Below are 144,179 nucleotides of genomic sequence, written 5' to 3' on the forward strand. Positions count from 1 at the left end.
CAGTGCCAAGAACTGCCCACCAGAGAGAAGGGGGTGAGGAGAGAGGGGGGAGGAGGATGCAAGGAGATATGGGTGTGGAGCACACACAGTCACATTCACGCAAGGTATGTGTGCATGCATATGTGCATATATGAATGCTTGTGTGTGTGTGTGTGTGTGTGTGTGTGTGTGTGTGTGTGTGTGTGTGTGTGCGTGCGTGTGTGTGCGTGTGTGTGTGTGTGTGTGTGTGTGTGTGTGTGTGTGTGTGTGTGTGTGTAGCACCTGAGTCCAATATGTGGGTGTAAATTCAACAAAACAGTATCTCAAATCAATTCATCAAGCTTTCTCTGTGACATATTAAGGGATACTAAGAGAAAAGTGTGTGCACATACAATGTACCCCTTGCATCACACACACACACACACACACACACACACACACACACACACACACACACACACACACACACACACACGCACACACACACACACACACACACACACACACACACACACACACACACACACACACACACACACACACACACTGCCTTTTCTCGGTAATCCACACAAATGGCAGTGGATGGCAGAATGTAAATGAGCTGGTTATTACACAGCAACGTTCATCAAGCTGAGCTGGAAAGACTTCAATGGCCCTGATGAATATGCATGCAAATTTGTTAATTAAGTTAATTATTCTGCTGAAAATTCATTTGTCTTCCCAAGGACATTTCTGCGATGATTTTAACATGTTTCCACCATTAGTCATGCACGGTGCTATTGAAAATCACTTCTGTTCACCTTTTGGAAAGTTGCGGCCAAAAAGCGGGATAGAACACCTACAAATGAGGAGGAGGAGGGACGACGCAGGTAGAGGACAACATATCAGGGGCGTGGAGTGTGGTCGGAGGTAGACGGCAGCTGGTGCAGCCTGAGGATAAGGAACAGGAAGCCAAAATGCAAGGTCTGTAGGATATTAGCTCAGTGGGTAGAGCATAACGAGTCAGTGCCAGGTCTCGAGGTCCAGTTCTCAAAATGTTTCCATTCAAAGCACTGCAAACCTCTTTAGACCAAAACATGTTCAGTTATGTGATGTTTAATGATTTGAGGTTATAAGTGGTGAGAAAATATGAGGACGGCAATGCTGTCTGACATAATGTTTATGAGCTAAATATATAAATATCTTGGTTATAAAGCTGTTTAACTGTATTATAGCTTTAACTGTAAGTTTTAGTTTCATCATTTTAAAATACATTACAATACACGTTATGTTATGTTATGTTATGTCATGTCATGTTATTAAATGTTATTAAATGCTATGCTATGTTATGCTATGGTATGCTATGTTTTGTTATGCTACGCTATCCTATCCTATGTTATGTTATGTTAAAGGTGGGGTAGGTCATTTTGGAGAAACCAGCTCGAGTGCGCAAGAATTAGAAAATACACAGCTGGAAAAAATCCATTCCTTACAGAGCCCCCTCCTCCAACACACATGAACGCGCACATGACCATGAGGGCACGAGATAAGTTTGTGCACAGAATGGAAGGCTGACAGGCAGGTAGGCCATCCAGTTATTTAGCCGGGCCGGCTAAAATGATTGGTCGTGCTTTTTACAAGTATTACGGCTTCCACAGATGAAATGTTTAATGTATTTATTGTCAAAGCATTTAATATATTCATTGCTATCGGGATGTTAAGAGCATTCCATGGAATATAACAAAAAGTGTTTTCTGAAATAAATGACATACCCTACCTTAAGTGATGCAATGTTAAGTTATGTTGTGCTATGTTTTTTATATTACATTATGTTATGTTATGATCTCTTACATTATGTTATGTTGTATTATGTTATTTTATGTCCTCTTATGTTATGATATCTTAAATAATATTATGTCATGTCATGTCATGTCATGTTGTGTTATCTTTTACATGATTAAACTTAATCAAGATAAAAGGTTTTCAGGCTTCATCCTGTTCATTTTCATCCACCTACTATAACCGCTTCTTCTAACAAATTAAGAAGATTGAATTGCAATCTTTAATCGCAACACTAATTTGAAATAATGGCAATAAGATTCAAACCAGAGAGATCATATGATAGCATTATATAATGTGGACATGAAACCTACCTGCAAGCATGTACCAGTGCAACACATTCATGGACATTGTTTTTATTTTATATCATCAATGTTTCAGGACTCTGTCAATGAGGTTATGTCTTGAGTTTGTGTGTCTGTTTGTCAGCAGGATTAAGGATAAAAACACAGTGCATATCTTTGACATTTTGTAGAATTATGTCACATTGGCCAAAGAAAAACCCATTACAGTTTGGAGCAGAATCACAGGGCGGATACACAAATTATTTCCCACTCATGGAAACAACCTTGGCAGAGGTCTACGCTCAGAAGTGCCCTTGCAGTTTCTGGTGTAATTGTGTTTTATATTACACAATATTTCCACTCTAAGAAACTATAGTCTCAAGATGTATTGTTCCAATTCTTAAACTCTGAGGGATATTGCGTTTATGGTCAAATTGTAATATATATCCAGTATCAATCGTTTTTCTGTTCATTGTTGATCTGATTGTTGTCTCTACTTGTCATTTAACAATCAGTACGCTTTTTGATGTTAAGTTATTGTCTTTTCAGGGTTGGTTGTTATTTAATTTTCCCTTCTTTATTTTGGTTGCATATTTTGATTGTGTGCTATCTGCACATTACCTCTTTATTGTCAATATGTCATTGGTAAGCAATACATGCCTTTACACGTCTTATTGTTTCTCAATGTCGCAGTTTGTATATAAAATCATAATTGTACAAACATTTAGTATAATAAATTCACCAAGAAACTATTACTTAGAAAATTGCTTACACATCAGTGATTTTAAGGTTTTGTTGGTATGTTATGCCTTGGTATGGTATGTTACTCTTTGACTAATGTGTACAGAAACATAACATCTGGTGTGTGAGGGTAAAAGATAATAAAATAAAATATAATGTCCTGGGAATACAGCTATTCCCTCTAATTGGAGGCCCATATGCAACTTAACCACATAAATGTCAGGTATATACCCATGCCATGAACGTTATGTTATATTGTCTTTAGGGCCTTGTCCTCGTCCTCAATCCTTCACCAGTCATTGTCAACAATTGCACAAAGGGACACAAACAGATACATTAAATATTTCCAAATAAGAAACATTAAAAGTGAAACTTTCAAAGTGAGAGATGCTGTTAAAAAAAAGAAAATAAGTTAAGATACAAAACAAGCCAGATGGGAAATATTTTGCAAGAAACATCAGGACGCACTGTTTGATACATCAAATGGCCAGCCTTACAAGAGGCAGCTAAGCCTTTGCAGTAGGCCTAGTCTGAATATCCAGATGTTTGATTAGTTAATTAAGTCTCCATGGTAGTTAATCATTGTGTTTTTCTATTGTACAACAGCAGGTAAGTAGAGGACAATGACCCTGAAATACGGAGATAGGATGGTGTGGGATATGCAGAGACAGGCTGCATTTGTTCTTTGTGGTGAACATTTTCGAAAACACACAGAGCTAAAAATGTTAAAAAACAACACTTTTGTGTGGATTCTTAGTATTTGTGTCTTTCCAAAAGAGAGTACATCTCTTTTCTTAATTCTTTGTAAGCTGTAGATTGATATCATTAATGTGGCCCAGTAATGATGAAACAAACAACACAATGCCAATACCCATGTCCCCTCTAGTGGAGACAAGTTGCAATGCAAGGGGCAAAATAAAAGCCAAGAGGCAGCATTAGAGGTGTGTTATTTTATTTTATGTCAATCTTTCAAATGCACATTTTTAAAGTATGTACTCCAAAACATGTCATCCTCCTGGATTCATGATTGAGCAAAGATATGTTGGTCCAGGTGTGTTAAACAGTGGATCTAATCCTTTTGTGAAACATTTCATCCCTGTGACAAATTCAATAAGGATGAGGTGCATTAGCAGAATGTCATACATGCCAGTGTTTGTCATACGAGGATTAAGTCATCTATATTTGTTCACTAAAACAGTTGTTTGTAATGATAAGGCTGACACACTTAATCGATGTGCTCGCATTTCCCTGACAGTCCAGATTAACAGGCAATAAGACTTTATTAGCAATATGCAACAAACACACACACGTACACATTTGCAAGGCATCAATTAAATTCACATATGGTTGGAGTAATTATCGTTATAGATAGCTGGATTTAAAGGGGAGATATCAATGTGAAAAGGAGGGTGAGTTGCCCTGGAGAAAAGAAGAGCAGGGAGTGAACGTTATAGGGCTAAGGAGGGCTAGTAGCAGAGACGACATAAGGAAACAACAACAGCTGTTTAGCTTGTGGCTAAAAACAGGATGGAACAACAACATCATTTGCTAAGAAAATGATCCGGGAAAAGAGATTGTACTGACTCGAAGATATGAAATGGGATGCCTTCGAATTACTTTTTTATTTTAATTCCGTGGGGTGTGTTTTATTAGGTTTTGTTCTCATTAGTTTTTTCTCTGTTGTTTTTAAATGGTATTCATTCTGACAATATATTGTTTCATTAGCATATAAAGAAAGAAAATAAAAAAGCTGAATGTGACTTATTTTCCCACTAGCTGAAACTTAATATGATCTTCTGATTATTCTAAAATCTGTTTGCAAACAATGATAAATTGGTGTTACATGCAGAACCATATTAAAGATTATGGGATGGCTGCTCACTGAAAATGCATCACTTAAGTGCAACACAGGTTTCTATTCTATTCAGAGGTCACTGTGTTTTGACTGGATGACGACACATACAAATAAACATTATTGTTGTTAACTTTATTTTAACTACAGTATCCAATTTATTGCTGCAATAATATACACAGATAATATTCGTGAAAAAAACCCTCTCCCAGTGCCTGCTAGAGAATGTGTGAGCACGCCTGTGACTGCTCTGCCCTTGACTTGTATCCATTCATCCAAGCGTGCTGGATGGTTTAGTTAATTAAGCTTAATCTACCCCCAGAGAGGGATATGAGTGCTGTTACAGTGGCCCACTGAGCCGTCCCTGTACACTCTTCTCAGGACCCCCCTCGGAGCCATCAGGGCCGCGCTACTCAACCATGTTCAAGTACACTGACAGGGCTCTGGTGAAACACTGTAAATATAATAGAGTTAAAAGATTTGGGCCACAGAAGAAGAAGAAAAAAAAAGGTAGAATATATTAATTACTGAAATAATATAGCTAAATTACTTGTGATTTCTGTCACAACTTTTATGGAAAAGCAACCACAAGCATAGGGACAGATGAGTTAGATATACTTGACTGGCTATGATTTGAATCCCAAAATGCAGTATGTATGGTTTATTGATACTTTGGAATGAGATGTTTGTTGTCACATTGACAAGGTCACTCCAGAGGGAAATACTTAATGTAACAATGAGCCAGGTTGATGTGCAAAAAACACAGAAAGAAGAGGGAATACTTTGACAATATTTAAAATAGCTTTATTTGCAGTTAAAGTGTGCACAAGGAACACTGCATGCCATGCACTGGGCAAACGTGTATGTAACTTTTAAATATCTCATCTGGTAAGATGAGAAGTATCCATTTTGCGGTTTTCTGTGTTGCATTTCAAAGTTCCCCAAATGTTTATCTCGAATACACACAAGTTCAGTGCACGCATGATTCATCATTGTTCTTGTTCCAGCCTGTTCTCGGTATTCTGATGTGATCAACTTTTGGCAAAGTGACTCACCTTAAAAGTGGCATGTCTGTCAAGCTTTGGATTTATTTAATGTCATTTTTCGTTTTTTACACAAAAGTAGAAGAGAAAAACTATAAGGATGGGTTACACACTACCAACAGCCCCTGCTTACTTCTTACATTACAATGTAGCGTATCAGAATATCACTAACAGCTTTAAAAAGAAAAAGAAGAAAAAAGCTGGCCTTAGATGCTATCAGAGTTTGGAATAACGTTAGTTGCAGTGACCTACTGTTCTTAATTGTATTATATAAAGTTTGCAGTCCAACAAATGCAGCTAACTTTATGTTAAAAGTAAAAACATAGACACTTAAGAATTGACTTCTTCTGTAAACAACAACAATTCATTTTTACATGGATCCTCAATTGGAACAGGATCTGTTTGCAAATCTTTAGCCTCAGTCTTCATGCCATTGACTGTTTACTAAAGACCCTTTAATGAGACTCTCATTTGAAAAGTATTAATTTAAAACTTTGAAACAGCCAGAAACAGTGTTTTCCACTAACTCATGTAACTACTTCTGGTTAAATTGACTAGCTACCTAAAACTGATCAAATAAAGCCGAAATATGAAAATCGGAATACAATAATTAACAGCTTGCATTTGAAGTCCGATATCCAGAGCCTGTTTTAAAGAAATACTGAGAAAGAGTAAACTACTGTTTAAAATGTAAATGGTTATCCTACGTTTAGAGAGAATCATAAAAATCGACCCCCTAATATACTAAAAGATAGGTGTAACAAATTCAATACAAATATGAAATGACTATAAGCTTTTACTGATGTTTTCATTGCAGCAATGAATGTCTGCAATGGTTCTAACCCAACAGCAAAGCTTTGTTATATAACAGCTACTTTCTGCGTAACACAAGAGCCAGTGGTTCTCTTTCTGTCTCTCACCCTCCTGACTTTCTTGCAGCTAAAAAGATCCAAAAGATGCTTTCGCCACTTTTCTGAGAGCATATACAGAATAGGGTTCATGCAGCAGTGAGAATGAGCAAGTACATAACAAATACTAAAGGCAATATTCAGGCGTTGCCTTGCAAAACAGTTTTTAGGTTCATTGAGGGACCTGATTATATCCAAAATCATGTAAGGTACCAAGCAGATGATGAAGGCAGCAACTATACATAACACCACCACTACTGTCCTGTGCTTTCTTCTGTTTGAAGCCTGCAACACTGTCTTGAGGATGGCAGAATAGCAGAAACAAATGATGGATAACAGGAAGAAGAAGAGCAGAGACACTGCAAGTTTATATCCGATTTCGTCATTTAAGATCTTCGTACACATGGAACGACCACCCCTCTCTTCCACCGTGACTTTGGTAGCAGCATATACAGAAAAAGAAATGCTGATGATCCATGCAGCTGCACAGCTCAATGCTGCAAACCTCTGCCTCCTTACTTTGTTTCTTGGCATGTTGTGCAGCACCACAGTTATGAAACGGTCCACAGTCATGGCAGTCAGTAGAATGATGCTGCTGTACAAACCAACAATGTGGGAAGCAGTCACTATTTTGCAAGCAAAATCACCAAAGAACCAGTCCTGCAGCCGATAGATGGCCCAGAATGGAAGTGTGACTGTGAGCATCAAATCGGAGCAGGCAAGGTTCAGGACAAATAGATTTGTGACATTTGTTAAGTTCTCATAGAGAAAGAGGACATATAAGAGGAGGCAGTTTCCTATGATACTGAGGATGAAGATCAAAATGTATGAGGACCCTCCAAAAGTTTCCATGACCACCACCCTCTCACAGACTTCAGAGCTGTAGTTTTCACCTCCGATGTTCACTGTGGAGTTGTTGAATGCCATTTTACGTTGTTTTCTGGGAAACATAAGCAGAAAAATGTAATTGGCAAATTGAGCAGATATTTTTAACCTTCAGTCAAATTTAGTTTTAAAAAGTAGTTCCTAGAAAAATATAACAATACAGAAAACAATTATGTAGTAAGAACATTGCCCTTAAATATGGAAAGCAATTACAGTAAATATTAAGCAACTTACCCTGAACAACGACTGTCACTTCATGTGGTGAATATGATTGTGATGGAGAAGTTGAGCAATAAAAGACCAAACTCATGAAGTAACTCCGCCTTTGGTTTTAATGTATTCAGAGGTGTTGCTTCATCATTCCAGTGAAGGCATGAATATGTTAAGATTAGCAACAATTGGTGATGTGTATATTGGTGATGTTCTGCTTTAGAACATAATCTAACAGCAGGAAGGAAGGTTACACCCCATAAATATGTTTTGATCAATTTGAAGTGGCAGATTTTCTCCGGTTGTGTATTTTCAAATTCTAGCGATCTCGAGCCGGTTTCTCAAATTTACCTGCCCTACCTTTAAAGTAGTCACCTTAATATCGTTAAGGAAACATGAACACCATATTAAACTAGTTCAAAACAAATATTATACTAAATATTAATGGATGTTTTCATATTAGCGATGAATGTCTAGCTGCTGGTTGGTTCCAACACAACAGCGGAGCTTTGTGCTTTAAAAGCTACGTTCTGCTTAACAGAAGAGCCAGTGGTTCTCTTCCTGTCTCTCACCCTCCTGACTTTCTTGCAACTAAAAAGATGCTTTCGCCACTTTTCTGAGAGCATATACAGAATAGGGTTCATACAGCAGTGAGAATGAGCAAGTACAAGAAACGTCATTAGGAGAGCAGTTTCTCCAGAGAAGGACGCATTTCGGAGGACATGTGCGGTTCAACAAAGAAGTCCTGCATCATCTGCATTGATCGGGTTGTGCATCTACAAATTCGACGGTGATTAAAAACCATCTTATTTTCCTCGTCAGTAGGCTATATTATTCATTCTAGCATTACTACAAAAAATGTTTAAAATCAAGCTGATGCTCAGCCAGCCAGCTGTCTAAAGTTAGCTAGGGCAGTGGTTCTCAAACTCTTTTCAATAATGTAGCCTACCACCTTTTCTTACTGATGTATATTTTCAAAATGGTCTTAATGCACATTTAAAAAATGTTCTTAATAGTACTGTTTGTTTTCTAAATGTTGCTTATAATGCATTTGTTCAAAAGTTTTCTTACCGATGTTTTTTTTTTTACAGTAGCGGTATTATGTTGACACTAGTTGCCAATTTAAATAAAAGTGTGTTTGCATTAAATCCTTTCCAAATTGTTTATTGCTTATTTTGCATAATTTTCATAATAATGCACATTTTAAGCAAATGTATGTAGCCGACAGAACAATACATATTTTATGTTAATTTAATTAATAATTACTTTTTAGATATTCTAAACTGCTAAATTGAGTTGTTGTATCATCAATCAAATAATCTACTGGCAACCCCCTAACCAGAATGTTACTGTGAATTATTTAATTTTTTACAGTAATAAACTGAAATTGTTCAACAGTATGAATACTGTAGAATTTCAGTTTATTGCTGGCGTCTCTGCTGCCAGTATTTTACTGTTAATTGAAAAGATACAGCAGTATACTGTATTTTATTTTTACAGTAAGAGGCTGTAAAGTCTTTTCACAGTATGAGTACTGTAGTATTACAGTAAAGTGCTGGCGTTTGTGCTGCCAGCACTTTACTGTTATTTGACAGGAACATTTGTTACAGTGTAGGTGTAACTAATTCAATACAAATATGAAATGACTATAAGCTTTCACTGATGTTTTCATTGCAGCAGTGAATGTCTGCAATGGTTCTGACAAAACAGCAGAGCTTTGTTATATAAAAGCTACTTTCTGCTTAAAGGTAGGGTAGGTAAATTTGAGAAACCGGCTCGAGATCGCTAGAATTTGAAAATACACAACCGGAGAAAATCTGCCACTTCCTTATAGAGCCCCTCCTCCAACACACACAAACGTGCACATGACCAATGAGGGCACGAGATAAGTTTGTGCCCCGATGGAAGGCTGACAGGCAGGTAGGCCATCCAGTTATTTTAGCCGGGCCGGCTAAAATGATTGGTCGTACTTTTTACAGTACTACGGCTTCCACAGATGACATTTTTTTATGGATTTTTTGTCAAAGCACTTAAGATATTCATTGCTATCGGGATGTTAAGAGCATTCCATGGAATATAACAAAAAGTGTATCTCGAGCCGGTTTCTCAAACGTACCTACCTTAAACACAAGAGCCAGTGTTTCTCTTCCTGTCTCTCACCCTCCTGACTTTCTTGCAGCTAAAATATCCATAAGATGCTTTCGCCACTTTTCTGAGAGCATATACAGAATAGGATTCATACAGCAGTGAGAATGAGCAAGTGCATTACAAATACTTAAGGCAATAATCACACGGTTCAATGCATAACAGTTTTTAGGTTCATTGAGGGACATGATTATGATTATATATATATATATAGATATACATATATATCACCTTAATCAGTGGTGTTGCATCATAAATTCAGTAAAGGAAGGAATATATTAAGATTAACAAAAAAATTGTGACATATTTATTGTTGCTGTTCTGCTTTTATAACATTGTATAGAAACAGCAACACGGAGACAGTCCAGAAATATTTGTTGTTGTATTTTATTGTAAAACATGAAAATTATAAGGATAGTTATATTATCAATAAAAAATAAACACATTTTATATTGTTTCAAGTTCCAAATTGGTCACAAGAAAAAAAAATCTTTGGAGAGGAAAATATTTGTAATTTGCTTGCAAGACTCTTTAAGGTGACAATATAAACAATTTAGATATATATTTGATATTAAACAAAAACAAAAAATGAAACACAAAGTGAACATATCATCTTTAAAAAATGTAAATTAAAATTAATAAAAACAATTAAAAAATGACATACATATATTAACTCATAGAAATCTGTGTGCAAATAGTATTGTTGACCATAAACACCCGGGTGCAAATAGCATCTGCCTTAACCTTTTGTGACATTTCTCCCCCAAAAGGTGGCATGTCTTTCAAGCTTGTATTTATCAGTTGTATGATGTAATGTATTTTGTTGTTTTTAATACTAAAGCAAAAACACAAGCGAAAGACTGTGAGGATGGACTTATCTAGCGTATCAGCATATCTGTTTGTGGGTCTGCAGCTTGAGTACAAAATAAATGAAAAAAAGCTGGCCTTAGATGCTATCAGAGTTTAGAGTAATGTTGGCGGGGTTGTACTGTTCTTTATCATATTTGAGCGTAATGTTTTCCAAATAGTGTCACATTGTTGAAAGACTTATGTATGGCTTATTGCAAAATGTAAAACATATATACCTAAGCATTAAATGTTATACAACACCATTGAATCTTTACATGGTTTTCTTAGGGATACAAACTTTTTGCGAACTTTAGCCTTAATGAGTAAGATAAAACTTTAAGACAGCCAATGACAGTATTTACAACCAACTCACCAAGCTAATAAGAGCTAAATTAACTAGCAAGTTACCTAAAACTCATTAAAAAAACTATGCAGATTTGAATACAAATATAAATAACTTGCATTTGTCACCCTGTCTGAAATCCAGGGTCTGTTTTAAAAGAATACTGCATGGGAAAGCGTAAACTTCTGTTTAAAATGTAAATAGTGGATCAAAAATGTATAGAGAATGACATTAAAGTAGTCCCCCTAATATCTCTATGGAAATGTGAACACTATAGGTTAAACTAGTTCAAACAAATATCATATCAAGTATTAATTGATGTTTTCATATTAGCGATGAATGTCTAGCTGCAGGTTGATCCAACACAACAGCAGAGCTTTGTGCTTTAAAAACTACGTTCTGCTTAACACAAGAGCCAGTGGTTCTCTTTCTGTCTCTCACCCTCCTGACTTTCTTGCAGCTAAAAAGATCCAAAAGATGCTTTCGCCACTTTTCTGAGAGCATATACAGAATAGGGTTCATACAGCAGTGAGAATGAGCAAGTATCTGACAAATACTAAAGGCAATATTCAGGCGTTGCCTTGCAAAACAGTTTTTAGGTTCATTGAGGGACCTGATTATATCCAAAATCATGTAAGGTACCAAGCAGATGATGAAGGCAGCAACTATACATAACACCACCACTACTGTCCTGTGCTTTCTTCTGTTTGAAGCCTGCAACACTGTCTTGAGGATGGCAGAATAGCAGAAACAAATGATGGATAACAGGAAGACGAAGAGCAGAGACACTGCAAGTTTATATCCGATTTCGTCATTTAAGATCTTCGTACACATGGAACGACCACCCCTCTCTTCCACCGTGACTTTGGTAGCAGCATATACAGAAAAAGAAATGCTGATGATCCATGCAGCTGCACAGCTCAATGCTGCAAACCTCTGCCTCCTTACTTTGTTTCTTGGCATGTTGTGCAGCACCACAGTTATGAAACGGTGTATGAGGAGCCTCTAAAAGTTTTCAAGTCAAACACCATCTCACAGACTTCAGAGCAGTAGTTTTTACCTCTGTTCACTGTGGAGTTGTTGAATGCCATTGTACGTTGTATTCTGGGAAACATAAGCAGAAAACAAAAATGTGCAAAGTGTAATTATAAGTGAGAAGATGACCCTAAGTGAAATTAAGTTTTAAAAAGTAATTCCTAGAAAAACATAACAATATGGAAAACAATTATATAGTTAGAACATCACCATTAAATATGGAAAGCAATTACAGTAAATATTAAAGGGCCCATGTCATGGCCATTTCCACTGATCATAATTCCATTGTTGAGGTCTACTAGAATAGATTTATATTGTGCAATTTTCCAAAATCACACTGGTTTCTCATACAGCATCTCTGTAAACTACTTGTATTCACTGAATTTCACTCTCTGCCTTTAACGGCTCGTTGTAGCTCCAATAGCTCCAGCCCCCACCCTCCCTGTGAGCACAGTGTGCTCTGATTGGTCGGGACGTTGTGAATCGCGCTGAGCTCCGTGGAGGTGTTGTTTCCTTGTTTAGGATACACAGCGAAACACAGCCAAACTCATCCTGAGCACACACAAACTCACAGCCGGATTAAAAACAATAAGTGTGGCTTGATATTGAGTAAGAAAAAGGTTGATAAATGCTGTGAGAATGGGTCTGCAGAGAGAATTTCGCCGCGATCCCAACTGTCTGTTATCAGCCTGCAGCCAGGGAGGAGAAATCAGCAGAGCTGCCTGTGCTCCCTGCACACAGATGTGTGTGTGAGGAAGTCCGTGGATTGGTCAATTTGAACCAATCAGCGGGGGCTTAACGTAACGGCTCCGCGGACGTAACGTAACGGCTCCACGGATTGGTCCATTTCGTTCCGGGTACGGCATGATGTCATGCCGTACCCGGAACGAAATGGAAGAATCAAATGGACAATGACAATTGGGGAGGTATTTTCTGTGTTAGAGTTTTACTCGCTACAGGGTCTACTTTGAGGGTTTTGACTCTGCACACCGTTTACATGCATAAAAACCTTCATAACACACAAGGGGACGGGTAATAACCGGAAAAGCATGACATGGGCCCTTTAAGCAACTTACCCTGATCAACGACTGTCACTTCATGTGGTGAGTTTCCCTGTGACGGAGAAGTTGTGTGATATAAGATCAAACTAATGACAAAGCTCCTCCTTTGGTTTGACATTAATCAGAGGTAATGCATCATCATTCCAGTTTAAGAATGGATATATAAGTTTACAAAAAATGGTGACATGTGTTCCACTTTTATAACATTATCAAAGAGCAGGAAGGAGACACTCCAGAAATATGTGTTGCTCTATTTTATTGTAAAGCATGAAAGTGATAATGATATTATTATCAAAGAAAAACAAACACATTTGTTACAAATTCAACATTGTTCAAAATAAAACATTTTACTTTTGTGATTGCAAGAATCTTAAAGGTGACGATATATACAACTGACATAAATTGTTTAATAGGATAACATAAAGTAAAATGCAGTGAAAACACAGTGTATCACATATTATATGCAGTATAATGTAATCTATGATCAATGTTTCAATAAGAACTTGATTTCACATAAATATGATCAAAATGATACGGAGCTGATTGTCCTTTTGTAAAAGCACAGTTTGATTGGATATTAAAAGATCAAATAAGCGGATTTGGTTAAAAAGTATGGTTAGATATTGTAGATTACATATAATGCTTGGAACAATTCATTTTCTTACAGAGTCAATGGGTTTATTACAACAAATTCGAGACAACGTCTACTCTGGGATATGACTGCTTATACTGCTGGTATTCAAACAGTGTTCAGTTGGTGTGTAAGGGCCCAACATGTGCCAACAAAATATCCCAGAGAGCATTGCACCACCAGCCTGAACCGTTGACTCAATGCAGGATGGATCCATGGCTTCATGTTGTTCACGCCAAATTCTGACCAGCAGCAGACATGGAGATTTGTCAGAACAGGCGCTGTTTTTGAAATCTTCTCTCCAGTTTCTGTGAGCCAGGAGTAAAACCTGTGTGTTCTCCGTCTGCTGTATGCCCTCAAACTTTAGCATTTAAGTTACTGCCACCTTTCTGTCAGCTTGCACCACTTTATTCTCCTCTGACCTCTCTCAGTAATAAGAGAGTAAACTAATGAAGAAGCTCCTCCTTTGGTTTCATATTATTCAGAGGTGTTGCATCATCATTCCAGTAAAGGCATGAATATGTTTTAGATTAACCACAATTGGTGAGGTGTATATTGTTGATGTTCTGCTTTAGAACATAATCTCGAAACAGCAGGAAGGAAGGATACACCCCAGAAATATGTTTTGATCAATTTTATTGTAGCATGGAAATAATAGTGATGATGATGATGAAATGTTCAAGCAAATATAAACACACATTTTTGACAAATGATATAACATTTTGAAAATAAATGATGTTCTGTTTTGTTTGCAAGACTCCTAAAGGTGACAATATAACAACTAGAGTAACAACTGAGATAGATGATTTAATATGAAACCATTAAGTAAAATGCAGTGAAGAAGTGTTTCACATATTATCTACAGTGCAATGCATAATCAATGTATCAACATGAATTTGAAATCACATGAATATTTACCAACTGATACAGAGCTGATTTTGTTTTTGTTTTTTTAAGCAAAACTTGATTGGAAATTAAAAGGGTAAATAAATGAAATTGGTTTACATGTTTGAATAAATAATGTACATCACATATCATTTTTAGAACCATTTTTAGATCCAACTCATTAGAACCATCTTACAAAGCTATTGAAGCTAAATGAACTCACATGTGTCACCCTGTCCCAAATCTAGGATAGCAAATTGAAAAAGAATACTGAGAAAGCGTAAACTGACATGTTAGGTCTGCATTTATAGAGACTTACATTAAAGTAGTCGCCTTAATATCGTTAAGGAAATGTGAACACCATAGGTTAACCTAGTTCAAAACATCTATTATACCAAGTATTAATTGATGTTTTCATTTTAGCGATGAATGTCTAGCTGCAGGTTGGTTCCAACACAACAGCAGAGCTTTGTGCTTTAAAAGCTACGTTCTGCTTAACGCAAGAGCCAGTGGTTCTCTTCCTGTCTCTCACCCTCCTCACTTTCTTGCAGCTAAAAAGATCCAAAAGATGCTTTCGCCACTTTTCTGAGAGCATATACAGAATAGGGTTCATACAGCAGTGAGAATGAGCAAGTACACAACACATAATAAAGGCTATAATCACACGGTTCAATGCATAACAGTTTTTAGGTTCATTGATTATATCCAAAATCATGTACGGTACCCAGCAGATGATGAAGGCAGCAACTATACATAACACCACCACTACTGTCCTGCGCTTTCTTCTGTTTGAAGCCTGCAACACTGTCTTGAGGATGGCAGAGTAGCAGAAAACAATGATGGATAACAGGAAGAAGAAGAGCACAGACATTGCAAGGTTAAAATCATAGTCCACATGATATGAACACCCCGAATGACCACGCCAGTCTTCCACCGTGACTCTAGTAGCAACATGTATAGAAACAGAAATGCTGATGATCCATGCAGCTGCACAGCTCAATGCTGCAAACCTCTGCCTCCTTACTTTGTTTCTTGGCATGTTGTGCAGCACCACAGTTATGAAACGGTCCACAGTCATGGCAGTCAGTAGAATGACGCTACTGTACAAACCAACAATCTCTGTCACAGTCACAAATGTGCAGGCAAAATAACCAAAGACCCACTCCTGCAGCAGAGAGATGGCCCAGAATGGAAGTGTGACTGTGATCATCAAATCGGAGCAGGCAAGGTTCAGGACAAATAGATTTGTGACATTTTTTAAGTTCTCATAGAGAAAGAGGACATATACATTACGGGGAGGAAGTTTCCTATGATACTGAGGATGAAGATCAAAATGCATGAGGCACCTCTAAAAGTTTCCATGACAAACACCCTCTTACAGTCTTCATAGCTGTAGTCTTCATATTTGAAGTTCACTGTGGAGTTGCTGAATGCCATTGTACGCTGTTTTCTGGGAAACATAAGCAGAAAAATGTAATTGGCAAATTGAGCAGATGTCTTTAACCTTCAGTAAAATGTAGTTTTAAAAAGTAATTCTTGGAAAAACAGAACAATATGGAAAACAATTATATAGTTAGAACATCACCATTAAATATGGAAAGCAATTAAAGTAAATAATAAGCAACTTACCCTGAACAACTACTGTCACTTCATGTGGTGAGTTTCACAGTGACGGAGAAGTTGTTCAATAAAAGAGGAAACTAAGAAGCTCCTCCTTTGGCTTCACATTAATCAGAGGTGATGCATCATCATTCCAGTTTAAGAATGGACATATAGATTTCCTAAAAATGGTGACATGTGTTCTACTTTTATAACATTATCTAAGAGCAGGAAATAGACACTCCAGAAATATGTGTTGCTCTATTTTATTGTAAAGCATGAAAGTGATAATGATATTATTATCAAAGAAAAATACACATTTCTGTTACAAATTCAACATTGTTCAAAATAAAACATTTTACTTTTGTGATTGCAAGAATCTTAAAGGTAGGGTAGGTAAGTTTGAGAAACCGGCTCGAGATACACTTTTTGTTATATTCCATGGAATGCTCTTAACATCCCGATAGCAATGAATATCTTAAGTGCTTTGACAAAAAATCCATAAAAAAATGTCATCTGTGGAAGCCGTAATACTGTAAAAAGTACGACCAATCATTTTAGCCGGCCCGGCTAAAATAACTGGATGGCCTACCTGCCTGTCAGCCTTCCATCTGTGCACAAACTTATCTTATGATATAACATTTAGAAAATAAATGATGTTCTGTTTTGTTTGCAAGACTCCTAAAGGTGACAATATAACAACTACAGTAACAACTGAGATAGATGATTTAATATGAAACCATTAAGTAAAATGCAGTGAAGAAGTGTTTCACATATTATCTACAGTACAATGCATAATCAATGTATCAACATGAATTTGAAATCACATGAATAGATACCAACTGATACAGAGCTGATTTTGTTTTTTAAGCACAAAACTTGGAAATTAAAAGGGGACATAAATGGAATTGGTTTACATGTTTGATTAAATAATGTACATCACATATCATTTTTAGAACCAGTTTTAGAACCAACGCATTTTTAGAACCATCTTACAAAGCTAATGAAGCTAAATAAACTCTCATGTGTCACCCTGTCCCAAATCTAGGATAGCAAATTAAAAAAAGAATACTGAGAAAGCGTAAACTGACAAGTTAGGTCTACATTTATAGAGACTTACTTTAAAGTAGTCCCCTTAATATCTTTAAGGAAATGTGAACACTATAGGTTAAACTAGTTCAAAACAAATATTATACTAAGTATTAATGGATGTTTTCATTTTAGCGATGAATGTCTAGCTGCAGGTTGGTTCCAACACAACAGCAGAGCTTTGTGCTTTAAAAGCTACGTTCTGCTTAACAGAAGAGCCAGTGGTTCTCTTTCTGTCTCTCACCCTCCTGACTTTCTTGCAGCTAAAAAGATCCAAAAGATGCTTTCGCCACTTTTCTGATGCGGCTTTCACACCAGCGCTTTTCCCTTTCTAGCTCCTAGCTAGAGCTTTTCTGGTTCAGCTCCGGTTTCCCTTTTCAGCTCCCGCTCTGTTCACACCGCCCAGAGCTGCCGCTGCTGTGTCATAACGTCACCGTTTACATCGCTGATTTTCTCTCCAACGGAGCTCACAACAACAACAACAACGGGTCGATGATCGTGTTGCTTTTAATCATACGAAGCCAGATTAAATTAAATAACGACTTATCCAACCTTATACTTTTCTCCAGAGTGCCGTGGTTCATTGTTTATTAATGTGTTTCAGCGGCATTTACCGACCGCTGCAGTGCTGGCTGCTCTTCCACGGGAGTTTATTCTCCCGTTAGCTCCGGGTTAGCTCACACGGCTCTAAAGGTATTCACTGTCTGACTGTCACACAAGCAGCTGATACATATCCCCAGTTCCCCTTAAGTGAATGTGTGTCAGTTTGAATTGACGCTGTTTGGCATCACAACACTGTTATGAAAGTTTCTCTGGTATAACATGGGTGATGTTAGCAGAGCAACCAAAGCTAAACTGACTACTTGCTAAGCCGTGTTCTACAGGCACATTTTACCGGCGTATTTTTCATTATGATTCTACTTGTGATAGTCGGACATGACAACCTGTGCAGCCCATGTATTGATTCCATCCGATAGCTGCTATAATAACAAACAAAACGTCTGCCTGCTCTCCACAATGATCAATAACAGCGAACGGATGGTCAAAGTAAGGTACAAATAAACAGAATCACACGAAGCCTGGTTAGTGTTGCCTGACTTTATAAAGTGTGTTTTTTTTTATAAGTGTGTGGTTGCCTTCTAGTCACTTTGCTCAGCGCTACTGCTTGTAGGCAGGCATGACGAGACTCTTCAGTCGACCCATGTTCAGGGGAGGTGGGTTTAGTTTCCTGCACGCCTCGACGTAAGAGAGACGTAAGCGACGCCGCCTCTAGCTCCGAAGCTCTTGCCTCTAGTCTAGACCGACAATTTTTTGGAGCTGGAAGTGAACCGCATTCCGGAGCTATGAGGCGGTGCCACTGCGGTGTGAACAGGAAAAACCGGTACTTTTCAGGCTCCAGCTCCGAGCCGGAGCTGAAAAAGCGCCGGTGTGAAAGGGCAACACAGTCTCACGGCATTTCGTGTTATAGTCACGAAATTAATCTATTGATTCGTGTTCACCAACACGATTTCGCCATTTTTTTCGTGTCACACAGAACGATTTTAGAAGCAATGTATTTATATTGGTAGTATGTTTCGTGCCTGCACCAAATAATAACAAATTAGAAGGAAAAAAAGATGACATAAAATACAGATTTCAGTATTCTGAGGCTCTGAGCCCCATTTATTTTCCTCACTGACGGCAAAAAAACTCAGACATTATACAATTTAAAATAAAAGGGATAGGGTTAGGCTTAGGGTAAGATATTGAGTAAGAAAATGTTTTTATGAACCACACAGCTTCTGGTCTTCCAAGACCCGACCGGACAAAAAGACGTGTTGCAGGCACAAAACATACTACCAATAGAAATACATTGCTTTTAAAATCGTTCTGTGTGACACGAAAAAAATCGTGTTGGTGAACACGAATCAATAGATTAAATTAATTTTGTGACTAATAACACGAAATGCCGTGAGACTGGGTTGGAAAGGGGCATCAGTCTCTCACCCTCCTCACTTTCTTGCAACAAAAAAGATCCAAAAGATGCTTTCGCCACTTTTCTGAGAGCATATACAGAATAGAGTTCATACAGCAGTGAGAAGAAGCCAGTACCAGACAAATACTAAAGGCAATATTCACACGTTTCAATGCATAACAGTTATTAGGTTCATAGAAGGACACGATTATATAGATAATATTGTAAGGTACCCAGCAGATGATGAAGGCAGCAACTATACATAACACCACCACTACTGTCCTGCGCTTTCTTCTGTTTGAAGCCTGCAACACTGTCTTGAGGATGGCAGAATAGCAGAAAACAATGATGGATAACAGGAAGAAGAAGAGCACAGACACTGTAAGATCAAATGCAAAGTCCACATGATATGAACACACCGAACGACCACCCCTCTCTTTCACCGTGACTCTAGTAGCAACATGTATAGAAAAAGAAATGCTGATGATCCATGCAGCTGCACAGCTCAATGCTGCAAACCTCTGCCTCCTTACTTTGTTTCTTGGCATGTTGTGCAGCACCACAGTTATGAAACGGTCCACAGTCATGGCAGTCAGTAGAATGACGCTACTGTACAAACCAACAATCTCTGTCACAGCCACAAATGTGCAGGCAAAATGACCAAAGACCCACTCCTGCAGCTGATAGATGGCCCAGAATGGAAGTGTGACTGTGATCATCAAATCGGAGCAGGCAAGGTTCAGGACAAATAGATTTGTGACATTTTTTAAGTTCTCATAGAGAAAGAGGACATATAAGAGGAGGCAGTTTCCTATGATACTGAGGATGAAGATCAAAATGTATGAGTAGATTTCAAAAGTTTTCAAGTCAAACATTATCTCACAGTCCTCGAACATGTAGTCTTCAGAGCTGTTCCAGTAGTCATCATATTCAAACATGTAGTCTTCATATTCGAAGTTCACTGTGGAGTTGTTGAATGCCATTGTAAGTTGTTTTCTGGGAAACATAAGCAGAAAAATGTAATTGGCAAATTGAGCAGATGTCTTTAACCTTCAGTAAAATGTAGTTTTAAAAAGTAATTCCTAGAAAAACAGATCAATATGGAAAGAACATCACCATTAAATATGGAAAGCAATTACAGTAAATATTAAACAACTTACCCTGTACAACGACTGTCACTTCATGTGGTGAGTTTCACTGTGACGGAGAAGTTGTTCAATAAAAGAGGAAACGGGGGGTTACGTATTGTAACCCTAGTTATATAAGCACAGGCGGAGCCCTCTACTGGACTCTATGGGTACTACCTTATCCCGCGTGCATTCTCCCACTGAGACTTCTATAGACGTAGCCGGCCCAGGGCGGGCCTACCTGAATGCGCGCGCATCACACCGTATAAAAGGAGGCCTCGCCTCCTGACTATCATCCTATACCTCTCTTCAGCGAGCGGAATAGAACAGACAGTGCCCTGAGTAGAGGGCTCCGCCTGTGCTTATATAACTAGGGTTACAATAAGTAACCCCCCGTTATATCTCTCACAGGCTCCGCCCTCTACTGGACTCTATGGGTACAGTGGGTGGAGCCCTGATGTATACGCGCACTGTCGTCCAACACCATTCCACCCTACTGCCCCTGACCGGCTTTTCTGGTCAGCAGCTGCTGCCCCACACTCTCCCTTAACCCGGTTGAGACCGAGGAGAAATCTGGGCTGCGGCTGACAGAGCACACCCTGCTGCGCTTACCTCGCAGAAAGTGTGCTCAAAAAACAGTGCCGGGGGACCCCCCCCCCCCTCGCCCATAGACGGATGGGGAGAGCCCCCTCGGCCCTGTATGGGCTTACTACGCACCTGCCTTCCTGAATCCCTAAGGATAACAGGGAGAGCGCCAGCGCCCATGCCTCACACTTAAGCACTGACCCCGTGCAGAGTGTGAGAGGACAGCCCCTCCGCCCCGTAACGGGCCAGCGCGCCCCTTGCCTATCCCGGGACCCTCAGAGGGCCCAGGAAAGGCGCATCACGTCCGGGGAGGGGGTCAGATGCCAACTGACCCACAACCCCCCCCCCTACAAATCCTGTGTTGCCCCAGCAAGCACAGACGAGGAGAAAGAGCCAGACATGTCCAAGAGATAAAACCTTATAAAGGGGCCTGGCGTCGACCAAGACGTCGCTGTGCATATATCCTCCACACTGTTGTATAAGGCTGTTGACACAGCTACAGCCTGTGCGGAGTGCGCACGAATCCCCGTGGGGCAGGCTCTCTCTGCCTGTCCGTAGGCATGTGCAATGCACTCGCAGAGCCAGCCTGCCAGGCGTTTCTTGGACAGATCTTTCCCGATCACCCCGCCCCCGAAGCACGCGAACAGCTGTTCGGTGCGTCTAAGGGCAGCCGTGAGCTCCACATAACATGCTAGCGCACGCACCGGGCAGAGGAGGTGCAGTTTAGCCTCCCTGGCCCCCCATGGGGGGGAGACTAAAACCCCCTAACTGAATAGCCCTCGACCTGAACGCACTCCTTAGGTCCTTAGGCACAAAGGAGGGGTTCGGTCTAAGTGTCGCGCCGCTCCGGCCACCCCGAACTAGTAAGCAACTCGGGTGCACCGACAGAGCAGTTAACTCGGACACTCTTTTGGCTGAAGTTAAGGCAAGAAGCAAAGCTGTTTTTCACGACAATGCTTTCAGAGGGGAGAGCTCCAGAGGCTCAATGGTCCCGAGGCCAGAGCCTCGAGCACTAGGGGCAGGTCCCACTGCGGGGTGGAGATGTGCACTACAGGGCGCAGTCTCCTAACCCCCTGTAAAAACCGCGACATCAGTGGTTGATTAAAGGCTGACCTGCCACCAAAATCCTTCATGATAGGACGAGATGGCTGCTGCATACACTTTCACTGTGAAATGCGCCAGCCCTCTGTCCACCAGTAAGTGTAAGAAGGATAAAATAGAGCCCAACTCACAAGATAGGGGCTCTATTCCCCGCTCCTCACACCAATGCTGGAATCTCAGCCACTTTGGCCTGTAACAGGCTGTGGTGGATTCTGCTCTAGCTGCCTGGATAGACTGAATAACGCTGTCAGACAATCCACCCTGTCTCAGCCTGTCCCTCTCAGGAGCCAAGCCTGAAGAGGATGGCCCAGAGTGGGTAACGCCCCGATTGCACCTGCCCCTTGAGACATCGCCCCCCAGAACTGGGGGATCGCCCAGGGCTGGCCCACCTTCATCTGTGTCATTTCTGAGTACCACGGAGCCCTGACGCGATTCGGTGCTACCGGAATGACTGCCAGACGTTCTCGCCTCACTCTCCCCAGGAGAGGGAGAATGAGACGCAGCGGTGGAAAGGCGTATAGCAGCTTCCTTGGCCATGGCTCGTGTGCAAACGCGTCCACCCCCAAGGGCGGGTCGTCGCTCAGGGCCATGGAGAACCACAGGGCACAGTGGCTGTTGCGCCGGCTGGCGAACAGGTCCACTTCTGCTCTCCCGAACTGGGCCCAGATCTGCTTCACCACCTCCGGGTGAAGCACTCGCCTGGCAGGGGGCCGCCCCTCGACCTGAGGTCGGCCCCTCTGTTCTCCAGTCCCGGGACATGGAGGGCTCTCAGAGATAACACCACCTCTGAGGCCCATCACCACAGCTCCTCCGCTGTGGTCAACAAGGAGGCGGAGCGGACTCCGCCCTGCCTGTTGATATAAGCCACTGTGGTGCTGTTGTCGCACCTGACCATTACATGTCTCCCCTGAATTAGGGGCATGAAATGCCGGAGGACTAACACTACTGCCCGTAGCTCTAGGAGGTTGCTGTGTCGAAACTCTGTCAGAGCCCAGCGCCCACCTATAGCTCTCTTCAGGCAGGTCCCTCCCCATCCTGTTCCGGACGCCTCCATGAACACTGTGATGTAGGAGGTCACCCGTCCCAGTGGAGACCCCCTCCGGAGGTGGTCCGGAGACCCACAAAACCGGAGGTTGCCCCCACTGAGGGGGGAGGGATGGTCACCAGCCGTCGTTTGTGCCTCCAAACGCAGGCTGGGGAACCACCTCTGCAGGCGGCGCATATGTAGTAACCGGCGGGACCACCATGTGAGCAGCCGCCATGAGACCCAGAGTCTGCATGACAGTTAAAGCTGTCAATGTTGCCCCCTGTCGCAGCCTGTGCACCGCCCTGAGACGGGGCGCACGTCTGCTCTCTGACAGGGTGGCACGCAGCGCGTCTGCATCGAGCACCACATCCAAATACAACGCCTGTTGGCGAGGTATGGGGGTGCTCTTTCTTTCCCATCGATCGCAAAACCTAATTTGGTTAGGTGTGTGATCAATTGTGCTGTGCAAAACATTGCCTGTTCCCGGGACCCAGCCATGACTATGAGGTCGTCTATGTAAAAGAAAACTCTCATGCCGTGTGCTCGCAGCGGTTGAGGCGCTGTGGCCACACATTTGCTGAATGTGCGTGGGGATAGGGAATAACCGAACGGCAGCCTGTTGTATTCGTAGGCTATTCCCTGGAAGGCAAAACGCAGATACTTTCTGTGCTCTGGAACAATTTCCACATGAAAGTACGCGTCTTTCAGGTCGATGGTGGTGAACCAATCACCTGGCTGCACAAGCCCTAGTAACTGTTTCACAGTTAACATGCGGAATTTCCTGCTGGAAATATGACGATTCAGGCCCCGGAGATCTAGAATAGGTCTGAATCCCCCTGTTTTCTTGAGAACCAGGAAATACATGGAATAAAGACCTTTCTCTCTGTGCTGAGGATGCACAACAGACACAGCCTGTTTCTGCACCAGAGCCTGAATCTCTGCTGAGACGAAACCCATCTCCTCCTGGGAAGACAGATTTACCTCTCGCATGCCCATAAAAGGAGGTGGGATGCTGCAAAACTGGAGTGAATAGCCCCGTTTCAGCGTCCTGTCCATCCACCTTGTCAGTACACAGCTGAGTTTCCACGACACGGACACGGGGGCTCCGAGGAGATCCTCTCGGTCCTTTTTAGATAGGGCAGTGAGTCCTAGCCACACGTGAGGAGACGCCACTGTGGCTAGGGAAATCACCCGCCCTGCTGCGGCGGCCACGCCACAAATCAGATTATTCATCTGACCCACAGCGCGGTCCGAATAACCGCTCTCGTCCTGAGGCGAGAGGGCGGGGGCGTCTGCCTGAGGGGTGATCAGGGAGACGCCCAAAACGCCAAGATTATTGGCCGCAGCCGCCATCTGCGTACCGAGCTTGAACATCTTATCCAGATATTACAAGGTATCTCGGTCCCGGGCAGCAGGGGCAGAGGACGTATGCCCTCCGCCCAACCAGCCGCCCGCGGAAGCAGATGGGCCGCCAGGCTCACATCGAGGGGGGGCACACCTGGACATGTCGTGTCCAAGCGATCCACCACCTTAATGATATCCGCCATGGCGGCTGCCGGGGCCTTCGTTTTTAATGGCTGCTGCCATGTCGCCTCCACACACCGCCATACCTCTGGCAGCTGGGGCGAAACGAAGGTCGGCTGCACCGGATACACCGGGCCATAAACCCCCGCTCTCAGGCGGTTTACAGGCCTCGGTGGCAGCGGTGAGGGGAGCGGTAAGCCTACATGCTCCACCACCAGAGTCATCACCGCCGGGAAATCCCTCCGCGCAGACCTGAGAGCTGGACCTCCGGTCAGCGAGGCGTCCTCCTCGTCCTCCATCGGAACCGAGCCCGCCTGGTCCCATGGAAGAGAGGACCGGAACGACGTCCCCTCCCTCCCGAATCGCCCACGTTCACGACGTCGAGCTCCCGATCCTCCGACTCCTGCGGGGTAGCCCTCGCCAGGGAGTGCTGCCCACGATGCTCCCGTATGAACCGCGGGATCATCTGGCAACCTGGGCATGCCGGCGTCGGGCCCATATTATCCACCGCGTGGTCAGGCCCCAAACACGCAGAAGGGGTGCGGATCAGCCCCTGCGATGAGATTCGGGCATTTCGGGCAGGTCCTGAGGTCAAGTCTTACTGACTCCATGCTCTCACACTTTCCCCTTTTTCTAACGTCTCAAGCTCGTGGAATCACTTCCGCTGCTGAAGAAAAAAAGGATGATAGTCAGGAGGCGAGGCCTCCTTTTATACGGTGTGATGCGCGCACATTCAGGTCCCGGGGCCGGCTACGTCTATAGAAGTCTCAGTGGGAGAATGCACGCGGGATAAGGTAGTACCCATAGAGTCCAGTAGAGGGCGGAGCCTGTGAGAGATATAACTAATGACGAAGCTCCTCCTTTGGTTTCCTCAAACTTTAGCATTTAAGTTACTGCCACCTTTCTGTCAGCTTGCACCACTTTATTCTCCTCTGACCTCTCTCAGTAATAAGAGAGCAAACTAATGAAGAAGCTCCTCCTTTGGTTTCATATTATTCAGAGGTCTTGCTTCATCATTCCAGTGAAGGCATGAATATGTTTAGATTAACCACAATTGGTGAGGTGTATATTGTTGATGTTCTGCTTTAGAACATAATCTTGAAGCAGCAGGAAGGAAGGCTACACCCCAGAAATATATTTTGATCAATTTTATTGTAGCATGGAAATAATAGTGATGATGATGATGAAATGTTCAAGCAAATATAAACACACATTTTTGACAAATTATATAACATTTTGAAAATAAATGATGTTCTGTTTTGTTTGCAAGACTCCTAAAGGTGACAATATAACAACTACAGTAACAACTGAGATAGATGATTTAATATGAAACCATTAAGTAAAATGCAGTGAAGAAGTGTTTCACATATTATCTACAGTACAATGCATAATCAATGTATCAACATGAATTTGAAAACACATGAATATTTACCAACTGATACAGAGCTGATTGTTTTTTTGTTTTTTCAAGCACAAAACTTGATTGGAAATTAAAAGGGGAAATAAATGGAATTGGTTTACATGTTTGAATAAGTAGTCATCACATATCATTTTTAGAACAATTTTTAGAACCATCTTACAAAGCTAATGAAGCTAAATAAACTCGCATGTGTCACCCTGTCCCAAATCTAGGATAGCAAATTAAAAATACTGAGAAAGCGTAAACTGACATGTTAGGTCTACATTTATAGAGACTTACATTAAAGTAGTCCCCTTAATATCTTTAAGGAAATGTGAACACTGTAGGTTAAACTAGTTCAAAACAAATATTATACCAAGTATTAATTGATGTTTTCATATTAGCGATGAATGTCTAGCTGCAGGTTGGTTCCAACACAACAGCAGAGCTTTGTGCTTTAAAAGCTACGTTCTGCTTAACACAAGAGCCAGTGGTTCTCTTCCTGTCTCTCACTCTCCTGACTTTCTTGCAGCTAAAAAGATCCAAAAGATGCTTTCGCCACTTTTCTGAGAGCATATACAGAATAGGGTTCATACAGCAGTGAGAAGAAGCAAGTACACGACAAATACTAAAGGCAATAATCACACAGTGCCTTGCATAACAGCTATTAGGTTTATAGAAGGACACGATTATATAGATAATATTGTAAGGTACCCAGCAGATGATGAAGGCAGCAACTATACATAACACCACCACTACTGTCCTGCGCTTTCTTCTGTTTGAAGCCTGCAACACTGTCTTGAGGATGGCAGAGTAGCAGAAAACAATGATGGATAACAGAAAGAAGAAGATCACAGACACTGTAAGAGTAAATGCAAAGTCCACATTAGATAAACACATGGAACGACCACCCCAGTCTTCCACCGTGACTCTAGTAGCAACATGTATAGAAACAGAAATGCTGATGGTCCATGCAGCTGCACAGCTCAATGCTGCAAACCTCTGCCTCCTTACTTTGTTTCTTGGCATGTTGTGCAGCACCACAGTTATGAAACGGTCCACAGTCATGGCAGTCAGTAGAATGGCACTACTGTAAAAACCAACAATCTCTGTCACTATCACAAATGTGCAGGCAAAATGACCTAAGACCCAGTCCTGCAGCCGATCGACGGCCCAGAATGGAAGTGTGACTGTGATCATCAAATCGGAGCAGGCAAGGTTCAGGACAAATATATTTGTGACATTTTTTAACTTCTCATAGAGAAAGAGGACATATAAGAGGAGGCAGTTTCCTATGATACTGAGGATGAAGATCAAAATGAATGAGGAGCCTTCAAAAGTTTTCAAGACAAGCAGCAACTCAAAGACTTCAGAGCAGTACATCATGTCGTCTTCATATCCGAACAAGTTGTTTTCTGGGAAACATAAGCAGAAAAATGTAATTGGCAAATTGAGCAGATGTCTTTAACCTTCAGTAAAATGTAGTTTTAAAAAGTAATTCGTAGAAAAACAGAACAATATGGAAAACAATGATATAGTTAGAACATCACCATTAAATATGGAAAGCAATTACAGTAAATATTAAGCAACTTACCCTGATCAACGACTGTCACTTCATGTGGTGAGTTTCACAGTGACGGAGAAGTTGTTCAATAAAAGAGGAAACTAATGAAGAAGCTCCTCCTTTGGTTTCACATTAATCAGAGGTGATGCATCATCATTCCAGTTTAAGAATGAATATATAGGTTTACAAAAAATTGTGACATGTGTTCTACTTTTATAACATTATCTAAGAGCAGGAAGGAGACACTCCAGAACTATTTGTTGCTCTATTTTATTGTAAAGCATGAAAGTGATAATGATATTATCAAAGAAAAAACACATTTCTGTTACAAATTCAACATTGTTCGAAATAAAACATTTTACTTTTGTAATTGCAATAATGTTAAAGGTGATGATATATACAACTGACATAAATTGTTTAATAGGGAAACATAAAGTAAAATGCAGTAAAACACAGTGTATCACATATTATCTGCAGTATAATGTAATCTATGATCAATGTTTCAATAAGAACTTGATTTCACATAAATATGATCAAAATGATACGGAGCTGATTGTCCTTTTGTAAAAGCACAGTTTGATTGGATATTAAATGTCACAACTGAAGTGGGCCAGTTGAAGTTAGAATTTAAATGTCACAACTGAAGTGGGCCAGTTGAATTTAGAATTTAAATGTCACAACTGAAGTGGGCCAGTTGAAGTTAGAATTTAAATGTCACAACTGAAGTAGGCCAGTTGAGGTTAGAATGTAAATGTCACAACTGAGGTGGGCCAGTTGAAGTTAGAATGTAATGTCATAACTGAAGTGGGCCAGTTGAATTCAGAATGTAAATGTCACAACTGAAGTGGGCCAGTTGAAGTTAGAATTTAAATGTCACAACTGAAGTAGGCCAGTTGAGGTTAGAATGTAAATGTCACAACTGAAGTGGGCCAGTTGAAGTTAGAATGTAATAGCCGCGTTCACACCGGAGTACTTTCACCGTACTTTTCGCGTTTTAGTTCCGTGAGTACCCCCTATGTCGCGTTCACACCAAAAATCGTACTTAATCTCGGGTACTTTTACCCCCATTTTTAGAGCCGGCTGAGAGAGCGTACTTTCCTGAGGGTGCAAAGTGCCCCAAAAGTGCCCCAGTGCTGATTGGCTGGGCGAATTGCAAACCACGCCCGTACAACTGTGAAAAATGTTGTGTGGAGACGCCATTGTTTTCCCTCGCTACAAAATCCCGACGGAGCGTTGGGTTTGTTTTTGAAAGCAGTTATGGCAAGCATCAAGAAATGATGAGGAGGTGTCGGCGCTTCTGGAGATCTACGCCGAGGACGCGACCCAGGGAATGCACTGAAGCCAGTTCAGTAGCTTTCACTCGACCTGGGAATGTGCACAGCCCCACGGCACACACCGGCTAAAAATAAAGAAACTCGGGCAGGACTACAAACGGCGGATTCAGTGGCCAACGATGACGACCACGACGAAGGTAAAATCAACTACATGCACTGGGGTTTTAATCTGCACAATAATGGTCTCAGATGTACTTTTATTTGCTCAGTAGATCAAGCTAGCCATGCTAGGCGGAATAGGCTAACACCGGCCCCGAGCTAGCTACATCTAGCTAGCTAGATATTCTCGGCTGTATGAAAACGTTTTGACTTGTGAATAACTGTGTAGTGTTTCTGTAATTTGCTTCACTAACTCATGGCACTAATCGTCTGTTTCAGGCGAGGATGGACAACTCTCGATTGGAAACAAGCGAGCTTTGCATTCTAGATCACAGCGCTAGCTCGCCCCCCTTACCAGCAACCAAACGCAAAGGTACACACACTGTAACTTTGTCTTGAAAGAACGTTACGCATCGAACTGATGTTCACAATCATGTTTATTTCCTTCTTGGTACAATTATGAAACAGCGTGAAAACGTATTCGCCAAGACCGGCATTTACAAATGTCTCACACAAACATTGTAAACATCAGGGCTAGAGGTCACATGACTTCCGGTACGAAAACTTGCCTCAACAAATTAAACAAAATTCAAGCATACATGAAGCACAATCCTCCGTGTTTGAACCTCTTAAATCGCTGCATAGCCGATTTATTTGGACTGGATTATCCCAGAGAGGCTAAACATTCTTTATAACACAGTTTGAGATTTGTGAAACCTTAATTCTATTTGTGAAAATACAAAAAAAGGGAGATTTCAGTGCTTTTTCGCATCCTGGCCACATTAGACCAGGTCTAAAACCACTATACCTAGACTCATCAAATCTGGACTGGATTATCCCAGAGAGGCTAAACATTCTTTATAACACAGTTTCAGATTTGTGAAACCTTAATTCTATTTGTGAAAATACCAAAAAAACATTCCTAGTATGTTGTAAAACTACATGGCGACTAAACAGATCTTGTATCTTGCTTATTTTCCCCTCATAGGAAAGCGGACACTGGGATGCGAATTTCTTTGACACCGCCCAGGCGTTGGAGGACCGGCGTGCCGTGGTGAAAGAGTCTATGCACGGGGATCAGATGGTGCTGTTCACCAAGGCCCAGGAAACGGAGGACAAGATGCTCACCAGTTCATTTTATATTATTGTTATTACTGTTATTATATAGTCTTGATACAACTGACACTTTATTTTATATTGATAATGTTAATTTACATGTACAACTTCTATTTTGTTTACATTAAAAATGTGAACTTCTATTTACTGTTAAACAGATCCGGTAGCTTGCTTATTTCTCCTGACACTTTATCTTTAGTGACCGTAGCATCCTATACATCACATGTAAGTGATTATTCTGATACCATCATGTTTCATCGGTTATAAACTGGCAAAGCTTTATTTGTCATTTATCATCAATGTTGCAACCTTGTGGAGGAATGGCAGGGGCACATACACAAATATGATAATTTATATAATTTTAAATATTATTTGACCTAAAACTAAATGTTTTTATGATTGTCCTCTGAGGAGGACATGGGGATTTGCAAACTTTTAATTCCCCCCCCCCATTTTACACAACACAAAATGGAGTCCACTATGGGCCGAAACTAACATGTATGTTTATGGCAGACGGATGCAGTGGGTCTCAGGAAGATAAATAATAACGGTGGGTTTGCTGCTGAGCTTATTTACTGTGCATACAACACACCTGGCACAGTTTATTGTTATTATATTGCCACACTGTACCCTATTGTAATGTTTCCTGTCTTGACTGGAAAATAAAAGGGAAACAAAATCACTGTACAAAAGATCATCTTTATTGTCAAAATGTTTACAATTGACACGCTGTTCAGATGCCTCATAAAGCTGGGTCGCCGGTAAGGCAGTCCATTCGTCCCTGTACTCATTACTTTCACAAAGGTTATGTAATATGCAACATGCTGCCACCTGGAATGTGATCTTGTCCATCTTGCAGTAGTTTCTTTTCATCAAGCACCGCCACCTGCCCTTCAGTCTGCCAAAAGCGTTCTCCACCACCACTCGTGCTCGGCTTGTTTTGTGATTGTACGCAAGTTGCTCAGGCTGCATTAACTCAGTTACAAAGCTGTGTAACATGAGCACAAACAGCACAACTTCAGTCGACTCCATCTCCATCATGTCTGAGGTCGGAAGGTAAACAACAGACGCCTAATGTACAGCGAGTGGGTGGGCGTCGCAGTATACGCGGGAAGTTTTTCTTCTTCTTCTCTTGTTTTGCAGCGGATTGCAAACAACTTTAAGGTGCATACCGCCACCTACTGTACTCGCCGTGAAGTGGTTTGTGGCCTGCCAGTAAAGCCAAAACAGAAGAAGAAGAAGAAGTGACGTCAGCGGCTCATTTGCGTAATCTTCCCTCAGGGAAAAGTACTCCGGTGTGAACGCGATCTGTACTAAGTGCCCTGGGGTTAAAAGCGCCGGGGCTCTTAGTGCCGGAACTAAGTACAGGAAAGTACTTGGTGTGAACGCGGCTATTGTCACAACTGAAGTGGGCCAGTTGAAGTTAGAATTTAATGTAAGAAACGTAAAACTGTGAATTGAGGTTTTATATTAGAAAAGGACCACAGCATTTAGTGCGTCGTCTGAATTGAAACAGCAATTAATTGAACCTGGTTCTTCAGGAGTTAGTAGAGGTGAGACCTTGCTGATCTAGGTGGATCCGAGCCTGGCAATAAACTTACATAGACTCAATAGCTTCTGTTAGGTCAATTAGTAGGTCTGAGTAATTGCCGGAATAAATTAACAGGCCTCCCGACTCCAACAAACCCATTGATCGATTTTGGTGATTGACACCTCTTTTGAACCGTTAGAGCCAATAGAATCGAGGGGGAGTTCCTAAATCCATCTACACATTACCAATGAGGATTGAGAGTGATGCGCACGCAGTTTGCCCAAACCGAAAGCTATGTTACACTCTATAAAAAACTACATTTATTTCCATAAATATGATGATTGATTAACCTATGGATTAACCTTCAGCAGCGTTTTTCTCGTTTTAATGTCATTGAACACAACTTTTGATCAGAACAACAGCTAAGGTAAGACGTTTTTAGCCGTTTTGGCTCCGTAAAGCACATTTCTTTGTTGTTGTTTCTTGTAGTTTGGCCGCGAGTTCTGATGATACTTATATGTCTGGAATCTGTGGAATCTCAGCTTGCTAATCGATATCTTTTTTGTGCAGATCCGATAAGTAATAAGGGTATTTTACCTTGAGTTCTGTGCTAAGTGCGTTAGCATTTTTTCGCTCAGGGCTAATTCAGAGCCTTTGTTATTACCCTTTTGTTTCATTTAGCTAAAAATGGTTAATATTGTCTGATAGCTGAGTTTCTTCCCGTTAAGTGGGTATGACACATTCATAGTTTGTTAAATATTAAGAAGCCCTCAGACGCTGTTTCTTGCAAGATGTTGCGTTTTGCCCCGCCCATGGGGCCGTGGGGTTTAAATGGTTAAACCAAAACCAAAGGCCGCATTACACAGAGGAACTCAGATTGTTTTTGTATAAATGTGTACAATGTGTACATTTTTCGGATGAAAGCACAGAAGTCAGCCTCTCAAAATATGTTTGTTAACAAAACAAATAAAATGTGATTATCATTACCATTTAAATGTCTTGTTTGTTACAACAGCTTAACATTTTGAGTTCAGCTTACTTGAAAATGTTGAGGCAATCAGTTTCCTGATATTACCCTAGTAAAGTGAACTGCTTTGACATGTAAGGTTCACTTTTTGCTATGAGTTGTGCTAATTTAACATAACTCAGATCTTGTCGTCTAAACCAACTTTTTATAGTCATCGTAATGAATGATCTTGAGTTTGGTCGACTCAAGTTTACTGTAATGATATAAGTTGCCTGAACTCAGTACTTTTAATTTGAAACAACTTACAATGAATGATTAACTTTACTTGGAAATGTTGAGGCAATCGGTTTCCTAACCTTTTTTAACCTGTTACGCACCATCCGCCCGGTACCGGGCGGATAAACGCGTCATTTGCAGGAAACAATGTCTAAGGGATCTTAATATTTAATAAACTATGAATGTTTTATATCCATGTAACGGGAAGAAACTCAGCTAACTGATCTTTTCAATTTTTTTTTCCAAAAAAAACCCACACTGCTAACACTCAGCCTCTGAATTAGCCACGAGCGAAAAAATGTAACCTAAAACGGCACTTAAACTCACAATAACTCCCTTATTACTTATCCTAGATGCACAGCCAACCACTCGTTTTTGGTGTCCTGGAGACACTGAATCTAGTGGTGCCCACCTCAACACTCAGTGATAAACATTTGCGACGCTATAAACGAAAGCGTACATCATAACATGTGGAGCTAGGTAGCTAGAAACGCTAACATGGCTTACCTTGGTCAAAACTGGTCTTCAATGGCATTAAAACGATAAAAAAACGATGCTGCAGTTAATCCATAGGTTCATCCAATGTATCTGTGCCCTCTTTGAAATTATTTCTGATAATCCATAAGCAATAAAACTGCTTTTTCGTTTCCAAATGCCAAAGCTAGAATGTAGCTCCACTCTGCTTTACATTTACATGCGCGCAGCCCCCACCTTTTCTCTTCACAATGTGTGTGTGTGTGAGCCTCCCGCTTCGATTCTATTGGCTCTAACGGTCAGAAAGAGGTGTCAACCATCAAAATCGAGCAAGGGGGGCCAGAGATATGGAAAAAAAAACATTTTCACCCAAATCACCTCAGAGGTGGGGTGGTTTTGGCTAAACCTCTCTAAAAAGGTCAAATGTCACTTGTTTTGCATCAATCTTGATACAGGGTACTTATTATATGTTGTACTTTGGATTCCTAAAGCTTTTAGTCTACTAACCCATCATCCAAGGGTAGTTTTCACTATCTGTAAAAAATAATATTTGGACGGACACTATAATTTACAGTTTTTTACTATGTAAAATCTGAATTTTCTTTGAAATAAAAAACATTTATATTGATTCTGACACTTCTACATCCAACTCACAGATGTAACCTTGCTTTGATAAAAGAAATTATTCATATAACCCTTTTAGAAGTTAAGTTGTAGTCATTTGTTTTGGGCATGTCATTTTCGAGCCTGAAACATGAAAAACAGGCTTGGTGCTTAACAGGCTAAGTAAAGTCAACTTATTACGATTTATAGTGCACATTACAATGCATAATCAATGTATCAACATGAATTTGAAATCACATGAACATTTACCAAATGATACAGAGCTGATGTTGTTTTTGTTTTTTTAAGCACAAAACTTGATTGGAAATTAAAAGGGGAAATAAATGGAATTGGTTTACATGTTTGAATAAATAGTGTACATCACATATCATTTTTAGAACCATCTTACAAAGCTAATGAAGCTAAATAAACTTGCATGTGTCACCCTGTCCCAAATCTAGGATAGAAAATTTAAAAAGAATATTGAGAAAGCCTAAACTGACATGTTAGGTCTACATTTATAGAGACTTACATTAAAGTAGTCCCCTTAATATATTTAAGGAAATGTGAACACCATAGGTTAAACTAGTTCAAAACAACTATTATACCAAGTATTAATTAAAGCTGCAGGTCAACACACTCTCACTCCCTAAACGTCCAGGAGCGACGCTTGGTCAGGGTCCCGTGGCGTGCAGTTGGGACGCGCCGAGGCTCCTTCAGCTTCATAAACGGACGCAAAGAGCTTTCAACTGATTGCAATGTATTCCCATCGGCGCCGGTATTTGACGCTCAGGGAAGCACCGCATCGGTCCATGTCGGCGGCATTTAAAGGCAATGTGAGCGCCCATTCCCATTGGATAACGGAGGATTTTACACCTGGAAGTAACTATTCTCCTTACTGTCGATTGATTTTACAGTGATATCTGCACTACTCATCAACTCAAAACACCAGATTATCCTTGTTAATTACACAACATTGATTGGTTTAACACTAGAACCGCCAGAGGTTTTTGTATACCTAAAACCGCCACCTGGGTCAAATTGACCCGCTATTAGAAGGCATTGATTTTCAAGGTAAAATGTTCTTTTATTGAACAGTGAGTTTTGATCGCACAGGGATGAAACGTATACCAATAGAATCTGTGGACTCTCAGCTTTTCATATGACAGGGCTCGACATTATAAATGGCCCGCTGGCCCGGAAGCATTATTTAGACACCCCGGCCAGCATAACGTACTTTCAACTCGCCCCACAGCTGTTTGCTGCGGAGCGCAGCGCGAGCAGTCTCCCGTGAGCGGACTCCTTCACTACAGACTGTCTCTATCTCTCTCTCTCTCTCTCTATCTGTAACTATCTATCAATATATCTATCCATCTATCTCTCTCTCTCTCAATCTATCTCTCAATCTATAAGGAACCGCAGTAGACAAAAGGCGTTGCTATAGCAACACGTCATGTTTATATGAAAAGGGGTGGGGTCAATATGACCTGCTGGGCGGAAATAGGTATAAATGGCAATTATTTTGGCGATTTCTTCAATCTGACTTCATATTGACCATTTTTAACAACATAGGGTGCTACATAACACACTTTCAGGAAAAGTCACGGACTGGGAGACTTTAATATTTTATTGAAAAAAAGTTACATACAATAAAAAACAGCTCTGGGTCAAATTGACCCGATTGGCGGTTCTAGTGTTAAATTGTGTGCAATGCTTTTGTGTTTTTCCCCTTCGATTCGGAGAAACAAATATTTTTTCGGAGTTTAGGATGGCAGAAGACATTACACTACCCAGAATCCTCAGCTATCGTTTGGGACAACACCATGTGCTTTGTTGACAAACCCCGTGATTAGTTCTCAAGCTCTGTGATTGGATGTTGGAGTGGCAGTGCGCAAAGTTTACACCGCGTCAAACAGCACTTTGAAATGGAATGAAACCCATCGACGGCACACTATCCAAATCAAGACTCGAACGTGTCCTACTACTAGAAGACAAAAAAATGTATCTGCAGATCCCTATAAAGCATATTCATTACTCGTTATTCTCTAATTGTTCATCAAATTTCATTTCATTTCATTTCAAACCTTTATTTATCCAGGTGTATCCCATTGAGATCATTGATCTCTTTTTCAAGGGAGACCTGCTCAAATAGGTTCCACATGAAACATAAAAACATAAACAGGACAACAAAAAGGACATCATACAGCATCATTACAGGGATTACAATTTACATAAATATCCACATGAACAGGTACCAACAGCTTCCGATTGAGTAGCATCCAACCGAGCTTTAAAAACATTTAGTGGCACCAGATTGCTCAGTTTCCATTTCAATTGCAGACTATTCCAAGACAGAGGAGCTGCGCATCTAAATGCTATCTTCCCTAAGACAGTCCTAGCAGTTGGCACATTTAATAAAACCACAGCATGCGATCTCAGGCAGTAGCCACTTACAATTCGCCGTGAGATCAGGGAGCAGATGTAGGATGGAAGTTTCCCTAACATGGCTTTGTATATAAAAATGTACCAGTGACTGAGCCTCCGTACAGTTAGCGAAGGCAAACCAGCCCTTGCATACAGGGTACAGTGATGAGTTAATGCTTTACAGTTTGTCACAAATCTCAGTGCACTGTGATACGCAGCATCTAACTTGACCAGGCAATTGGCAGGTGCATTCATATAAATCAAATCACCATAGTCCAGCACAGGTAAAAAGGTCACAGTGACTAGCCTTTTCCTGGCCTCAAGCGAGAAACAGGACTTGTTTCTGTAAAAGAAACCTAGCCTAACCCTCAGTTTTTTAAGCAGGTTATTGACATGACGTTTAAAAGTGAGACAGTCATCAAGCCAGATACTAAGGTATTTGTAACAGGTAACCACTTCAAGTTTTATTCCTTGCGTAGTTACAATATCTAAAACAGGCTCTGGTGTCTTTTTAGTCGTCGCCCATGCCTTCTTCGGCCCGTGGGTGGCGCGCTTCTGGACCCCGTCTCGCCTCGACTCTACGGTTTCGGACGTCGCCCATGCCTTCATTCAGTCACATTAAAACAGTTACTAAATCAACCTACTATCACCTAAAGAATATATCCAGGATTAAAAGACTAATGTCACAGCAGGATTTGGAAAAACTTGTCCATGCTTTTATCTTCAGTAGACTGGACTACTGTAATGGTGTCTTTACAGGTCTCACTAAAAAATCTATTAGAAAGCTGCAGCTAATTCAGAACGCCGCTGCTCGAGTCCTCACTAACACTAAGAAAGTGGATCACATCACTCCTGTTCTGAAGTCCTTACACTGGCTTCCTGTGTGTCAAAGAATAGATTTCAAAATATTGTTGCTGGTTTATAAAGCTTTGAATGGTTTAGGCCCAAAATACATGTCTGACCTACTGCTAAATTATGAACCATCCAGAACTCTCAGGTCTTCAGGGACTGGTCAGCTTTCTGTCCCCAGAGTCAGAACTAAACATGGTAAAGCAGCGTTCAGTTATTATGCTCCAAATATCTGGAACAAACTCCCAGAAACCTGCAGGTCCGCTAAAACTCTTACTACTTTTAAATCCAGGCTGAAGACTTTTCTTTTTGCCGCTGCTTTTAATTGAACTATTCATATCTTAAACTGCACTGTAACTTTTATCCATGTATTTTTTCTTTTAATGTTTATTTTATTATCTTTTATTTTTAATGACTGATTTTAAATGCCATTTTCTTAATGTCTTCCATTTTTGTAAAGCACTTTGAATTGCCTTGTGTTGAAAGGTGCTATATAAATAAACTTGCCTTGCCTTGCCTTGCCTTGCCTTCATTGGCCCGTGGGTGGTGCGCTTTGGGACCCTGTCTGGCCTCTTCCCTCGCCTCGGCGGTTTCGGACGTCGCCCATGCCTTCATCGGCCCGTGGGTGGCGCGCTTCGGGACCCTGCCTGGCCTCACCTCTAACCGCGGCTCACGGTTCGCCTCGACGGCGGCTTCGGACGGCGCCCCGTCTGGCCTCTCCCCTGTCCACGGCTCCCTCCTCCCGGGGACACGGCTCCATCCTCCCGAGGACTTCGTACCCGCCGCCGCTGTGCCTTCGCCTGCGGCCGGGCAGCGCTCCTCCGTGCTGGGGACCACCGGGATGTTCACGCCAGTCCCCACGTCGCAACACATCGACCCTGCTTTCTGCGGCCCCCTGACGACGGCCCGTTCCAGCCCGCCCCCCACCCCCCGGTGGGGATGCCCTCGCCCTCGTTAGGGCCCCTACCCTCTCCTGCGCCCCCCTTCCGACGGCCCGTTCCATGGCCCGGCCCTCGCCGGCGGCCCCGCCCTCCTCGGCCCCTGTGGTGCTTCCTCCCAGACGCGAGGATTGTGTCCATGGTTGAATTCTGGGGGGGCTTGTGTAGTGATCACTAATTAACTAGGTTACATAATTCACTCATGGAACTACAGGTTGGGGGTATTGTTTCCGCACGGACACATATGTTGACGGTACCTACTGTGTACCTACTGTGTGTCCTCCCTTTCGCTTTCTCTTCTCTTCTCGGGCTGCGACCCGACAGCATGTCCATTTCTGCTGCTCAATAAAGCGAGATTTACACCTTCGATCCACCGCCTCCGACTCCCTTCTCTCGGCACTACAATTTTCTACATATCTTCTAGAAACATATTTTCTCCCACATTACGTTTGTTATGAACTTATCTCAAATACGTTTATTTTCTACATATCTTCTAGAAACATATTTTCTCCCACGTTACGTTTGTTATGAACTTATCTCAAATACGTTTATTTTCTACATATCTTCTAGAAACATATTTTCTCCCACGTTACGTTTGTTATGAACTTATCTCAAATACGTTTATTTTCTACATATCTTTGCCATTTATTGTCTTGCTTATAATAATGATAATAGTCATTTATAAATATCATTTTAGAGCACACATTTGAAATCGACGATCCGGCTCGATATCCTATGGTTAAATTAAAATCAGTAGGCGAGGCTGTAATTTCGCCAGCTGTGAGGCAGAAAATAATAGTTTTAACATGCCAAAAAGCTGCTGTGTCGTTTATTGCACCTCAAACATTAAAACAAATCCAGAGTTACGTGTTTCTGTACTTCCTCTAAGAAGAAAGGACAGTATACAACAGAAGAGCTCTGTGGCTTCAGGCTTGATCGCCGTTCAAATGACAGCTGGTTTCCCCAAAAGTGGGCGGGGCTGTAAAGTGACGTAGGAAAGATCCTCAGCTCGCTGATTGGATGTTTCAGCCGCAATGCACGTCGGGATATGGTGTTAATGCGATATGAAATCCTAAAAAAAAATCAGAGTTTAGGATGGCCGAAGACACTACACTACCCATAATCCCCAGCTATCGTTTGGGACTACAGTCCCGTTGACAAACCCCGTGATTCATCTTCAAGCTCTGGGATTGGATGTTGGAGTGGCAGTGCGCCAAGGTTACGCCGAGCGCCAAACAGCTCTTTGAAATGGAACGAAACCACGGCAGACTTTCCAAAACTGGACTCGAACGCCCCCCCAGAACTACACATGCTGGCTATTGTGTTTCGCAACATGTTCTATGGCACGTCTCTACTGAGAATTGTAGTTTTAAAAGACGTTTTCGTTTTTCCCAAAATTAGAAGTTGACAGTATTAAACTGTGTACAGCCCTGGAGGTTTAGGGGATAGGAAACAAATTGGTGTGTACAAATGTAAAACATGTAATTAATAAATGGGTGAAAATCGCTTGTGTCCATAATGGGAAGCATTAATATATACCCACATGCCAGCTCATTGTTACTTTGTAATTCTACTCCACTACAATTCAGAGGTTAACCTGGTATTTTTACTCCACTACATGTATTTTAGTTACTTTGCAGATTCTGATTAATGATGTGAAATATAAACAATCCTTAAAGCAGACTTTAGTAAACCTGAGTAAAATTCAGGGAAAGGTGATTGTCAAGTGCCAACAATCAGGAGAGATATTAGTTGGTGCTTGAGAAGACTAAACATTAATCTGCAGATCTCTATAAAGTATATTCATTACTCGTTATTCTCTACTAATAGTTAATTAAAAACTGTATATAATAGCTATTTTGCACATCCCTTTCAAGATTTTCTAAGGTTTATTGACATATCATATACACAACTATGTTGAAGTTATGCAATTCATTAAAAACTTGGGTCACAGGTTCCTCAACAGTGCATTACAAGACATCTATCAATATGTGTGTATACCTCCACCATTAAACTCAAATTCTGCACATGTCTTATACTATCTACATACATAAGAGTATAATTAATATATATATAATATCAGTTAAAATAAGTGCTTCAACACAGTTAACATTGCAGGAAAGCAATATATTAGACGTTAAGTACTTTGTCAGGCTTAATATTTATCTGTAGATAGATACCCCCAAAGCTTTTTTCTTATTTGAAAGAAGACCTTAACCTAAAGTATTCTTTAATGTGTTAATAAAGGTTAATTAGTTTGTCTGTTTTGCACATCCTCATATTAATATCTTTGTACATCAGGCACTAAACTGTTTTATTGTAGAGATCACTTACAGTATCTTCTTGATTTTTTATATTCTATATTTCTATCATTGACCTTCTACTTTCCCCCTATGAAAGTATGTACTCTTAATATTTTATTCATCAAATAACATTATTCAACAAAAATAACATTATTCAACAAAAATAATTAAATAACGTGCTTTAACCACTAGGCGGTGCACACAAGGTACACACAGTATACTAATAATAACTTTGTATTATTAGTGTAGGACACTTATGTATGTATAACATCTGAAGATGTGTAGTTTTATTCATGTTTTTACATAATTGTACAGGATATTGCTATATTATTTCTCATGTTTTACTTCTACACATTAATATCTGATTTGTAAAACATCACAGACAGAAAGGTATATCCGTCATTTAATGGTAAGCTATTGAAATTGTGATTCCATAGATGTGTCTCCCATCACCCAAATCCCCTGACTATTCTCTCAACTCAGTATTTACATTCTTATATTCAAAGAAAATCAGTAATATCTTTAAAAACTACAAGTCCTTTTCTATCAGCTGTGCACCGTTATGGTGTAAATATAACCTATCTACCAATTGGATCAAATATAAAAGTCAGCCGAATTAGTATTGATACTGCAAGGAGACGTATTTTGTGAAAAGAAATGTAAGATGTTGTTTAATTGTTGATATATTTATGATCCACGTCACGTATTCAGTTTCGGCGGCAGTTCTTCCTGTTTGTCCAGAAGTCTTCTCATCAGGGCTCTATAAATAAAGAACTACGGCAGATGTGTAATATTTAATGCAGCCGAACCGTGTATTACAATGCCGTTATGTGATGACTTTCAAAGAGAAAAGCAAGAACACTCGGAATAAAGTATTATTATTTTTTTTTTTTATGTTTTCAGATTTCACATCGCATAAACACCATATCCCAACGTGCATTGCGGCTAAACCATCCAATCAGCGAGCTGAGGATCTTTCCTACGTCTGTTTCCGGTATTGTTCCTGTAATGAGAGTTCACATTTATGCTACATTGAAGGGTGGAATTGACTACACATCTTCAGAAACATAATTTGCTTCAGATATACTGTAACTCATAGCAATATTGTAACCATTAAGAAAAGCCAACTGCATTAAAAACCCAGTTAACAAACACTAGGTAAAGTATTTTTCCTTCAGTAATGAAGATGTAATTCCAATGTAGACACACCTGGGGTCGCTGTTCAGTCTGTTACGCTGAGCCATGCATTGTCTGGAATGTAAAAGGGACGAAGAAGACAAAGTGAAGTGACTACTTCCGGTTCCACATGAAAACATTCCCAGTGCAAAAACAAATTGCTAAATAAAAAGATAAAACACTGGCATGTAATTTACGTTAGAATAAATAGAATGGTTTTGAATAATAGATGAGAGTAAAATCTACGTCACTTTACAGCCCCACCCACTTTTGGGGAAACCAACGCTGTCATTTGAACGGCGATCAAGCCTGAAGCCACAGAGCTCTTCTGTTACGGGCCGTCTCCACGGCAGCGTTAAAAAAATCTTGGAGGTGGGCGTATCTGAGGCTTGGGAATTTTTTTGCGATCAACCAATCACATGAATCTCCCGCCCGCGACATATGAAGCCAAAAAGCCCGAAGTAAACTGGATATAAACTCCCCAAAACAGGCGAAAACATACCACTGTCTCTGCCACCTCCCTCCATGCCTGGCTCCTCCGGTTTATATCCCGGTAGGTCTGGTCATAAAGCACCGGGTGATTGATTCGCTACCGCTAATTTCTCCTCCATGTTTTGGAATATGAGGAAATGACCTGCGGTCTGTCTCTCCCAGCATACACGCCGTTTGATTGGCTAGAGCTTGAACTGTCAGATTTGCGTACACGGCATTTGATTGGCTGACGCTTCCTCCTCAGCTTCAAAAGTTGAACATTGTTCAACTTTGGATCTTGAAAATCCTGAGAATCTCCGCTCGCCTGCCCACAATGCATTTCGGCGAAAGCGAAAAAAAGTGACGTCACCCCATTCAAAGTGAATGGGCAGAAGCGTTTCAAGATTTTTTAACGCTGCCGTGGAGACGGCCCGTTACTGTCCTTTCTTACAGAAACACGTAACTCTGGATTTGTTTTAATGTTTGAGGTGCAATAAATGACACAGCAGCTTTTTGGCATGATAAAACTATTATTTTCTGCCTCGCTCATGATTAGAGCCTCGCCTATACTGATTTTAATTTAACCATATATCGAGCCCGATTCTCGATTTCAAATGTGTGCTCTAAAATGATATTTATAAATGACTATTATCATTATTATAAGCAAGACAATAAATGGCAAAGATATGTAGAAAATAAACGTATTTAAGATACCTTCATAACAAACGTAACGTGGGAGAAAATATGTTTCTAGAAGATATGTAGAAAATAAACGTATTTGAGATACGTTCATAACAAACGTAACGTGGGAGAAAATACGTTTCTAGCTAAACGTAATTGAGAATGCAGTTTAGTTCTGTGGGAACATAAATTTTAGGAGACAGGGTTGGCTGAGGACGTGGGCAGAAGCAACATTTATTTGATCCACCCAAAAAAGCTGTATCAGTTTAAGTGTACGTTATTTAATGCTAAATATAGCGATTTTTTCAGATGGGCCTTCATTTTTGGGTGGACAAAATAGGTTTTGCTGCTGTGCTGGTACTCCTGTCTCTCCTACTAACTGGGGTCGTGCCAGCCGCTGTCTTCTGGAGGTTATACACTGACTGGATAAGAACCTCATACAGCCCCACTTCAAAAGACCAGAACTATCCCCTTAAGGGCAGCTGTTGATGTTCACAACAACAAAAAACGCATGCAGATGGTTGTAGTCTGTAGCCAGCCAGTGGTAGATCTGGCTGTGGTGGAGCATGGTGGTGGGCAGCGGTGTGACTTCTAGCTGCATGGTGACGTTCATATGACAAGGGGACTGCCAGCTTGAACTTTACAGAGAGCAGAGTCCACTAGTGGCACCTCACAGGGATACGTACGGTGCAGAAGCAGCAGTGAAGTCCTTGTAGATCCCTGGCACTTTGAGGGCAGACAGATCCAGCACCTCTCAGCTCTCAGAGACATCAACACATAAACTATTCAGTGTGCATAGCTTACTTTCACATAACTACTAATCTCTCACTTTACTTTCTCTGACATTGTTCTCTGCTTTGGATTGCGGACATCCCAGCCATGTGCTCTACCGGGCCTGGTTTTACACACTGGGTTTAAGCAAGATATAGAAATGATGAGATGATGTGTGTATGAGACATGATGAGCGTGTAGTTTTAGTATTTAATGACATTATTCTCAGACTTGCCATAGTTCTTGGTTTGTACCACTGCTGCTCTGTACAGCTGAGTACTGGGGACCCACTGGGAGTCATGTGACTGGAGCAGGAGAGTAACACATGTCACACCTGCAGCCATGATGCTCCAGCTCAACGGGGGTAGAGTCTTTCAGCCCCACCTGTAAGAAGAGAAACAAAATAAATACGTATTCAGTTTGCTTTGTATTATTTCTTTTAGGGTAACATTTTGGTTTAATAACATTGTGCTATTTTAAGGAGTAAATAAGAAGTCATCTTTTTTCCTAAATGTTTTCTACTTACAACTTCTTATACATACTGATATGAATTGATTTACTTGTATACTATGAACGAAGAAAAATAACTCTTTAACAACAGAACAGGAACAAAACACAACTGTGACCTCTGTGCAGCACACAGAGACCAGTCAGTCAATTTCTGGGGAGTAGCTACCTTGGGCTAGTTATATTAAAGTTTATGTTTTACTATTGGCTGTGTCTAACCTGTCTAAAATGAGCCAAATCCCCAGGAACATGTTTACCTGTCTTCATGGACCTGTAGCATAACACCCTGACACATACAAAATACAAAGTATGTTCATTAAGAATGCACATACTGTCCCTCCTCTGTCTTTCAATGTAGTCAAACTTGTTGAAGAAAAACAATAAGTTTAACGTTACAGAAATAAAAGCTTAATTACTCACCCTCCTAATTGTAGACGTAACTTCATAAGTACAACTTGAAACATTTCTCCCGCTTGCTGCTGGGTGCAGGTGAAAGTAGGTCGACATTTCTGTTTACATCGCTGACATTTGTCACAGGTAAATCTTGTAGGTATCGCAACAAATATGACATTGTCACACAGCGACAAGCTGGACACTGGATTGACCAAATAACTACACACTCTTATTTACATTTGACACGTTATTCAAAACCAACAGCCTGTGTGTTGTTTGCTAAACACTGCCACTGAAATACCACACTCAATTATCAAACCCGTGCCCCCAGAAACATGTTAAAAGCCACGTAACCAATTAGATCACTTAGAAACCTGAGCTTGAACACTTTGTTGTGCACAACAATGGAGGCCAATTTTGGAGAGAGAGGAAGAGGTAAATGCAATATACTGTATTTTGTCTTCAGTACCATACAGTAACTATGTTCATGTCATCTTCACTCTCAGTAAAGTCATTAGGCGCGTTCACACCAAGTACTTTGCAGTACTTACTTCCGGCACTCAGTGCCCCGGCACTTTTTACCCCAGGGCACTAAGTACCAATCGCGTTCACACCGGAGTACTTTTCCCTGAGGGAAGATTACGCAAATGAGTCGCTGACGTCACTTCTTCTTCTTCTGCTTTGGGTTTACTGGCAGCCCACAAACCACTTCACGGAGAGTACAGTAGGTGGCGGTATGCACCTTAAAGTTGTTTGCAATCCGCTACAAAAACAAGAGAAGAAGAAGAAGAAAAACTTCCCGCGTATACTGCGACGCCCACCCACTCGCTGTACATTAGGCGTCTGTTGTTTACCTTCCGACCTCAGACATGATGGAGATGGAGTCGACTGAAGTTGTGCTGTTCGTGCTCATGTTATACAGCTTTGTAACTGAGTTAATGCAGCCTGAGCAACTTGCGTGCAATAACAAAACAAGCCGAGCACGAGTGGTGGTGGAGAACGCTTTTGGCAGACTGAAGGGCAGGTGGCGGTGCTTGATGAAAAGAAACGACTGCAAGATGGACAAGATCAAAATCCAGGTGGCAGCATGTTGCATATTACATAACCTTTGTGAAAGTAATGATGAGTACAGGGACGAATGGACTGCCTTACCGGCGACCCAGCTTGATGGGCCAGCGCCAGCCATTGCCGAGGCTGGGGGGCAAGACACGCGCACAGCCCTTATGAGGCATCTGAACAGCGTGTAAATTGTACATTGTAAACATTTTGACAATAAAGCTGATCTTTTGTACAGTGCTTTTGTTTCTCTCTTTTATTTTCCAGTCAAGACAGGCAACATTACAATAGTGTACAGTGTGGCAATATAATAACAATAAACTGTGCCAGGTGTGTTGTATGCACAGTAAATAGGCTCAGCAGCAAACCCACCTTTATTATTTATTATATATATATCTTCCTGAGACCCACTGCATCCGTCTGCCATAAACACTATGGAAACCTACATGTTAGTTTTGGCCCATAGTGGACTCCATTTTGTGTTGTGTAAAATGCGGGGGGGAATTAAAAGTTTGCAAATCCCCATGTCCTCCTCAGAGGATAATCATAAAAACATTTAGTTTTAGGTCAAATAATATTTAAAATGATATAAATTATCATATTTGTGTATGTGCCCGTGCCATTCCCCCACAAGGTTGCAACATTGATGATAAATAAATGACAAATAAAGCTTTGCCAGTTTATAACCGATGAAACATGATGGTATCAGAATAATCACTTACATGTGATGTATAGGATGCTACACAGGTCACTAAAGATAAAGTGTCAGGAGAAATAAGCAAGATACAGGATCTGTTTAATCGCCATGTAGGTTCTCTTTATTGCACTCTCAAGACATAACAGTAAATAGAAGTTCACATTTTTAATGTAAATAAAATAGAAGTTGTACATGTAAGTTAACATTATCAATATAAAATAAAGTGTCAGTTCTATCAAGACTATATAATAACAGTAATAACAATAATATAAAATAAACTGTCCCAGGTGTAGGGATAGGCTCAGCAGCATAAATCAAATCAAATCAGGTTTTATTTATAAAGCACATTTTAAAAGCGATTTTTGGTCGAGCCAAAGTGCTGTACATGTAATAAAAAACACATTACTACAAAACACAATAAACAACAATAAATTACAACAGATATAACTATAACAGATATAAAACACACGGAAAAGTCAGGAGTCATGCTCCGCTCTAATTAGAAGGCCAGAGAGAAGAAGTGTGTTTTTAATGTGGATTTAAAAACCCCTAGGGTCTGGGCCGACCTCACATGGAGGGGCAAAGTGTTCCAGAGCCTGGGGCCAGCTGCTGCGAAGGCTCGGTGCCCTCGGGTTTTTAGCCTGGTCTTGGGCACTACCAGCAGCAGCTGGTCAGCAGACCTTAAAGCTCTGGCTGGGGTGTAGCGCTGGAGCAGTTCAGTTATATAGGCCGGAGCCAGCCCATTTAGGGCTTTAAAAACAAATAAAAGGACTTTAAAATCAATTCTGAACCGAACTGGAAGCCAGTGTAATGAGGCCAGAATAGGGGTGATGTGGTCGCGCTTTTTGTGACCAGTCAGTAAACGTGCAGCCGCATTTTGGACTAGCTGTAAGCGTTTAATTGAGGCCTGGTCCATACCCACATACAGAGCGTTGCAGTAATCCAGTCTCGAGGTTATAAAGGCGTTGATAACCCTTTCCAAGTCTTTAAAAGATAAATACGACTTGGTTTTGGCCAATAGTCTTATTTTAAAAAAGCAGGATTTTACTACGGTGCTAACCTGCTTGTCAAATTTAAAAGTGCTGGTGAATGTCACTCCAAGGTTCATGACCGAGGGGAGGATGTTTTTTTTGAGAGAGCCCAGAATATCAACCGGAGAGGCTGGAGGTTGCGGTCCAAAAAAGATGACCTCAGTCTTGCTCTCGTTGAGGTTGAGGAAGTTTTTGCTCAGCCAGGATTTAATCTCTGCTAAGCAGTCCATCAGCTGCTGTAGTGAGTGTGTGACATTTGCTTTTAGAGGCAGATATATCTGTACATCGTCAGCGTAGCAGTGGAAGGGAATGTTATGTTTTGTGAGTATTGAACCTAGGGGCAGTATGTACAGTAGGAAAAGGATGGGGCCCAGAATCGAGCCTTGGGGAACCCCACAGGTAAGAGGGGCTTTGGCAGAGGAGAAGGCACCTAGCTGTACCGAGAAGCTACGGTCTGTCAGGTAGGACCTGAACCATGCAAGGGCGGAGCCTGTGATGCCAGCGGACTGTTCAAGCCGTGACAACAGGATGCTATGGTCCACAGTGTCAAAGGCAGCTGTCAGGTCTAACAGCACCAAGACAGCTGGGCTGCCTGAGTCGGCGGCTAGGAGCAGATCATTAAAAACTCTTAAAAGAGCTGTTTCAGTGCTGTGCATGGGTTTTGAAGCCAGACTGGAACTTTTCATGGATTCCATGCGTGGTTAAAAAAGACTGCAGCTGGGCGTAGACTACTCGCTCCAGGGCTTTTGATAAAAAGGCAGCTGGGAGATGGGCCTAAAATTTGCGAGAATGGAGGGGTCGAGATATTTCTTTTTAAGGAGTGGCTTAACCACGGCGTGTTTGAAGGCAGCTGGGACACATCCTGAGGTAAGAGAGGTGTTTAAAAGTAATAAAATACTTGCTCCAACTGATTCTAAAACATCTCTGAGAAGGCGAGAGGGAATGCTGTCTGAGGTGCAGTTTGTCGGCCGCAGGTGCTTGACTACATCCGAGAGAGAAGAGAGGGATACAGGGTCAAAGTGGTCGAGGACAGCAGGGCACAGAAAAGGAGCAGGATCTGGGGTAGCACTAGTGTGGGCTAGCCTAAGAGCAGATACCTTTTCAATAAAAAATTTAAGAAACTTATCACAGAGAGTAGTCGATGGGACAATAGAAGAAACATCACAGGGATTAATGATAGAGTTGAGGACATTAAAAAGAACCTGAGGTTTATGGCTGTTTTTGGAGATTAACAGAGAAATGTGCTCTGTTTTGGCTGCTTTGACTGCCGTCTGGTAGTCGGAAAGGCAAGCACGAAGGATTTCTAGGGAGACATGGAGTTTATCCTTTTTCCATTTTCTCTCTGCACGCCTGCAAGCGCGTCTAAGATCATGAGTACAGTCATTGAGCCACGGCTCTGATAGAACTTTGGCGCGTCTAAGCGTAAAAGGAGCAACAGAATCCAGTATTAGTGTACATGTCGAATCAAACATGGAGATAAGCTCATCAGCATTAAAAGCACAGTTCACATCTAATTTACAGATCGGAGAAGCATTAAAAGCATCAGAGAACTGTGAGGCAGTCAAGGGGTTAATCGAACGCAGACGACGCGCCGGGGCACGTGATTCGACTCCTGCGGAAGGGATGGTGGTTGTAAACAGAACCGGTAAATGGTCTGAGATACGCGTTGCTGCACATATTTCATCCACAGATACAGACAGTCCAAATGATAATACTAAGTCCAAAGTGTGTCCTTTTTCATGTGTTGGGCCAGCCACGGACTGAACGAGACCAAAGGAATCAAGGAGATTTAAAAAGTCCCTAACCAGAGGTTTGGACTCGCAACACACATGGACATTGAAGTCTCCGGAAATCAAAACACGATCATATTTCACCATGATCCCGGACAGAAAGTCAGAAAAGTCATTTATGAAATCCTTATTACACTTTGGCGGACGATACACGACTGCGCAGAGTATAGGCGAGGCCGGGTTCAGTTCAAAGAGCTGCAACTCAAAGCTGGCATAGCTAGATACAGGGTGAAGCATTCGGCATTGGAGGTTAGCTCTAAACACTGATGCTATGCCCCCACCATGGCCAGTGGCACGGGGGGAGCTGAAGAATGTACAGTCAGGAGGAAGAAGTTCAGAGAACGGTGTATACTCGCCAGCGTGGACCCAGGTCTCCGTCAGGAACATAAAATCCAGTTTACGAGAGGTGAAGAAGTCGTTTAGCAGGAACGTTTTGTTTGCTATCGACCTAGCATTTAGCAAAGCCATGCAAAGTTTTCGCTCCGGGCTAGCCGAAGGTGTAGTGCGTCTCAGCTGACGAAGATGTGCATGTTGAACGCCGCGCGGGCCGGGAGCAGTCAGTCGGGCAGGAGGAGCTGCCAGCGGGCCCCTCAGAGTCCGGAGCTCCGGAAAAACGGGGCGAATCCACCGATCCCTCACTTGGCGTGCAGCAGGAGGGCCGTGACATCCGAGGCGTGGATAATTCACGGAAGAAGCCGTCAGGTATGCCTTCAGATGGACCAGTGCACCACCACGCTTTCCCCGTCGTCGAAAGCGCTTTCGGCGAGGCAGGATGCAGGGCAACCTGCGCAGGTAGGTGGGGATATCCGACAGTAGAGGGAGGGGAGACGATTTATGGTTGCCAGATGTCGGTTTGGGCAGCAATATCAACTCCAGTGAGGGTCTGAGGTGGAGGAGAGCTTGGCGATCATAAACTAGCAGAGCAGAGACATTCTGACAAACATAAAACAAAAACAGGACAGCTAAAGTTAGAGAGCTTAGCGAGCGGCGAGCCGACACAGGCGCCATCTTGAATCACGTCACGTGATTCAAGATGGAGCATACACACCTTATTGCAAAGTTGTGTGTCAGTATTAATAAAAACAATACAAAATGTAGGCTCAGCAGCAGACATTGTTAACAGTGGCAACTATAGGGAGGAAGACCTGTTGGCTTTCACTAGCTGGGAAAGCACTTCCAGAAACCCATTCTGAAAAGTGGTTTGTCGCTCATCCTGCACCGACACTTCATCCTGGTGCTCCTGGCGCTCCATCTGCCGCTTCAACACTTCAGCCTGGCGCTCCATCATCGTGAGCATCTTGTCCTCCCGTTTCCTGGGCCTTGGTTAACAGCACCATCTGATCCCCGTGCATCGACTCTTTCACCACGGCACGCCGGTCCTCCAATGCCTCGACGGTGTCAAAGAAATTCACATCCCGTGCCCGCTTTCCTAAGAGGGAAAATAAGCAAGATACAAGATCTGTTTAGTCGCCATGTAGTTTTACAACATACTAGGAATGTGTTTACTAGTCAACATTGGACAGGGTGCAGGCCGGGACAAGACAGTGTACACAATGCAGGTGTATAGTAGAAGATAATATAGGATCAAATAGCATAAAATATATATATATATATATATTAGGGCTGTGCATCTTCACTGGTCTCACGATTCGATTCGATTACGATTATCCTGTCAACGATTCGATTCAATTCGATATCCCGATGCATCACGATGCATCACGATTCATACCAATGCGTTGCATCCTCAATTTTCTATATTACTGCACATGGCTTATTTTTCATCAATGCATACATGCAGTAAATACATATGAACTCTCTTTTTATTATTTAGAAAGTGCTTCAGAAATCAATAACATAAATGTCTTGACATTAATTTATAAACCAAAATAAATAAATTGTATAGGTCTAGCCTCCCTATATCTGTGTGTGAAGTTGTTCCATCCTCAAAAACAAAAAACTAATGCTTCTGCAGTCTAGCTGCAGCTTCTAGCAACGGTCTTCTGTTAAAAAAAGGACACTGAATGTCCTGAATGTGGCATCACACACAGGACTTGAGTCTGAACACAGCAGACAACAGGAGTATTTACAACAGCATATACAAACAAAAATACTGCATGTGGGTGCACACTTACATTCTCTGTCTTACTGTTACATAAATCCCATGAATGTATGAGATTAAGTTAGCTTCATTATATCTCAATCAGTGATTAAGTGAATAATAAAGTTTCTATCGGGTCACTATCAGCCTGTCACTCATTATTTTCAGGGAGGGGCCGGGGTTTGGAGGAACGGAGAGGAGACGTGATCGCGGAAGCTTTTTTCCTCCTGCCTTCACAAACTTTACACATGTATATATCGTCTGAAAATTGCTAGAGGACATTCATACTCTGCAATCCAAGACTTAATTAAATCCACCAAAAACCTGACATGATTGTAACGCGATTATTTTTGAAAAACATAAATCCTTGTGTCTCTGAGCCGCAGCGACACGGAGTGATTCAGAGCGGGTCCTTCTGCTGTTGGTTCTGGACTGGTGTTCTTGTGTTGTTGGATAAAGCAGACTGCTCCGTGTTTGGTGTTGCTGTGCCGCTGTGCCGCTGTCACGTCTGTTCCCTGATCTCTGCATCACCGACCGATTTGATATTAAAGTGACAGAAAAAAAAACGTTATAGTAAAGCCGCGGCCGGAAAATCAGGAAGCAACGTTACTACGCTATAATCGATTATCTTCCGTCACTGCATCGATACCGAATCGTCCACGTCCGCATCGCAATGCATCGTAGAAACGATTATTTTCAACACCCCTAATATATATACACACCAGTGACGTGCGGTGAGGTTCATGGCTGGTGAGGCACTGACTCACTGAGTCAGATTTACAAATATTATATTTTGACCTTAATCGAAATATTCGGTTATTTTCAAAAGCTTTTTTAGTCTGATGCTTCGATTCATTTTAAACAGACCGTTCAACAAAAGGATACCCAACATCTAAATATTGGATTGTTCTTTCTTAGTAAGATCCCATTTTCATTACAAATGTGCATGGTCTTACCTTGACTTGAAGATGAAGTCCATGCTATCCTTCTGGACAACAATCTCTATTACTTTTTTGTAAAAGTCCTCCTTATCTTCCTGTAGTTTCAAAAGTCTAGTTTGTTGTTTGCGTCTACCGTCTCTGCGTAGAATTACAGTAGCAACAAGAACCTGTGGGCTCACGTGCACCCCCTTCAGTGCGGCAGAGGTTATGGCTGCCTCCCCTGGTGCTTTTTTCATTGCCGTTGTATGATGAGACCAGCGAGCCTAAATATCATATATACGTGAAATAAGTTATTTAGAGACTATGGATGGCGAGGATAAATGTAATAAAGGGATCTACAAACATTACATTGGTGACCTACAGTGAGATGGGAACAGGCATGCGCTTAGGGCCCGCTTTCCAGCCAGTTTCTGTGGGGTGACGCATTCTGAGGTGAGGCAGATCTCATCTGTGCCTCACCTTACCCCACAGTAACTGGCTTGAGCGCGCTCACAAAATAAGTGCCCGCGCTAAATTAGTGCCCGTGCTCCAGCAAGTTACTGTGGGCTTACGAGAGGCAGAGCACGTCCCTGCCTCACTTCTCATCGCTCCCGTAGCGGAGCTCGGCAAATTTGCTGATTTTGACTATAAAAAGCGATTGGAATCATACATAAATCACACTTACAACACAGATCAGTGGAGACATTTTATTATTATTACTATTTAGTTTTTCTTTTGTTGTTTTTCCGTTACATTGGAGTATGACAGGTGAGGCTCTGCCTCCCCTGCCTCCCCTGACTGCACGTCGCTGATACACACACACACACTGAGTGTGTGTGTGTGCCGCTCAAAGTGCCGTTATTTATTGTTTTGTATTTTTGAAGAGTGCTTCATGTATGCTTGAACTTTGTTTAATGTTGTTGAGGCAAGTTTTCTTACCGGAAGTCATGTGACCTCTAGCCCGGATGTTTACAATGTTTGTGAGAGAGTAAAAACGGCGCGAAAATGTGTAAACGCCGTCCTAGGCGAATACGTTTTCACGCTGTTTCATAATTGTACCAAGAAGGAAATAAACGTGATTGTGAACATCAGTTCGATGCGTAACGTTCTTTCAAGACCAAGTTACAGTGTGTGTACCTTTGCGTTTGGTTGCTGGTAAGGTGGACGAGCAAGCGCTGTGATCTGGAAGGGAAAGCTCGCTTGTTTCCAATCCTGAGAGTTGTCCAGCCTCGCCTGAAACACACGATTAGTGCCATGAGTTAGTGAAGCAAATTACAGAAACACTGCACAGTTATTCACAAGTCAAAACGTTTTCATAGCGGCCGAGAATATCTAGCTAGCTAGATGTTATTAGCTAGCTCGGGGCCGGTGTTAGCCAGTTCAGCCTAGCATGGCTAGCTTGATCTACTGAGCAAATAAAAGTACATCTGAGACCATTATTGTGCAGATTAAAACCCCAGTGCATGTAGTTGATTTTACCTTCGTCGTGGTCGTCATCGTTGGCCACTGAATCCGCCGTTTGAGCGGCCTCCCACACCATCGTGCCCGAATCGAAGGTCGATGCTGTCCCGGAGAAAAGGTCTGTGGCCTAGCAGAGCATCCAAGCGCTCGTGCCATTTACTGGTCTTCCGGTCGTTACCACTCTTGTTATAATAGTCTTTAATTTGTTTGTAGTCCTGCCTGAGTTTCTTTATTTTTAGCCGGTATGCCGTGGCGCTGTGCACGATTCCCAGGTCGAGTGACTTTTTCGAACAACGCTCGAACATTTTGGAGTTGGGTACTGGCTTCAGTAGCATTCCCTGGGTCACGTCCTCGGCGTAGATTTCCAGAAGCGCCGACACCTCCTCATCACTCCACCGCTTCGATTATTTATTGATGCTTGCCATAACTGCTTTCAAAACAAACTACTCTCCGTTGGTGCGCTGGGTTTTTGTTGCGAGCAAATAAAATGGCGGCTCTACAAATCATTTCAGAGTTTTACATGGCCTGCATGTCTTTCTGTTGTAACTCAGCTGTCAGCTTTTTAGCTGTTTAAACAAACATCAAATTCATAATATAGACTAGTTGGACAAAATCATGGTTAATAACTGTTCCATTACTGTGTGAACTGTTTTAGGGGTCGACTGTATGAGATATCGTTCTCCCGCTTGCTGCTGGGTGCAGGTGAAAGTAGGGCGACAGTTCTGTTCACATCGCTGACATTTGTCACAGGTCAATCTTGCAGGTATGCAACAAACATGACGTTGTCACACACCGACAAGCTGGACACTGGATTTGCCAGACTTCTGGGTTCCAGGATTGAACTTTTACAGCATTGCCATTATATCCTTGTGTCTTTTATTTTGAAATATGTTCTTTAACTTCCGGTCCACCGGACTGCTTTTCTTCATTCTTCAATACAAAACGGAAAATTGAATGAAGTTGTTATCAAACACCAAAACGGGACCGTTTTTTTTAATTAGGTCTTCTTGTTATCCGTTTTTTTATTCAAACAACAAAAACGGGAAAACGGCTTTGGTTTCCCGTTTTTTCGTTTTTGATTTAAAAGGAAAAAAGGCTGGTATTTTTGTTTTTTTGGTTCAAACGAAAAATCAAACTAACAAAGCGTACAGACTTTTTTTAATGAGGTTTTCTCGTTATCCTTCTTTTGAGTCAGACAACAAAAACGGAAAAAACGGCTTTGGTTTCCCGTTTTTTCGTTTTAAATAAAAAACGAAAAAAGGCTGTTTTTTTTCGTTTTTTGCCTTTTGGTTTAAACGAAAAATCCAACTAACAAAACGTACACGGACCCTTGAGGCTAAACAAATAATGATAAACTCATTTGAAAGACCACTCGCCATGAAGCACGATGTCGCTGTAAGTCCAATGGAAACGGTCCGATCGTCCCCCAAACTTCGCTTGTATATCACCGGTCCAGCCCTCAACAGCTCTACGTCAATTATGGGGTTTCTTCAAATGCCGTTGTCATGGCAACACAATGCTCGCCATGAAACACGGTTTTCTCAGTACTTCAGTGAAAATGTTCCAAACGGCCCAAAATGTCACAGGTTTGGTAACGATGCAGCCATCAACGCATCTAAGCATATTATGGGGTGTCATCAAATGCCGTTGCCATGGCGAAAGATCATTCGAAAGAGCACATGTTCAATGCAAAAAGTGACCGTAGATAGATTACTTCAGTTGCAATTTGGCATATATAAAAAATAAATTAAAAAAAGACACGTTCTCTCCTCAGCTCTGTTTCTGAAGGGCGGGGCTCCCCTCCCGACACACACACGAGAGCACACACTCACAGTCAACCCAAGACAATGGTAGGGGAAACACTGCGTTATAATTAGGAAAGATACCGTGATATAATTGTTTCATACCGCACAGCACAAAAAACAAGCACAAAAAAACTGATATTTTACATGCAATATTTTAACACAATGCCTTATAAATGAATTAATTTAATTACAATTCAAAAACGTCACATTTAACTACATACTGATGATATTTATGGGCGGATTGTATATTTTCAAACATTGTAAAATAACACAAGACGATATTAAAAAACATTTCCAATAAATGCTGAGTAAATTTGCAATACCCTCAACAACTTAAGAACACTTTTGAATTTATTCAAAGGGTGATGCTCTCACTTGGCCATAAGTCCCTTTAACCAAAACCAAAGGCCGCATTACACAGAGGGACTCAGATTGTTTTTGTATAAATGTGTACAATGTGTACATTTTTCTGATGAAAGCACAGAAGTCAGCCTCTCAAAATATGTTTGTTAACAAAACAAATAAAATGTGATTATCATTACCATTTAAATGTCTTGTTTGTTACAACAGCTTAACATTTTGAGTTCAGCTTACTTGAAAATGTTGAGGCAATCGGTTTCCTGATATTACCCTAGTAAAGTGAACTGCTTTGACATGTACTGTAAGGTTCACTTTTTATTATGAGTTGTGCTAATTTAACATAACTCAGATCTTTAAGTTGTCTAAACCAACTTTTTATAGTCATCGTAATGAATGATCTTGAGTTTGGTCTACTCAAGTTTACTGTAATGATATAAGTTGCCTGAACTCAGTACTTTTAATTTGAACAACTTACAATGAATGATTAACTTTACTTGGAAATGTTGAGGCAATCGGTTTCCTAACCTTTTTTAAAGTGGACCTATCATGCTATATTTGAATAATATAGTGTAGGACCATACCTATATAAGGCATATTTATACTTTTTTTTTTTCAAAATACCAAACAGATCATGCATTTTAGCCATGCCTCATTTTGCTCAATTTGAAAAAAATTTGCTCTGGATTTGCAAGGGCAGATTCAGTGAGAACAGCACCATCTACTGGCCTGGCATATGTACTACAGCGTCTCCAGCGCTTTCGAACGGCAATGACCGTGGCTGTCTCCTCCTGATTGGTGGAGTTGGCCCAATAGCCGTAGCGCCACTGTCCTGACGTCAGGACAGTGTTCAAATCTGGATCAGTTTTTATCAGATCCGTTGCAGCCCCTTTTTTAGAGATTTGGGTATGGAGGAAAATAGAGAGGGTTGTGTTTTCTGACACTTGGTGAGTTCCCTGGAACACCATATTCATGTATAAAAGACGTACAAAAGTGCATTTTGCATGATAGGTCCCCTTTAAGTAAAGTCAACTTATTACGATTTATAGTGTACAGTACAATGCATAATCAATGTATCAACATGAATTTGAAATCACATGAACATTTACCAAATGATACAGAGCTGATTCTTTGTTTTTTTAAGCACAAAACTTGATTGGAAATTAAAAGGGGAAATAAATGGAATTGGTTTACATGTTTGAATAAATAGTGTACATCACATATCATTTTTAGAACCATCTGGAGCATTGCACCACCAGCCTGAACCGTTGACACAATGCAGGATGGATCCATGGCTTCATTTTGTTCACGCCAAATTCTGACCAGCAGCAGACATGGAGATTTGTCAGAACAGGCGCTGTTTTTGAAATCTTCTCTCCAGTTTCTGTGAGCCAGGAGTAAAACCTGTGTGTTCTCCGTCTTTTTTTGGTTAATCTTAACATCATTCCAGTGAAGGCATGATGTTAAGATTAACCAAAATTGGTGAGGTGTATATTGTTGATGTTCTGCTTTTAAAACATAACATAGAAACAGCAGGAAGGAAGGATACACTCCAGAAATATCTTTTCATCTTTTTTATTGTAGCATGGAAATAATGAGGATGATGATGATGATGATGATGATGATGATGATGATGATGATGATGATGATGATGATGATGATGATGGTGATGATGATGGTGATGATGATGATGCTATGTTCAGGCAAATAAAAACAATTTTTTTTACAAATTCCAATTTGATCACAACAAATATATATAACATTTTGAAAATAAATAAAAAATGCAGTGAAGAAGTGTTTCACATATTATCCACAGTACAATGTATCAACATGAATTTGAAATCACATTAATATTTACCAACTTGATTGGAAATTGAAAGGGGGAAATAAATGGAATTGGTTTACATGTTTGATTAAATAATGTACAACACATATCATTTTTAGAACCATTTTTAGAACCAACTTAAAAAGCTAATGAAGCTAAATTAACTTGCATGTGTCACCCTGTCCCAAATCTAGGATAGCTAATTTAAAGTTCTCCTATCATGCTATCTTTAGGCATATATTATGGGTCTCAGATATATAAAAATATATAAAAAAACATGTCTATGATGCGTTTTGCTCAAAATACCAAACAGATCATGCATTTTAGACATCCCTCGTATCCCTCTATTTCAGCCCTGTTAGAAGTGCTGATTCTGGGTCTAAAGCTTTATAAAAAAAAAAATAAAAAAAGGGGAGGGGGAGCTTATGCTGAGTATCTGATCAGGAGAATTCTACCCAGATACAACTAAATGCTGCCGTGATTAAACGCCATATCATGTTCAAAACCACATTAAGGATTATTTCTGAAACAGTATGGAGCTCAAATGCTTTTTCTCTTGCTGGTTTACCACAAGGTGAGTACCTTTTTATATCCTGATTTTTTACACTTAGGCTCAATCCCAAACCACTCCCTCGACCCTACCCCTCCGTGGCGGAGTGAACTCCGTCTGTAGCCACACTCGCAGCTCAACGAGGCTCCCTCCTGTCAGATGGAGGGAGTAAATACAGCGGCAAGCTTTGGGACAAACTCCCCTCTCTCCGGCAGAAACAGGAAATGCCGTAACTGTATGTAACAACGGTTTCAAATCAGCATCTCTTAGACAAAAAATGTAAATTAATAACTCAAATAAAACTCCAAACATCTTTCATTGTGTTACTTTTTTGTAAAGCTCTTTTAGTTTTAAACCTGATGTTTATAAGCTTCTTAGTTTTTGCGACAGTCTGTAAATATACACAACTTTATAATAAAATGCACACATTTACCTTTTTCTAGACTAAACACAGGTATGATCCTAAGTTAAAAAAATATGAGGTTATCATGAGGTTGTTAACATCGCAATTTATCAGTGGATGTTTGCTGGAACTACTTGTAAACAGGGAGAGACCGGTCTCAAGTCAGCACCGATGCAGACTCGCTGTTTGAGGGCTTGACAGCCCACTCCCCCTCCACACCGCTCCACACTCGTTGGTTTGGAACAGCACTTAATGTGGTGGACCCTCCACGCGAACGCGCAAACGGAGGGGTAGTGTGTAGGGGTAGGGTGTAGGGGGCGGTTTGGGATTGGGCCTTACTCTCTCCAGTACAGGTTAGCTCCGAGTGTGAGCGATGCTTGCTAATGTAAACAAAGACCATATTACTTCCAAAACACGTCGCGCATTGTTTCTGATAGCGACGTTTCTGATAGGGCCGTGGGTGTAAAGCCAGCCCACATTTCCGATATTACGTCATGTTGCCAGCAAATCTGGATCAGCTCCGTTGTACCCCCGTCTTTAGAGATTTGGGTACGGAGGAAAAGAGAGAGGGTTTTGTTTTCTGACACTTTGTGAGTTATATCTCTCACAGGCTCCGCCCTCTACTGGATTCTATGGGTACTCCCATGTATCCTATCCGTGCACGCATTCCTTCACTGAGACTTTCCTAGACGTAGCCGGCCCCTGGGCGGGCCTACCTGAATGCGGCCTCGCCTCCTCACTGCCATCCCTTTCTCTTCAGCGAAGCAGCATAAGTAAGTGAGTGAAGAGAGACGGACAAAGAGAAGAAAAAAAGCTTTTTCAAGAAAACGAACAATGGACTCACCTGTGGAGCGCCCTTGTCCTTCGTGTCCGGGCTCCATCGAGGGTGACGACCCCCATACCCGGTGTATCGAGTGTCTGGGGTCCGACCACGCGACGGCTAACCTGCCTCCATCAGCAGTCTGCAGCGCCTGTCGATTATTGCCTCGCTCCAGCCGCCTTCAGAGGTTGGTGCTGTTCGAGGGGTGCTACGTCTTGCCGGTGGAGGACCCAGAGCTCGACGTGGTGGAGATTGAGGACCTCGAGCAGGGAGTGCCCTTCGTCTTCGCCATCCCAGCAGCCCGGACGGGTCCGGGCGTCGGAGAGAGGGACGATGATGAAGACACCTCGTCGTCCGGGATCTCCGGTGACCGCCAGGAAGGCCATCAGCAGAACAGGTCTGCACGTCAGGACTTCTCGGCGGTAATGGCTATGGCGGCAGAGCGTGCAGGCTTGCCGCTCCCCCCACCAGTACCTCCGAGGCCGGAGAGCCGTCTGAGTCAAGGTTTTTACGGCCCGGGCCGTCCAGCACAGCCGGCCTTCGTTTCACCCCCCCTGCCAAACATCTGGCAGGGGAGGCCACGTGGCGGCAGCCACTGAGAACGAAGGCTCCGGTGGCTACTTGGGTGGGAATCCTCAGAGTGGAGGGCCACTCGGACACGGAGTGTCCCGGTGTGCCACCACTGGAGGATAGCCTAGCGGCCCATCTGCTTCCGCAGACAGCTGGGTGGGCAGAGGGGAGAAGGCCCCTGCCCCCGCTGTCGCGTGACCGCGAAATGCTTGAATATCTGGATAAGTCGGCCAATGTGTTGGAAGTGTCGCTGATTTCCCTCAGCAGGACACTCCCGCCCCCCCGTCTGAGGACGGGAGTGATTATTCGGACCGCTGCGTGGGTGATGGCCCTGACCACCGTGGCGTCGCGTCACGTGTGGTTAGGTTTGACCGCACTGACCAGAAAGGACCGGGATGATCTCCTTGGGGCCCCCGTTGCCACGGAAGGGCTCTTTGGATCGATAGCCTCGGTCACCCAGCGCTTCAACCGCCTGGAGGGAGAAAGGGCACAGCTCAGCCGCATGTTGCCGCTGGCTCACCCTCAGGTCCCTCCGCAAGGGGGAGTGCGCCCGGCGGTGGTAAGGCGCGAGAGAGGCGTCGGGTTAGAGCTCCGAGAGCGCCCTCTGCCTTCGCGGTCCGTCCTGAGGTACCGGGTCAGTACCGGCCCCTGCCGGGACAGACTGATAGAATCCGGCGGGCTCCTGCTCCGGCGGGCTCCTGCTCCGGCGGGCTCCTGCTCCGGCCCTCGCTCCGGTTCCGCCTCGATTCCGCCCAGCCATTTTTTAACGGTAAGGTTTTTGATTATTGAACAGTAACATACCAGTTATTGTTCTGTCCCTCCAAGTCGGCACTCCGGCTATCGAGGATGGACCCTTCTCTCCCTCACACCAGAGGAGACGGAGGCTCTGAGGCTCGACTTTGCGGCTGCGGGTATAAAATATCGAGCACGGACTCACACCAGGTCTGCTCGTCCTGCCTTGGGCTGGAACATGCCCGGAAAGCTATCGACGCCCCCGGTTCGTGCGGACACTGTGCCCGCTTCACCGTCAAGAGCCTCTGAAACAGAAATGCTGATGATCCATGCAGCTGCACAGCTCAATGCTGCAAACCTCTGCCTCCGTACTTTGTTTCTTGGCATGTTGTGCAGCACCACAGTTATGAAACGGTCCACAGTCATGGCAGTCAGTAGAATGATGCTACTGTTCAAACCAACAATCTCTGTCACAGCCACAAATGTGCACGCAAAATTACCAAAGACCCACTCCTGCAGCAGCAGAGAGAAGGCCCAGAATGGAAGTGTGACTGTGATCATCAAATCAGAGCAGGCAAGGTAAAGGACAAATAGATATGTGACATTTTTTAAGTTCTCATAGAGAAAGAGGACATATAAGAGGAGGAAGTTTCCTATGATACTGAGGATGAAGATCAAAATGTATGAGTAGATTTCAAAGGTTTCCAAGTCAAGCAGCAACTTAAAGACTTCAGAGCAGTAGTTTTTACCTCTGTTCACTGTGGAGTTGTTGAATGCCATTGTACGTTGTATTCTGGGAAACATAAGCAGAAAACAAAAATGTGCAAAGTGTAATTATAAGTGAGAAGATGACCCTAAGTTTTAAAAAGTAATTCCTAGAAAAACAGAACAATATGGAAAACAATTATATAGTTAGAACATCACCATTAAATATGGAAAGCAATTAAAGTAAATATTAAGCAACTTACCCTGAACAACGACTGTCACTTCATGTGGTGAGTTTCCCTGTGACGGAGAAGTTGTGTGATATAAGATCAAACTAATGAAGAAGCTCCTCCTTTGGTTTCACATAATCAGAGGTGATGCATCATCATTACAGTTTAAGAATGAATATATAGGTTTACAAAAAATGGTGACATGTGTTCTACTTTTCTAACATTATCAAAGAGCAGGAAATAGACACTCCAGAAATATCTGTTGCTCTATTTTATTGTAAAGCATGAAAGTGATAATGATATTATTATCAAAGAAAAACAAACACATTTCTGTTACAAATTCAACATTGTTCGAAATAAAACATTTTACTTTTGTGATTGCAAGAATCTTAAAGGTGACGATATAAACAACTGACATAAATGGTTTAATAGGAAAACATAAAATAAAATGCAGTAAAACACAGTGTCTCACATATTATATGCAGTATAATGTAATCTATGATCAATGTTTCAATAAGAACTTGATTTCACATAAATATGATCAAAATGATACGGAGCTGATTGTCCTTTTGTAAAAGCACAGTTTGATTGGATATTAAAAGATCAAATAAGCGGATTTGGTTAAAAAGTATGGTTAGATATTGTAGATTACATATAATGCTTGGAACAATTCATTTTCTTACAGAGTCAATGGGTTTATTACAACAAATTCGAGACAACGTCTACTCTGGGATATGACTGCTTATACTGCTGGTATTCAAACAGTGTTCAGTTGGTGTGTAAGGGCCCAACATGTGCCAACAAAATATCCCAGAGAGCATTGCACCACCAGCCTGAACCGTTGACTTAATGCAGGATGGATCCATGGCTTCATGTTGTTCACGCCAAATTCTGACCAGCAGCAGACATGGAGATTTGTCAGAACAGGCGCCGTGTTTGAAATCTTCTCTCCAGTTTCTGTGAGCCAGGAGTAAAACCTGTGTGTTCTCCGTCTGCTGTATGCCCTCAAACTTTAGCATTTAAGTTACTGCCACCTTTCTGTCAGCTTGCACCACTTTATTCTCCTCTGACCTCTCTCAGTAATAAGAGAGCAAACTAATGAAGAAGCTCCTCCTTTGGTTTCATATTAATCAGAGGTGTTGCTTCATCATTCCAGTAAAGGCATGAATATTTTTAGATTAACCACAATTGGTGACGTGTATATTGTTGATGTTCTGCTTTAGAACATAATCTCGAAACAGAAGAAAGGAAGGATACACCCCAGAAATATGTTTTGATCAATTTTATTGTAGCATGGAAATAATAGTGATGATGATGATGAAATGTTCAAGCAAATATAAACACACATTTTTGACAAATGATATAACATTTTGAAAATAAATGATGTTCTGTTTTGTTTGCAAGACTCCTAAAGGTGACAATATAACAACTACAGTAACAACTGAGATAGATGATTTAATATGAAACCATTAAGTAAAATGCAGTGAAGAAGTGTTTCACATATTACCTACAGTACAATGCATAATCAATGTATCAACATGAATTTGAAATCACATGAACATATACCAAATGATACAGATCTGATCACATGTACTTTTTAGAACCATTTTTGGAACCAACTCATTTTTAGAACCATCTTACAAAGCTAATGAAGCTAAATAAACTCTCATGTGTCACCCTGTCCCAAATCTAGGATAGCAAATGTAAAAAGAATACTGAGAAAGCGTAAACTGACATGTTAGGTCTACATTTATAGAGACTTACATTAAAGTAGTCCCCTTAATATCATTATGGAAATGTGAACACTATAGGTTAAGTTAGTTCAAAACAAATATTATACCAAGTATTAATTGATGTTTTCATTTTAGCGATGAATGTTTAGCTGCAGGTTGGTTCCAACACAACAGCAGAGCTTTGTGCTTTAAAAGCTACGTTCTGCTTAACAGAAGAGCCAGTGGTTCTCTTTCTGTCTCTCACCCTCCTGACTTTCTTGCAGCTAAAAAGATCCAAAAGATGCTTTCGCCACTTTTCTGAGAGCATATACAGAATAGGGTTCATGACGCAGTGAGAAGCAGCAAGTACCAGACAAATACTATAGGCAATATTCACACGTTTCCTTGCATAACAGCTTTTAGGTTTATAGAAGGACTTGATTATAGACATAATCACGTAAGGTACCCAGCAGATGATGAAGGCAGCAACTATACATAACACCACCACTACTGTCCTGTGCTTTCTTCTGTTTGAAGCCTGCAACACTATCTTGAGGATGGCAGAATAGCAGAAAACAATGATGGATAACGGAAAGAAGAAGAGCAGAAGCACTGCAAGTTTAAAACCATAGTGCACATAAGATGTCGAACACACCGAACGACCATCCTTCTCTTCCACCGTGACTCTAGTAGCAGCATATACAGAAACAGAAATGCTGATGATCCATGCAGCTGCACAGCTCAATGCTGCAAACCTCTGCCTCCTTACTTTGTTTCTTGGCATGTTGTGCAGCACCACAGTTATGAAACGGTCCACAGTCATGGCAGTCAGTAGAATGACGCTACTGTACCTACCAACAATCTGTGCCGATTTCACAAAAGTGCAGGCAAAATGACCAAAGAACCAGTTCTGCAGCAGCCGATCGACGGCCCTGAATGGAAGTGTGACTGTGATCATCAAATCGGAGCAGGCAAGGTTCAGGACAAATAGATTTGTGACATTTTTTAAGTTCTCATAGAGAAAGAGGAAATATAAGAGGAGGCAGTTTCCTATGATACTGAGGATGAAGATCAACATGTATGAGGAGCCTCTCAAGGTTTCCATGACAAACACCATCTCACAGTCTTCATCTCTGAACATGTAGTCTTCATATTCGAAGTTCACTGTGGAGTTGCTGAATGCCATTGTACGTTGTTTTCTGGGAAACATAAGCAGAAAAATGTAATTGGCAAATTGAGCAGATGTCTTTAACCTTCAGTAAAATGTAGTTTTAAAAAGTAATTCTTAGAAAAACAGATCAATATGGAAAACAATTATATAGTTAGAACATCACCATTAAATATGGAAAGCAATTACAGTAAATATTAAGCAACTTACCCTGATCAACGACTGTCACTTCATGTGGTGAGTTTCACAGTGACGGAGAATTGTTCAATAAAAGAGGAAACTAATGAAGAAGCTCCTCCTTTGGCTTCCTATTAATCAGAGGTGATGCATCATCATTCCAGTTTAAGAATGGATATATATATTTCCTAAAAATGGTGACATGTGTTCTACTTTTCTAACATTATCTAAGAGCAGGAAATAGACACTCCAGACATATTTGTTGCTCAATTTGATTGTAAAGCATGAAAGTGATAATGATATTATTATCAATGAAAAATAAACACATTTCTGTTACAAATTCAACATTGTTCGAAATAAAAAATTTTACTTTTGTAATTGCAATAATGTTAAAGGTGATGATATATACAACTGACATAAATTGTTTAATAGGGAAACATAAAGTAAAATGCAGTAAAACACAGTGTATCACATATTATCTGCAGTATAATGTAATCTATGATCAATGTTTCAATAAGAACTTGATTTCACATAAATATGATCAAAATGATACGGAGCTGATTGTCCTTTTGTAAAAGCACAGTTTGATAGGATATTAAATGTCACAACTGAAGTGGGCCAGTTGAAGTTAGAATTTAAATGTCACAACTGAAGTGGGCCAGTTGAATTTAGAATTTAAATGTCACAACTGAAGTGGGCCAGTTGAAGTTAGAATTTAAATGTCACAACTGAAGTAGGCCAGTTGAGGTTAGAATGTAAATGTCACAACTGAGGTGGGCCAGTTGAAGTTAGAATGTAATGTCATAACTGAAGTGGGCCAGTTGAATTTAGAATTTAAATGTCACAACTGAAGTGGGCCAGTTGAAGTTAGAATTTAAATGTCACAACTGCAGTGTTAATTTTGGCAGCTGTTTTTGATTTAGTCTTAGTCTTAGTCTTTAGACGAAAATGGTTATTAGTTTTAGTCACATTTTAGTCATTTCTATCCTTCATAGTTTTAGTCTAGTTTTAGTCTAGTTTTAGTCGACGAAAACTCAAAACGTTTTAGTCTACTTTTAGTCGATGAAAAATTACATTTTAGTCAACTTTTAGTCAAAATGTTTTCTCTCTTTAAACCAATTCAGTTAGGCAAATACAGGTATCTGAAATTGTAATCAAGGTGACAGCATCAAGTGTTGAAATTCGTAAAGCAACATTTCACTCTCTTAACACTTTACTTGTGTAATATCTAGGGCTGGGTATCGTTAAGGTTTTCTACGGTACTACTAGTCTTATCGATACTGCTTATTGATCCGGTACTTTAACGGTATTCTTGTATTTACTTTTTGTTATTTTTTAAAGGAAAAAACTAACAAATTGTTAACCGAATTAATTGCTTTATTTAAATGTGAAATAAATGAAAAATATATAATTATGTTAAAATATTGTAGGCTACTGTACTTGAGTAAAATGTTGAGGTACTTGTACTTTACTGGAGTATTTAAATGTTTTGCTACTGTGTACTTCTACTCCACTACAGTTCATAGTTAAATGGTGTTCTTCTACTCCACTACATGTATTTAATACCTTTAGTTACTTTACAGATGTGGATGAATGATGTGAAATATAATCAAGTGTTAACTCAGACTTTAGTTCCACCTGGAGTAAATCCACAAGCTACCCTGCAGTATACAAAGTCATTCAAACTAGCTGCACCTTTACCAGCTTTGAGAACACTTTAATGATCAATCATTATAAAACATATCATATATTATTCTGAAATGGACCAATCTGCACAATGACTACTTTTACTGTCGCTACTTTCACTATATTTTGATGATCATACTTTGACTTGAGGAACTCTTTCTACACTATGGTATTTTTTTACTTAGCTACAAGATCTGAGTAGGCTACTTCTCCCACCTCTGCACACCTGATGTGATAACGTTACTCGTAATTGGGGCAACAGAGCTACGAGTTAAGGAAGTCGAAAATTGTGCATTTCTCCGATTGAATATGATGCCTTTTGGCCGGCTGTTTGGATAGACTACTCGTGTCAACGCGCTAACGCGAAAACATGGCAAACAAGCTTTTTCCACATCGAGCCTTGTAGAGTGTCTCCGTCCCCGGCAGATCTCTGTGTGCCGCTGCAGCGTGTCTGTTAGGCCCCGCCCCCCGCACACACAGAGAGAGACAGGGAGATCGCTCTTCTGGAGTGAAGAGAGCGGAAATAATGATATTGCAAGTTAGAAATGTAGATGCATTTTGACAGACAAGACGGGCAATTGGGGGGAAATACCCTGCATTTTGAATGTCCGATAGTCCACCATTAACACCTTAGTCCCGTCTCGTCTCGTCAACGAAAACTAAATATACATTTCGTCAAATTTTCGTTATCAAGAATCTATTTTTAGCTCGTCATCGTCTCGTCTTAGTCGTGTAAAAAAGGTCGTTGACGAACATTTTTCGTCATAGTTTTCGTTGACGAAATTAACACTTCAACTGAAGTAGGCCAGTTGAGGTTAGAATGTAATGTCACAACTGAAGTGGGCCAGTTGACGTTAGAATTTAATGTAAGAAACGTAAAACTGTGAATTGAGGTTTTATATTAGAAAAGGACCACAGCATTTAGTGCGTCGTCTGAATTGAAACAGCAATTAATTTAACCTGGTTCTTCAGGAGTTAGTAGAGGTGAGACCTTGCTGATCTAGGTGGATCCGAGCCTGGCAGTAAACTTACATAGACTCAATAGCTTCTGTTAGGTCAATTAGTAGGTCTGAGTAATTGCCGGAATAAATTAACAGGCCTCCCGACTCCAACAAACCCATTGATCGATTTTGGTGATTGACACCTCTTTTGAACCGTTAGAGCCAATAGAATCGAGGGGGAGTTCCTAAATCCATCTAAACATTACCAATGAGGATTGAGAGTGATGCGCACGCAGTTTGCCCAAACCGAAAGCTATGTTACACTCTATAGAAAACTACATTTATTTCCATAAATATGATGATGGATTAACCTATGGATTAACCTTCAGCAGCGTTTTTCTCGTTTTAATGTCATTGAACACAACTTTTGATCAGAACAACAGCTAAGGTAAGACGTTTTTAGCCGTTTTGGCTCCGTAAAGCACATTTCTTTGTTGTTGTTTCTTGTAGTTTGGCCGCGAGTTCTGATGATACTTATATGTCTGGAATCTGTGGAATCTCAGCTTGCTAATCGATATCTTTTTTGTGCAGATCCGATAAGTAATAACGGTATTTTACCTTGAGTTTTGTGCTAAGTGCGTTAGCATTTTTTCGCTCAGGGCTAATTCAGAGCCTTTGTTATTACCCTTTTGTTTCATTTAGCTAAAAATGCTTAATATTGTCTGATAGCTGAGTTTCTTCCCGTTAAGTGGGTATGTTAAATATTAAGAAGCCCTCAGACGCTGTTTCTTGCAAGATGTTGCGTTTTGCCCCCGCCCATGGGGCCGTGGGGTTTAAATGGTTAAACCAAAACCAAAGGCCGCATTACACAGAGGAACTCAGATTGTTTTTGTATAAATGTGTACAATGTGTACATTTTTCGGATGAAAGCACAGAAGTCAGCCTCTCAAAATATGTTTGTTAACAAAACAAATAAAATGTGATTATCATTACCATTTAAATGTCTTGTTTGTTACAACAGCTTAACATTTTGAGTTCAGCTTACTTGAAAATGTTGAGGCAATCAGTTTCGTGATATTACCCTAGTAAAGTGAACTGCTTTGACATGTAAGGTTCACTTTTTGCTATGAGTTGTGCTAATTTAACATAACTCAGATCTTGTTGTCTAAACCAACTTTTTATAGTCATCGTAATGAATGATCTTGAGTTTGGTCGACTCAAGTTTACTGTAATGATATAAGTTGCCTGAACTCAGTACTTTTAATTTGAAACAACTTACAATGAATGATTAACTTTACTTGGAAATGTTGAGGCAATCGGTTTCCTAACCTTTTTTAACCTGTTACGCACCATCCGCCCGGTACCGGGCGGATAAACGCGTCATTTGCAGGAAACAATGTCTAAGGGATCTTAATATTTAATAAACTATGAATGTTTTATATCCATGTAACGGGAAGAAACTCAGCTAACTGATCTTTTTCATTTCTTTTTCCAAAAAAACCCCACACTGCTAACACTCAGCCTCTGAATTAGCCACGAGCGAAAAAATGTAACCTAAAACGGCACTTAAACTCACAATAACTCCCTTATTACTTATCCTAGATGCACAGCCAACCACTCGTTTTTGGTGTCCTGGAGACACTGAATCTAGTGGTGCCCACCTCAACACTCAGTGATAAACATTTGCGACGCTATAAACGAAAGCGTACATCATAACATGTGGAGCTAGGTAGCTAGAAACGCTAACATGGCTTACCTTGGTCAAAACTGGTCTTCAATGGCATTAAAACGATAAAAAAACGATGCTGCAGTTAATCCATAGGTTCATCCAATGTATTTCTGCCCTCTTTGAAATTATTTCTGATAATCCATAAGCAATAAAACTGCTTTTTCGTTTCCAAATGCCAAAGCTAGAATGTAGCTCCACTCTGCTTTACATTTACATGCGCGCAGCCCCCACCTTTTCTCTTCACAATGTGTGTGTGTGTGAGCCACCCCCTTCGATTCTATTGGCTCTAATGGTCAGAAAGAGGTGTCAACCATCAAAATCGAGCAAGGGGGGCCAGAGATATGGAAAAAAAAACATTTTCACCCAAATCACCTCAGAGGTGGGGTGGTTTTGGCTAAACCTCTCTAAAAAGGTAAAATGTCACTTGTTTTGCATCAATCTTGATACAGGGTACTTATTATATGTTGTACTTTGGATTCCTAAAGCTTTTAGTCTACTAACCCATCATCCAAGGGTAGTTTTCACTATCTGTAAAAAATAATTTTTGGACGGACACTATAATTTACAGTTTTTTACTATGTAAAATCTGAATTTTCTTTAAAATAAAAAACATTTATATTGATTCTGACACTTCTACATCCAACTCACAGATGTAACCTTGCTTTGATAAAAGAAATTATTCATATAACCCTTTTAGAAGTTAAGTTGTAGTCATTTGTTTTGGGCATGTCATTTTCGAGCCTGAAACATGAAAAACAGGCTTGGTGCTTAACAGGCTAAGTAAAGTCAACTTATTACGATTTATAGTGCACATTACAATGCATAATCAATGTATCAACATGAATTTGAAATCACATGAACATTTACCAAATGATACAGAGCTGATGTTGTTTTTGTTTTTTTAAGCACAAAACTTGATTGGAAATTAAAAGGGGAAATAAATGGAATTGGTTTACATGTTTGAATAAATAGTGTACATCACATATCATTTTTAGAACCATCTTACAAAGCTAATGAAGCTAAATAAACTTGCATGTGTCACCCTGTCCCAAATCTAGGATAGAAAATTTAAAAAGAATATTGAGAAAGCCTAAACTGACATGTTAGGTCTACATTTATAGAGACTTACATTAAAGTAGTCCCCTTAATATATTTAAGGAAATGTGAACACCATAGGTTAAACTAGTTCAAAACAACTATTATACCAAGTATTAATTAAAGCTGCAGGTCAACACACTCTCACTCCCTAAACGTCCAGGAGCGACGCTTGGTCAGGGTCCCGTGGCGTGCAGTTGGGACGCGCCGAGGCTCCTTCAGCTTCATAAACGGACGCAAAGAGCTTTCAACTGATTGCAATGTATTCCCATCGGCGCCGGTATTTGACGCTCAGGGAAGCACCGCATCGGTCCATGTCGGCGGCATTTAAAGGCAATGTGAGCGCCCATTCCCATTGGATAACGGAGGATTTTACACCTGGAAGTAACTATTCTCCTTACTGTCGATTGATTTTACAGTGATATCTGCACTACTCATCAACTCAAAACACCAGATTATCCTTGTTAATTACACAACATTGATTGGTTTAACACTAGAACCGCCAGAGGTTTTGTATACCTAAAACCGCCACCTGGGTCAAATTGACCCGCTATTAGAAGGCATTGATTTTCAAGGTAAAATGTTCTTTTATTGAACAGTGAGTTTTGATCGCACAGGGATGAAACGTATACCAATAGAATCTGTGGACTCTCAGCTTTTCATATGACAGGGCTCGACATTATAAATGGCCCGCTGGCCCGGAAGCATTATTTAGACACCCCGGCCAGCATAACGTACTTTCAACTCGCCCCACAGCTGTTTGCTGCGGAGCGCAGCGCGAGCAGTCTCCCGTGAGCGGACTCCTTCACTACAGACTGTCTCTATCTCTCTCTCTCTCTCTCTATCTGTAACTATCTATCAATATATCTATCCATCTATCTCTCTCTCTCTCAATCTATCTCTCAATCTATAAGGAACCGCAGTAGACAAAAGGCGTTGCTATAGCAACACGTCATGTTTATATGAAAAGGGGTGGGGTCAATATGACCTGCTGGGCGGAAATAGGTATAAATGGCAATTATTTTGGCGATTTCTTCAATCTGACTTCATATTGACCATTTTTAACAACATAGGGTGCTACATAACACACTTTCAGGAAAAGTCACGGACTGGGAGACTTTAATATTTTATTGAAAAAAAGTTACATACAATAAAAAACAGCTCTGGGTCAAATTGACCCGATTGGCGGTTCTAGTGTTAAATTGTGTGCAATGCTTTTGTGTTTTTCCCCTTCGATTCGGAGAAACAAATATTTTTTCGGAGTTTAGGATGGCAGAAGACATTACACTACCCAGAATCCTCAGCTATCGTTTGGGACAACACCATGTGCTTTGTTGACAAACCCCGTGATTAGTTCTCAAGCTCTGTGATTGGATGTTGGAGTGGCAGTGCGCAAAGTTTACACCGCGTCAAACAGCACTTTGAAATGGAATGAAACCCATCGACGGCACACTATCCAAATCAAGACTCGAACGTGTCCTACTACTAGAAGACAAAAAAATGTATCTGCAGATCCCTATAAAGCATATTCATTACTCGTTATTCTCTAATTGTTCATCAAATTTCATTTCATTTCATTTCAAACCTTTATTTATCCAGGTGTATCCCATTGAGATCATTGATCTCTTTTTCAAGGGAGACCTGCTCAAATAGGTTCCACATGAAACATAAAAACATAAACAGGACAACAAAAAGGACATCATACAGCATCATTACAGGGATTACAATTTACATAAATATCCACATGAACAGGTACCAACAGCTTCCGATTGAGTAGCATCCAACCGAGCTTTAAAAACATTTAGTGGCACCAGATTGCTCAGTTTCCATTTCAATTGCAGACTATTCCAAGACAGAGGAGCTGCGCATCTAAATGCTATCTTCCCTAAGACAGTCCTAGCAGTTGGCACATTTAATAAAACCACAGCATGCGATCTCAGGCAGTAGCCACTTACAATTCGCCGTGAGATCAGGGAGCAGATGTAGGATGGAAGTTTCCCTAACATGGCTTTGTATATAAAAATGTACCAGTGACTGAGCCTCCGTACAGTTAGCGAAGGCAAACCAGCCCTTGCATACAGGGTACAGTGATGAGTTAATGCTTTACAGTTTGTCACAAATCTCAGTGCACTGTGATACGCAGCATCTAACTTGACCAGGCAATTGGCAGGTGCATTCATATAAATCAAATCACCATAGTCCAGCACAGGTAAAAAGGTCACAGTGACTAGCCTTTTCCTGGCCTCAAGCGAGAAACAGGACTTGTTTCTGTAAAAGAAACCTAGCCTAACCCTCAGTTTTTTAAGCAGGTTATTGACATGACGTTTAAAAGTGAGACAGTCATCAAGCCAGATACTAAGGTATTTGTAACAGGTAACCACTTCAAGTTTTATTCCTTGCGTAGTTACAATATCTAAAACAGGCTCTGGTGTCTTTTTAGTCGTCGCCCATGCCTTCTTCGGCCCGTGGGTGGCGCGCTTCTGGACCCCGTCTCGCCTCGACTCTACGGTTTCGGACGTCGCCCATGCCTTCATTCAGTCACATTAAAACAGTTACTAAATCAACCTACTATCACCTAAAGAATATATCCAGGATTAAAAGACTAATGTCACAGCAGGATTTGGAAAAACTTGTCCATGCTTTTATCTTCAGTAGACTGGACTACTGTAATGGTGTCTTTACAGGTCTCACTAAAAAATCTATTAGAAAGCTGCAGCTAATTCAGAACGCCGCTGCTCGAGTCCTCACTAACACTAAGAAAGTGGATCACATCACTCCTGTTCTGAAGTCCTTACACTGGCTTCCTGTGTGTCAAAGAATAGATTTCAAAATATTGTTGCTGGTTTATAAAGCTTTGAATGGTTTAGGCCCAAAATACATGTCTGACCTACTGCTAAATTATGAACCATCCAGAACTCTCAGGTCTTCAGGGACTGGTCAGCTTTCTGTCCCCAGAGTCAGAACTAAACATGGTAAAGCAGCGTTCAGTTATTATGCTCCAAATATCTGGAACAAACTCCCAGAAACCTGCAGGTCCGCTAAAACTCTTACTACTTTTAAATCCAGGCTGAAGACTTTTCTTTTTGCCGCTGCTTTTAATTGAACTATTCATATCTTAAACTGCACTGTAACTTTATCCATGTATTTTTTCTTTTAATGTTTATTTTATTATCTTTTATTTTTAATGACTGATTTTAAATGCCATTTTCTTAATGTCTTCCATTTTTGTAAAGCACTTTGAATTGCCTTGTGTTGAAAGGTGCTATATAAATAAACTTGCCTTGCCTTGCCTTGCCTTGCCTTCATTGGCCCGTGGGTGGTGCGCTTTGGGACCCTGTCTGGCCTCTTCCCTCGCCTCGGCGGTTTCGGACGTCGCCCATGCCTTCATCGGCCCGTGGGTGGCGCGCTTCGGGACCCTGCCTGGCCTCACCTCTAACCGCGGCTCACGGTTCGCCTCGACGGCGGCTTCGGACGGCGCCCCGTCTGGCCTCTCCCCTGTCCACGGCTCCCTCCTCCCGGGGACACGGCTCCATCCTCCCGAGGACTTCGTACCCGCCGCCGCTGTGCCTTCGCCTGCGGCCGGGCAGCGCTCCTCCGTGCTGGGGACCACCGGGATGTTCACGCCAGTCCCCACGTCGCAACACATCGACCCTGCTTTCTGCGGCCCCCTGACGACGGCCCGTTCCAGCCCGCCCCCCACCCCCCGGTGGGGATGCCCTCGCCCTCGTTAGGGCCCCTACCCTCTCCTGCGCCCCCCTTCCGACGGCCCGTTCCATGGCCCGGCCCTCGCCGGCGGCCCCGCCCTCCTCGGCCCCTGTGGTGCTTCCTCCCAGACGCGAGGATTGTGTCCATGGTTGAATTCTGGGGGGGCTTGTGTAGTGATCACTAATTAACTAGGTTACATAATTCACTCATGGAACTACAGGTTGGGGGTATTGTTTCCGCACGGACACATATGTTGACGGTACCTACTGTGTACCTACTGTGTGTCCTCCCTTTCGCTTTCTCTTCTCTTCTCGGGCTGCGACCCGACAGCATGTCCATTTCTGCTGCTCAATAAAGCGAGATTTACACCTTCGATCCACCGCCTCCGACTCCCTTCTCTCGGCACTACAATTTTCTACATATCTTCTAGAAACATATTTTCTCCCACATTACGTTTGTTATGAACTTATCTCAAATACGTTTATTTTCTACATATCTTCTAGAAACATATTTTCTCCCACGTTACGTTTGTTATGAACTTATCTCAAATACGTTTATTTTCTACATATCTTCTAGAAACATATTTTCTCCCACGTTACGTTTGTTATGAACTTATCTCAAATACGTTTATTTTCTACATATCTTTGCCATTTATTGTCTTGCTTATAATAATGATAATAGTCATTTATAATATCATTTTAGAGCACACATTTGAAATCGACGATCCGGCTCGATATCCTATGGTTAAATTAAAATCAGTAGGCGAGGCTGTAATTTCGCCAGCTGTGAGGCAGAAAATAATAGTTTTAACATGCCAAAAAGCTGCTGTGTCGTTTATTGCACCTCAAACATTAAAACAAATCCAGAGTTACGTGTTTCTGTACTTCCTCTAAGAAGAAAGGACAGTATACAACAGAAGAGCTCTGTGGCTTCAGGCTTGATCGCCGTTCAAATGACAGCTGGTTTCCCCAAAAGTGGGCGGGGCTGTAAAGTGACGTAGGAAAGATCCTCAGCTCGCTGATTGGATGTTTCAGCCGCAATGCACGTCGGGATATGGTGTTTAATGCGATATGAAATCCTAAAAAAAAATCAGAGTTTAGGATGGCCGAAGACACTACACTACCCATAATCCCCAGCTATCGTTTGGGACTACAGTCCCGTTGACAAACCCCGTGATTCATCTTCAAGCTCTGGGATTGGATGTTGGAGTGGCAGTGCGCCAAGGTTACGCCGAGCGCCAAACAGCTCTTTGAAATGGAACGAAACCACGGCAGACTTTCCAAAACTGGACTCGAACGCCCCCCCAGAACTACACATGCTGGCTATTGTGTTTCGCAACATGTTCTATGGCACGTCTCTACTGAGAATTGTAGTTTTAAAAGACGTTTTCGTTTTTCCCAAAATTAGAAGTTGACAGTATTAAACTGTGTACAGCCCTGGAGGTTTAGGGGATAGGAAACAAATTGGTGTGTACAAATGTAAAACATGTAATTAATAAATGGGTGAAAATCGCTTGTGTCCATAATGGGAAGCATTAATATATACCCACATGCCAGCTCATTGTTACTTTGTAATTCTACTCCACTACAATTCAGAGGTTAACCTGGTATTTTTACTCCACTACATGTATTTTAGTTACTTTGCAGATTCTGATTAATGATGTGAAATATAAACAATCCTTAAAGCAGACTTTAGTAAACCTGAGTAAAATTCAGGGAAAGGTGATTGTCAAGTGCCAACAATCAGGAGAGATATTAGTTGGTGCTTGAGAAGACTAAACATTAATCTGCAGATCTCTATAAAGTATATTCATTACTCGTTATTCTCTACTAATAGTTAATTAAAAACTGTATATAATAGCTATTTTGCACATCCCTTTCAAGATTTTCTAAGGTTTATTGACATATCATATACACAACTATGTTGAAGTTATGCAATTCATTAAAAACTTGGGGTCACAGGTTCCTCAACAGTGCATTACAAGACATCTATCAATATGTGTGTATACCTCCACCATTAAACTCAAATTCTGCACATGTCTTATACTATCTACATACATAAGAGTATAATTAATATATATATAATATCAGTTAAAATAAGTGCTTCAACACAGTTAACATTGCAGGAAAGCAATATATTAGACGTTAAGTACTTTGTCAGGCTTAATATTTATCTGTAGATAGATACCCCCAAAGCTTTTTTCTTATTTGAAAGAAGACCTTAACCTAAAGTATTCTTTAATGTGTTAATAAAGGTTAATTAGTTTGTCTGTTTTGCACATCCTCATATTAATATCTTTGTACATCAGGCACTAAACTGTTTTATTGTAGAGATCACTTACAGTATCTTCTTGATTTTTTATATTCTATATTTCTATCATTGACCTTCTACTTTCCCCCTATGAAAGTATGTACTCTTAATATTTTATTCATCAAATAACATTATTCAACAAAAATAACATTATTCAACAAAAATAATTAAATAACGTGCTTTAAACCACTAGGCGGTGCACACAAGGTACACACAGTATACTAATAATAACTTTGTATTATTAGTGTAGGACACTTATGTATGTATAACATCTGAAGATGTGTAGTTTTATTCATGTTTTTACATAATTGTACAGGATATTGCTATATTATTTCTCATGTTTTACTTCTACACATTAATATCTGATTTGTAAAACATCACAGACAGAAAGGTATATCCGTCATTTAATGGTAAGCTATTGAAATTGTGATTCCATAGATGTGTCTCCCATCACCCAAATCCCCTGACTATTCTCTCAACTCAGTATTTACATTCTTATATTCAAAGAAAATCAGTAATATCTTTAAAAACTACAAGTCCTTTTCTATCAGCTGTGCACCGTTATGGTGTAAATATAACCTATCTACCAATTGGATCAAATATAAAAGTCAGCCGAATTAGTATTGATACTGCAAGGAGACGTATTTTGTGAAAAGAAATGTAAGATGTTGTTTAATTGTTGATATATTTATGATCCACGTCACGTATTCAGTTTCGGCGGCAGTTCTTCCTGTTTGTCCAGAAGTCTTCTCATCAGGGCTCTATAAATAAAGAACTACGGCAGATGTGTAATATTTAATGCAGCCGAACCGTGTATTACAATGCCGTTATGTGATGACTTTCAAAGAGAAAAGCAAGAACACTCGGAATAAAGTATTATTATTTTTTTTTTTTATGTTTTCAGATTTCACATCGCATAAACACCATATCCCAACGTGCATTGCGGCTAAACCATCCAATCAGCGAGCTGAGGATCTTTCCTACGTCTGTTTCCGGTATTGTTCCTGTAATGAGAGTTCACATTTATGCTACATTGAAGGGTGGAATTGACTACACATCTTCAGAAACATAATTTGCTTCAGATATACTGTAACTCATAGCAATATTGTAACCATTAAGAAAAGCCAACTGCATTAAAAACCCAGTTAACAAACACTAGGTAAAGTATTTTTCCTTCAGTAATGAAGATGTAATTCCAATGTAGACACACCTGGGGTCGCTGTTCAGTCTGTTACGCTGAGCCATGCATTGTCTGGAATGTAAAAGGGACGAAGAAGACAAAGTGAAGTGACTACTTCCGGTTCCACATGAAAACATTCCCAGTGCAAAACAAATTGCTAAATAAAAAGATAAAACACTGGCATGTAATTTACGTTAGAATAAATAGAATGGTTTTGAATAATAGATGAGAGTAAAATCTACGTCACTTTACAGCCCCACCCACTTTTGGGGAAACCAACGCTGTCATTTGAACGGCGATCAAGCCTGAAGCCACAGAGCTCTTCTGTTACGGGCCGTCTCCACGGCAGCGTTAAAAAAATCTTGGAGGTGGGCGTATCTGAGGCTTGGGGATTTTTTTGCGATCAACCAATCACATGAATCTCCCGCCCGCGACATATGAAGCCAAAAAGCCCGAAGTAAACTGGATATAAACTCCCCAAAACAGGCGAAAACATACCACTGTCTCTGCCACCTCCCTCCATGCCTGGCTCCTCCGGTTTATATCCCGGTAGGTCTGGTCATAAAGCACCGGGTGATTGATTCGCTACCGCTAATTTCTCCTCCATGTTTTGGAATATGAGGAAATGACCTGCGGTCTGTCTCTCCCAGCATACACGCCGTTTGATTGGCTAGAGCTTGAACTGTCAGATTTGCGTACACGGCATTTGATTGGCTGACGCTTCCTCCTCAGCTTCAAAAGTTGAACATTGTTCAACTTTGGATCTTGAAAATCCTGAGAATCTCCGCTCGCCTGCCCACAATGCATTTCGGCGAAAGCGAAAAAAAGTGACGTCACCCCATTCAAAGTGAATGGGCAGAAGCGTTTCAAGATTTTTTAACGCTGCCGTGGAGACGGCCCGTTACTGTCCTTTCTTACAGAAACACGTAACTCTGGATTTGTTTTAATGTTTGAGGTGCAATAAATGACACAGCAGCTTTTTGGCATGATAAAACTATTATTTTTCTGCCTCGCTCATGATTAGAGCCTCGCCTATACTGATTTTAATTTAACCATATATCGAGCCCGATTCTCGATTTCAAATGTGTGCTCTAAAATGATATTTATAAATGACTATTATCATTATTATAAGCAAGACAATAAATGGCAAAGATATGTAGAAAATAAACGTATTTAAGATACCTTCATAACAAACGTAACGTGGGAGAAAATATGTTTCTAGAAGATATGTAGAAAATAAACGTATTTGAGATACGTTCATAACAAACGTAACGTGGGAGAAAATACGTTTCTAGCTAAACGTAATTGAGAATGCAGTTTAGTTCTGTGGGAACATAAATTTTAGGAGACAGGGTTGGCTGAGGACGTGGGCAGAAGCAACATTTATTTGATCCACCCAAAAAAGCTGTATCAGTTTAAGTGTACGTTATTTAATGCTAAATATAGCGATTTTTTCAGATGGGCCTTCATTTTTGGGTGGACAAAATAGGTTTTGCTGCTGTGCTGGTACTCCTGTCTCTCCTACTAACTGGGGTCGTGCCAGCCGCTGTCTTCTGGAGGTTATACACTGACTGGATAAGAACCTCATACAGCCCCACTTCAAAAGACCAGAACTATCCCCTTAAGGGCAGCTGTTGATGTTCACAACAACAAAAAACGCATGCAGATGGTTGTAGTCTGTAGCCAGCCAGTGGTAGATCTGGCTGTGGTGGAGCATGGTGGTGGGCAGCGGTGTGACTTCTAGCTGCATGGTGACGTTCATATGACAAGGGGACTGCCAGCTTGAACTTTACAGAGAGCAGAGTCCACTAGTGGCACCTCACAGGGATACGTACGGTGCAGAAGCAGCAGTGAAGTCCTTGTAGATCCCTGGCACTTTGAGGGCAGACAGATCCAGCACCTCTCAGCTCTCAGAGACATCAACACATAAACTATTCAGTGTGCATAGCTTACTTTCACATAACTACTAATCTCTCACTTTACTTTCTCTGACATTGTTCTCTGCTTTGGATTGCGGACATCCCAGCCATGTGCTCTACCGGGCCTGGTTTTACACACTGGGTTTAAGCAAGATATAGAAATGATGAGATGATGTGTGTATGAGACATGATGAGCGTGTAGTTTTAGTATTTAATGACATTATTCTCAGACTTGCCATAGTTCTTGGTTTGTACCACTGCTGCTCTGTACAGCTGAGTACTGGGGACCCACTGGGAGTCATGTGACTGGAGCAGGAGAGTAACACATGTCACACCTGCAGCCATGATGCTCCAGCTCAACGGGGGTAGAGTCTTTCAGCCCCCACCTGTAAGAAGAGAAACAAAATAAATACGTATTCAGTTTGCTTTGTATTATTTCTTTTAGGGTAACATTTTGGTTTAATAACATTGTGCTATTTTAAGGAGTAAATAAGAAGTCATCTTTTTTCCTAAATGTTTTTCTACTTACAACTTCTTATACATACTGATATGAATTGATTTACTTGTATACTATGAACGAAGAAAAATAACTCTTTAACAACAGAACAGGAACAAAACACAACTGTGACCTCTGTGCAGCACACAGAGACCAGTCAGTCAATTTCTGGGGAGTAGCTACCTTGGGCTAGTTATATTAAAGTTTATGTTTTACTATTGGCTGTGTCTAACCTGTCTAAAATGAGCCAAATCCCCAGGAACATGTTTACCTGTCTTCATGGACCTGTAGCATAACACCCTGACACATACAAAATACAAAGTATGTTCATTAAGAATGCACATACTGTCCCTCCTCTGTCTTCAATGTAGTCAAACTTGTTGAAGAAAAACAATAAGTTTAACGTTACAGAAATAAAAGCTTAATTACTCACCCTCCTAATTGTAGACGTAACTTCATAAGTACAACTTGAAACATTTCTCCCGCTTGCTGCTGGGTGCAGGTGAAAGTAGGTCGACATTTCTGTTTACATCGCTGACATTTGTCACAGGTAAATCTTGTAGGTATCGCAACAAATATGACATTGTCACACAGCGACAAGCTGGACACTGGATTGACCAAATAACTACACACTCTTATTTACATTTGACACGTTATTCAAAACCAACAGCCTGTGTGTTGTTTGCTAAACACTGCCACTGAAATACCACACTCAATTATCAAACCCGTGCCCCCAGAAACATGTTAAAAGCCACGTAACCAATTAGATCACTTAGAAACCTGAGCTTGAACACTTTGTTGTGCACAACAATGGAGGCCAATTTTGGAGAGAGAGGAAGAGGTAAATGCAATATACTGTATTTTGTCTTCAGTACCATACAGTAACTATGTTCATGTCATCTTCACTCTCAGTAAAGTCATTAGGCGCGTTCACACCAAGTACTTTGCAGTACTTACTTCCGGCACTCAGTGCCCCGGCACTTTTTACCCCAGGGCACTAAGTACCAATCGCGTTCACACCGGAGTACTTTTCCCTGAGGGAAGATTACGCAAATGAGTCGCTGACGTCACTTCTTCTTCTTCTGCTTTGGGTTTACTGGCAGCCCACAAACCACTTCACGGAGAGTACAGTAGGTGGCGGTATGCACCTTAAAGTTGTTTGCAATCCGCTACAAAAACAAGAGAAGAAGAAGAAGAAAAACTTCCCGCGTATACTGCGACGCCCACCCACTCGCTGTACATTAGGCGTCTGTTGTTTACCTTCCGACCTCAGACATGATGGAGATGGAGTCGACTGAAGTTGTGCTGTTCGTGCTCATGTTATACAGCTTTGTAACTGAGTTAATGCAGCCTGAGCAACTTGCGTGCAATAACAAAACAAGCCGAGCACGAGTGGTGGTGGAGAACGCTTTTGGCAGACTGAAGGGCAGGTGGCGGTGCTTGATGAAAAGAAACGACTGCAAGATGGACAAGATCAAAATCCAGGTGGCAGCATGTTGCATATTACATAACCTTTGTGAAAGTAATGATGAGTACAGGGACGAATGGACTGCCTTACCGGCGACCCAGCTTGATGGGCCAGCGCCAGCCATTGCCGAGGCTGGGGGGCAAGACACGCGCACAGCCCTTATGAGGCATCTGAACAGCGTGTAAATTGTACATTGTAAACATTTTGACAATAAAGCTGATCTTTTGTACAGTGCTTTTGTTTCTCTCTTTTATTTTCCAGTCAAGACAGGCAACATTACAATAGTGTACAGTGTGGCAATATAATAACAATAAACTGTGCCAGGTGTGTTGTATGCACAGTAAATAGGCTCAGCAGCAAACCCACCTTTATTATTTATTATATATATATCTTCCTGAGACCCACTGCATCCGTCTGCCATAAACACTATGGAAACCTACATGTTAGTTTTGGCCCATAGTGGACTCCATTTTGTGTTGTGTAAAATGCGGGGGGGAATTAAAAGTTTGCAAATCCCCATGTCCTCCTCAGAGGATAATCATAAAAACATTTAGTTTTAGGTCAAATAATATTTAAAATGATATAAATTATCATATTTGTGTATGTGCCCGTGCCATTCCCCCACAAGGTTGCAACATTGATGATAAATAAATGACAAATAAAGCTTTGCCAGTTTATAACCGATGAAACATGATGGTATCAGAATAATCACTTACATGTGATGTATAGGATGCTACACAGGTCACTAAAGATAAAGTGTCAGGAGAAATAAGCAAGATACAGGATCTGTTTAATCGCCATGTAGGTTCTCTTTATTGCACTCTCAAGACATAACAGTAAATAGAAGTTCACATTTTTAATGTAAATAAAATAGAAGTTGTACATGTAAGTTAACATTATCAATATAAAATAAAGTGTCAGTTCTATCAAGACTATATAATAACAGTAATAACAATAATATAAAATAAACTGTCCCAGGTGTAGGGATAGGCTCAGCAGCATAAATCAAATCAAATCAGGTTTTATTTATAAAGCACATTTTAAAAGCGATTTTTGGTCGAGCCAAAGTGCTGTACATGTAATAAAAAACACATTACTACAAAACACAATAAACAACAATAAATTACAACAGATATAACTATAACAGATATAAAACACACGGAAAAGTCAGGAGTCATGCTCCGCTCTAATTAGAAGGCCAGAGAGAAGAAGTGTGTTTTTAATGTGGATTTAAAAACCCCTAGGGTCTGGGCCGACCTCACATGGAGGGGCAAAGTGTTCCAGAGCCTGGGGCCAGCTGCTGCGAAGGCTCGGTGCCCTCGGGTTTTTAGCCTGGTCTTGGGCACTACCAGCAGCAGCTGGTCAGCAGACCTTAAAGCTCTGGCTGGGGTGTAGCGCTGGAGCAGTTCAGTTATATAGGCCGGAGCCAGCCCATTTAGGGCTTTAAAAACAAATAAAAGGACTTTAAAATCAATTCTGAACCGAACTGGAAGCCAGTGTAATGAGGCCAGAATAGGGGTGATGTGGTCGCGCTTTTTGTGACCAGTCAGTAAACGTGCAGCCGCATTTTGGACTAGCTGTAAGCGTTTAATTGAGGCCTGGTCCATACCCACATACAGAGCGTTGCAGTAATCCAGTCTCGAGGTTATAAAGGCGTTGATAACCCTTTCCAAGTCTTTAAAAGATAAATACGACTTGGTTTTGGCCAATAGTCTTATTTTAAAAAAGCAGGATTTTACTACGGTGCTAACCTGCTTGTCAAATTTAAAAGTGCTGGTGAATGTCACTCCAAGGTTCATGACCGAGGGGAGGATGTTTTTTTTGAGAGAGCCCAGAATATCAACCGGAGAGGCTGGAGGTTGCGGTCCAAAAAAGATGACCTCAGTCTTGCTCTCGTTGAGGTTGAGGAAGTTTTTGCTCAGCCAGGATTTAATCTCTGCTAAGCAGTCCATCAGCTGCTGTAGTGAGTGTGTGACATTTGCTTTTAGAGGCAGATATATCTGTACATCGTCAGCGTAGCAGTGGAAGGGAATGTTATGTTTTGTGAGTATTGAACCTAGGGGCAGTATGTACAGTAGGAAAAGGATGGGGCCCAGAATCGAGCCTTGGGGAACCCCACAGGTAAGAGGGGCTTTGGCAGAGGAGAAGGCACCTAGCTGTACCGAGAAGCTACGGTCTGTCAGGTAGGACCTGAACCATGCAAGGGCGGAGCCTGTGATGCCAGCGGACTGTTCAAGCCGTGACAACAGGATGCTATGGTCCACAGTGTCAAAGGCAGCTGTCAGGTCTAACAGCACCAAGACAGCTGGGCTGCCTGAGTCGGCGGCTAGGAGCAGATCATTAAAAACTCTTAAAAGAGCTGTTTCAGTGCTGTGCATGGGTTTGAAGCCAGACTGGAACTTTTCATGGATTCCATGCGTGGTTAAAAAAGACTGCAGCTGGGCGTAGACTACTCGCTCCAGGGCTTTTGATAAAAAAGGCAGCTGGGAGATGGGCCTAAAATTTGCGAGAATGGAGGGGTCGAGATATTTCTTTTTAAGGAGTGGCTTAACCACGGCGTGTTTGAAGGCAGCTGGGACACATCCTGAGGTAAGAGAGGTGTTTAAAAGTAATAAAATACTTGCTCCAACTGATTCTAAAACATCTCTGAGAAGGCGAGAGGGAATGCTGTCTGAGGTGCAGTTTGTCGGCCGCAGGTGCTTGACTACATCCGAGAGAGAAGAGAGGGATACAGGGTCAAAGTGGTCGAGGACAGCAGGGCACAGAAAAGGAGCAGGATCTGGGGTAGCACTAGTGTGGGCTAGCCTAAGAGCAGATACCTTTTCAATAAAAAATTTAAGAAACTTATCACAGAGAGTAGTCGATGGGACAATAGAAGAAACATCACAGGGATTAATGATAGAGTTGAGGACATTAAAAAGAACCTGAGGTTTATGGCTGTTTTTGGAGATTAACAGAGAAATGTGCTCTGTTTTGGCTGCTTTGACTGCCGTCTGGTAGTCGGAAAGGCAAGCACGAAGGATTTCTAGGGAGACATGGAGTTTATCCTTTTTCCATTTTCTCTCTGCACGCCTGCAAGCGCGTCTAAGATCACGAGTACAGTCATTGAGCCACGGCTCTGATAGAACTTTGGCGCGTCTAAGCGTAAAAGGAGCAACAGAATCCAGTATTAGTGTACATGTCGAATCAAACATGGAGATAAGCTCATCAGCATTAAAAGCACAGTTCACATCTAATTTACAGATCGGAGAAGCATTAAAAGCATCAGAGAACTGTGAGGCAGTCAAGGGGTTAATCGAACGCAGACGACGCGCCGGGGCACATGATTCGACTCCTGCGGAAGGGATGGTGGTTGTAAACAGAACCGGTAAATGGTCTGAGATACGCGTTGCTGCACATATTTCATCCACAGATACAGACAGTCCAAACGATAATACTAAGTCCAAAGTGTGTCCTTTTTCATGTGTTGGGCCAGCCACGGACTGAACGAGACCAAAGGAATCAAGGAGATTTAAAAAGTCCCTAACCAGAGGTTTGGACTCGCAACACACATGGACATTGAAGTCTCCGGAAATCAAAACACGATCATATTTCACCATGATCCCGGACAGAAAGTCAGAAAAGTCATTTATGAAATCCTTATTACACTTTGGCGGACGATACACGACTGCGCAGAGTATAGGCGAGGCCGGGTTCAGTTCAAAGAGCTGCAACTCAAAGCTGGCATAGCTAGATACAGGGTGAAGCATTCGGCATTGGAGGTTAGCTCTAAACACTGATGCTATGCCCCCACCATGGCCAGTGGCACGGGGGGAGCTGAAGAATGTACAGTCAGGAGGAAGAAGTTCAGAGAACGGTGTATACTCGCCAGCGTGGACCCAGGTCTCCGTCAGGAACATAAAATCCAGTTTACGAGAGGTGAAGAAGTCGTTTAGCAGGAACGTTTTGTTTGCTATCGACCTAGCATTTAGCAAAGCCATGCAAAGTTTTCGCTCCGGGCTAGCCGAAGGTGTAGTGCGTCTCAGCTGACGAAGATGTGCATGTTGAACGCCGCGCGGGCCGGGAGCAGTCAGTCGGGCAGGAGGAGCTGCCAGCGGGCCCCTCAGAGTCCGGAGCTCCGGAAAAACGGGGCGAATCCACCGATCCCTCACTTGGCGTGCAGCAGGAGGGCCGTGACATCCGAGGCGTGGATAATTCACGGAAGAAGCCGTCAGGTATGCCTTCAGATGGACCAGTGCACCACCACGCTTTCCCCGTCGTCGAAAGCGCTTTCGGCGAGGCAGGATGCAGGGCAACCTGCGCAGGTAGGTGGGGATATCCGACAGTAGAGGGAGGGGAGACGATTTATGGTTGCCAGATGTCGGTTTGGGCAGCAATATCAACTCCAGTGAGGGTCTGAGGTGGAGGAGAGCTTGGCGATCATAAACTAGCAGAGCAGAGACATTCTGACAAACATAAAACAAAAACAGGACAGCTAAAGTTAGAGAGCTTAGCGAGCGGCGAGCCGACACAGGCGCCATCTTGAATCACGTCACGTGATTCAAGATGGAGCATACACACCTTATTGCAAAGTTGTGTGTCAGTATTAATAAAAACAATACAAAATGTAGGCTCAGCAGCAGACATTGTTAACAGTGGCAACTATAGGGAGGAAGACCTGTTGGCTTTCACTAGCTGGGAAAGCACTTCCAGAAACCCATTCTGAAAAGTGGTTTGTCGCTCATCCTGCACCGACACTTCATCCTGGTGCTCCTGGCGCTCCATCTGCCGCTTCAACACTTCAGCCTGGCGCTCCATCATCGTGAGCATCTTGTCCTCCCGTTTCCTGGGCCTTGGTTAACAGCACCATCTGATCCCCGTGCATCGACTCTTTCACCACGGCACGCCGGTCCTCCAACGCCTCGACGGTGTCAAAGAAATTCACATCCCGTGCCCGCTTTCCTAAGAGGGAAAATAAGCAAGATACAAGATCTGTTTAGTCGCCATGTAGTTTTACAACATACTAGGAATGTGTTTACTAGTCAACATTGGACAGGGTGCAGGCCGGGACAAGACAGTGTACACAATGCAGGTGTATAGTAGAAGATAATATAGGATCAAATAGCATAAAATATATATATATATATATATTAGGGCTGTGCATCTTCACTGGTCTCACGATTCGATTCGATTACGATTATCCTGTCAACGATTCGATTCAATTCGATATCCCGATGCATCACGATGCATCACGATTCATACCAATGCGTTGCATCCTCAATTTTCTATATTACTGCACATGGCTTATTTTTCATCAATGCATACATGCAGTAAATACATATGAACTCTCTTTTTATTATTTAGAAAGTGCTTCAGAAATCAATAACATAAATGTCTTGACATTAATTTATAAACCAAAATAAATAAATTGTATAGGTCTAGCCTCCCTATATCTGTGTGTGAAGTTGTTCCATCCTCAAAAACAAAAAACTAATGCTTCTGCAGTCTAGCTGCAGCTTCTAGCAACGGTCTTCTGTTAAAAAAAGGACACTGAATGTCCTGAATGTGGCATCACACACAGGACTTGAGTCTGAACACAGCAGACAACAGGAGTATTTACAACAGCATATACAAACAAAAATACTGCATGTGGGTGCACACTTACATTCTCTGTCTTACTGTTACATAAATCCCATGAATGTATGAGATTAAGTTAGCTTCATTATATCTCAATCAGTGATTAAGTGAATAATAAAGTTTCTATCGGGTCACTATCAGCCTGTCACTCATTATTTTCAGGGAGGGGGCCGGGGTTTGGAGGAACGGAGAGGAGACGTGATCGCGGAAGCTTTTTTCCTCCTGCCTTCACAAACTTTACACATGTATATATCGTCTGAAAATTGCTAGAGGACATTCATACTCTGCAATCCAAGACTTAATTAAATCCACCAAAAACCTGACATGATTGTAACGCGATTATCTTTGAAAAACATAAATCCTTGTGTCTCTGAGCCGCAGCGACACGGAGTGATTCAGAGCGGGTCCTTCTGCTGTTGGTTCTGGACTGGTGTTCTTGTGTTGTTGGATAAAGCAGACTGCTCCGTGTTTGGTGTTGCTGTGCCGCTGTGCCGCTGTCACGTCTGTTCCCTGATCTCTGCATCACCGACCGATTTGATATTAAAGTGACAGAAAAAAAAACGTTATAGTAAAGCCGCGGCCGGAAAATCAGGAAGCAACGTTACTACGCTATAATCGATTATCTTCCGTCACTGCATCGATACCGAATCGTCCACGTCCGCATCGCAATGCATCGTAGAAACGATTATTTTCAACACCCCTAATATATATACACACCAGTGACGTGCGGTGAGGTTCATGGCTGGTGAGGCACTGACTCACTGAGTCAGATTTACAAATATTATATTTTGATCTTAATCGAAATATTCGGTTATTTTCAAAAGCTTTTTTAGTCTGATGCTTCGATTCATTTTAAACAGACCGTTCAACAAAAGGATACCCAACATCTAAATATTGGATTGTTCTTTCTTAGTAAGATCCCATTTTCATTACAAATGTGCATGGTCTTACCTTGACTTGAAGATGAAGTCCATGCTATCCTTCTGGACAACAATCTCTATTACTTTTTTGTAAAAGTCCTCCTTATCTTCCTGTAGTTTCAAAAGTCTAGTTTGTTGTTTGCGTCTACCGTCTCTGCGTAGAATTACAGTAGCAACAAGAACCTGTGGGCTCACGTGCACCCCCTTCAGTGCGGCAGAGGTTATGGCTGCCTCCCCTGGTGCTTTTTTCATTGCCGTTGTATGATGAGACCAGCGAGCCTAAATATCATATATACGTGAAATAAGTTATTTAGAGACTATGGATGGCGAGGATAAATGTAATAAAGGGATCTACAAACATTACATTGGTGACCTACAGTGAGATGGGAACAGGCATGCGCTTAGGGCCCGCTTTCCAGCCAGTTTCTGTGGGGTGACGCATTCTGAGGTGAGGCAGATCTCATCTGTGCCTCACCTTACCCCACAGTAACTGGCTTGAGCGCGCTCACAAAATAAGTGCCCGCGCTAAATTAGTGCCCGTGCTCCAGCAAGTTACTGTGGGCTTACGAGAGGCAGAGCACGTCCCTGCCTCACTTCTCATCGCTCCCGTAGCGGAGCTCGGCAAATTTGCTGATTTTGACTATAAAAAGCGATTGGAATCATACATAAATCACACTTACAACACAGATCAGTGGAGACATTTTATTATTATTACTATTTAGTTTTTCTTTTGTTGTTTTTCCGTTACATTGGAGTATGACAGGTGAGGCTCTGCCCCCCCTGCCTCCCCTGACTGCACGTCGCTGATACACACACACACACTGAGTGTGTGTGTGTGCCGCTCAAAGTGCCCTTATTTATTGTTTTGTATTTTTGAAGAGTGCTTCATGTATGCTTGAACTTTGTTTAATGTTGTTGAGGCAAGTTTTCTTACCGGAAGTCATGTGACCTCTAGCCCGGATGTTTACAATGTTTGTGAGAGAGTAAAAACGGCGCGAAAATGTGTAAACGCCGTCCTAGGCGAATACGTTTTCACGCTGTTTCATAATTGTACCAAGAAGGAAATAAACGTGATTGTGAACATCAGTTCGATGCGTAACGTTCTTTCAAGACCAAGTTACAGTGTGTGTACCTTTGCGTTTGGTTGCTGGTAAGGTGGACGAGCAAGCGCTGTGATCTGGAAGGGAAAGCTCGCTTGTTTCCAATCCTGAGAGTTGTCCAGCCTCGCCTGAAACACACGATTAGTGCCATGAGTTAGTGAAGCAAATTACAGAAACTACTGCACAGTTATTCACAAGTCAAAACGTTTTCATAGCGGCCGAGAATATCTAGCTAGCTAGATGTTATTAGCTAGCTCGGGGCCGGTGTTAGCCAGTTCAGCCTAGCATGGCTAGCTTGATCTACTGAGCAAATAAAAGTACATCTGAGACCATTATTGTGCAGATTAAAACCCCAGTGCATGTAGTTGATTTTACCTTCGTCGTGGTCGTCATCGTTGGCCACTGAATCCGCCGTTTGAGCGGCCTCCCACACCATCGTGCCCGAATCGAAGGTCGATGCTGTCCCGGAGAAAAGGTCTGTGGCCTAGCAGAGCATCCAAGCGCTCGTGCCATTTACTGGTCTTCCGGTCGTTACCACTCTTGTTATAATAGTCTTTAATTTGTTTGTAGTCCTGCCTGAGTTTCTTTATTTTTAGCCGGTATGCCGTGGCGCTGTGCACGATTCCCAGGTCGAGTGACTTTTTCGAACAACGCTCGAACATTTTGGAGTTGGGTACTGGCTTCAGTAGCATTCCCTGGGTCACGTCCTCGGCGTAGATTTCCAGAAGCGCCGACACCTCCTCATCACTCCACCGCTTCGATTATTTATTGATGCTTGCCATAACTGCTTTCAAAACAAACTACTCTCCGTTGGTGCGCTGGGTTTTTGTTGCGAGCAAATAAAATGGCGGCTCTACAAATCATTTCAGAGTTTTACATGGCCTGCATGTCTTTCTGTTGTAACTCAGCTGTCAGCTTTTTAGCTGTTTAAACAAACATCAAATTCATAATATAGACTAGTTGGACAAAATCATGGTTAATAACTGTTCCATTACTGTGTGAACTGTTTTAGGGGTCGACTGTATGAGATATCGTTCTCCCGCTTGCTGCTGGGTGCAGGTGAAAGTAGGGCGACAGTTCTGTTCACATCGCTGACATTTGTCACAGGTCAATCTTGCAGGTATGCAACAAACATGACGTTGTCACACACCGACAAGCTGGACACTGGATTTGCCAGACTTCTGGGTTCCAGGATTGAACTTTTACAGCATTGCCATTATATCCTTGTGTCTTTTATTTTGAAATATGTTCTTTAACTTCCGGTCCACCGGACTGCTTTTCTTCATTCTTCAATACAAAACGGAAAATTGAATGAAGTTGTTATCAAACACCAAAACGGGACCGTTTTTTTTAATTAGGTCTTCTTGTTATCCGTTTTTTTATTCAAACAACAAAAACGGGAAAACGGCTTTGGTTTCCCGTTTTTTTCGTTTTTGATTTAAAAGGAAAAAAGGCTGGTATTTTTGTTTTTTTGGTTCAAACGAAAAATCAAACTAACAAAGCGTACAGACTTTTTTTAATGAGGTTTTCTCGTTATCCTTCTTTTGAGTCAGACAACAAAAACGGAAAAACGGCTTTGGTTTCCCGTTTTTTCGTTTTAAATAAAAAACGAAAAAAGGCTGTTTTTTTTCGTTTTTTGCCTTTTGGTTTAAACGAAAAATCCAACTAACAAAACGTACACGGACCCTTGAGGCTAAACAAATAATGATAAACTCATTTGAAAGACCACTCGCCATGAAGCACGATGTCGCTGTAAGTCCAATGGAAACGGTCCGATCGTCCCCCAAACTTCGCTTGTATATCACCGGTCCAGCCCTCAACAGCTCTACGTCAAATATGGGGTTTCTTCAAATGCCGTTGTCATGGCAACACAATGCTCGCCATGAAACACGGTTTTCTCAGTACTTCAGTGAAAATGTTCCAAACGGCCCAAAATGTCACAGGTTTGGTAACGATGCAGCCATCAACGCATCGAAGCATATTATGGGGTGTCATCAAATGCCGTTGCCATGGCGAAAGATCATTCGAAAGAGCACATGTTCAATGCAAAAAGTGACCGTAGATAGATTACTTCAGTTGCAATTTGGCATATATAAAAAATAAATTAAAAAAAGACACGTTCTCTCCTCAGCTCTGTTTCTGAAGGGCGGGGCTCCCCTCCCGACACACACACGAGAGCACACACTCACAGTCAACCCAAGACAATGGTAGGGGAAACACTGCGTTATAATTAGGAAAGATACCGTGATATAATTGTTTCATACCGCACAGCACAAAAAACAAGCACAAAAAAACTGATATTTTACATGCAATATTTTAACACAATGCCTTATAAATGAATTAATTTAATTACAATTCAAAAACGTCACATTTAACTACATACTGATGATATTTATGGGCGGATTGTATATTTTCAAACATTGTAAAATAACACAAGACGATATTAAAAAACATTTCCAATAAATGCTGAGTAAATTATTTCTAACATAGTTGCAGGCCTTATTTGCATTATTAGTTTGGTAAAGTGTTATTCTATATTTTGTCATGGTCTGGAAATGCATGAAATTTGATTTCAGAATTTGTGCAGAAACCCTGTATAGTTTGAATACAGTTTAACTTATTGTGTTTTTCTATTTGTTGTGGTATTGATCTTCAGAGACAGAAAACGTGCATTGGCAGTGTAAGTACTGCATATTTTCATCTGAAAAGAGGGCTCAGCTATTGAAGCACTATCGCTTAAAACAGGGGTGGGGAACCTTTTTGCTCTCAAGGGCCATTTCAATTTTTACAACATCCTCCGAGGGCCGTACAAATGATTGAACTCTGCTTAAAAATACTAAAATCACAGCCCATTCATTTCACCTTTCTTTCATGCTGTGCAAAGAAAAAGCAACCTCTTGATCCAGATATCCAGTGGCGTTTTTATATGTACAAAAGTGGTGGGGCACAAAAAACTTAGATGTCTATATATAAGCTTCTGCAGTGACGTGCAGTGAGGTTCATGGCTGGTGAGGCACTGGCACTGACTCTTCAGGTTTACAAATATTATATTTTGACCTAAACCAAAATATAATATTATTTTCAAAAGCTTTTTTTGTCTGATGCTTCGATTAATTTTAAACAGACAGTTCAACAAAAGGATACCCAAAAAATGTCATTTTATCATTTAAATATTGAATTGTGCTCTCTTAGTAAGATCCCATTTTCAATAAAATGGCGGTCTTACCTTGACTTGAAGATGAAGTCCATTTGCCTATCCTTCTGGACAAACATTTCTATTACTTTTTTGTAAAAGTCCTCCTTATGTTCTTGTAGTTTCAAAAGTCTATCATAAATCTAATCCATAGATTTATGATAAAAAAATTATATAAGTAGGGTAGACATGTGGATGTTATCCGGCTAATCAAAACGTGCATTTATCTAACAGGTACGTTTCCCACAGATCTTATTTCGAGCTATTTTCTAAAATCCTCTGGAGAAATCTCATTGCTTTTTTGTGCTTACTTCCTGGTTTTAGGACGCGCCACTGCAGCTCTCTCGTCTCCTCTTCACACAGCACACTTTTCGCGGCACACGTACTTACAGCCAATCAGCTCTGAATGATTTGAGATGACGTATGGTGGGGATGGTAGCTCCATGCCCCTCTGGTCATTATTTTTTTGCCACACACATTTCATTACAAAATACTCTGAGCATGCGCAGTGAAGTTTTTACAGTCACCGTTGACTTCACAGCGAGAGGAAGGGGCATAATCAGGTTTTGTCCCACATGGCTCTAAACAGCTCAATAGGCACACACTGTGACTGTAGACACACTAATTAGAAGAACACAGACTAAAACAGCAATGTACAGACGAATCAGATGATTAAACATGATCTTAAAATATATTTTATATATTTTTTTTTTTTTTTTTTTGCATTTTTGTAATCATTATTTGTAATACTTTCTGCTGACACTAGGTGGGGCTGTGCCCCACCTGCCCCTAATGACCAGTCGCCACTGCAGATATCTCACCATTACTCGTGCATGCATGCACGTGCACGGTTGTGGCATGACCACCAAAACAGAAAGATATGGACACAAGATGAGTGCAACTGTATTTAGTTTCCTATCCATGTGAATATGATTTAAGTGGGGGGGACCTAACCTCCTCTAGGGGGGTCCGGGGGGCATGCTCCCCCGGGAAGATTTGTATTTTAAATGTTGAAGTTAAAAGCATCAATCTGGTGCACTTTGAGAGCAACATTAAGAGATCTTTGGATACATCTCTCAACACCCATATGAAACAGAACTGTAAGCAGATTTTCTTTTTCTTTATGGATATTTTACAAATCACTCCCCTTTTAAACTGTATTCTTGTTTATTAATAACAACTTTTTTTTACTGTCATATAGTATTTTATACCTGTTTACTTTAGTCTCTTATTTTTGTATAACTATAATGATCATATAAAGATGTGCCTTTACCTCACTGGTTGTAGAAAAAGCTTCTTATATTCGTTAGCATAGCTAGCTAACCAGATGCTAATAACAACAAAGGTATTGACTGTATGATCAGTATGACAGATGAACAGATCGCCACTGGGCTTTCAACTAAAGACACAGCCACGCAAAAACTGCGGCATGTGTACGGCTCCTTATGGGTACTGCAATTTTTGAATGCCGGAGCAGCGTTCTGGTGCTCTCCGTCAGAACTGCACCCCTGTCAGACGAGACATATACCACGTGATGACATGTTAGGCTCGTGTTGTGTTCAAGGACCCTGACCTTGGCCAGGAAAAACAGGCACTCGCTTTTTTAATTATTTTGCGGTCTTGATTTCTTTAAAAAAAAAATTGCGTGTGTTTATAAATTACCTCGAGGGCCGTATCAAATGGTATACGGCCCGGGGGCCGGAGGTTCCCCACCCCTGGCTTAAAACATGCAAGGTGGCACCAGCGGTAAATTTTTTCATACACAAATAACATACATTTTTTGTTTTCTGTTAACAAATTATTCTTGACCACTTACAGTATGAGTAATCGGTGTTTCAATATATTTCAGGGTAGGCCTACATATGTTAATGGCAAGCGAACAGCAGTCCTCCGAGGCCTTCCTGTCATCCTGGGTGATGAAAACAATGACTTCTTCAAGACTTGCTTTGTAAGTAGTCTTTTTTCATCATTATTTAAATTCTACGCCACAGGATGCCCAATTTATTTTATCCTGTCCCTTTTGTTAAATACATATATTTTAGCTTTTGTTATGATACTGGCCAAAAGTGGGCCTTCAGCAGGCCAAGGTAAACTCTGCATTTAAAATGTTATTGTGGTTGTAATTTTACTGTTGCCTATGTTATAGGATTGTGATGACCTGGACATCTCCAACAGCTCCATCGGGATCCTTACAGTCATCCCTGAAGACAGCCTGGCTTCACCTGACTCACTCCACCTTGCACCGTTAGCAATCGCCATAATATTGGAAGGGAAAATGGTGATGGACGGCATCAATTCTCTCCCAGATGCCATGTGCCTACTTTTTGGACTCATCTACGCCCCACATTTGCAATACCCTCAACAACTTAAGAACACTTTTGAATTTATTCAAAGGGTGATGCTCTCACTTGGCCATAAGTCCCTTTAACCAAAACCAAAGGCCGCATTACACAGAGGGACTCAGATTGTTTTTGTATAAATGTGTACAATGTGTACATTTTTCTGATGAAAGCACAGAAGTCAGCCTCTCAAAATATGTTTGTTAACAAAACAAATAAAATGTGATTATCATTACCATTTAAATGTCTTGTTTGTTACAACAGCTTAACATTTTGAGTTCAGCTTACTTGAAAATGTTGAGGCAATCGGTTTCCTGATATTACCCTAGTAAAGTGAACTGCTTTGACATGTACTGTAAGGTTCACTTTTTATTATGAGTTGTGCTAATTTAACATAACTCAGATCTTTAAGTTGTCTAAACCAACTTTTTATAGTCATCGTAATGAATGATCTTGAGTTTGGTCTACTCAAGTTTACTGTAATGATATAAGTTGCCTGAACTCAGTACTTTTAACAACTTACAATGAATGATTAACTTTACTTGGAAATGTTGAGGCAATCGGTTTCCTAACCTTTTTTAAAGTGGACCTATCATGCTATATTTGAATAATATAGTGTAGGACCATACCTATATAAGGCATATTTATACTTTTTTTTTTTCAAAATACCAAACAGATCATGCATTTTAGCCATGCCTCATTTTGCTCAATTTGAAAAAAATTTGCTCTGGATTTGCAAGGGCAGATTCAGTGAGAACAGCACCATCTACTGGCCTGGCATATGTACTACAGCGTCTCCAGCGCTTTCGAACGGCAATGACCGTGGCTGTCTCCTCCTGATTGGTGGAGTTGGCCCAATAGCCGTAGCGCCACTGTCCTGACATCAGGACAGTGTTCAAATCTGGATCAGTTTTTATCAGATCCGTTGCAGCCCCTTTTTTAGAGATTTGGGTATGGAGGAAAATAGAGAGGGTTGTGTTTTCTGACACTTGGTGAGTTCCCTGGAACACCATATTCATGTATAAAAGATGTACAAAAGTGCATATTGCATGATAGGTCCCCTTTAAGTAAAGTCAACTTATTACGATTTATAGTGTACAGTACAATGCATAATCAATGTATCAACATGAATTTGAAATCACATGAACATTTACCAAATGATACAGAGCTGATTTTTTGTTTTTTTAAGCACAAAACTTGATTGGAAATTAAAAGGGGAAATAAATGGAATTGGTTTACATGTTTGAATAAATAGTGTACATCACATATCATTTTTAGAACCATCTGGAGCATTGCACCACCAGCCTGAACCGTTGACACAATGCAGGATGGATCCATGGCTTCATTTTGTTCACGCCAAATTCTGACCAGCAGCAGACATGGAGATTTGTCAGAACAGGCGCTGTTTTTGAAATCTTCTCTCCAGTTTCTGTGAGCCAGGAGTAAAACCTGTGTGTTCTCCGTCTTTTTTTGGTTAATCTTAACATCATTCCAGTGAAGGCATGATGTTAAGATTAACCAAAATTGGTGAGGTGTATATTGTTGATGTTCTGCTTTTAAAACATAACATAGAAACAGCAGGAAGGAAGGATACACTCCATAAATATGTTTTGATCTTGTTTATAGTAGCATGGAAATAATGAGGATGATGAGGATGAGGATGATGATGATGATGATGATGATGATGATGATGATGGTGATGATGATGGTGATGATGATGATGCTATGTTCAGGCAAATAAAAACAATTTTTTTCACAAATTCCAATTTGATCACAACAAATATATATAACATTTTGAAAATAAATAAAAAATGCAGTGAAGAAGTGTTTCACATATTATCCACAGTACAATGTATCAACATGAATTTGAAATCACATTAATATTTACCAACTTGATTGGAAATTGAAAGGGGGAAATAAATGGAATTGGTTTACATGTTTGATTAAATAATGTACAACACATATCATTTTTAGAACCATTTTTAGAACCAACTTAAAAAGCTAATGAAGCTAAATTAACTTGCATGTGTCACCCTGTCCCAAATCTAGGATAGCTAATTTAAAGTTCTCCTATCATGCTATCTTTAGGCATATATTATGGGTCTCAGATATATAAAAATATATAAAAAACATGTCTATGATGCGTTTTGCTCAAAATACCAAACAGATCATGCATTTTAGACATCCCTCGTATCCCTCTATTTCAGCCCTGTTAGAAGTGCTGATTCTGGGTCTAAAGCTTTATAAAAAATAAAATAAAAAAAGGGGAGGGGGAGCTTATGCTGAGTATCTGATCAGGAGAATTCTACCCAGATACAACTAAATGCTGCCGTGATTAAACGCCATATCATGTTCAAAACCACATTAAGGATTATTTCTGAAACAGTATGGAGCTCAAATGCTTTTTCTCTTGCTGGTTTACCACAAGGTGAGTACCTTTTTATATCCTGATTTTTTACACTTAGGCTCAATCCCAAACCACTCCCTCGACCCTACCCCTCCGTGGCGGAGTGAACTCCGTCTGTAGCCACACTCGCAGCTCAACGAGGCTCCCTCCTGTCAGATGGAGGGAGTAAATACAGCGGCAAGCTTTGGGACAAACTCCCCTCTCTCCGGCAGAAACAGGAAATGCCGTAACTGTATGTAACAACGGTTTCAAATCAGCATCTCTTAGACAAAAAATGTAAATTAATAACTCAAATAAAACTCCAAACATCTTTCATTGTGTTACTTTTTTGTAAAGCTCTTTTAGTTTTAAACCTGATGTTTATAAGCTTCTTAGTTTTTGCAACAGTCTGTAAATATACACAACTTTATAATAAAATGCACACATTTACCTTTTTCTAGACTAAACACAGGTATGATCCTAAGTTAAAAAAATATGAGGTTATCATGAGGTTGTTAACATCGCAATTTATCAGTGGATGTTTGCTGGAACTACTTGTAAACAGGGAGAGACCGGTCTCAAGTCAGCACCGATGCAGACTCGCTGTTTGAGGGCTTGACAGCCCACTCCCCCTCCACACCGCTCCACACTCGTTGGTTTGGAACAGCACTTAATGTGGCGGACCCTCCACGCGAACGCGCAAACGGAGGGGTAGTGTGTAGGGGTAGGGTGTAGGGGGCGGTTTGGGATTGGGCCTTACTCTCTCCAGTACAGGTTAGCTCCGAGTGTGAGCGATGCTTGCTAATGTAAACAAAGACCATATTACTTCCAAAACACGTCGCGCATTGTTTCTGATAGCGACGTTTCTGATAGGGCCGTGGGTGTAAAGCCAGCCCACATTTCCGATATTACGTCATGTTGCCAGCAAATCTGGATCAGCTCCGTTGTACCCCCGTCTTTAGAGATTTGGGTACGGAGGAAAAGAGAGAGGGTTTTGTTTTCTGACACTTTGTGAGTTATATCTCTCACAGGCTCCGCCCTCTACTGGATTCTATGGGTACTCCCATGTATCCTATCCGTGCACGCATTCCTTCACTGAGACTTTCCTAGACGTAGCCGGCCCCTGGGCGGGCCTACCTGAATGCGGCCTCGCCTCCTCACTGCCATCCCTTTCTCTTCAGCGAAGCAGCATAAGTAAGTGAGTGAAGAGAGACGGACAAAGAGAAGAAAAAAAGCTTTTTCAAGAAAACGAACAATGGACTCACCTGTGGAGCGCCCTTGTCCTTCGTGTCCGGGCTCCATCGAGGGTGACGACCCCCATACCCGGTGTATCGAGTGTCTGGGGTCCGACCACGCGACGGCTAACCTGCCTCCATCAGCAGTCTGCAGCGCCTGTCGATTATTGCCTCGCTCCAGCCGCCTTCAGAGGTTGGTGCTGTTCGAGGGGTGCTACGTCTCGCCGGTGGAGGACCCAGAGCTCGACGTGGTGGAGATTGAGGACCTCGAGCAGGGAGTGCCCTTCGTCTTCGCCATCCCAGCAGCCCGGACGGGTCCGGGCGTCGGAGAGAGGGACGATGATGAAGACACCTCGTCGTCCGGGATCTCCGGTGACCGCCAGGAAGGCCATCAGCAGAACAGGTCTGCACGTCAGGACTTCTCGGCGGTAATGGCTATGGTAGCGGAGCGTGCAGGCTTGCCGCTCCCCCCACCAGTACCTCCGAGGCCGGAGAGCCGTCTGAGTCAAGGTTTTTGCGGCCCGGGCCGTCCAGCACAGCCGGCCTTCGTTTCACCCCCCCCTGCCAAACATCTGGCAGGGGAGGCCACGTGGCGGCAGCCACTGAGAACGAAGGCTCCGGTGGCTACTTGGGTGGGAATCCTCAGAGTGGAGGGCCACTCGGACACGGAGTGTCCCGGTGTGCCACCACTGGAGGATAGCCTAGCGGCCCATCTGCTTCCGCAGACAGCTGGGTGGGCAGAGGGGAGAAGGCCCCTGCCCCCGCTGTCGCGTGACCGCGAAATGCTTGAATATCTGGATAAGTCGGCCAATGTGTTGGAAGTGTCGCTGATTTCCCTCAGCAGGACACTCCCGCCCCCCCGTCTGAGGACGGGAGTGATTATTCGGACCGCTGCGTGGGTGATGGCCCTGACCACCGTGGCGTCGCGTCACGTGTGGTTAGGTTTGACCGCACTGACCAGAAAGGACCGGGATGATCTCCTTGGGGCCCCCGTTGCCACGGAAGGGCTCTTTGGATCGATAGCCTCGGTCACCCAGCGCTTCAACCGCCTGGAGGGAGAAAGGGCACAGCTCAGCCGCATGTTGCCGCTGGCTCACCCTCAGGTCCCTCCGCAAGGGGGAGTGCGCCCGGCGGTGGTAAGGCGCGAGAGAGGCGTCGGGTTAGAGCTCCGAGAGCGCCCTCTGCCTTCGCGGTCCGTCCTGAGGTACCGGGTCAGTACCGGCCCCTGCCGGGACAGACTGATAGAATCCGGCGGACTCCTGCTCCGGCGGGCTCCTGCTCCGGCGGGCTCCTGCTCCGGCCCTCGCTCCGGTTCCGCCTCGATTCCATTTTTTAACGGTAAGGTTTTTGATTATTGAACAGTAACATACCAGTTATTGTTCTGTCCCTCCAAGTCGGCACTCCGGCTATCGAGGATGGACCCTTCTCTCCCTCACACCAGAGGAGACGGAGGCTCTGAGGCTCGACTTTGCGGCTGCGGGTATAAAATATCGAGCACGGACTCACACCAGGTCTGCTCGTCCTGCCTTGGGCTGGAACATGCCCGGAAAGCTATCGACGCCCCCGGTTCGTGCGGACACTGTGCCCGCTTCACCGTCAAGAGCCTCTGAAACAGAAATGCTGATGATCCATGCAGCTGCACAGCTCAATGCTGCAAACCTCTGCCTCCTTACTTTGTTTCTTGGCATGTTGTGCAGCACCACAGTTATGAAACGGTCCACAGTCATGGCAGTCAGTAGAATGATGCTACTGTTCAAACCAACAATCTCTGTCACAGCCACAAATGTGCACGCAAAATTACCAAAGACCCACTCCTGCAGCAGCAGAGAGAAGGCCCAGAATGGAAGTGTGACTGTGATCATCAAATCAGAGCAGGCAAGGTAAAGGACAAATAGATATGTGACATTTTTTAAGTTCTCATAGAGAAAGAGGACATATAAGAGGAGGAAGTTTCCTATGATACTGAGGATGAAGATCAAAATGTATGAGTAGATTTCAAAGGTTTCCAAGTCAAGCAGCAACTTAAAGACTTCAGAGCAGTAGTTTTTACCTCTGTTCACTGTGGAGTTGTTGAATGCCATTGTACGTTGTATTCTGGGAAACATAAGCAGAAAACAAAAATGTGCAAAGTGTAATTATAAGTGAGAAGATGACCCTAAGTTTTAAAAAGTAATTCCTAGAAAAACAGAACAATATGGAAAACAATTATATAGTTAGAACATCACCATTAAATATGGAAAGCAATTAAAGTAAATATTAAGCAACTTACCCTGAACAACGACTGTCACTTCATGTGGTGAGTTTCCCTGTGACGGAGAAGTTGTGTGATATAAGATCAAACTAATGAAGAAGCTCCTCCTTTGGTTTCACATAATCAGAGGTGATGCATCATCATTACAGTTTAAGAATGAATATATAGGTTTACAAAAAATGGTGACATGTGTTCTACATTTCTAACATTATCAAAGAGCAGGAAATAGACACTCCAGAAATATCTGTTGCTCTATTTTATTGTAAAGCATGAAAGTGATAATGATATTATTATCAAAGAAAAACAAACACATTTCTGTTACAAATTCAACATTGTTCGAAATAAAACATTTTACTTTTGTGATTGCAAGAATCTTAAAGGTGACGATATAAACAACTGACATAAATGGTTTAATAGGAAAACATAAAATAAAATGCAGTAAAACACAGTGTCTCACATATTATATGCAGTATAATGTAATCTATGATCAATGTTTCAATAAGAACTTGATTTCACATAAATATGATCAAAATGATACGGAGCTGATTGTCCTTTTGTAAAAGCACAGTTTGATTGGATATTAAAAGATCAAATAAGCGGATTTGATTAAAAAGTATGGTTAGATATTGTAGATTACATATAATGCTTGGAACAATTCATTTTCTTACAGAGTCAATGGGTTTATTACAACACATTCGAGACAACGTCTACTCTGGGATATGACTGCTTATACTGCTGGTATTCAAACAGTGTTCAGTTGGTGTGTAAGGGCCCAACATGTGCCAACAAAATATCCCAGAGAGCATTGCACCACCAGCCTGAACCGTTGACTCAATGCAGGATGGATCCATGGCTTCATGTTGTTCACGCCAAATTCTGACCAGCAGCAGACATGGAGATTTGTCAGAACAGGCGCTGTTTTTGAAACCTTCTCTCCAGTTTCTGTGAGCCAGGAGTAAAACCTGTGTGTTCTCCGTCTGCTGTATGCCCTCAAACTTTAGCATTTAAGTTACTGCCACCTTTCTGTCAGCTTGCACCACTTTATTCTCCTCTGACCTCTCTCAGTAATAAGAGAGCAAACTAATGAAGAAGCTCCACCTTTGGGTTCCTATTAATCAGGGGTGTTGCATCATCATTCCAGTGAAGGCATGAATATTTTTAGATTAACCACAATTGGTGACGTGTATATTGTTGATGTTCTGATTTAGAACATAATCTCGAAACAGCAGGAAGGAAGGATACACCCCAGAAATATGTTTTGATCAATTTGATTGTAGCATGGAAATAATAGTGATGATGATGATGAAATGTTCAAGCAAATATAAACACACATTTTTGACAAATTATATAACATTTTGAAAATAAATGATGTTCTGTTTTGTTTGCAAGACTCCTAAAGGTGACAATATAACAACTACAGTAACAACTGAGATAGATGATTTAATATGAAACCATTAAGTAAAATGCAGTGAAGAAGTGTTTCACATATTATCTACAGTACAATGCATAATCAATGTATCAACATGAATTTGAAATCACATGAACATATACCAAATGATACAGATCTGATCACATGTACTTTTTAGAACCATTTTTGGAACCAACTCATTTTTAGAACCATCTTACAAAGCTAATGAAGCTAAATAAACTCTCATGTGTCACCCTGTCCCAAATCTAGGATAGCAAATGTAAAAAGAATACTGAGAAAGCGTAAACTGACATGTTAGGTCTACATTTATAGAGACTTACATTAAAGTAGTCCCCTTAATATCATTATGGAAATGTGAACACTATAGGTTAAGTTAGTTCAAAACACTATTATACTAAGTATTAATTGATGTTTTCATTTTAGCAATGAATGTCTAGCTGCCGGTTGGTTCCAACACAACAGCAGAGCTTTGTGCTTTAAAAGCTACGTTCTGCTTAACAGAAGAGCCAGTGGTTCTCTTTCTGTCTCTCACCCTCCTGACTTTCTTGCAGCTAAAAAGATCCAAAAGATGCTTTCGCCACTTTTCTGAGAGCATATACAGAATAGGGTTCATACAGCAGTGAGAATAAGCAAGTACACGACAAATACTAGAGGCAATATTCACACGTTTCAATGCATAACAGTTTTTAGGTTTATAGAAGGACACGATTATAAAGAAAATATTGAAAGGTACCCAGCAGATGATGAAGGCAGCAACTATACATAACACCACCACTACTGTCCTGCGCTTTCTTCTGTTTGAAGCCTGCAACACTATCTTGATGATGGCAGAATAGCAGAAAACAATGATGGATAACAGGAAGAAGAAGAGCACAGACACTGCAAGATCAAATGCAAAGTCAAAATAATATAAACACATCGAACGACCGCGCCAGTCTTCCACCGTGACTCTAGTAGCAACATGTATAGAAACATAAATGCTGATGATCCATGCAGCTGCACAGCTCAATGCTGCAAACCTCTGCCTCCTTACTTTGTTTCTTGGCATGCTGTGCAGCACCACAGTTATGAAACGGTCCACAGTCATGGCAGTCAGTAGAATGATGCTGCTGTACACACCAACAATCCGTGCCGAAGTCACAAATGTGCAGGCAAAATCACCAAAGACCCAGTCCTGCAGCAGCATGACGGCCCAGAAAGGAAGTGTGACTGTGATCATCAAATCGGAGCAGGCAAGGTTCAGGACGAATAGATTTGTGACATTTTTTAAGTGCTCATAGAGAAAGAGGACATATAAAAGGAGGCAGTTTCCTATGATACTGAGGATGAAGATCAAAATGTATGAGGAGATTTCAAAGGTTTCCAAGTCAAACAGCATCTCAAAGACTTCAGAGCAGTAGTCATCATATTCGAAGTTCACGGTGGAGTTGTTGAATGCCATTGTATGTTGTTTTCTAGGAAACATAAGCAGAACAATTTAATTGGCAAATTGAGCAGATATCTTTCACCTTCAGTAAAATTTATTTTTTAAAAGTAATTCCTAGAAAAATATAACAATACAGAAAACAATTATGTAGTAAGAACATTGCCCTTAAATATGGAAATCAATTACAGTAAATATTAAGCAACTTACCCTGATCAACGACTGTCACTTCATGTGGTGAATATGATTGTGATGGAGAAGTTGAGCAATAAAAGAGCAAACTCATGCAGTAACTCCGCCTTTGGTTTTAATTTATTCAGAGGTGTTGCTTCATCATTCCAGTGAAGGCATGATGTTAAGATTAACCAAAATTGGTGACGTGTATATTGGTGATGTTCTGCTTTTAAAACATAACATAGAAACAGCAGGAAGGAAGGATACACTCCAGAAATATGTTTTGATCTTGTTTATAGTAGCATGGAAATGATGATGATGATGATGATGATGATGATGATGATGATGATGATGATGATGATGATGATGATGATGATGATGATATGTTCAGGCAAATAAAAACACATTTTTTACAAATTCCAAATCTATCAAAACAAATATATATAACATTTTGAAAATAAATGATGTTCTGTTTTGTTTGCAAGACTCCTAAAGGTGACAATATAACAACTACAGTAACAACTCAGATAGATGATTTAATATGAAACCATTAAGTCAAATGCAGTGAAGAAGTGTTTCACATATTATCTACAGTGCAATGCATAATCAATGTATCAACATGAATTTGAAATCACATGAATAGATACCAACTGATACAGAGCTGATTTTTTTTCAAGCACAAAACTTGATTGGAAATTAAAAAGGGGGAAATAAATGGAATTGGTTTACATGTTTGATTAAATAGTACAACACATATCATTTTTAGAACCATTTTTAGAACCAACTCATTTTTAGAACCATCTTACAAAGCTAATGAAGCTAAATAAACTCTCATGTGTCACCCTGTCCCAAATCTAGGATAGCACATGTAAAAAGAATACTGAGAAAGCGTAAACTGACATGTTAGGTCTACATTTATAGAGACTTACATTAAAGTAGTCCCCTTAATATCTTTAAGGAAATGTGAACACTATAGGTTAAACTAGTTCAAAACAAATATCATATCAAGTATTAATTGATGTTTTCATTTTAGCGATGAATGTCTAGCTGCAGGTTGGTTCCAACACAACAGCAGAGCTTTGTGCTTTAAAAGCTACGTTCTGCTTAACAGAAGAGCCAGTGGTTCTCTTTCTGTCTCTCACCCTCCTGACTTTCTTGCAGCTAAAAAGATCCAAAAGATGCTTTCGCCACTTTTCTGAGAGCATATACAGAATAGGGTTCATGCAGCAGTGAGAATAAGCAAGTACATTACAAATAATAAAGGCAATAATCTCACGTTTCAATGCATAACAGTTTTTAGGTTTATAGAAGGACCTGATTATAAAGAAAATATTGTAAGGTACCCAGCAGATGATGAAGGCAGCAACTATACATAACACCACCACTACTGTCCTGCGCTTTCTTCTGTTTGAAGCCTGCAACACTATCTTGATGATGGCAGAGTAGCAGAAAACAATGATGGATAACAGGAAGAAGAAGAGCAGAGACACTGCAAGATTAAATGCAAAGTCCACATTAGATAAACACATGGAACGACCACCCCAGTCTTTCACCGTGACTCTGGTAGCAACATGTATAGAAACAGAAATGCTGATGATCCATGCAGCTGCACAGCTCAATGCTGCAAACCTCTGCCTCCTTACTTTGTTTATTGGCATGTTGTGCAGCACCACAGTTATGAAACGGTCCACAGTCATGGCAGTCAGTAGAATGACGCTACTGTACAAACCAACAATCTTTGTCACTATCACAAATGTGCAGGCAAAATCACCAAAGACCCAGTCCTGCAGCTGATAGACGGCCCAGAAAGGAAGTGTGACTGTGATCATCAAATCGGAGCAGGCAAGGTTCAGGACAAATAGATTTGTGACATTTTTTAAGTTCTCATAGAGAAAGAGGACATATAAGAGGAGGAAGTTTCCTATGATACTGAGGATGAAGATCAAAATGCATGAGTAGATTTCAAAAGTTTTCAAGTCAAACACCATCTCACAGTCTTCAGAGCTGGAGTTTTCATATTCAAAGTTCACTGTGGAGTTGTTGAATGCCATTGTAAGTTGTTTTCTAGGAAACATAAGCAGAAAAATGTAATTGGCAAATTGAGCAGATATCTTTCACCTTCAGTCAAATTTAGTTTTAAAAAGTAACTCCTAGAAAAATATAACAATACAGAAAACAATTATGTAGTAAGAACATTGCCCTTAAATATGGAAATCAATTACAGTAAATATTAAGCAACTTACCCTGATCAACGACTGTCACTTCATGTGGTGAATATGATTGTGATGGAGAAGTTGAGCAATAAAAGAGCAAACTCATGCAGTAACTCCGCCTTTGGTTTTAATTTATTCAGAGGTGTTGCTTCATCATTCCAGTGAAGGCATGATGTTAAGATTAACCAAAATTGGTGAGGTGTATATTGGTGATGTTCTGCTTTTAAAACATAACATAGAAACAGCAGGAAGGAAGGATACACTCCATAAATATGTTTTGATCTTGTTTATAGTAGCATGGAAATGATGATGATGATGATGATGATGATGATGATGATGATGATGATGATGATGATGATGATGATGATGATGATGATGATGATGATGATGATGATGATGATGATATGTTCAGGCAAATAAAAACACATTTTTTACAAATTCCAAATCTATCAAAACAAATATATATAACATTTTGAAAATAAATGATGTTCTGTTTTGTTTGCAAGACTCCTAAAGGTGACAATATAACAACTACAGTAACAACTGAGATAGATGATTTAATATGAAACCATTAAGTAAAATGCAGTGAAGAAGTGTTTCACATATTATCTACAGTGCAATGCATAATCAATGTATCAACATGAATTTGAAATCACATGAATAGATACCAACTGATACAGAGCTGATTTTTTTTCAAGCACAAAACTTGATTGGAAATTAAAAAGGGGGAAATAAATGGAATTGGTTTACATGTTTGAATAAATAGTACATCACATATCATTTTTAGAACCATTTTTAGAACCAACTCATTTTTAGAACCATCTTACAAAGCTAATGAAGCTAAATAAACTCTCATGTGTCACCCTGTCCCAAATCTAGGATAGCAAATGTAAAAAGAATACTGAGAAAGCGTAAACTGACATGTTAGGTCTACATTTATAGAGACTTACATTAAAGTAGTCCCCTTAATATCTTTAAGGAAATGTGAACACTATAGGTTAAACTAGTTCAAAACAAATATTATACTAAGTATTAATTGATGTTTTCATTTTAGCGATGAATGTCTAGCTGCAGGTTGGTTCCAACACAACAGCAGAGCTTTGTGCTTTAAAAGCTACGTTCTGCTTAACAGAAGAGCCAGTGGTTCTCTTTCTGTCTCTCACCCTCCTGACTTTCTTGCAGCTAAAAGATCCAAAAGATGCTTTCGCCACTTTTCTGAGAGCATATACAGAATAGGGTTCATGCAGCAGTGAGAATAAGCAAGTACATTACAAATAATAAAGGCAATAATCTCACGTTTCAATGCATAACAGTTTTTAGGTTTATAGAAGGACCTGATTATAAAGAAAATATTGTAAGGTACCCAGCAGATGATGAAGGCAGCAACTATACATAACACCACCACTACTGTCCTGCGCTTTCTTCTGTTTGAAGCCTGCAACACTGTCTTGATGATGGCAGAGTAGCAGAAAACAATGATGGATAACAGGAAGAAGAAGAGCAGAGACACTGCAAGATTAAATGCAAAGTCCACATTAGATAAACACATGGAACGACCACCCCAGTCTTTCACCGTGACTCTGGTAGCAACATGTATAGAAACAGAAATGCTGATGATCCATGCAGCTGCACAGCTCAATGCTGCAAACCTCTGCCTCCTTACTTTGTTTATTGGCATGTTGTGCAGCACCACAGTTATGAAACGGTCCACAGTCATGGCAGTCAGTAGAATGACGCTACTGTACAAACCAACAATCTTTGTCACTATCACAAATGTGCAGGCAAAATCACCAAAGACCCAGTCCTGCAGCTGATAGACGGCCCAGAACGGAAGTGTGACTGTGATCATCAAATCGGAGCAGGCAAGGTTCAGGACAAATAGATTTGTGACATTTTTTAAGTTCTCATAGAGAAAGAGGACATATAAGAGGAGGAAGTTTCCTATGATACTGAGGATGAAGATCAAAATGCATGAGTAGATTTCAAAAGTTTTCAAGTCAAACACCATCTCACAGTCTTCAGAGCTGGAGTTTTCATATTCAAAGTTCACTGTGGAGTTGTTGAATGCCATTGTAAGTTGTTTTCTAGGAAACATAAGCAGAAAAATGTAATTGGCAAATTGAGCAGATATCTTTCACCTTCAGTCAAATTTAGTTTTAAAAAGTAACTCCTAGAAAAATATAACAATACAGAAAACAATTATGTAGTAAGAACATTGCCCTTAAATATGGAAATCAATTACAGTAAATATTAAGCAACTTACCCTGATCAACGACTGTCACTTCATGTGGTGAATATGATTGTGATGGAGAAGTTGAGCAATAAAAGAGCAAACTCATGCAGTAACTCCGCCTTTGGTTTTAATTTATTCAGAGGTGTTGCTTCATCATTCCAGTGAAGGCATGAATATGTTAAGATTAACCAAAATTGGTGACGTGTATATTGGTGATGTTCTGCTTTTAAAACATAACATAGAAACAGCAGGAAGGAAGGATACACTCCAGAAATATGTTTTGATCTTGTTTATAGTAGCATGGAAATGATGATGATGATGATGATGATGATGATGATGATGAAGATGATGATGAAGATGATGATGATGATGATGATGATGATGATGATGATGATGATGATGATGATGATGATGATGATGATGATGATGATGATGATGATGATATGTTCAGGCAAATAAAAACACATTTTTTACAAATTCCAAATCTATCAAAACAAATATATATAACATTTTGAAAATAAATGATGTTCTGTTTTGTTTGCAAGACTCCTAAAGGTGACAATATAACAACTACAGTAACAACTGAGATAGATGATTTAATATGAAACAAGTCAAATGCAGTGAAGAAGTGTTTCACATATTATCTACAGTGCAATGCATAATCAATGTATCAACATGAATTTGAAATCACATGAATAGATACCAACTGATACAGAGCTGATTTTTTTTCAAGCACAAAACTTGATTGGAAATTAAAAAGGGGGAAATAAATGGAATTGGTTTACATGTTTGAATAAATAGTACATCACATATCATTTTTAGAACCATTTTTAGAACCAACTCATTTTTAGAACCATCTTACAAAGCTAATGAAGCTAAATAAACTCTCATGTGTCACCCTGTCCCAAATCTAGGATAGCAAATGTAAAAAGAATACTGAGAAAGCGTAAACTGACATGTTAGGTCTACATTTATAGAGACTTACATTAAAGTAGTCCCCTTAATATCTTTAAGGAAATGTGAACACTATAGGTTAAACTAGTTCAAAACAAATATTATACTAAGTATTAATTGATGTTTTCATTTTAGCGATGAATGTCTAGCTGCAGGTTGGTTCCAACACAACAGCAGAGCTTTGTGCTTTAAAAGCTACGTTCTGCTTAACAGAAGAGCCAGTGGTTCTCTTCCTGTCTCTCACCCTCCTGACTTTCTTGCAGCTAAAAAGATCCAAAAGATGCTTTCGCCACTTTTCTGAGAGCATATACAGAATAGGGTTCATGCAGCAGTGAGAATAAGCAAGTACATTACAAATAATAAAGGCAATAATCTCACGTTTCGATGCATAACAGTTTTTAGGTTCATAGAAGGACCTGATTATAAAGAAAATATTGTAAGGTACCCTGCAGATGATGAAGGCAGCAACTATACATAACACCACCACTACTGTCCTGCGCTTTCTTCTGTTTGAAGCCTGCAACACTGTCTTGAGGATGGCAGAATAGCAGAAAACAATGATGGCTAGCAGAAAGACGAAGAGCAGAGACACTGCAAGATTAAATGCAAAGTCCACATTAGATAAACACATGGAACGACCACCCCAGTCTTTCACCGTGACTCTGGTAGCAACATGTATAGAAACAGAAATGCTGATGATCCATGCAGCTGCACAGCTCAATGCTGCAAACCTCTGCCTCCTTACTTTGTTTATTGGCATGTTGTGCAGCACCACAGTTATGAAACGGTCCACAGTCATGGCAGTCAGTAGAATGACGCTACTGTACAAACCAACAATCTTTGTCACTATCACAAATGTGCAGGCAAAATCACCAAAGACCCAGTCCTGCAGCTGATAGACGGCCCAGAAAGGAAGTGTGACTGTCATCATCAAATCGGAGCAGGCAAGGTTCAGGACAAATAGATTTGTGACATTTTTTAAGTTCTCATAGAGAAAGAGGACATATAAGAGGAGGAAGTTTCCTATGATACTGAGGATGAAGATCAAAATGCATGAGTAGATTTCAAAAGTTTCCATGACCACCACCATCTCACAGACTTCAGAGCTGGAGTTTTCATATTCAAAGTTCACTGTGGAGTTGTTGAATGCCATTGTAAGTTGTTTTCTAGGAAACATAAGCAGAAAAATGTAATTGGCAAATTGAGCAGATATCTTTCACCTTCAGTAACATTTAGTTTTAAAAAGTAACTCCTAGAAAAATATAACAATACAGAAAACAATTATGTAGTAAGAACATTGCCCTTAAATATGGAAATCAATTACAGTAAATATTAAGCAACTTACCCTGAACAACGACTGTCACTTCATGTGGTGAATATGATTGTGATGGAGAAGTTGAGCAATAAAAGAGCAAACTCATGCAGTAACTCCGCCTTTGGTTTTAAATTATTCAGAGGTGTTGCTTCATCATTCCAGTGAAGGCATGAATATGTTAAGATTAACCAAAATTGGTGATGTGTATATTGGTGATGTTCTGCTTTTAAAACATAACATAGAAACAGCAGGAAGGAAGGATACACTCCAGAAATATGTTTTGATCTTGTTTATAGTAGCATGGAAATGATGATGATGATGATGATGATGATGATGATGATGATGATGATGATGATGATGATGATGATGATGATGATGATGATGATGATGATATGTTCAGGCAAATAAAAACACATTTTTTACAAATTCCAAATCTATCAAAACAAATATATATAACATTTTGAAAATAAATGATGTTCTGTTTTGTTTGCAAGACTCCTAAAGGTGACAATATAACAACTACAGTAACAACTGAGATAGATGATTTAATATGAAACAAGTCAAATGCAGTGAAGAAGTGTTTCACATATTATCTACAGTGCAATGCATAATCAATGTATCAACATGAATTTGAAATCACATGAATATTTACCAACTGATACAGAGCTGATTTTTTTTCAAGCACAAAACTTCATTGGAAATTAAAAAGGGGGAAATAAATGGAATTGGTTTACATGTTTGATTAAATAATGTACAACACATATCATTTTTAGAACCATTTTTAGAACCAACTTAAAAAGCGAATGAAGCTAAATTAACTTGCATGTGTCACCCTGTCCCAAATCTAGGATAGCTAATTTAAAGTTCTCCTATCATGCTATCTTTAGGAATACATGATGGGCCTCAGATATATAAAAATATATAAAAAAACATGTCTATGATGCGTTTGGCTCAAAATACCAAACAGATCATGCATTTTAGACATCCCTCGTATCCCTCTATTTCAGCCCTGTTAGAAGTGCTGATTCTGGGTCTAAAGCTTTATAAAAAAAGAAAATTAAAAAAAAGGGGGGGGGGAGCTTATGCTGAGTATCTGATCAGAAGAATTCTACCCAGATACAACTAAATGCTGCCGTGATTAAACGCCATATCATGTTCAAAACCACATTAAGGATTATTTCTGAAACAGTATGGAGCTCAAATGCTTTTTCTCTTGCTGGTTTACCACAAGGTGAGTACCTTTTTATATCCTGATTTTTTACACTTACTCTCTCCAGTACAGGTTAGCTCCGAGTGTGAGCGATGCTTGCTAATGTAAACAAAGACCATATTACTTCCAACACACGTTGCACATTGTTTCTGATAGCGACGTTTCTGATAGGGCCGTGGGTGTAAAGCCAGCCCACATTTCCGATATTACGTCATATTGCCAGCAAATCTGGATCAGCTCCGTTGTATCCCCGTTTTTAGAGATTTGGGTACGGAGGAAAAGAAAGAGGGTTTTGTTTTCTGACACTTTGTGAGTTTCCTGACACACCGGGGACACATATTTATGTATAAAAGACATCAAAAAGTGAATTTTGCATGATAGGAGACCTTTAAGAAAATACTAAGAAAGCGTAAACTTCTGTTAAAAATTGACAAGTTAGGTCTGTCTACATTTATAGAGACTTACATTAAAGTAGTCACCCTAATATTGTTAAGGAAATGTGAACACCATAGGTTAAACTAGTTCAAAACAAATATTATACTAAGTATTAATTGATGCTTTCATTTTAGCGATGAATGTCTAGCTGCAGGTTGGTTCCAACACAACAGCAGAGCTTTGTGCTTTAAAAACTACTTTCTGCTTAACAGAAGAGCCAGTGGTTCTCTTTCTGTCTCTCACCCTCCTGACTTTCTTGCAGCTAAAAAGATCCAAAAGATGCTTTCGCCACTTTTCTGAGAGCATATACAGAATAGGGTTCATACAGCAGTGAGAATGAGCAAGCACATTACAAATACTTAAGGCAATAATCACACGGTTCGAAGCATAACAGTTTTCAGGTTCATTGAGGGACATGATTATATATATATATATACATATATATCACCTTAATCAGAGGTGTTGCATCATAAATTCAGTAAAGGAAGGAATATATTAAGATTAACAAAAAAATGGTGACATATTTATTGTTGCTGTTTTGCTTTTATAACATTGTATAGAAACAGCAACACGGAGACAGTCCAGAAATATTTGTTGTTGTATTTTATTGTAAAACATGAAAATGATATGGATAGTTATATTATCAATAAAAAATAAACATATTTTATATTGTTTCAAGTTCCAAATTGGTTACAAGAAAAATGATTCTTTGGAGAGGAAAATATTTTTATTTTGCTTGCAAGACTCTTTAAAGGTGGGGTAGGTAATGCACTTCAGAAACACTTTTTGTTATATTCCATGGAATGCTCTTAACATCCCGATCGCAACGAATATCTTAAGTGCTTTGACAAAAAATCCATAAAAAAATGTCATCTGTGGAAGCCGTAATACTGTAAAAAGTACGACCAATCATTTTAGCCGGCCCGGCTAAAATAACTGGATGGCCTACCTGCCTGTCAGCCTTCCATCTGTGCACAAACTTATCTCGTGCCCTCATTGGTCATGTGCGCGTGCGTGTGTGTTGGAGGAGGGGCTCTATAAGGAAGTGGCAGATTTTCTCCGGTTGTGTATTTTCAAATTCTAGCGATCTCGAGCAGGTTTCTCAAACGTACCTACCCTACCTTTAATGTGACAATATAAATAATTTAGATATATATTTGATATTAAACAAAAACTAAAAATGCAACACAAAGTGAACATATCATCTTTAAAAAATGTAAATTAAAATTAATAAAAACAATTAAAAAATGACATACATATTAACTCATAGAAATCTGGGTGCAAATAGTATTGTTGACCATAGACACCCGGGTGCAAATAGCATCTGCTTTAACCTTTTGTGAAATTTCTCCGCCAAAAGGTGGCATGTCTTTCAAGCTTGTATTTATCAGTTGTATGATGTAATATATTTTGTTGTTTTTAACACTAAAGCAAAAACACAAGCGAAAGACTGTGAGGATGGACTTATCTAGCGTATCAGCATATCTGTTTGTGGGTCTGCAGCTTGAGTACAAAATAAATGAAAAAAAGCTGGCCTTAGATGCTATCAGAGTTTAGAGTAATGTTGGCGGGGTTGTACTGTTCTTTATCATATTTGAGCGTAATGTTTTCCAAATAGTGTCACATTGTTGAAAGACTTATGTATGGCTTATTGCAAAATGTAAAACATAGATACCTAAGCATTAAATGTTATACAACACCATTGAATCTTTACATGGTTTTCTTAGGGATACAAACTTTTTGCAAACTTTAGCCTTAATGAGTAAGATAAAACTTTAAGACAGCCAGTGACAGTATTTACAACCAACTCACCAAGCTAATAAGAGCTAAATTAACTAGCGAGTTACCTAAAACTCATTAAAAAAACTATGCAGATTTGAATACAAATATAAATAACTTGCATTTGTCACCCTGTCCGAAATCCAGGGTCTGTTTTAAAAGAATACTGCATGGGAAAGTGTAAACTTCTGTTCAAAATGTAAATAGTGGATCAAAGATGTATAGAGAATTACATTAAAGTAGTCCCCCTAATATCTCTATGGAAATGTGAACACTATAGGTTAAACTAGTTCAAACAAATATCATATCAAGTATTAATTGATGCTTTCATTTTAGCGATGAATGTTTAGCTGCAGGTTGGTTCCAACACAACAGCAGAGCTTTGTGCTTTAAAAGCTACGTTCTGCTTAACAGAAGAGTCAGTGGTTCTCTTCCTGTCTCTCACCCTCCTGACTTTCTTGCAGCTAAAAAGATCCAAAAGATGCTTTCGCCACTTTTCTGAGAGCATATACAGAATAGGGTTCATACAGCAGTGAGAATGAGCAAGTATCTGACAAATACTTAAGGCAATAATCTCACGTTTCAATGCATTACAGTTTTCAGGTTCCTTGAGGGACACGATTATATCCAAAATATTGTAAGGTACCAAGCAGATGATGAAGGCAGCAACTATACATAACACCACCACTACCGTCCTGTGCTTTCTTCTGTTTGAAGCCTGCAACACTGTCTTGAGGATGGCAGAATAGCAGAAAACAATGATGGATAACAGGAAGAAGAAGAGCAGAGACACTGCAAGGTTAAAATCATAGTCCACATAAGAAGTCCGAATCGAACACACCGAACGACCACGCCAGTCTTCCACCGTGACTCTAGTAGCAACATGTATAGAAACAGAGATGCTGATGATCCATGCAGCTGCACAGCTCAATGCTGCAAACCTCTGCCTCCTTACTTTGTTTCTTGGCATGTTGTGCAGCACCACAGTTATGAAACGGTCCACAGTCATGGCAGTCAGTAGAATGACGCTACTGTACAAACCAACAATCTCTGTCACTATCACAAATGTGCAGGCAAAATGACCAAAGACCCACTCCTGCAGCAGATAGACGGCCCAGAATGGAAGTGTGACTGTGAGCATCAAATCGGAGCAGGCAAGGTTCAGGACAAATAGATTTGTGACATTTTTTAAGTTCTCATAGAGAAAGAGGACATATAAGAGGAGGAAGTTTCCTATGATACTGAGGATGAAGATCAAAATGTATGAGTAGATTTCAAAGGTTTCCAAGTCAAACAGCAACTTAAAGACTTCAGAGCAGTAGTTTTTACCTCTGTTCACTGTGGAGTTGTTGAATGCCATTGTACGTTGTATTCTGGGAAACATAAGCAGAAAACAAAAATGTGCAAAGTGTAATTATAAGTGAGAAGATGACCCTAAGTGAAATTAAGTTTTAAAAAGTAATTCCTAGAAAAACAGAACAATATATTATATAGTTAGAACATCACCATTAAATATGGAAAGCAATTAAAGTAAATATTAAGCAACTTACCCTGATCAACGACTGTCACTTCATGTGGTGAGTTTCACAGTGACGGAGAAGTTGTTCAATAAAAGAGGAAACTAATGACGAAGCTCCTTCTTTGGTTTCACCTTAATCAGAGGTGATGCATCATCATTACAGTTTAAGAATGAATATATAGATTTCCTAAAAATAGTGACATGTGTTCTACTTTTAAAACAGGGATAGTGGTGGTCTAATGGATAGTGAGGTGGGCTGAAGATTGGAAGGTTGTGAGTTCAAATCCCGCCAGGAACACCACCTCTAGTGTGCCCTTGAGTAAGGCACTTAGTCCTTATTTACTCCAGGGAGAATGTCCCTGTAATTGGTAATTGTAAATTGCTTTGGATAAAAGCGTCAGCTAAATGAAATGTAATAACATTATCTACTGTAAGAGCAGGAAGGATACACTCCAGAAATATGTGTTGCTCTATTTTATTGTAAAGCATGAAAGTGATAATGATATTATTATCAAAGAAAAACAAACACATTTCTGTTACAAATTCAACATTGTCTAAAATAAAACATTTGACTTTTGTGATTGCAAGAATCTTAAAGGTGTCAATATAAACAACTGACATAAATTGTTTAATAGGAAAACATAAAATAAAATGCAGTGAAAACACAGTGTATCACATATTATATGCAGTATAATGTACAGTAATCTATGATCAATGTTTCAATAAGAACTTGATTTCACATAGTTTGATTAGATATTAAAAGATCAAATAAGCGGATTTTGTTAAAAAGTATGGTTAGATATTGTAGATTACCTATAATGCTTGGAACAATTCATTTTCTTACAGAGTCAATGGGTTTATTACAACACATTCGAGACAACGTCTACTCTGGGATATGACTGCTTATACTGCTGGTATTCAAACAGTGTTCAGTTGGTGTGTAAGGGCCCAACATGTGCCAACAAAATATTCCAGAGAGCATTGCACCACCAGCCTGAACCGTTGACTCAATGCAGGATGGATCCATGGCTTCCTGTTATTCACGAGTCACGCCAAATTCTGACCAGCAGCAGACATGGAGATTTGTCAGAACAGGCGCTGTTTTTGAAATCTTCTCTCCAGTTTCTGTGAGCCAGGAGTAAAACCTGTGTGTTCTCCGTCTGCTGTATGCCCTCAAACTTTAGCATTTAAATTACTGCCACCTTTCTGTCAGCTTGCACCACTTTATTCTCCTCTGACCTCTCTTAGTAATAAGCCAGGAGAGTTGGCTTTTTGTTTTTGCAGGATTATCTGTGAACTCAATAGACCGATGTGCAGTTTGATTGTTGAATTATTGTTTGTGTCAATCAGGGGGATGAAGATGTTGACTAAATAATACAAAATGGAATCCGGCACCATGTACCTATAGTCAAAGCAGAGTTAGTCAGCCTGCTACACTAAATGACAAGTCAAACACCCTAATGTTTAGCAGGGACAATGCTTACCCTGTTTACTATATTAGATGAGCTTGTTCAGATTGATTTGTGTTCAGCGCTTATCTGCAAGTGATAGCAGAAATGACTCTTCAGTGTATATCTGTTTGGTTATGTGTTTTCTTTTAAGGAAGGGCCATCTCATAGTGAACTCACTCAAAGTAATATACAAATACATTTTCTTTCTCTTCCTGTGAATGAAATTCCCAAAGATATAGGGCTTGTGGGAAATGGTGTTAATTAAAGGTCACTTAAAACAGAAATCACAACAATATCACTAGATCCATGACAAATACTACAACAAGCCAGGATTGTTTTCTATTTGTTCCATACAGTATACATTTACAAATGTCAATAGGATTTTAGATGTTCTCTTTTCTGGTTTAGAAGTTCGGGTTTCACCTCTGCTCTCCATATCAACTAAATAGAAAATTCCTCACCACTTGTTATGGATGTAATTGTAAGTCGGCTATGCCTATTGCGTAAGCCATTGTTGCTTTGTCCCCAGCCCTTCAGCATTTTCTTCAGGTGGTTTTTGAATTTAACCCCCACAAACACATAAAACACAGGGTTGAGGCAGCAGTGTGAAAAGGCCAGAAGTCGGCTAATGTAAAAGGCGTATTTGAGAGGCTTTGATGATTCACAATTTTCCGATAGATTCTTTGAGTCAACAGATGTTTTGGGCCAGTAATTAAATGACTTTAGAAATATCACTATATTAAAAGGTCCCCAGCCGACAAAGAAAACAACCATAAGGGCAAAAATGAGTTTTAAAGTTTTGCTCTTTCTTCTTCGAGCAGTAGGCCGCAGCAACCTGCAGATGATCTGAGAATAGCAGAAAATAAACACCACTGAACTCACAATGAAGAGAGCATTTTGCTGGTAGATTCCCCATAAGCACCAGAAAGAATTTTCACACACACAGTGATTCTGGTCGCCTTTGGTAAAGGCGAAGGTTGGACTGGCAATCAATATACTCACTGCCCAGATGATCACACACGCCATAACACTGTAGGAGCCTGTGGTGGAGACAATGTCAGACAGAGGATTCATGACGGCTACATAACGGTGAGCAGTCATCAGGATGAGGAGGATCCCACTGCTGTAGAAACCAACGTAGAAGAAAAAGTTGACTATCTGGCATGCAAGTTGCCCTAAAGTCCATCCGTACATGTGATAGTAGACCCAGAAGGGCAGACCTGCGGTGAAGAAGAGATCCGATATGGCCAGGTTTAGGATCAAAGTGTTGGTGAGAGATTTGAGATTCTCATACTTTGCCAGAATCACGATGACCAGGATGTTGCCAAACAGACTGAGGATGACCACAATGGAGAGGACCACTGGAGTCAAGGTTGCTCCAAACTGAACGATGCTTGATATGTTGCACACTTCATCCTCATAATCATCGTCATAGGTATAATAGTCTGTGGTTAGGTCATAGGCTGAGTCAGTTGTTGCCATATTCCTTCAGCAAGTAGAGAGTCTGAAAAAAAGGGTTGTGTAAAGTAAAGGGGGTTAAACAGACTTAATTATACCAAATTAGATGATAACATTGTAAAAACTATTTTTACAGATAAATTAGACATTTCATAGTATAATATGTCTATAGATTAATAACATTCTCTTGATATATGACTTCCTTTTTTCCATGATTTATCTCATATATTTAAAAGCATCACTTTACCCAAATTACAGATTTCAACAGCAACAGGCTCTTATCATTCACAATGTTTCTATATTTTGAATTATCAACAGTCTTAAATGTGGACAGTTTAATAACTATTCTTCGCAACTAGAAACATGTTAACTTCTCAATTGAAAAGTGCCTCTAAATATACCCCCCAAAGAAATTCTCTGCATGGCTACCACTAAAGGAAAGGGAGAAGGTAAATATATTTTATAAATTATTTGAGCTGAATGAGCATTCAAATATTCATGCTTCAATTTCCAGCTTTTTTATATACAGTGACCGAATGAAATAAAAAAAGACAAACATTTTAAGCAAAAACAAAATGTTACTTAAACTAAAAAACATTATATAGACATCATTTTAGATATTATAAAAAAATTATAATGAATCCGTCTAGAACAAATTGAGAAATGTGGCAATTTACTGTACCTGCACACACCAACGTCCCTCGTGCAGATATCACTGGAATAGGGAATTGTTCCTTAAGTATGAAACCCAAAGGTGAACAGAGATCTAATGATGTCAGAGGCTGGGCATTTTGGTTTCGATCACGTTACGAGATATGTTCAGTACTTGTTTTTGGTAAACCTCACTGTTTTCAGAAGTGTATTGTATTGGTCTTGTACTTGTTCCACAATAACACAAACGGCATTGTCCCAAGTGTGGATTTCTCATTTAAACTTTTATAAATTGTAACATAAAAGCATTCCTAAAGTCAAGTATGACATCCTTAATTTCGTTGATCTATCTGACCAACAGTCAAATATACATTTAATAAAGAATGATTTAAAACAGAAAAAATACATAAATTCACAATTTCAATTTTCAGAAATTAGTTAAAATACTAATCAACAATCCAAACGATAGGAAAAATCTAAAAATGATTTAAAACAGAAAATATAACATATAAGCTCATTATACCATTGCACCGATTTACTTTTGACATTAGACTAACATATAATGGGAAAACACAAATGTTTTACATATGGTTTCTATGATATCTACACAGTTAGCTGTCGATTCTTCTTATTCTTCTGTGTTAGAACAGTATGCAACTCTTTTTAAACACCTTTATAAGTATCCCTTTTTGCCTACTATCTTTTATACATTTGCATAAAATATCTGCTCTTAACAACATCATGTTAACAGTTAAGGTGGAGACAAAAAATAAAATACATAATAACAATAAAATACAAATGACATGGTGTGATTTATAAAACCTAATATTTTGTGCATATAAAAAACAGTTTAGACCTTTAATTATTTAGTTTGTCAGTTATTATTTCATAATAACTTTGTGGATAAAATAAAACAAAGGATTAAAACACAACACAATAAAAATACAAACCAAATACAAAGCATACATTTTTCCCCCAATTCATTTTTAAAGTACATTTTATTATATATTTAGATCTCTATGAGCACTTTACTCTTCTCAGGTTTCTGTTTATTTACCATTTGTCTCTCAACCAAACTATGACGGACTTCAGCAGCAGCAGACGCTGTCTATTTGTCCATCACGCCTGTCAATCACCCACAGTGCCCGCCCTCTACGCCTAGCAAGTTTCTGCTGTATCACCTACAAACTGGACACTGGAACATTTTACACATCGAGTACGTTTATTATTGTACTGTTTATTGAATATTGAAGTGTGTCGCTTTGCTTACAACCAAAACTCGATGGTTTATAACATCATTGACATTAAATACGAGAAGGAAATGAAGAGCTGAGAACAGGTGCATGTAGGATAGCTACCAGCTTTGACTATCTAGCTTTGTGTGGCGATTTGTTGCATTTTAAAGCGGTTTTAAGTGATGTAATGTTTCTAGTTTGTAATGGGGACGGTGTATAACAATATATACAGCCTACATCTGGTGTCAGTCGGGTTTGAAACAGTGATACGCTTTCCCCTATCCTCGTGATGTAAATGTTGTATCTCCTCTCACACACTGTACGGTTTTGCTAACTTGACTGACCTACTGTGCTTTCTTATTTTAACATATGAATTAACCCTCTCTGGATTGTTTAATTTGCCTCATTTGTTAAAGGCTTCTGGGGTTTGGATAGAGTGTATTCCTGTGTTTATGTAAGTGATAAACAGCAGTGGTGTGCACATTTAGGAAAGTACTATTGTAGTGTTTAGAATCAGAATATCTTTATTGTCATCATACATAGGTACAACACCATTGCGTTGGTATCTCTCAAAAATAAATAAAAGCAGTGATAAGAGCAGAGGTAGCAGCAATGACAAAGCACTTAACACACTATCCCATTTAAATAAACAAAGCTACACAAGTTTAAATATAACTGTGTGTTCATGAATAGATGCTAAAAGTAACCATAGATGCAAAAAAATGGTGCTTACAGTCTTTGAGGGGTTGAGGTGTGTTTGTGTATGTTCACAGTTCCCCAGTCTGTTAGAATGTGATTTTATTTACCTGAACTGTTTGCCGGATGGAAAGTTGAAATCCTGTTGGCAACAGCTTTCCTTAGTTATACTATCAAATGCTTTATTCATACTTTGAGGGACACAGGTACATCCTTGACATTTCGATGACACAAGGAACATTGTTCATATCATTAGGACCTTCCTATAATATCGAAAAATAAATGACACTGTCTTTTTCCAATCCCACATGCAGAATTTGCTGACGTCACTGCCCCTTCCCCATAATGGCCTCCTCCTCATCAGTTGGAGATAATCAACTGCAGAGGATAATCAGAGATCTGCATGGTAAATAACATGTTCACACTGACTCACATAAACACCATGACGGTATATTGCGTCATATGTTTCTGGCACCCTGTCTTTTTTTACATGTGAAGTAGGCATATGCATCTTTCTCCCAGGATTATTACAACATTTAGATATCAGGACATGTTTTTTGCCTTATAAACATCTATGACTGATAAGGCGATCATAAAATGTGTGCATATTGATACAAAAAGAGTTTCCACACAAGGACATAATTTGATAATTGTGTATTTATGTGTTAACAATGCTGTTACTGTCTTGTTTAGATGCTGTGTTAGAGTTGAGTAAGGAACACAATGACTGTGGTGAACCGGTAACTGATGATAGCGCCAACCTGCACAAGTTCTTCTATAAACTTGAATACCTGCTACAGGTATGGAATCGTATACCACCAGCGTTTGTTCAGGGTTTTTCAAGATGATACAGCTTGTGTTTGCAATTTGACCAGCACTGCTCATCTGACTCTACCACTAGCTTGTACTTGGGGATGTGAACCTCTTAAAGGCGGAGAATATCAATATAACAAGCAGTTGTAAGATGATTAAAATACATATTTCGTAGATAGAAAGAACCTCTTTCATAGATTTGTTGATGAGAAAAAACTCATGAGTGCATATTTTCAAACCGTTTAAACTAAATAACTTTTTACTTTTAAATTTTCCATATCTCAAATATTGACAAGGGAAAGCGACTAATCATTTTCTTGCTCAAAAATTCGACTAGTAAAACAGATTGGGAACCAGTGCTCTAGTGATTTGTAAACCTTTTTGGTTGTGAAGCCTTAAAATAAAGCACTGTAGTTGTGAGGGTTTCATTTAACACAGACTGTTTAATATGTTAAAGATCATGCCAGGTTAAGTATTTCAAAATATAATAAAATAAGTATAGTAATATCTGATGACCGTTTGGAGAAGTCCTAAACCCAGATTTGCAAAGTGCTAGAAAGAAATGGAAACATGTAGGAAGTTCATAGAAATCCTATTAATCACAATTGTACCCGGATGTGTCAGACAGACCTGTTTTACAATGCATATTGCTGATGACATTGTTAGGCAATGCAATAATGAAGTAATGTTTGTTTCTTAGTTTGACCAGAAAGAGAAGACAACCTTTCTTGGTCAGAGAAAAGACTACTGGGATTACTTCTGCGACTGCCTGATTAAGATCAAGGGAGCTAACGATGGCATCCGTTTTGTTAAATCCATTCCTGAGGTAATCCTCCTCTGCACCACACACAAACACACACACACACACACACACACACACACACACACACACACACACACACACACACACACACACACACACACACACACACACACACACACACACACACACACACACACACACTCTGTAACCCTCGCTGCCTCTGGCCTGCCATGTCGTGCAACATGTGCAGACACACAAATGCACGGTGACTGTATAACCATGTAACTAATCCCCTGGTGAGTTGGACACAGTAAATCTCGGAGCTGCTAATTCACTTGCTGCCTTACACCTTGCTGTTCACCTTCTATCCTGGGAATTCACAGTGGTGAGCCTTCACACTGAAATAACTCTAGTTTAATTAGTCTTAGATTGTATATTTTGTTGTCTATTATGAGTTTAACACTAATCTTAAGGTTCATTTACAAACAAATGTTTCCTATGTTTTAGTTTCCGGGGTTACTGGCAAACACACACCATGTTGTTCTCTCTATTAGAATAGCAACTAACAATTGTAAATCAATAATATTAATGTTAACATAAGTAATTAACAATAGGCTGATTATTTACTTGTTTTATAATTTATTCCATGACATATAAGACAAACTGAATTTCACCAATAAGGTGACCTTTACCCTTGATAGTTTTTTTCCGAGCAACAGCCACAAGCTATTAAATGAACTACCATCTATGGCAAATCCTATAGTTTTGAGAGGCTAGAAAAAGCTAATCTTCATATTTTTTGCTTGAAAAATGTCAACCTCACATCTTATGTTATGCTAGTGGATGCTCGTTTATTAGCAAAACATATCTGTTGCTTCAGGCTTTCTCAGGGATTAACAACTGTCAGTATTTTTTCTTCAAAAGTGACATAGTTTAGTCAATACCAGCTGACAACCTTTCGTTCTTTTTAAGTTTTACTTTGACTTTTCTTCTTTTTCCATGTCGGTCAGTCTGTGACGTAAATCAGTCTCCAGCTGGTGTCCTTCTGTTAGATCTGTGGGTCTGTTGTCTTACTTAAATCCCTCCATCTGCTAATGTATTGGAGAGAGAGTCTGGATGTACTGACAGATACCGTGCATGTAATGTCCATGCAGTAACATTTAAACGTATACATCCCTAACTGCTCTGTCCTACGATACATTTGACCAAAATACAGATTTGCATTCGGCTTTAACTGAAATCAATTGATGTATTAGTTAGACAGTCAACAGAAAACAAACCAACAACTGTTATGATTGCTTTTGGGTTCTTTTTCAGGCAACATACATTATTTTTAATATCAATGTAAGACACATTATTTTGGGTTTTGAACTCATTGTTTGGGAAAAAACAAGACATTTAAAGAGGTCATCTTGGCCTCTGGGAAAACAGTTTTTGATCTTTTCTGATGTTTTATAGACTCAGTAGTTAAAGTTTTTTTTTTTAAATAATCATTCATTTCAAGTTAATTGTCTTTAATGTCACATTCAAATATATGTTTCAGGTAGTAGGAGCCACTAGTGAAATAGTTTGAGCTTCTTGATACTGACTAGACTTTGAAATAACACATGCTCTTCAAACATGACCTTACATTGCAGTGAGGTAATGTCCGTCTTTGTGTGTACAAATCTGAGTAAGAAAATCGTGCTTAAGTGTTGATTTGTGTCCTCAGTTGAAGACATCCCTGGGGAAAGGAAGGGCCTTCATACGCTACTCACTCGTCCACCAACGCCTCGCTGACACACTGCAGCAGTGTCTCATAAACCAGAAGGTCACAAGGTCAGAAACAGATACTTACACATTCATACATGTGTTAATATGTAATGTTTTCAATAATTGAGGCACCGTACTTTACGTGGGATGTAGTCCTTTTTTTCGAGTAAATCTCCCTTCCTGATTTATGTTTTATTTCTGTTTTCTGAGGCAACACAACACCCACACCCTAACCGTAGACACTTACAGTTCTTCTGTCTCACTTCCTCAGCCTTTTAGCAAAACAAATGTCAATTATATTTTACTTTATCTCATAAAAGTAGTATGCTTTATATTTCTATTTGACATAAGACATTCGATCACATAAATGACACTGTCAATCTGTTTTCAATAGCAGATTGCATGAAAGTCAGGCCATGTATCGCATGCTGTTCAGGCAAACCTGTGCTGTTGTATTAGCTGTAAAATGTCTTTACTGTAGGGTATTTTTATTAATTGCACAGCACTTTGGCTCGACCAAAAATCGTTTATAAATGTGCTATATAAATAAAACTTGATTTGATTTGATTTGAAACCAATCACACACTTTGTGCAGAAACCTGAAACAACCTCTTACAGTCTTTGTGTGCGTTTTTGGTAATAAGAGGAATATTATTCTATTTCTTGTCAAAAGTGAAATGAGTAGGTCCCTCCTAATCTCATGTCTGTTTATGGTAAATGAAGAAGAATCTAGAACAAGAAGAATATGTGATGCTAGATCTTATCTTATCTTAAAGACAGGAAACTTGTGATATGAATCATCTTATCTGACTCTCTGAAAGGAAGCGGAGCACATTTTCAGAAAATTCACCAATCTATTTATTTAACTATTTATTGCAACCTTTTCATCTTTATAACTCAATTTGTGATTATATTTGTCTGAATGCACTTCAACAAAATGTTTATACAGTTTATAATGAACAATTAAAACATCAGAAAAAGTAATACATCTTTTCAGCTCAGTGACGGAGAGAACAAGATTCATATGGACTTATTACACTTTCTTTTCAAATTTGTTTTGGTCTTGTTGTTAGAGTTGAGATTTATATTTTTTTGTTTGTATTTTTCCCATGCAGTGACTGGTATTATGCGCGGAGTCCCTTCCTCAAGTCCCACCTCACTGCTGACATCATTAACCATCTTTATGAGCTCAACCAGATCCAGTTTGACGTCGCTGCCAGAGGTTACGACCTTGATGCAGATTGGCCATCATTTGCAAGGTAACCAATACTTCTATTACAATTATGTAAACGTTTACAACCCCCAGTTTCGTCTTTTTGAAGAAAAACAAACATTTATATTTGGCTCCTTCATAAAGAAATTAAATCATTATTAATTATTCCGTGTTGGTGTTGGAAATGATTTGTAAATTGATCAGAGACAGACCTTAGGTTATTTGAAATAACACCCCAGGTTATTGCAGCTAATGTAAAATTGTGATGAAGCCATATTGCTTATTTCACAACTTGAGGTAACACTTAATTATCTGATCACTCTGCACATTCACAGCTCTTTTTCTTTTTTGCCTGAGTGTGTGTAAATGTGTGTGTAAATGTGTGTGTGTGAGAGTCAGTGGGTGCCGACAATGTGTAAGTGCTGATCGCTGTTCCTCACGTCAGCACCTTTGCCAAGACTTTTCACTTCCTTGTCATCAATTTGCAGTCACTCTACTCTACAGGAAGTGGACACACTTTTTTGAAAAAAGCTTTAGTTGTGTTGTTGTTGTTCAACACATTATTGGGATTTTTTCAAATATTATGCAGAGTAGCAACACTTACAACAACATAAACTATATATATTATATATTACCTGAATCAACAAATGTCAAAAAGAGAATTACATTTGTGAATGAAGTTCTTTTTCGAGGCCTGTCGTAATTTGTACAGTACAGATAGAGAGTTTAGAGTATGTTGTGCACCTATTACATTTGAATAATGTTTTCAATAAAACAGTTAAAGCTTGTTGTAAAAGAAAGTGCCACTATTTCACGCTTTCTCCATTTCTGTCAAGTTCTTCTTCTGAACAAGGTTTTGGTTGCTTTCTCTTTCAATCAGTTGTCATGTCTTACAGTTTAAGAGGTGTTAATGAGCTCAATATTTGGTCATTATGTTGTAGGCGAACATTAGGCAATGCCTCATCAGCTTTCCTGTGGAGGCCTCCCAGTCGCTGCTCCAGCATCAACAGTCTCGTTAGCAGCTACTCACAGGTACTCAGAAACTGAATCAGATACTCTACATAGACAATCCTGCAAAACGAATGTGTGAATGTGACTTGTGAAGTTAAAACGTTTTTTCATCCACTGACCAGGTGCAGGAGTATCTTCCAATACAAGACCTGAATCCCAGTCTCCTGGGTGGGCTCGATGAACTGGTGGAGCCCTCTTCATGCAGCATAGCAGATAACCTGCGCATTGAGCTCGACCAATCCGAGCTCAGACAGCAGGAGCTGCTGGTCCGGGTTCAGGAGTTAGGAAAACAAGCTGATGAGTTGAAAGGTGTGGTGAAAGACCTTAAAGGCCAGCTTTTGGCCACCCAGAAGACTGCTGGCCCCTCTGTATCTACAGAAGCCCAAAGTAACCAAAATACAGATAATCAGGACGGGGCAAATCACCTTCAAATCTGTAGGGAAGCAATAAACGGTGACCTTCAAAATAGACTCACAGTGTCTGAGAACAAAAATATGGAGCTTCTCTCCAAGTTGGAAGAATCACTTAAGGAAAAGGGACAACAAACAGCTAGCTACTGCGACTCGGCCTGGAAAATCCAGGAACTCCTGGATAAAGTCAAGACAGCTGAGGAGGAGAGGTTGGAGGCAAAGAGAGAGGCGGAGGACAGAGCAAGGCACTCTGAGCGTCTGTCCCAGGATCTGAAACTCAGGGAAGAAGAGATGAGGATCAGTGAGGAGAAGCTGGCTGAAGTAAGAACCGGAGCTCATTGCGAACGCGAGGATGCGCTTACACGGTTAGAGGAGCTCCAGAGTGCAGTCGGTCGAATTCAAGGGGCGCTGAGCTTGAAAGAGAAGGAGACGGGGAACTTAAGAGCACAGCTTCAGGACCTACAAGCGTCACTAGAGTGCAGAGAAAGGAAGGCGGATGACCTAAGGAGAAGACTGAATAAGGAGAGGGAGGAGGTAGAGCAGAGATGTAGCATGAGTTACAGCCAGAATGAGGATCTAGAGACCAAACTCCGGGATGTTAGGAAAACTCTGAAGAACAGAGAAAAAGAGCTCGCTGCTACTTCGGAGAGAACCAAACATTTAGAGGAGCAGTTGGAGAAGCTGAATGTTGAGAAAGAGACTCTGAGCTCTAGACTTGCTAATAATGAAACCGTTTCCTCTGAGAAACTTCAGGAGTACAAAACCCAATGCCACAATCTCATGGAAATAAACAATAAGGTTCTCCAAACGGTTAAAAAGAGTGAGGGAAGCATCACAGAGCTGACTGAGAGCAGGGTAGCCTTGTTAGACCAGCTTGCTTGTTTGAGGGCTTCTGAAAAGCACTTAAAATCCCGAGTTGAGGCTGCAAATTTGTGTGTGGAAGATCGGGAGAAGAAGCTTCTAGATGAAAACCTGCATTGGGAGGAGATTGCCCAGAAGGTGCTCGTCCAGAAGGACACATCTGATGCGCAAATAAAGAATCTCGAGCATGAGAAACAAGAGCGTCTTGAGCTCCAGTCCTCATTAAAGAAACAGTTAGCGACAACTCAACAGGAACTGGACGCACTCACTGCCAAAGCTTCAAAGTTGGAGAAAAACCTCAATGTGTCCCAAAGAAGCCAAGCAGAGTTACTTGAAAAAGTGAAGGACGCTGAGGCTAAACTGAGAGAACAGACTGTTGAATGTGGGCGTCAGCAAGCGAGAGCCGAGGAGCTGGAGAACAGGAGTGTTGAGCTGCACCATGAAAAAGGAGCCGCAGAGAGCAATGAGAAAATGCTTCACGAAAGGCCTCAGAAATCCTCAATGGAAACCAAAGATTCCCCGTACAGGCTGGTTATGGCCGAGGCTCAACTGGAGCTCAACCTGAGGGAGGTGCAGCGGCTCCAGGACGAGGTGGTGGAGCTCAGGGCTCAGCATCTGGCAGGAGCCGACGAGAGGATGAAGGTGCAGGCTCTGCAGGAGGTGACCGAGTCCTCCAGAGAGGACCTCCGCATCTTAGCAGAACAACTGAAAGCCCAGGTAGAGGAGCTCAACCGCCGGCATGTGGATGAGATTCTCCGATCACGGGAACGAGAGGAGGCTCTTGTTCGGGAGCGGGACGGTGAAGCTCGGGCTCGAGCCGGCCTGGCTGCCGAGGTGACGGCCTCCAGAGAGGAGCTCAATAAACTGAAGCTGCGGTATGAAGCCCTGTGTCTGGAAAACAGCGAATCCAAGGAGGCGCTCCACAGAGCCAACACAGAAACAGCTGAACTCGGCATTCAGGTGTGCATGCTAACTGCTGAGAACGAGGAGGCTCGTCTGCGCTGGGAGGGCCTGTCAACGAAGCTGCAGGAGCTGGACGAGGAGGCGTCTCAGGAGGCGGAGAGGCTGAATACCTGCATGGAGCAGCTGAGTCAGGAGAACCAGCGCCTCCTGGATCAGCTCCACAACCAGAAGGGTTCGTCCGCAATCAAGCAGGAGATGCAGGTGGAGCTGAGCAAGGCCCAGCAGGAGGCCGAGGCTGTGCAGGCGACCAGCCAGGAGGAGATACAGGCGCTCCGCTTCCAGCTCAGCAGCCAGACCATGAGCCACGACGGCCGGGTCCAGGTCAGACACACAGAGCTCAGATACAGAAACGTAGCATGCTTCCATTTGTAAACTGTGCATGTAATTGAGTTAACTAGCTACAATGTGCTCTCTCTTCTAAGCTGTTTCCTACACTTCATGTAGGCTTGATCCACCCCAAAAAAAATATGCATTACATTAATGCACATCAGGTGAACAATATCTTGTTCTTTTTTGCCTTTTTAATACTGTGAGCCATGTTCATGCTAAACTCTCTGACTGCTTTTTGCACATTTTTGCACACGTCTGCACAGCCCTCCAGTTTAAAATATAATACACTGTAGTTTGTCATATATACTCATTGTCCTAAGTGATTCTGTTTTTTAGCTTTTCAGAATCAGAATCAGAATCAGAATACCTTTATTAGTCCCACAGAGGGGAAATGTACATTGTTACAGCAGAAAAGAGCCACAGACAGCTTAATGTTACCTAAGAAGCATGCATAAAACTAATTATAATACAAAAAAGTTACACCATTTTAAGGTTATTTGTATAGTTACATTTACATTTGGTGTATCCTACATCCTTTTTTAATGCTAAATTGTTTCTTAGAAATACTTTTTATTATCCTTATATATTAGTTTTTTTACCTACTTTTTTTGGATTGTTTATGTTCGCACCACCAGATACCAAAGCAAATCTGTAAACGTACCTGGCAATAAACTTGATTCTGATTCTGATAAGAAACCTTTCACTATCTGAATTAGAGAATTATCTGCACTACCTTCAAGTTCTACAGATACAAATAGAAAAGTACTCTGGTTACAAATGTGAATGTAAATATACTGCTTAACTCTTTTATGTTGGGTTGTATCAGCAAGTCTTTTCTAAAAGTTGTTTTGTTTTTTCAAACATCAGTTGATGAATTTGTGGTTTCTCGTGCAGACTGTGAATAAAGAGACACAGGAAGTGAAATCACAGCTGACGACCGAGCAAGAGAAAGTGGTCGACTTGGAGAACAAATTCAAACAGCTCGAGGTGAGATGATGTACTGATTCTGGCCCCTGTCCAATCACTAAAACAGTCCACGGATGTTTTAAATCATGTCGGTGAAAGTGCGAGGAAATAAAACTGTTATTTAACATGCAATATCATTTGTGTGTCTAGGATTGATACATGAGATTACTGTTGTGTATATCTGAAATTGCAGTAATCATAACATTATGGTCACAAGCATAATTCACAAAGAACCAGAAATAATGCTGTGCTTTGCTGTACTGATTGCAGGCTGAGAATCAGAGATATTGCCAACAGATTGAGGAGAAAAACATCCAGATGGCCGATTCTGTAAATCTCATCCGGCCGAAAGAAGACGAGATAATCCATCTGAAAGAGAATTTATCAAGGTGAGATACTGTATTCATAAACACACATTCTGGATTGAATTAAAGCTCTGTGAAAAATGTTTTTTAATCTTGTGTGTTTAAATCAGAATGTTTATTTTTTATATAGCGTGCCCTTTTGTGTACTTTTTCTGTCCTGTTTTTAAATCACAAGTCTAAAGATAACAACTGGATGGACACAATTAGTCACCTGAGTATCCCTGTGTATTTTCTTATGTATATTTAATCAGACTGTGTCTTTTTGTATGCAGTTCTCAGGAAAGTCTTGCAGCGGCTCAGCGGACTTGTCAGGAGATGAGTGAAAATCTACGGAGAGCCACACAGGACAAACAGAGCTTTGATCTGAAGACGGCAGCTGAACTCGATGATCTTTACCGCACGAAAATCAACTTGGAAGAAAGGCTTGTTGAACTGATCAGGTAAAAACATACATATTTCATCTGATCTACCTTTCATCTTTCCATTCCATGTTGTCTTTGTTACTAGGGTTAAAGTGATATCAATGCAGTGTTGAGTGATTATGCCTTGGTAATTTCCTAAGGCCCTTTTGGTATGTGTTTTTTAATTGTGTTTTCTGCATTATAACGTGTGATTTTTACTGCAATTAAAAATATGCTTGATGGTGCTCTCTGCAGGGAGAAAGATGTTCTGTGGCAGAAGTCGGATGCCCTGGAGTTCGAGCAAAAAATGCGGGACGAGGAGACGGAGAGAGACGTCAACTTCTGCCTGGGCTGTCACACCCAGTTCAGCTGGTGGCTCCGCAAGCACAACTGCAGGTCAGATGGGCCTCTGTATGAAAAACAATTATACTATTTATAATATACAGTACATCACCAGGTAACTAAACGAATGCCAATCTTGCTCCTTTTAAACCAGTCGTGTAAAGAAATGTTTTCTCGATTGTTAAGCACATTTGCTGAAACACTATTGTAGTTCTAAAAACATTAAGCACAATTAATACACAACATATTTAACAACAGCATAGATACACAATACCTAAAAGCTGTCGATGGTTTAAAATATTTGACACATTTTCCAAAAGTAAATACATTCAGTCAGTGCGTTGATGCCACTGAAATTAATTTTCTTTGTGATTGGTTTTGTAGTCAAATGTAACAGGAACTGAAGTCCAGTGACATTTACGTCCTGAATTTCACTTCTTATTTAGATTAACCAAGTGTTATTTAATAGTTAAGTCAAATAACGTCCACAGCAGATCGAATGGGATGCATTAAAAATGAATAATAATGTTGTTTATTGCTTCATATTCATATTGAGAATGCATGGTGTCTTTATAAAAGTCAGTCTCGCTCCATGTAATGTCAATGTGTTTGAGTGAAGAAAGTACACGAATTACACATGTAAGCTGTTAACAAAATGTCATGATTTGAACTCAAATGAACCAGGTTTTAACAGTTTTTTAGATTTACACAATGTTGAAGAGAGAATCTGAGTTAAACAGTTGCTATCTGTGACTTAATGCATCACTGGATAATTTAATGATATTTGCTCTTAAACTTTCATGCTGTAACTATGAGAGTATTATTTTTAAAACAAGATACAAATCCTGCATCACAATACATCAGTTTAAGCCTCTTTTCATTGAACTCTTATTGTCTTAGCTAATGCGAAACTATGCGTTTGCTGTTGCAACGTCTTAACTCAAAAGTAACCTTCTGCAACATCTTAGAAATGTTTTTTTTTTTTTTAAAGCATCCTAATGCACTTTATCAGAGCCTATTTCTTGACAAAGATATCAAATGTCTGACTTGTGTATTTGATATCTTCAAAATGTAAAAAGAAATCTAATTATTGATTTGATACATGCACCAAAGAGCTTTACTTGCATACTAAATCCTAAATTCCAGTTGAATAACCCGCAACCAAAAACTAATAAGTAATGGTGTCTCTATTCTCAGACTGTGTGGGCGTCCCTTCTGCTACTACTGCTGCAGCAACACAGTGAGCACGCAGCAGGGCGGCCACAGGGAGCGCTGCTGCATCGACTGCTACAACAATCACACCGCGGTGGTGGAGCGCCACCCTCAGGAGGAAGTGACTCACAGCACGCCGGGGACTCCTTTCCATCGCCTGCTGCAGGCTGGGAAAGCTGTGACGGGTGCTTCAGGTAACAAAACACACACACACACACACACCAATATATTATAATATATCCAGCACCAGACACTTTTTACGCTGCTATGGACAATCTTGCGGTAATATCTCTTTTTGCACATTCGATGGATAATCTGCATAATGTACATTCTCAAAATATTGAAGTGACTGTTATTTTGTATATATTGATTGTTGTGTTTTTATTTAGGTCTTAATGTGTGCACATGTAAACATTTGTCTTATATATACATACTGTGTATATATATACATATTTGCACACATATTTTTATATTTTATATACATTTGCTTTTATATTCAGGATTGTGGGAAACAGTATTTCGATCTCGCTGTCTGTACACACAAACTGGAAGATTGACAATAAAGTTGACTTTGAATATATTGTGTCAAATGCTGAGGTTCTTTTCAGCCTTTAGATATGGTGGGTAAAAGCAAACAGAGAAAGGTACAAATGTAATAATGAACATAGCTGATGTTTGTTTTCTAGGAGCAAGTGAAGGTGAAAAGGTGGATGATGGTATTTTCGACATCATCACAGAGGAGGAGGTGAGCGGGGTCTATGACAGTGACTCTCTCTCTTTTGCCACCGCCTGCTCTCCTGAACACGGACAGCAGGGGGCAGCACAACTGTAAGTATTTCACCTTCATTCACTCACTCAGGAAAGATTGAGACTGTTGAAGTAAACCACGATATAAAATATGAATACCAACCTGACAAAAAACGATTTTCTCTTGACATGCCATCTTCATAACAATCAGTTCAGTGTGTTCGTGTCGTCAGAGTCAGAAAGCAAGAAATGTTTGCAGCTGTGGAAATAAACTCAGGAGCTTTCATGAAAAATAAATGAAAATGAATTGATTTAATAAGTCAGTTGAATTTTAGATTCAGTTTTAACAGTTTTCCACGTACATTGCCTTTTTAAAAGTGACATAGATTAGATAGATTGACATTTACTGTACAGCCGTTCTTTATGTGTTTATTTTAGCTGTGTGTGTATGTTATGTACATATATGTATGTATGTGTACTGTAAGCCATTTCCCACAGATGGGCCACACTGTACAGTAGATGTTCCTTATTCACTTTTTTTCTAACCTTGTAACACTTTCAATGATTGTGTATTTGGTTAGATCTTTGGACACACAAGTGAAAAGTGAAAATAGTTCTAAGCAAATTGATAACAACGTATATATATTAATGTTAAATACCCTACACTGTTTTCAGAAACAGCAGTGCCAGTGCAGGAGACCTCACATCAGAAGATAATGATGACCTCAACACTTCGGTACAAGACGCAGAGATCTGCCTGCTGAAGTCTGGAGACCTCACGTGAGTTTCACGTGCAGCGAAAGTTACACTGGGAAACATTCTGAGTCGCACTTCAGACTTTTAGAGGAAGTTTCTCATGAATTCCTCTTTAAAAACGTTGCACTACATCCCAACATAGGAAGTGAAACTAACCCATGTGTGGCTTGAACAGCTTCCCTAAATGTTACTCTGTACTTGTTATGAGACCTCAGTTTCACCTCTATTATAATTTTTTTTTTTTTTTAAGGAGTATTGCTTCACTGCCTCATGTCAGCAGGTATCTGTCTCTGTAAAGTGTTCTTGAGCAAAGGGCTGAGTCTATCCCAAAAGAAGAATGTGAACTTTAAGTTTGTTAGTCTATTTATAAGTCTCTGGGGTTAATATTGCATGCAAACAAAGACATAGAAGGCTTTTAGTGGCTCAGGAGTCTGCAAAAAACTGATACATTAATATCAGTTGGGCTGAAAAGAGAATAATCTCTCTCTGTGGAGCTGGAAAGAAGTAGGTTGTGGGTAATGTAGGCACCATGTTTTGAAAAGGAAGGAAAAGAATACATGGAAATAAAAAGACAAAGCTCTAGTTCTTCCCCATTATTTACCTAGGAACAATATTCTGAACTTTCCTTGATCCCGTTCTATTCGCTCCGCTGCAGGCTCTCTATCCCCTTCACGGTGGATGATATCTCAGCGTTTGGGGACAGCTCCAGAGAGCTCTTCATAAAGTCCAGCTGCTACAGCACCATCCCCATTACCATGAGCGGGCCCGGGCCGACGGTCTGCTGGACGTTCACCTCCGAACCCAAAAGCATCGCCTTCAGCGTGGTCTACAGGGAGAGCACCGAGACTCCACTCGAACAGGCCAAGGTGAGACACTTTATCAATTTAAAGAACATTCATACACTCTTCCTCCTCTTAAAGCCTTAACAAAGTAAGAATACATTCACTAAAGTCAACCTAACAACTGTGAAAGGCAGTATTTGCAGGAGAGTTGAAAGTATTCAAGTCCATTGCTTTAATATCTATTGACCATCCATCATATTAAAAGTGTGAATGTATGGGACCTCTGATAATCTGTGTAATATTAGCGTTCCACCTCAACAAAACACTATTCTGTGACCTGTAGCTGTGCAACATTTAGTTTATTTTTAGGCAAATGTTAAGTGTCTTATTTGTATTATTTCCACTGTGTTGATTTAACTTGAGCAGCAGCACAGCCCCCAAGCGAGGAGAACATGCAGTTTTAAGTCTGCAGCAAAAATAAAGATTGGCCAGGAGAGAGCAGTCCAGACTAAAGCCTAGCAGTCCCTACCGGACACACAACACACACACATTTGATGAGCAGATTCTGCACTGGATTCATGCTTTTCATTCACCCGCCCTTACAGATCTTTACCTATAAAAGCAGACATATATTTCTCTGCTTTAGTTAAACAAGATTTCTATCCTTTGCTCTCCACAGGTCTTGATCGCTCTGACGCGCTGTAACTCCCACAAAGAGACCATCCAGGGGGAGCTGAAGGTCAGGAACGCTGGAGAATACACACTCATCTTTGACAACTCTTTCTCAAGGTCAGTCGCTTTGTGTTGTCATTCAGCTTCTCTTTTGTTTCATGTAAGGGCGCTGTGTTTGTTAAAAGTTCAGACTAATTATTTGACATACAACTTAAAAGAAGCTCATCTGTCTTTTCTTCTTTAACTCAAGGTTCATCTCAAAGAAAGTCCAGTATCAGCTGAGTCTGGACAAGCCTGTGGTCTACGATGGAACCGACCTCCTCTGAACGTGACGGGAAGGAGGAGCGGCAGGTTGGAGTCTACTGACGTTTAACAACTTCAATGAAAGGTTACACAATTAAAAAAAAAATGCCTCTGAGCTAGCGACTTCATCATGAGGTGATAATCATCAGATGAATTCTGATTATAAAAGGCTGAACAATGAAGTAAGACAATGTTACACTATTGAATGTAAGCATGCACTACCTATTATAAAAGCCGGACGTTGTAGTTTAAATGTGGCATTAAGGGTATCAAACTTCACTCCTTGATCACTGGACTGTTACATTTTTCAATGTGAAGGACTTGTTCTCAGCACCTACACATGTAGCTCTTGTAGGCAACTATTTGTACCGTGTCATGCAGAAGTAAAGCTCGTTTTCTTTTTAGCATAAGGGGAAATTGTTTGATAAATCACGGTTTGTTCCTTTTAATTTGCCTCGTAAGTAAGACTTTTGAAAGGGGGTTAATGTGTCGTCTGCACAGTGACAAAAGAGTGGGTGATAGGGTTAAAATCCCCTTCCACATAATTATCATCATTATTTAAAACATTTCCCAGGACATACATTGATCAAATATTTCATTTTTGCTTCTATTATATTGATACTTATTGCCATGAATCATATCCTGCTTTTCACAATGGCCAAATACACCCAGAGATATCAAAGGGAGGACTTTCACATTACGAATGGTTATATCGTTGGCCGTTTAAAATATGACTGAATGATACATGACTGAAAACTCTAATTTGACTTGAATCCTTTACTGAATATGTTTTACTTCAAGAAAACCGTTAGTGCTGTGTGTGTTTCATGTAACTAAATCTTTGAATTGGTGTGTTGATATCATGCTACTGTATCATTGGTGGAGAAGCTGTTGGTAACGCATGTCCTGTCATCTGTTTCTCAGTTAATGCTCCTTTAATCCAGTAAAACATCTTCATAACTGTTGCCTTTTTTAGCTGTGAGAAATGAAAAGGATACATTGTGTTGCGATCATGAAGAGAAAGAAGCAGGGCTTTTGCAAAGGCAGCAATACAGCCAAATGATTGGGTTTTAACTGTCTCTAGAAAACGGGCTTTAATTCAGTGCAATATTTCGATTATTGCAGTTTAAGAGTTCAATGCATGCAAACACTGTGCCCGTAGTTCCCAGATTTAAGCCTGCAAGGGTGAAAAAAAGGGATGGAAATATTTAAACAAGTATTTAAATGTTACGTTTTTACTTCTTATCACTGAAGCTTTGACAAACTGTGAGGATTTTGCGTTAAACTTAGTAAAGATTTGACCTACAAATACATTTTCTAATGAAATACATAAAGCCTTTAGATGAAAACGAACATATTTAAAAAAAAAACTATTTATTTATAGAGTGCTTTTCAAGATGAAAGAGATGTTTGTTATTCAATATAGTTGTTTGCTGTTGCTGTGTGATGTTAATAAAGTTTTGCAGTGTGTCAAACAGAATCTCAGCATGCAGCCTTCAAATAATGCAAGTCCAAAAATCGCTTTTATACTTCTCTTAATGGACGTTTATTTGAAGGCTTTAATGATGAGATTTTAACTTTATCTTTCAACTGTGTCTTCACTCTGGTCATTTGATTAAACTGACTTGAATATACTGAAACATTGCTTTGCTCTTCAACACAGAATTTACACATTCACAAATGTCTTCCCCTATTTTAAAACCATTTTGTAATTTAAATTGTGAACCTATCATATAAGAAGAGTGATATATTGCCAAATATATGTGGGGTACATATTTGTCTCTTTTATTGTTCTTGATTGGGAGTTTCTGTTTCAAGGCATTGCAACATGACGGCTGTGTGATGCACTTTTGAAAGGGCTTTCTGTTGTTCTGAATCCCATGAGCCTTTGTGCCAGTTATTGAATGTTGTGTTTCTTTCATCTGTATGTAGTGAGTGTGTGATTGTAGAAGTTTACTGCTGGATTTGTCCGAGGGAAGCTTTCCCCTCGCGACTCAACCTGTAAAAGAGTGTTGACAAATGTTTTATTGAGATATCGTTTACATACTAAAGATTTATAATAGAGTGGATTTAAGATTGTGGAAAAATAAAAAAGGATTGTGTGATACCTCGGAGTCAGTGCTAATGAACTAACCTGCTATACACCATACTGTGTGATCCTTTTCTCCTCACTGTTAACGTGTTGATACACAAAAACACTTAGTGTCGTACAAACATTCATGTAACTCAGGATGAATTCTTATATCTGTGGTTGTCCTTTGACTTTTCATCTAGTACCATCATCAGGTATTGTAATTCGTACAAAATCCTCGCAAAGCTAATTACATTCCTACATTACCTTTTAGTTTGGTGCTAATTAGCTAGCAACATTGGCATGCCAGAGTATTCATTGTGAGCATTTTGCAGTAGCACGCTGATGTTACTTAGCACTTGGCTGAAAGCACTGCTGTGTCTAATTGCTGTGCAGCAAGAGAGTTATCACAATTACGAGTTTCTGACTAAATGGCGTTTACTCCAACATCCTTGTCGTAATTAACAGTAGGAGACAGCTTTTACTGAAAGCTCTTATATACGACATGGCATTTAATAATACGCTTAATGACTGCATTGTGGTTTTTTCTCGTAAGTAGCACTGCATTTCCCCTGTGTATGACCTGATGGGGCATATTCACTTATAACACTAATTATGTTACAGCCAGCTAAAATCCTCCATTGACAATATCCATGTCCTGCTTCTTAACTGGTGGTTGGGTCATAACAAAAAAATAAGCCATTTTGGAAATCAATGTGTGTGTGTTTTTGCTTTGAACATTAGTTTTGGTTGTGTTTATCAGGGGGGGATAGTTTTTATTGGCAGTGGTTAAAAAAGTACACAAATCTTTAGTTTTTTCTGAAGTAAAACTATTAGTTAGTAATATAAAGTAGCAGTAGTCTACACAGGAAGTGAAACAATTGTTTGGTTGCATCATTTTTCATTACTTTTAAGGCTTGTATGATGTGAGGGTCTAAGGACAGAGGGTGTCGTTTTCTCATACTGATATTCTGCACAAACTGTGCTGTTGTATTTGCTGTAAAGTGTCTTTACTGTAGGGTATTTTTATTATATGTACAGCACTTTGGCTCGACCAAAAATCGTTTAAAAATGTGCTATATAAATAAAACTTGATTTGATTTGATTTACAACCCCTCAGGTCAAACAGGTTTGTTTTGAACAGGCACTGAACTTGAAGTGTCAATAGAATATTTTCATCTTTACACAATAAATTCTTAGGTCATACAACCATCTTGATGTGATCGCTTGCCATCTGTTACCATGGGAATCCTAGTTTATACTAATAATTGTCTCACAATACTGTTTTTTCAGTTAGAGTAGTTATTTGTATTAGTATATTTCACCAACAGGCAATTACACAATTAGCAACTTTGGAAGGTCATTGCCAATTCAAATGTCTTGCAATTGCTTACTTTTTTCCCCACACCTGTGCTCATATCCTACATCTGCTTAGTGCCCTTCATAGTGGGAATATACTGTCTGATAACAGCATACAACAAATACTCCGGTTTTAGTATGCCTTACTTTTCTTGAATATACTTTTTTTCCGACTTCCACTGTGAACAGACTCAAACTGCTTGGATTTAGTGAGTACTGTAGTATTTAGGACAGAGCTAATTACTTGTTACTTTATGGATAACATTACAAGTGTGTGTGTGTACACGCTCGGTGTGTGTACATGCTGGGTTTTACGCATGTCTGCTGCCCTGCATGTGTTTTTCTGCGCAATCACAAGTGAATCGTGTACAAAAGGTATTGTTCTTGCAAGGTGTCCGTCTGAGAGATAGTGTTTATGTCGCAAAGGCCATTCTGTTTCTCAAGGTTAATGATCTCATTGTAAATCATGTCACATCAACCTCACCCCCCCCCCCTCCTCCTCCTCTTCCTCCTCCACGACTCTTCTCTCCTGCTTCTCTCTCCTCCTGGCTGCTGCCTTCACTGACTCTGCCATTGTGTGTGTGTGTGTGTGTGTGTGTGTGTGTGTGTGTGTGTGTGTGTGTGTGTGTGTGTGTGTGTGTGTGTGTGTGTGTGTGTGTGTGTGTGTGTGTGTGTGTGTGTGTGTGTGTGTGTGTGTGTGTGTGTGTGTGTGTGTGTGTGTGTGTGTGTGTGTGTGATGCAGCAGCACAGAATACAAACACACAGATGTAATCAATTCACAGATGGGGACATTCACACACACATAGGTATGCAGGGGTAAATACATTCTTGCACACGCATGTATAAAATGCACATTTATTATACAGCACTCAACCCCGAGCGACATCATTTCTCATTCACATAATACTCCTCGCATATGCACACACTCACACTATAAAATAACATAATATAATGAAAAACATGCTTTAACCTCTCTGCGCCTCAGTTTTGGGTATTGTTTATCTGACAGTCAGACAGGAATTTGCAGTACTTCAGAAACCTTTACAACTTGTCAGCGTGCTTCCTTTGAGAAACACTTATTATCGGCGCCTTGCAACTTGCCAAAGTCTCCCACAGTTTAAACAAAGGATGTAAGACATATATTTGCACCATTTGTTCACAGAGAATCAAAAGGCGCTAAGTGTCAGCCACGTTGCATTCATCTGTCACCTGAAATGTGTCATGAATGGTCTGTCTAAAGTGCTCTTGTGTGAAGCGATGAGCTCTTCACAGTTTAACCCCTCAAGCAGATACAAATGTCTCTCAGTGCTTGAAGGGGACATAATGAAATAATTACACCCACTTAAGGAGAGATTATCTAAAAGAATAGGCTTACCACGAACCAACTTACTAACATATAAAAAGTATTTATTTGTATAAATTCGATTAAACATTTCTTGTGATAACTACTAAACAGATCTCCCTGATGCATAGGCAGTACATCTGTTTGTAGAAATGCATACACACAAGACACAACGACAGATATTGCTATATGTAATTAAGGAGACTCTATTTGTATATATTTATGGGAGAGTGGTGTGTGATTGATGGTGTGCAGTCACTAGCATTAGTCTTGTTTAAACCAACACTCAAAAACGGCTGCTTTTTCTTGAAATGTAGTCATTGGTGAAAGCAGTGCTTTTTCACTCCCTTTTTTGTGTTGCTTTTTCATTTTTGTATATAACATGCTCCCAGGTTTTCTGTATTATATGTTTAAATACACATTCATTTAGGAATAAAGATGGTCTTCAAAATAGGGGCAACTTTAGATTATTGTAATGTCAATTTGTTTTGTACTTTAATGATGCATTTTGCTAGATTCAAAACACATTAAAGGGGCCCTCTTATGCCTTTTTTTCCTTTCCTGTAATTGGTATATAGGTTTTAGTGCATGTTAATGGTCTGAAAAGGCTCAAATCCCCAAATTCTCTTCAGATTGAGTTTCTCTACCACATACTGTGGACCTAAACCTGAAAAAAGGGCTTAATAGGGCCCCTTTAAGCTCTTACATTTCTGTTGCAGTTGAACACACTGCAAGGTTACTAATCCAGCGTGCTCATAGCTACAGGTAGCCTTCTGCCACACAACAAATCTCTAGCACTCGGCAAATCACAACAACATGATCTAGATTGATAAATACCAGTGCAGATAATATGATTTTGTCCCTTTCAGAATCTTGAAAGCGCAGCAGATGAAGTCTCAGGCAGAACATTCTCCACAGTAACCCTCCCAGTTTGAGAGCTCTCATCCTATTTAAGCTTTCCCCTCAGACACCTTAACATAATCTGTACCTGCGTGACACTGCATTATCATAACTGAATAAAGATGGGTCAGAGTGAGTTGGCAGCCTCTCTGTGTGCAGAGGGCACAGCAGCACTGATATAAACTTGCCAATGTGTCTCTGCAGTGTATGCATGAAAGTGTGTGTGTGTGTGTGTGTGTGTGTGTGTGTGTGTGTGAGTATGCCTGACACATGCATCCTGGTGTGTGTTTGTGAGTGTACCTCCATCTGTCCGCTCACTGTGTGTGTCGACAATTTGTCTCCTCAGCGTTGTGGCCCCCCTGTAGTGGTAATGGCAGGTCGTGTTGGTCCCTCTTAGACAGTTTGCTCCTGTCAAACATAGTTTCACCCTGAGTGTTTCAGCTCCTGCTGCAGCGGGACCCTCTATCACAACAAGCTGCCGGCCTGTCACACACTCTCCCCACACAGCAGCACATCTTGTTTCCTCCACTGGGCTCCTTCTTTCTTTCATTTTTTTTACTATTTTCGCTCTCAATTTTCTTCTTATTCCTGTTTTCTTTTTGCCTCATGCTTGTTCGATAAACCGCCCACAAATACACACATTCAAACAAGCTTAACCTTTCTCCTTCTTTGAAATACTTTCATTCAACATACGTAAGGCTCACGTTTCATTCTAATGGCCAGTAATGGAAGAAGTATTTAGAGCCGTTACTAAACATGCATCACCTGATTATTCAGGCTATACTTTGGGGAAACAAAGATTGATCTTTCAGTCTAAAAGGTAAACAATAGTGTATTTACACGTGCAGTGGTTACTCCTGAACACTATCATGAGACTTTTGTTTGTGGCCACCTGATGAATGCAAATCCAATATTCACTCTTTTTAAACTGTGATTTTTACCACCACCAAATATCTAGCTCTTTAGCTGCTAAATGCTCCCATTTGTTCACCAGCTAGTCTCACACCGTGTCTGTTTTGGTGCTGCTATAGTGCCCATTTTCTAGAGCTTTTTGCTGAAACAGCTGCCTGCTGTGGCCGAAGACAACACTATGAATGTGAACATTAATCCAAGTTGGGAGCAGATAAGGTAATAGTTTTCTGTAGGCCCCTTTTATATTATTATTCCTTTTTCAATATTGTAAGAATGGGGATTACAGCTGCGTGTAGTACTCTCAACTGCATTTAAAAGTCCTAAAATAAAATTGTATTTATATTATGAAAAAGTACAGAAGTTATATTAGCAAAGAGTTATACTCTATATAATAATAATGACGCATGAGTGTGGAAGCAACATCTAACTGTTGTAAAGTAGGATCTGGCTTTCCTTTGCACACAGTTGGGTCATTTAATTCAGTGGCTTCCAAATCTGACCTAAAATCTTTATTAAAAACATTATATTTTGGGTCTATTTTTTCGCTTGTATAACCTAAACCATAGGTTTAGTGGGGAAATGTCTCTTTGTTAAAACAACTTGTCATATACATCTGAAACATGACAAGAAGCTTTAACTAGCCATTGCTTATTTTCCACCAATCTTGACCTACACTTTGTATTTAATAAGCTTATCATGATTTTCAATGTAAAGTCTTAACCAACAGCCATCAGATAAACACAGTGGAGCAACAAGTGCAATATTTTTCTCAGGAAATCTAGAGTAAAGGAGCAGCGATTGAACATTATAGTGCAATACTTGAGTAAATGTATTCAGTTACTTTCCACCTCTGATGGGAGATATGAGTCAGTGATGGTGACCTCATCTCTCTGCATTTCTCCTGCAGTGGTCGCCGACTGAACGATCAGAACTGCAGTGTTTTCAGAGCATTGTGACCCGCTTCAACTACATCTAAATGTGTGTTTCCTTTGCCGGATGTTTCAAATGAATAAGTGTTTTTCTCCCCCTGGCTCTGTATGATCCATCGTGTCTGGAGTTTTTGTTTCTGCAGTTACGACCCTGCAGCCTCACAGTCGTCTTATTATGATGAATGTGGAAGAGTAACAGAGAGCAGGGGATATAGATATCATTAACTGAAGCACATTTTTGATGAGATACAGATATATAATGTATGAACATGTATATATATTCAGTATTTGTATCAATGACGTATGTATGTATGCAGCTGAGGCATATGTATTCCTTGTTTTCCAATCATTCATTGATCCACCCACAAATCCCCATCATATTAAACCACATATAGATGGAAAAAAAGCACAGGATGAGGATGAGGAGGAGGAGGATGAGGAGGGGGAGGAGGATGAGGAGGGGGAGGAGGATGAGGATGAGGAGGGGCGGTATAGTTGCTCATTGCAGCCTTTCTTCTATCTGGAGGTAGATAGTGAAATGGTAGCTTCATGGCCACTGTTTCCATGGCAACTCTGTTAGAGCAACCTTCGCCCACAACATCTCAAAAGATCAAAGATGTTATTTTTAGAGTAACACAAGAAGATATGGCATCTAAAGCTGAATTTTCCTACAAATAAAAACACTGACACATGCAGTGAGTGAAGTGCACATACATGTACGGGACATGTGTGTTGGGACGCAGTGTAGAGAGCATTTGTCACTTTGTGTGGGACTTTGATCGGAGAGTGATGTCACTGCAGGCAGCAGGGAAACAGCAATTACCTCATTCTGAGAGAACAAAATGGCGAGTTTTACTTTTCTCAATTTGAACATTTGAATTGCTTTGGCAGACCTGTTGCAGCGTTTTTTTGTTTTTAAATTACATAAACGTTTCCTCTGCACTTTCTTTGCATCATTTAATGGCATCTTAATACTTCTAAATGACTTTACACTTGGCGGCCTCAGGTGGCAAAAGTTATAACTGTAATCTTTTTCTTTCGACTTTTCACACCTAATTTCGTTTTTGGGAAAATTGATCAAATGGGAGAACATTTAGGCATTAATGAAGCATGTCAACCCATGAGTTGTCCTTTCATTTATTGGTCTAAATAAAAAAATAAACTGATATTAATTTCTATATTTAATGTTTATATTACTTTATATTATATGATATCGAAAACTCTCTCAGAAAAAACTGTTCCCAGGATATCACAGTATGAATTGATATAAACAGATAGTACTGAAATATAACTGAATAGTTCAACCTAATAATATTTGCTATGCATTTTGTATGATTTCAACATTATTATGCTTTAATGGTTTTATGGACAATATATAGCACTAATAGTAAAACAATATGTACCTTTGAAGCAACAGATGACAAAAATGTAGTTGATGTATGTCTGCACTTACTGAGTGCACTTTTGTGGTGTAGTGGTATTTTGGTTAGTACTCAAACTCTGAAGATGTTGCAATCATGTTGAATATTTTGAATTTATGTTCCTCTTTTTCTCACTGAAAGGAGGTAATTTGAGTTATTGATTTGTGTCGCTGCCAAAAAA

General features: G+C 40.4%; 9 protein-coding genes and 1 pseudogene across 11 annotated transcripts; 1 reads left to right on the top strand and 9 right to left on the bottom strand.

The window, feature by feature from the left end:
• Positions 1-6,592: 6,592 nt before the first annotated feature.
• On the bottom strand, positions 6,593-61,653 carry LOC117488549 (chemokine XC receptor 1-like; the record flags this gene model as incomplete). The annotated part of the gene is made up of 3 exons (XM_034137537.1): positions 61,635-61,653; positions 20,248-20,307; positions 6,593-7,505 (listed from the first exon to the last, which is right to left on the bottom strand). Coding segments are annotated over exons 2-3 (960 nt in total), but the record flags the coding sequence as incomplete, so codon positions are not given.
• On the bottom strand, positions 25,826-27,748 carry LOC117488754 (chemokine XC receptor 1-like). The gene is made up of 2 exons (XM_034137827.1): positions 27,669-27,748; positions 25,826-27,489 (listed from the first exon to the last, which is right to left on the bottom strand). Exon 2 carries the CDS (start codon positions 27,458-27,460, stop codon positions 26,489-26,491), a length of 972 nt encoding a protein of 323 aa, XP_033993718.1. The 5' UTR covers positions 27,461-27,489; positions 27,669-27,748; the 3' UTR covers positions 25,826-26,488.
• Positions 61,654-62,868: 1,215 nt separating the features above from the next.
• On the bottom strand, positions 62,869-64,767 carry LOC117488751 (chemokine XC receptor 1-like). Its single transcript, XM_034137825.1, has 2 exons — positions 64,692-64,767; positions 62,869-64,512 (listed from the first exon to the last, which is right to left on the bottom strand). The coding sequence occupies exon 2, from the start codon at positions 64,497-64,499 to the stop codon at positions 63,480-63,482; it is 1,020 nt and encodes a 339-aa protein (XP_033993716.1). The 5' UTR covers positions 64,500-64,512; positions 64,692-64,767; the 3' UTR covers positions 62,869-63,479.
• A 36,756-nt stretch (positions 64,768-101,523) lies between these two features.
• LOC117488753 (chemokine XC receptor 1-like) lies at positions 101,524-103,611 on the bottom strand. Its single transcript, XM_034137826.1, has 2 exons — positions 103,290-103,611; positions 101,524-103,110 (listed from the first exon to the last, which is right to left on the bottom strand). Exon 2 carries the CDS (start codon positions 103,095-103,097, stop codon positions 102,090-102,092), a length of 1,008 nt encoding a protein of 335 aa, XP_033993717.1. The 5' UTR covers positions 103,098-103,110; positions 103,290-103,611; the 3' UTR covers positions 101,524-102,089.
• Positions 103,612-104,128: 517 nt separating this feature from the next.
• On the bottom strand, positions 104,129-105,654 carry LOC117488749 (chemokine XC receptor 1-like). The gene is made up of 2 exons (XM_034137823.1): positions 105,497-105,654; positions 104,129-105,317 (listed from the first exon to the last, which is right to left on the bottom strand). Exon 2 carries the CDS (start codon positions 105,302-105,304, stop codon positions 104,297-104,299), a length of 1,008 nt encoding a protein of 335 aa, XP_033993714.1. The 5' UTR covers positions 105,305-105,317; positions 105,497-105,654; the 3' UTR covers positions 104,129-104,296.
• A 268-nt stretch (positions 105,655-105,922) lies between these two features.
• Positions 105,923-110,029, bottom strand: LOC117488752 (annotated as a pseudogene).
• LOC117488750 (chemokine XC receptor 1-like) lies at positions 108,195-109,855 on the bottom strand. The gene has a single exon (XM_034137824.1). The coding sequence runs from the start codon at positions 109,828-109,830 to the stop codon at positions 108,799-108,801; it is 1,032 nt and encodes a 343-aa protein (XP_033993715.1). The 5' UTR covers positions 109,831-109,855; the 3' UTR covers positions 108,195-108,798.
• A 2,803-nt stretch (positions 110,030-112,832) lies between the features above and the next one.
• LOC117488748 (chemokine XC receptor 1-like) lies at positions 112,833-114,841 on the bottom strand. The gene has a single exon (XM_034137821.1). It carries the CDS (start codon positions 114,774-114,776, stop codon positions 113,739-113,741), a length of 1,038 nt encoding a protein of 345 aa, XP_033993712.1. The 5' UTR covers positions 114,777-114,841; the 3' UTR covers positions 112,833-113,738.
• A 685-nt stretch (positions 114,842-115,526) lies between these two features.
• Positions 115,527-118,573, bottom strand: LOC117488747 (chemokine XC receptor 1-like). 2 transcript variants are annotated; one of them, XM_034137820.1, is made up of 3 exons: positions 118,503-118,573; positions 117,583-117,866; positions 117,294-117,485 (listed from the first exon to the last, which is right to left on the bottom strand). In XM_034137820.1, exons 2-3 carry the CDS (start codon positions 117,842-117,844, stop codon positions 117,463-117,465), a joined length of 285 nt encoding a protein of 94 aa, XP_033993711.1. In that variant the 5' UTR covers positions 117,845-117,866; positions 118,503-118,573; the 3' UTR covers positions 117,294-117,462. The 2 variants fall into 2 exon arrangements, with proteins under 2 accessions (XP_033993710.1, XP_033993711.1); XM_034137819.1 differs by having other exon boundaries at positions 115,527-117,866.
• A 1,043-nt stretch (positions 118,574-119,616) lies between these two features.
• LOC117488356 (FYVE and coiled-coil domain-containing protein 1-like) lies at positions 119,617-137,171 on the top strand. Of its 2 annotated transcripts, none has more exons than XM_034137194.1 (18): positions 119,617-119,687; positions 120,717-120,808; positions 121,096-121,202; positions 121,916-122,041; positions 123,690-123,796; positions 124,846-124,989; positions 125,885-125,975; positions 126,077-128,509; positions 129,413-129,505; positions 129,755-129,873; positions 130,122-130,289; positions 130,506-130,646; positions 131,790-131,998; positions 132,491-132,632; positions 133,227-133,331; positions 133,963-134,173; positions 134,769-134,878; positions 135,012-137,171. In XM_034137194.1, exons 2-18 carry the CDS (start codon positions 120,748-120,750, stop codon positions 135,085-135,087), a joined length of 4,443 nt encoding a protein of 1,480 aa, XP_033993085.1. In that variant the 5' UTR covers positions 119,617-119,687; positions 120,717-120,747; the 3' UTR covers positions 135,088-137,171. The 2 variants fall into 2 exon arrangements, with proteins under 2 accessions (XP_033993085.1, XP_033993086.1); XM_034137195.1 differs by lacking the exon at positions 119,617-119,687 and adding an exon at positions 119,794-119,810.
• Positions 137,172-144,179: the final 7,008 nt, after the last annotated feature.

This window comes from Trematomus bernacchii, unplaced genomic scaffold, assembly GCF_902827165.1.
Source record: "Trematomus bernacchii unplaced genomic scaffold, fTreBer1.1, whole genome shotgun sequence".
NCBI lineage: Eukaryota > Metazoa > Chordata > Actinopteri > Perciformes > Nototheniidae > Trematomus > Trematomus bernacchii.

Bases quoted from the DNA above. Each gene is read 5' to 3' on its own strand.
- LOC117488747 (XM_034137819.1), bottom strand. From the start codon at position 117,844: ATGGCAACAACTGACTCAGCCTATGACCTAACCACAGACTATTATACC.
- LOC117488748 (XM_034137821.1), bottom strand. From the start codon at position 114,776: ATGTTTCCCAGAATACAACGTACAATGGCATTCAACAACTCCACAGTG.
- LOC117488749 (XM_034137823.1), bottom strand. From the start codon at position 105,304: ATGGCATTCAACAACTCCACAGTGAACTTTGAATATGAAAACTCCAGC.
- LOC117488356 (XM_034137194.1), top strand. From the start codon at position 120,748: ATGGCCTCCTCCTCATCAGTTGGAGATAATCAACTGCAGAGGATAATC. The intron at 128,510-129,412 runs GTCAGACACACA...TTTCTCGTGCAG, and splicing joins GCCACGACGGCCGGGTCCAG to ACTGTGAATAAAGAGACACA. The intron at 129,874-130,121 runs GTGAGATACTGT...TTTTGTATGCAG, and splicing joins CTGAAAGAGAATTTATCAAG to TTCTCAGGAAAGTCTTGCAG.
- LOC117488754 (XM_034137827.1), bottom strand. From the start codon at position 27,460: ATGATGTACTGCTCTGAAGTCTTTGAGTTGCTGCTTGTCTTGAAAACT.
- LOC117488751 (XM_034137825.1), bottom strand. From the start codon at position 64,499: ATGGCATTCAGCAACTCCACAGTGAACTTCGAATATGAAGACTACATG.
- LOC117488750 (XM_034137824.1), bottom strand. From the start codon at position 109,830: ATGTTTCCTAGAAAACAACTTACAATGGCATTCAACAACTCCACAGTG.
- LOC117488753 (XM_034137826.1), bottom strand. From the start codon at position 103,097: ATGGCATTCAACAACTCCACCGTGAACTTCGAATATGATGACTACTGC.